This window comes from Rana temporaria, chromosome 2 (genome assembly GCF_905171775.1).
Source record: "Rana temporaria chromosome 2, aRanTem1.1, whole genome shotgun sequence".
In the NCBI taxonomy this organism is placed as follows: domain Eukaryota; kingdom Metazoa; phylum Chordata; class Amphibia; order Anura; family Ranidae; genus Rana; species Rana temporaria.
Window position 1 is genome coordinate 453,443,582 of NC_053490.1, and position 144,179 is coordinate 453,587,760.

The 144,179-nt window shown below is 44.3% G+C and overlaps 1 protein-coding gene across 2 annotated transcripts; it reads right to left on the minus strand.

Annotated features, from left to right (window-relative positions):
- Positions 1 to 22,762: 22,762 nt before the first annotated feature.
- Positions 22,763 to 95,585, minus strand: FLOT2 (flotillin 2). Of its 2 annotated transcripts, none has more exons than XM_040338533.1 (11): positions 95,378 to 95,585; positions 72,416 to 72,497; positions 56,490 to 56,580; positions 42,620 to 42,743; positions 37,028 to 37,146; positions 35,013 to 35,126; positions 34,797 to 34,916; positions 34,466 to 34,680; positions 31,455 to 31,638; positions 28,192 to 28,341; positions 22,763 to 25,044 (listed from the first exon to the last, which is right to left on the minus strand). In XM_040338533.1, exons 1-11 carry the CDS (start codon positions 95,424 to 95,426, stop codon positions 25,006 to 25,008), a joined length of 1,287 nt encoding a protein of 428 aa, XP_040194467.1. In that variant the 5' UTR covers positions 95,427 to 95,585; the 3' UTR covers positions 22,763 to 25,005. The 2 variants fall into 2 exon arrangements, with proteins under 2 accessions (XP_040194467.1, XP_040194466.1); XM_040338532.1 differs by lacking the exon at positions 56,490 to 56,580 and adding an exon at positions 50,737 to 50,827 and having other exon boundaries at positions 95,378 to 95,583.
- Between the last annotated feature and the right edge of the window lie 48,594 nt (positions 95,586 to 144,179).

Sequence of the window (144,179 nt, forward strand, 5' to 3'; positions counted from 1 at the left end):
TTACACAGCCCCTGCACCTCTGGACCCCCTTTACATTACACAGCCCCTGCACCTCTGGACCCCTTTACATTACACAGTCTCTGCACTAGACATGTGCACTGCCGAAAAATGTGTTTGTTTTCGTATCATTCATTTATTTTTATTTTTTTTATGAAAGTTCAGAATTGGTAAATTTGGAAATTCGAAAATCCGAACATAAAAAAGAAAAACAGAAAATTAGAAAGAACAAAAATCCAAAATAATAATTAAACTATTAAATTATAGGTATTGGAATTTCCTTTCAAATTTGGCTTGGTGTAACAAATACAAAATGTATCCAAAGCTGCACTTTATCCGTAATAACGAATGTCGTACACAGCCAGGCCATCTTGCCGCAGTATATGTGTGGTGCGGTGGGCGGTCCGGAAGTAGTTAAAACAGAGCTGCACACAAAAAGGGAAGTTTCCTTTAAAGTCTCCTCACCCCTTGTTAGATCATAAGCACTGCACATTACCTTCTTGTGCTGCTTCACCCTTTCTCTGGCTGAAGTCTGCTGTACAGGTGGCTTCAAGAGGCCAATACATGGTCAAGTTCAGCACCAGTGTACCACTAACAATGTGTAGTTTACATCAGTGGCGGCTGGCGCTCGAAATTTTTGGGGGGTGCAAACAAACTGGAAAAAAAAAAAACTCATCAATTGCAGCTACTGTGCCATCAAACGCTGCCACTGTGCCCATAAATTACCGCCACTGTTGCCACCAAACGCAGCCACTGTGCCCATCAATTGCCGCTACTGTGCCCCATCAGATGCTGCCTGCACTTACCTGTCTCGGAGCGGGTCTCCTGCACATCCTCCATGTCTTCTTCCATCCTCTCTCAGGCATCCAATCACAGCACCTGATGTTTCAGCCAATCAGATGACTGGTAACAGACCCGGCAACCTGATTGGCTGAGGCGGATTCCGTGTTAGCACAGCATGGCGCCCGCTGTTCACATTTTTGGGCGCCTATTAGAGCCTATGGCTCTAATCAGGTGCTTCCAAAAAAAACACCCCCGCCAGTGTAATTCAGGTGCCCGGCGCCCGAAAAGGAGCCGGACACCTGAATAGGGGGTGTCAGCAGCGACCAAAAATAGATTCATGCAATGCATGAATCTATCTATGGTAATAGATTGGTGCAAGAGAGGGGGGGGGCGCTCCTGCGTCACATTGTCAGTTTCCGGTTTGCTGTGATAATCCACCTTTTAGTGATGCATGAGACCCCCCAAACACACATTTGCCCTCAAAAGGCAGTCTTCTCATTTGCTTCTAGCAGAGAAGTTCCTCTGACCAGAACTTGAGCCATAGGATCCTTCTTATGTGGACAGACATGGTAAAAGCAGTCTTGAAGAATCTTTCAAGGCATGCACCAAGAAACCCACAGCTCCTTCCAGAAGCAGCCAAATGGCAAAATTATCCAGGTTTAGATTCCCTAAAACTAAGGAAAATGCTTCACCAGACTTTAAGGGCTTGGCAAACTCCCACCGCAGACTGCAGTCTTTAACAACTTGTCTACCAAAGTACGTTAAAAAAAAAAGTCATGGTAGATAAGTGGTAAGATCTGGTGAAGGACTTTCCAATATAAAAAGTGATGGGCGGCTCTAGAGCTCTTAAAAGGGGTATCCCTACTACCTCCCTTGGGCCAGCAGAAGCACTTGCAGTGTTTCCCAGGCTCTCCTGTTACACCAAGGAGCCTGGGACCATGGAAAATGCCTTTCCTAGAGTAAGTAGGAAGACCGATCCCTCCTGCAACCAATGACCCTGGAGATAACATATGTTACATCACTTTTGGGGGTCACAGCTGTCACTGATCTGCAAATGTAGCAGAGAATGTGATATGTGCTGGAATAGCTGTATTGGAGGACAGGGGGGCATTAGGGATTTTTTTTTTAAAGTACCCCCACGCAAACTATACATACATACATACATACATACACACACACACACACACATAATATTTATATTATATACACACACACACACGGAAAAAAAGAAGGCGAGAGGGTGGCCTGTGTCTTGTAGTGTACTCCAGGGAAGTCAAAATTTCTCCCATCTTAAATCATACAGTACACAGGCTGGATAGTCATTGATAGACCCTGGGATGTCCCCAAGCAATGAATAAGAAAGGTGAGCAATAACATAGCAAACAGAACTGTGCCAAGAATAAGAGTCAATGGGACTGCTGTAAGAACCTTACAACCAAAAACAGTTTCCAAAAGCTTGGAAGTCCACCCTGGTAGAACTTGAAGAAAGTATGAACTGAAGACCAAGGGGTAGCCTTGTAAGGCTTGATGTCAGAATGTCCAGGAAACACCAACATAAGCACTTTGAGTGCTGGAGATAGATTATCCTTTAAAGTGTAAGATCTTGAGATGAATTGACTTATCAACCCGGCAATAGTGCATTTTGAAGCAGAATCTTCTTTTCCATGCAGTCTTCATCAAGGTGGAAGTTAGATACCACCTTAGTGCTGACTGACATCTCCTGGTTCAATTTAGTTTTAGTCCTAGTCTTTTGACTAAAATGCCGTTTTAGTCATCTGAATGGTTTTATGCCCTGTACACACGATCAGGCTTTTGCCCGGCCAAACTTGCATGGGAATTCCGACGAAATTCCATCGGAGTAAAAGAGAACATGTTCTCCATCTAAATTACACTTACCGGTAACGTATTTTCCAGTAGTCTTTCAGGACATCCACAATTGAGAGATAGGCTCCTCCTCTTCCTTTAGAAAACACTGCGCCAGCACATAAATTCTCACTTCCCCCTGCCAGACCTCAGTTTTTATAAGATCACCTCCGGTCAGCTGGGGAGACACAAGAACACATTAATAACCTACTATTATATAACATTATCATGTTGCGTCCTAGTCATTTATGAGACTTCCCAATTTTTCGGGTGGGTAACTAGGGCTGTCCTGAAAGACTACTGGAAAAGACATTACCGGTAAGCGCAACTCTAATTTTCCCCTTTCCTCTTTCAGGACAGCCACAATTGAGAGGATAGACTAGCACTGCTAGGGTGGGACTACAGCTTGCAGAACCTTTCACCCAAAGGCTTGCTCACCTGCCGACACCAGGTTCACTCTGTAGTGTTTTAAGAAAGTGGCATAGTTGGACCATGTTGCTGCCTTGCATATCTGTTCTGGCGTTGCTCCAGCCTTTTCTGCCCGAGAAGCTGCCAAAGCTCGGGTAGAGTGTGCCTTTATCCCTGTAGGGATCTCTTTACCAGCCAAAGTATATGCCTGCCCAATGGTAACTCGGAGGCATCTGGCAATTGTGCGTCGAGACGCTTTGTATCCTTTTTTGGCCCCAGAAACTAAAACAAACAATGAGTGACTTTCTATGGCCTCATTCACACAGGCGGACTCCGTCGCGACGGATGACAAGCTCCTCTCTGCTTACTGAGCGGGGAGGGGCTTGTCGGGCACCGCTGTGTCCTATGGAGCGATCTGATGAAAACGGACAGCATGTCCGTTTTCATCAGATCTTACCCGATCCGCATGTACGGATGGGGACGTGCCCCCCATACGTCTGTTTTTAGCAGATCGGATGTCAGCGGACATGTCTCCGCTGACATCCGATGCTCCATAGCGATGCATTGGGCAGCCGTTCAGGTCTGTGACAGACGGACCCGAACGGCCCGTAGTGTGAATGAGGCCTGAATGCTTTTGTCAGCTCTAGGTAGTGCAGGATGCATCTCCTGACATCCAAAGTACTGAACCGTAATTCCCCTTCACCTGAGGGATTGGGACAAAAAGAAGGTAGAACTACCTCCTGACTTCTGTGGAATTTCAAAGTCACCTTGGGTAAAAATGCTGGATCGGTCTTAAAAACGACCCAATCTGGAAAAAACGCAAGGGGGTCTAACAGATAGGGCCTCTATCTCGCTGACCCTCCTAGCAGTGGTCACTGCAACCAAAAATACTGTTTTCAAGGTCAGCTCATTTAGTAGACACTTATCTAAGGGCTCAAAGGGAGTACCCGTGAGGGTCTGTAACACTAAGGATAACATTGATCCCTAAACCACGGAAGGACCCTACTGATTGTACAAGTTACAGGCCGATTTCACTGTTGAACCTGGACCTAAAAATATTGGCGAAATTAATGGCATCTAGACTGACACCTTTCCTTTCAAAACTTATAGGCACAGAACAGGTGGGATTCATGCCAGGAAGGGAAGCATGGGATAATGTCATAAAAGCCCTTAATCTGGTTCATTTCGCACATACCCGGGGAATCGAGGGCCTTCTCCTCTCAACTGATGCGGAGAAGGCCTTCGACCGTGTCGCCTGGGACTATATGTTTGCTACTTGCAGACATATTGGGTTGGGATCGCACATGATGGCGTGGATATCGGCTTCATATTATAAACCTCGGGCACATCTTAAAATCAATGGCACCCTTTCAGAAGCAGTGGATATAAACAATGGCACAAGGCAGGGATGTCCTCATTTATTTATTTTATCTTTAGAGCCTTTTATTCGCACAGTCAATGCAAACCCGGAGATACAAGGCTTCCAGATAGGCCAGCGTGACTTTAAAATGGCAGCATATGCGGACGATCTTTTATTTTTTTTTGACACGGCCTCATGAGTCAATTCCGAACCTTTCTAAAGCTTTTAAAATTTTCAGCTATATCTCCAATATGAAAATTAATGACTCTAAATCGGAAGCCCTTAATCTTACACTGTCATCTGATTCCTTAGAGAGTGCACGCTCTTCCTGCTCGTTTAAGTGGGTAACTTCATCTATTACTTATCTAGGAATTAAACTGGCGGCTAACTTTGGGGATATTTATAACCTTAAATTTCCTCCCCTTGTTAAAAAAAATCCAAGTAGATCTTAAAGGGTGGACCTCTAGACCCTTCTCCTGGTTTGGCAGAGCTGCCATACTGAAGATGGTAATGTTACCCAGAATCCTTTATCATTTCCACACTTTACCTATTCCACTCCCAGGTCCTTTTTTTAAAAGACTTCAGGCTATTGTACGTACTTTTATTTGGAAGGGGCAAAAACCTTGGATAAAGCTGGATACGCTCTCAAAACTTAAGGATGAGGGGGGCATAGGCCTGCCTGATTTCAAACTCTACCACTCCGGGATGCATCTAGCTAGAATTGTGGACTGGAACTGTCACAAGGGGCAGAATGATTGGGTCACATTAGAGGAAGCATCTTCCACATTACCCCTTAGATTACTACCTTGGATTCCTTGGGAGAAACTTCCGCAGAGTTTGCAGCAGCATCCCTTGGTGGGGTCCACGCTTAGAGTGCTTCATATGATGATGAAACATCATAAATTGTCCTCATGTCCCGGTCCGCTTACTCCCATTACTCGTAATCCTGATTTCATGCCCGGGATGGACCTGCATTTTATGGCACCCACTGATCAATCACTGCCCCTCTTAATGATACATTGTGTTGAGGCTAACATCTTAAAATCATTTGATTCCCTAAAAAGAGAGATAAATCCTCAGAGCTCTCTTTCATTTTGGACTTACCGCCAGCTGCCTAACTATATACAGGTCTCCCAGAGTAAAAAAACAATTCCTTAGACCGATAACTCCCTTTGAACAAACTTGCCTGGCTGGAGCTTCGGTTCCGAGATCTACTTCTCTTACGTACTCCTGGCTCCAACTAGACAGGGGGGGGGATAGCTTCCGGAATACGAGTACAATGGGAAAAGGCGCTCAAAACAAACTTCACTGATAAGCAATGGAAACGTGCCTGCATCTTTGCCCATAAGTGTGCGATTGGCACGAGATTGCAGGAAACCATTGTTCATATTTGGTGGGAGTGTTCTTGTCTGAGACCTTTCTGGGACAGGGTGTGTGAATTAATCAAAGCCATTACGGACACTACAATCTCCCTTATGCCTGCATGTTGCTTACTCCACATCGCCGACTGCTCCATGCAACATTATAAAAAATCTTTGATTAGACATCTATTGAACGCAGCGAAAGTCTTGATTCCCAGGTACTGGAAATCAAAGGATATTCCTTCCATCCCGGAATGGTTTGGCTCCATAGAGTATATTCACCAATTGGAGGAAACTGTAGCAATTGCCAGGGAATCTTCGGAAAAATTCAATCAGACGTGGTTACCCTGGGTGACGTTCAGGTATTCTGATCAATATTTACAACTAGATACGGGATGAGATTGCTGTCTTGGCTTTGATCGTTTCCTTTCCACTCTTCCTGGAAGGTAGAAGCCGTTAGATGGCCCGTCCACTACGGTGTCTTTGGCCCCCCCTCCTTTCCCTTTTTTTTTCCTTCTCTTTTTCTTTCTCTCTCTCTCTTTTTTTTCTATTTTTTTGTTTTTCTTTGAGTATTAGTTAGTAGCTGGTAATATCCTATATAGTGATGTTTCCCCTTGCTTTTCTTTGTTATAAGATATAAAAGTTGCTTACTTTCAGAGTATGTATTTGACATGTTTTGACTATGTGCTATTGTATGGTACTTAGGTACCCTGGCTGTAATCTGTACTCTGATTTTCCTTTTCTCTAAATAAAATATGAAATAAGAACTGTAACACTAAGGACAGGTCCCAACTGGGGAAGGGTGGGCCCTGAGTTGGTCTCTGTCTGGAAAGCGCCCTGAAAAACCTGACTACCAGGGGTTTGTGGCCAGAGGTTTTTCCAAATGTGCTGAAATCTGACCTTTGAAGGTACTTACAGAGAGTCCCTTATCCGCTCCACACTGTAGGAATTCTAGAATGGCTGTGGGGCTCTGCACTGAACAGGAGCATCCTACGCACCACTCGTTAAAGCGAAGCCAAACTTTCCTGTAAATTCTGCAAGTCTCCTTTTTCCTGCTATTAAGGAGGGTGGCAATCAATCCTTCTGAAAACCCTTTAGATTTTAGTATGGCCTCCTCAGTAGCCATGCCGCTAGCTTGCACTTGTGTACCTGCGGGCAGAGGACTGGGCCCTGTGAGAGGAGATCCTCTTGCGGTGGTAGGAATAAGGGAGGTTCTACAGCCAGCTGTTTGAGGACCGAGAACCAAGCTCTCTTGGGCCAATGTGGTGCCACTAGGATCAGGGAAGTGTTTTCTATCTGAAACTTCCTTAGAACTGCGGGTAATAGTACCCAGTTTTGGGTCAGTGCGTCTACCCCTGTGCTCCCTCTCCTTTGTTTAAAGAGAGAAAAAAAAAACAGTTTTCGCATTTTCTTTTGACGCGAAGAGGTCCACCTCCGGTGGTCCTTATCTCTTGACCAAGAGACAGAAGACATCCTGATTGAGGGCCCATTCGCTTTCTCTCAGTTGTCTTCGACTGAGAAAGTCTGCCATCACATTTTTCTCTCCTCTCAGAAAGACTGCTGAGAGAGTGTTGATCTCGGCCCAGCCTAGAATGTCTGCTGCTAGGGCCGCAGAACGTCGCTTCTCGTGCCGCCCTGCTTGTTTAAGTAAGCCACGGCCGAGGAATTGTCCGACCTCACCCGAGTGTGGTGCCCCTGGAGTTCCTCCTGAAAAAAGCTGAGGGCTAGACCAACTGCCCTCAGCTTCTTCCAATTGGACGATCTCTTTAGTTCTTCGCACTTCCAGATGCCCTGTGCTGGAAGGGATCCCAGGTGTGCCCCACAGCCCTTACCACCCGAGACACCGGGAAAAGCCAGACGTCCCTGCGAGAGGTTTGTAACCTTCCTCCACCACCAGAGGGATCTTTTTACCTGTTCTGGTACCTGAACTAAGGTGTCTAGGGACCTCTAGACTGTGATCCCAGACCCTTAGATTTAAGGCCTGCAGGGGGCGAAAGTGTAGACCTGCCCATTGGACTGCTGGGAGGGTAGACGTCAACAACCCTAGGGTTGACATCAGAGATCTTATCGAGACCTGTTGACTGCCCTGGAGGGAGGCCACTGCTCTGTCCAGCTTTAAGACCTTCTCCATCGGGAGAAACACTCTTAAAATAGTTGAGTCCAACAGGTACCCCAGGTAAGCGATACGTTTTGACGGGATCAGGTTGGATTTTTCCAAGTTCAGTAGCCACCCCAGGTCTGTTAGGACCTTTTGGTCATTTCCAGGTCTTTGGATAGCTGCTCTGGGGACGCCGCAAACAGAAGCAGGTCGTCCAGGTAAGCTATAATGGACACTCCCTGGAGTCGCAGAAACGCCATGGGTTCTGCTAGGACTTTGGTAAATATACAGAGAGATGAGGATAGCCCGAATGGCAGGGCTTGGAACTGAGAGCTTTCTGCGATCGGGACGTGTAAGTACGCGTCTCTGAGGTCCAGAGATACCATATAGCAGTTGTGGAGGAGAAGGGCTCCGACTGTAAATATCGACTGTATTTTCCTGAGGGTTTCTTCACAACGAGAATGTGTAATTAAAATTCCTTCCCTTTCTCCGTCTCTGGAACTCTGAGGATTACACTTTGATCCGATAGCGCTCTTAAGGCCCCCAGCAAGGCTACGGATTTTTCCTTGCCTATGGGTAGATGGGACTAGGTATCTCTGGGGGGGGTGGTCTTGCAAATTCCAGACGGTACCCCCTTCTTATGACCGCCAGGATGAACCGGTTGGGGTAAATTGCCTCCCCACTGTGGGAGAAAGGCCCCCAGTCTTCCTCCCACCCTGACTGGGAAGTCATGGGTTTTTAGGGGGCTGGTCAGGAGGGCGAAAAATCGCCCCTCCTCTAGGGGTCCAAGCCTTTTTCTGCCCTTTAGGCTTGGGAGCCCCCTTTTGTCTTTGCGGACGAAACCCCTGCCTTGCCTGCACCAGGGCCTTCCGTTTAGTAGGAAAGGACTTTTTTTCATCTGCCATGTGGTCTAGAACTGTCTAGACCTGGGCCAAAGAGTAGGTCTCCCGTAAGGGGTAGCCCACATAGCTTGGATTTAGAGGTGCTGGATTTAGAGGCGCCTTCCGTTTAGAGGGCTCTTCTGGCAGAGATAGCCAGGGCTGCCGACCTAGCCGACTGATTCCGCTAAAGCGTCTGCTATGAAAGCGATTCCTCGCAGGATTGTAGGGAAGGAGGATAAGATGTTTCCTTGACGTTCCTGCCTCAATGTGCTCTTGTATTTTGGAGAGCCAATGCTCTAAGTTGCGGGCCAGTTCAGGTTTTAGATTCCCCATTGTAGAGTCCCATGTCTTTTTCAAGAGGGAATCTATCCTCTTGTCCATGACAATCGGCCAGGGTTCCCATGTCCTCAAACGCTAAATCTGTGTTTCTGGAAACTTGGGAGAAGGCAGTGTCTAATTTGGGGGTCTTGTTCCAAATAGACGTGGGATCATCCGAGAAGGGGGAATCTCCTTTTTAGGGATCTAGAAGAGAAAAAAAAAAAGTTTCCTTTCGGGATCCTGCCCCTCCTTAATTGTGTCAATCAGTACCTTGTGTACTGGGAAGACCGTTTTCGTCTGTTCCCCCAGACCCCTGTACATTTGGTCATGGGGGGGGGGGGGTCAGAGGTTTTTTGTCGGCCTGAATGCAGAGGGTTGTGTAAATTGCCCCCAAGAGGTCCTCTACCTCATCCAGTGACAATTTATATCTGGAGGGTTTCCTGGACTCCCCGTCCCGGTCCTCTCCTTTCTGGGAATCAGAGGTGGCACTATCTGGAAGGGTATGGTCCACCTGGGAAGGGCCTGCAGGATCATCTGCCGTAACTGTAGTAGCAGGTGTGACAGGTGCAGAGCCCTGGGCCTGTGGCTGGGTTGTAACCTGGGTGGGAACAGTGGGAAGCTGCAACTTTTAAAAAAGGGATTTGAAGGATGAAAAGGTGGATGAGAGCTCCTTAACTGAGGCTGCTAATCCAGACTCCTGTTCCAACTCCCTTTCCCTGACCAAGGTCTGTATGCATTCTCTACACAAAACCTTGGTCCAAGACTCTGCTAGAGTGTCCCTACAGGAGGCACATTTCTTTTTAGAGCCATGTGTCCTTCCACCACCCGCTTTTTCAACGGCTTTCTGAAAAACAGGTAAAAAGGCAGAGAAAAACCAGCACATTAAAACATGGTTACAACCCTGAGAGTGCGCTAGTCCCCTAAAATATGCTGGAACTAGGGCCCCCCCGACCACCCAGGGGGTTTGCCTTCCCATAGAAATTTACCATATATAGGGGGGCAATCCTAAGACAGAGGACCCTTACCAGGGTGCTCTTACCTTAGGCTGGCTGGAGGTAGCGTCCATTGTCTGGGCTTGCTCCAGAGATGCTCCCGACATGACTGCAGGTGGCTGCTTGCTGCAGAGTCTCACATCGCCTGTGCGAGTTCCCGACTCTCCTTCAGCGTGCACCCGGCCCCCTATCCACTCCGCGACCCGGAAGTCGCGGGTCAAAGAGGAAGCATTCGTCCTTCGCGTGAGCTTTTTTTTTTTTTTTTTTTCACGTCAGACTCTGCTCACATATGGCAGCGAGACTAGCTCACGGTTCGACCGCCCATAGCGTCTCTTGTGGCTTCGCATCATCCGTGGGTTTTTTTTTTTCTTATTCCCCCTTATGTTTATTTTTTTTCCTCTTTTTTTTCCCCTCTTTCCCTTCTTTTTCCTTATATTTCATTAATTTTTTCCATGTTGGTATTTTATACTCTTTTCTTTTTTTTCTTATTATATGTTTGGGTTCTTTTTCTTTTATACAATTACAGATATGTCGTTTTTAAACCATTAATCATTCTTTTCCCGATTGACAAGTCTAACTGCATTACTTGCTGTTGTAACATAACTAGCCCCCCTTTTTTTTTTCTCTCCCCCCCCCCCCTAGATCTGTGTGCCATGCAGTCTTCTCTCTGGTTTCTCACCTATCTGCTTCTGCCATTCCCTTTTCCAAAACCACCCTGTATTTGTCCTCTCCTCCTATCTCTCCACAGGCAAGGTACTCCATCTCTTCTATATACTCCACCCTTTCTATCCACTCTTTAATTGATGGCCTCTTTGGATGTAGCCAGTTTTTTGGGATCAGAGCCTTTGCTGCGTTTAGCAGCACTGGGACCAAAGTTGTTCCATTGTTTTTTCAGTTCCATGAAACAAACCTTCGCGTGAGCTGACGTCACCTGCCGTCCGGCCCGCCTGGTGCAAAAAAACACGGGCTTGTAGAATGTACAGGGCAAGCTGAGCTGCTTCCCCTGCTGCGGCCCTGTGGACGCGATAGGGGTCCCCCGCAACCTACTGCCGCGCTCGACAAGGATGGGGTGGCTTTTAAAGCGGTGGGTATGTACCACACCTCTAATACCTAAAGGGATGCAGGGGCTTCCAGGGTATCTGAATTGCCTCAGTCCCCCGACTGCTCCCTTGCACAGTGTCTCCCCACCAGAGGAAACACTAACAACTGAGGTCTGGCAGGGGGAAAGTGAGAATTGATGTACTGGCGCAGTATTTCCTAATGGAAGAGGAGGAGCCCATCTCTCAATTGTAGCTGTCCTGAAAGACGAAAGGGGAAAATTAAGTCCACGAAAATATATTTTAGTAGACAAAAAATTAACACAATACCACAACAGGATGCAACCCAAGTGGGCTTCTGCAAGTGTTAACGAGCCCAAAGGAACCACAAGGGTAGAACCGAGATTGGGAGCTTTTTTTTTCATGCGATTTTGTCCCTTTAAATAACACATTTAAACGCAAAATCAGTCTTCCTTTTTATTTAATGCAAGTAAAACACACAAGTATTAGTAGCATATTTTTATTATATATGTATGAAACACTTAAATCACAATAGAAACAATACAAGTCATATGGTGTACGTATGCAGTGTACAATTTACATGCATATAATGTGAAATCACATAACAGTCATTGAATATCAGCCTACATATTATACAAGGGATCACATATCTCTGTTCTGTCTGATCAGGCTAACAAAAATCCTTTTTCCCTGAGGTCACATTGACAATCTAACAATCCCTTCCCAACCATAGGTCACTCATTCTGTGTCAGTCTGAACTATATAATGTATACATAGATTTATGTATATAGCTAAATATGTCACTGGTGACCTTATGCATCTGCGTTCTAGGCCATTCTGGGAATTTATACAATAGTGCTGTGTGGAATTGACTTGGGAAAGGGAATAATGTGGCTTTAATGGATATGTTTTTAACATTCCCCAACAGCTCTCATCGAGATATCAAAAAGGAAAAACTACCCAATCCACATCTTTCCATGACCGTGTATAAAAATTCTGACTTTGTTTAGGGTATTTACATTGAAATCAATGGAGGACTGGACCAGAACTGACAAAAAGGAATTAATGAAAGGGTTCTAAGGCACAGTAAAATACCTTATGTCAATGGGCCATGTGATGCACCGATAACTAAAACACCATTACATATCACTATGGCCAAAAATGTACAAACTTGGAAATGTAAATACAAAGGGTCAGTTCAACCAACATCAAATGCGATTTATTTTTATAAGATCTCCATTTAGCGTTTTTTAGTCTGTGTAAACATTACCCGAAGACCCGTGTTTAAAAAAACCAATGGATGATGTTGTAGCTGAGGTTCTATGATGTAGTTATGGCACAGACCTCCTCCAAACTTCCAAAAATACCTTTATTCGTAAAAGCTCCGCAACACAAGTCACTCCAGTATTTCAAAGCCATTTGGTAGTGTTCAAGGATGTATTTTTTTTTTCCCCCCCATGAGAAGTGAAAGCATGTTTAAACCCAAAACAAAAAGGCCATACACTGTCGCTTAACAATCTAGTGGCAAGGACAATTATTTCTGGCAAGAAAAGGCATTTTCTACAGTTACTGAATTTGTTTTTTAGCTTGGGAAAAAAAAAAAAAAAAAATGCAGCGCCACATCCAAGGATGGGTAAGCTGCAATATATACAATTGTCGTTTCTGGGTTCAGATATGCCTTAAGGCAGTATTAGATCCAAAAGCAAACACATTATATTGCAGCTTACTAAATTCTTATGTGATGGCTGTATTAGTTTTTTCCTTTTTTTTTTGGCTTTCTTCCATTTTCATTTGGTGATCTAGACAGTACGACTGACATTTTTCACAAACTCAAGCTCTCCAGAAGAATGTATCAATTTACATGGATGAGACAAACCACTTACAGGGGTGAAAAAATTAAAAATCAGCTTTTATTCATGAAAAACCTTCATCCTAAAAAAGAAAAAACGGATTATAAAGTGTGAGCAGAAAGGGGTTGTAAACCCTTGTTTTTAAAAAATAAATAAAAATAACAAACATGTTATACTTACCTGCTCTGTGCAAGGTTTTTGCACAGACCGGCCCCGATCTTCCTCTTCTGGGGTGCCCCACCGGCGCTCCTGGATCTTCCCTTTCATCGGGTGCCCCCACAGAAAGCCGCTTTCCATGGGGGCACCCATGCTGGCTTGCTTCCGAGTCCATTAAAGCAGACAGTGTGATTTGCCCCCCCAGTGTCCCTGGATTTGATTGAAAGCAGTGGAAGCCAATGGCTCCTGCTATTAATCTGTCCAATGAGGAAAAGGGGGGTCTGCAGAAGGTTTTTCACCTTAATGTATTCTATGCAAACCTTGAGACTCTACGGTCACTTTAGGTTTGGTTTCAAATTGTTAGTGCATCTAAATCTGTTAATACATTTAAACACTCAACTCTCCCCCCCCAGACCACCAATGCTGTTGTGCCTCCTCTGCTCATTCCTCTAGAGTCGTGTCTCTCATTACAGGAGGTAGGTTACTGGCCAGATCATCAGGTGAAAATAGGAGGGAAGAAAAAGCCAAAAGAAAACTGATGCAGCCACCACATTTAATGATTGCCAAGCTGCAATCCAATATATTTTTGGTTTTTGGCTTAATCTTGTCTTAGGTACACCGCCTACTTACAACTCTACACCCCCCAGACAAATTCCAGAACAGCAAAATATATTCCCAGATAAATCGTTCCAGAAAATGGCCACTTCTTATGAGGTACAAAGGTTTGGATATGCTCAATGCAAAACTAGTTTTTGGCCTGTAGCTTTACTATATGGTTTACTATAATGCCCCTTCAGAATTAAATTTAGTCAAGACATCAGGCTCAACTTTTTGTATTAAGGAACCATTACATTGATTATTTTTAGATGTCAACTGTAAACCAAACTAAACCTTTAAAAAAAAAAAAAAAAGACACAACTGCTGCAAATATAATACATTTTATACACATACAAATAAAAATCTAAAAGGCTTTTAAAGCCTAACTAAAATGTGGCTGGCTGCTAGGGGATGCGCAGTTAACATAGTATAAAAGTAAATACATCAAATCCTTCATGTACAAAATCCTGTGGTATACTGGTAGGATCCATTTTATATTTTCCTCCGTTAGTGGTTTGATCTTGGTTTGCTACATTGTTTTAAGTGCTCCCCATACTCTACTGTATTGTCTGGTAAGAACATCATAATGTTACCGGTAAGGTGTCTTATAAAAATTAACATATTCAAACGCCAGCCCTCCAAAACCTCCCACACTGCATATCCTCCGAAACTTTAAAGAGAATTACAGAGAGCGGGTGGTTTATCAAGTCACAAGTTAGCACGTGTATGTGATATGTGATCTGGAAGACTGGAGGCATTATGATCCAAGTGTACAAAGCCGGCAAAACTGATTTTTCTGCATGCAGGCCGTACAATATAAGTGCCGCTGTATCGAATTAAATGCCATACAAAATGGTAGCACAATGAAAAGCTGTAATCGGAAAAGTTAAAAATTGTGTCATACCATCACAATTGTTTCCGATTATATAAATACAAAGCACTGTTTGCGTACAGCTGTACTTGTAAAATGGGACCATCAAAAAAAAAAAAAAAGAAGGTCATGCATTATATATGTGTAATCATGTGAAATGACCATATTGAATCAAACAGAACATGCTACACTACTGCAGAAACATCTCAAAGTAAAGCTGGCGTTGGAGTTCCCTGAAGACTGGAGCTGGGAATCAAGTTATTAATTTTTTTTAAAATAAGTTAAAACCTTACAAAATGTATAAACAGCTTTGAGCCACCCTACTGCCCAATTATCTTCTGCAGTCCTTTGCTTGCCTTTTTCCGGCTCTTAGGGCACTATTCATCCCACTGACACCAACAATGGGGCATATTTACTGCCACCAACAGCGGAGCCATTTCTCCCATTCACTATTCCTCCAAATAATACCAAACATAGGGCATTGTTTACTCCCACTGATGCCAGAAAGAAAATGCATATTCCCACTGGCAACAGTCTGGTCCCCCTAAGGTCTGAAACACAGTAAAAAGAGGCTTTTATTTAGAAAGTTAGAGACCCTAACACAAAGAAAGGCCCAGCAGTTCTGTACTTAAGAGCTAGTAGTACTTAAAAGATATACTCTCATTTAGAATTTAGCATATCTTTTATAGGAAGAACTGAAACTTAAAATTTCAGCATGATAAGAGTCTTCAATAAATTGTGGTCGAAAATTCCACCAAATACTTGGAACCAAACAGAAAAGGTAGGCCGTGTAACAAGGTTTTGTCACACAGAATGAATATAAGAGGGGGGCACTCGTTCAAAACACCTAAACAAGCAGTCTTACAACATTAGTATAAAAAAGGCAAAGAAAACAAGTCTAACTGAAAAGGGATCTTGAATTCACAGAAGGCAGACCACATTAACCCATAAAGACATTAAAAAGTGGCAAGCACTAATTTCACAAAGCCAGTGCTGCCAAATCTGCGCTGGGTTTCTTAGGCGCAAGTCTTCGTAAGTGGAAGTGGGCGCGAGCCATGCTAATGAGGCGTGATCCCATGCAAATGATGGGCTGAGCGCCAGATAGATACGAAAAACGAACGGCGCATGCGCCGTCCCGTGGACGCATTCCAGTGCGCATGCTCAGAATCACGTTGGAACGAATGCCTAAGATACGACGGATCACTGCCTACGGCGTGAACGTAATCTACGCCCAGCCATCATCGCGTACAACGTAAAATACGACGGATTGTGTTTCCTGGTCCATACGTTTGCATGGGTTGCGCCTCATATATGGGCAATAACTTTACGCCGACTTACGCGCACAAGTCGTAGCCTGCGTCGGACGGACGTACGTTCGTGAATCGGCGCATCTCCCTCATTTGCATATGTAAATAGAAAATCAATGGGAGCGGCAAATGCGCCCAGTGTAAATATGCGCCCATGATACGCCGGTGTAGGCAAGTTAGGTCGGTCGGATGAAGCCTATTTTTAGGCGTATCTTAGTTTGTGGGTCGGCGCATAGATACGACGGCGCACATTTGTACTTACAATGGCGTATCTTGAGATACGTCGGCGCAAGTGCTTTGTGAATCCGGGCCATTGATGGCAATGCACGAGAACTCTTCAGGACAGAGCCTTTGGTTTGCAAGGTTTGAGGGAGGTCGCCGACTGGAAAACACCATTACTCATTAAAGGAGAGCAATATTAATCACGGAGGCCTTTGTATCACAGGGGAACGACTCTCTCCAAGTATGCACTGGTAGCTCCCATATTTCAAAACTTGTTAAGCTGGCCATAAGTAGATTGCATTTTGACAGAGTCAGACAAAATCAAGCTGTGGATGGCCTTGTCGGTACCCACTGACTTGACAAAGGTCTATCTCAAAATTAAAGGAGGTGTGCAGAAAATTGTTGGCTGCAGGTGCAGTCTGAACACGGTAACTGGCAGTGCAGATTCCTCCTTCCATTCCACTTAGTGTGTATGGGGGAATTGACCGATTCTAATTGTGTAGGATTAGCATTACTCACTCATATTCAGCAATTAACTTTTAAAGGTCAGACCACAAGTTATATTCGATTTGAGTCCCTATCTGAAATACAATATGCTGAAATGATTGGGTCGGTTCTGTAAATGTTTTTTGCAGCACATCCCCTATTTAGCAAAGCATCTCCGCAGGAAGATTGCAGACAAGGATTCCAGCTTCAGACTGCTCTCTCCTGTGGTTAAAAAGCTCTGCAATTTATATCCATTAACAGATGTTAAAGTCCAAGTTTAGCAACACAAAAAAAGAAATAGCACAAGGGACATTACTTACAGACAATGGGATGTGCCCCTTGTAACGATGGAACTTCCAGACATGCGACAGGCACCCATCAAGGGTGCCCACCCATTCCACGTACCTACTATAGTACAGCTTCTATGAATGGAGGTGGTGGGAGGAACAGGAGGGCATGGTCGATACCCTTGATGAGTGCCTGTTTTAGGTAAAGAAGATCCAGCAGCACAAGGGACACATTTAGTTGGCTGCAAGTAATGACCCTTGCTCTGTAATCTTCCAGTGCGGTGGGGGGGTTAATAGAGCCAACAGACTTCTGACAGGCACAGATTAGGAGGGGGAACTGAAGTAGAAAAACAGTTAATCTAATTCAGAAACTAGCCAGGGCCAGCCCTACGACTGGGCGAACTAGGGGCACAGCCACAGGATGTCATGGAGAGTCCTGGCGCAATGGTGGCAGGATATGGACAGCAAAGTGTCCTCAGGGTGCGGCCATCTATCTCCACACAGGAGGCCACAGGGATGGTGAACAGCTAGGCCTGAGAGCCCGGGAAAGAGAAGAGCTCCATTGCCTTCTTTACCCCCATTCCATTATCTACAGTGACAGAGGCATGACGCCTCGGAGGACAGGCTGACTGGGGGCCATCCAGGAGACCGCTCAAGTAGTTTTATTGTGGCCATATGGAGCTCTGTGGCTGTGCCGTCAGGCGGTGGTTGTTCGGTCCTCTGACCAGTAGGGTCAGGTGTATGTGGGCCGACAGAATAAGTAAAATCTGTAGTCGGGTCCCCTGTGGCTGTGTGCACTGAACAGGTATGGGGGTAATCTGTTTAGAGGAGATGATTGCCGTTTTATCAGTAGGTCCCATAGAATGTGCATAGGGGCAGGGGTTGCTGTGAAAGCACAGGGCAAACATCTAACTTTCATATCACCATGTTCTAGATAGAGAGTGTGGAAAGTAGTCTGTCTGGTATTTACTTCCACTCACTTTTTATCCTGTGATCTCACCAGAGAATTCCTGTCTTGTGACCCCACTGGAGGGAGACTACCCCCCATTCCCGACCGTCTCCTGTAGTACATCTGCAGTCTCTGACCGTATCCTGTAGTACCGTGTTTCTCCCGAAAATAAGCCTGTGTCTTATATTAATTTTGGCAACAAAAGACAGTAGGGCTTATTTTAGGTGTAGTTCTTACCATGTAATGTGCCGTCTTTTCTCCCCTCTCTTTCCCTGCCTGACAGGAATCCCCAGTGTGAACCAAGTTAAAATGCTTGTAAAATCCTATAATCCACTCTATTACAATAGTATATAACGTGTGTGTTTCTCTAATATAATGGTGCCAATTACCATCGTTAGAGCGCCGCTCTGCACTTCTGTGACCCGCCTGAGCTCTCTTCCCCCCAATTATATTACAGAAACACACACGTTGTACATTGTATACTACTGCAATAGAGTGGGTTATAGGATTTTACAAGCATTTTAAACCAGAGCTTATTTTTCGGGGTAGGGTTTATATTTCAGCCCTCCTGGAAAATAACGCTAGGTCTTATCTTTAGGGTAGGTCTTCTTTTCGGTGAAACACGTTATATCTGCCACGGTGGTGACCTTAGCAGCAATGGTTCATAGTGCACTGTGTCTTGTCAGGGTACCAGGTAGTCCGACTAGGAGCACCTCAAAAAAGGAAGGTCTGGCACTCCCCACAACAGGCCCAGAATGTGAGATAATTGTCATGGCTCCTCACTCAGCACATACAGAGACCAAAGTTTCTGTGATCCCAGTTTGGCACACCACTAGACCCCTTTTGGGCATGACACAAAATCCAGTGTCCAGAGAAACAAGGCTATCAAGTGATATAAAGTGGAGGCATGTCACCCAAGCTACAAGCGGTCATATTTTCTAAAGTTTTTCAAAAATGTTTAATTTTATTTTGGTTTGCAAGTAGCTGGTCTCGCCTAGGGCGCAAAATAGTCTAGCACCGACCCTGGAGCTAGCAGCACAAAAGACACACCCTATTAAAGTAATGTCCCTTGTGCTGATTTTTTTTCATTTGTGACAAAACTTTAAAGGCGTTAACATCTCTGTAAAAGGCAGTGCAAAATATCGAAACATAGCACAGTGACCCCCCCCCTACACCATAAAATAATCTTTCACTGATTTACAGTACAGTGGAATCAAAGTGCAGTGGGTAAAAGCACTTTGTACATTGTAGACGTGGATTTTTTATTTTGGCTGACATTACTTGACAAAGTTATGAACTTGTAGGCAATAAAGAATATGGTCTAAAATATAAAATACATCATACAACTGCTAACAGCTGGGTGTTCCTCGTATAAATCTTTAAAGGAACACCACAAGAAACTAGGACAGAAACTCAAGGGGATAAGGTTTCACTTGAAGGATTTGTCTTGCATACAGGTCCCCCTGGTATTTTGCCAATTTTCAATCAGCAAAACCTTTATACAAGTCCAAAATGTATAGGGGAGTCACAGCTTAAAAACAAAAATTCACATATTTCCAAGCAATAACTTGCTCGAAGCATAAACTATAAAGAACACAAAAATGATATGTATATATTCACATCTGTGACACCAAGTATTAAATACTCTTTCCAAGATGCAACAAAAACAATCGACTTTACTATGAAATAGAAAGATAGCATGAGCTTCTATAGATCATTTGTGAATATAGACAAAAGAAAAAAAAACAATATAAAACAGCAAAGCCATCAATACTCTTTGCCACAAAAACCACGCAAAAAGGATAGCCAACATGTTATTTAAAGTGGAAATTGGGGCATTTTGTTATCATTTACAAAATTACATTATTGCTCTGCAGTCAGCAAAGTTGATATATCAGGCACTAGATCTCAGTCACAATACAGGTAACTAAAACAAAAAAGTATCAGATTCTGCCACCATGGCTTAGGAGTGTGCAATGAAGGCAGAACCCTTCAGTGAAATCAGCACCTCTCCCTCTGCCCACAAATGCCAGTGAAGTACCTCCCTGTGCTATGGCTATTGAGTATATTGCAGAGAAAATCTTACACTGTCAGTGACTTGCATGTTTGCAACATTCTCTCCTTCATTTTTAGTAAACTGGATAACCACATCATGTGTAGTAAAGCAGGATAACCACATCATGTGTAGTAAAGCAGGATAACCACATCATGTGTAGTAAAGCAGGATAACCACATCATGTGTAGTAAAGCAGGATAACCACATCATGTGTAGTAAAGCAGGATAACCACATCATGTGTAGTAAAAGCAGGATAACCACATCATGTGTAGTAAAGCAGGATAACCACATCATGCGTGTCACTCTGGTGCTTGAGCCTTCAGGATAGATACAGTTTGAGAATGTTTCGTGAGCTTGAATGTGGATCATGAAAAGGCTCCAGTGAACGTCAAGTCTGGCTGGCTGTTCCATTTGGGTTCAGAATTTTTTCTTTACGATTCCCCCCCCCCCCCCCCCATATTTCCCTTCTTTTCTCCTTTCCTCCTCCTTATTCCGCCATCTAAATGCTACCCATACCTCTGAATTCTGAAGCTATAGTATGTGGCACAGGTTTTATGGTGTTTTATGGAACGGTCCCCCCCCCCCCCCCACAAGAATGAAGACTTCTTCTAAAACCCATTACACTTGGTTGAAATCCTTCAATAAAATGGCCCATCAATTTACTCCCCGTTTTATTTTAAGTGACTACATTACCAGCAGAGAACGACTGACATCAGTTCTCTGGACTGTTGTACTCTCTATGTCAAGAACAGCTTGAACCATACCAGTCAATGCTGCCTTCCATCAGTTAATCAAGTGATGGAAGATCTCAGCCACTTACATCCACCTAGACCCTTCTCCCAGTGTGGCTGTATTTTAGGACATGCAATTCTTAATAGGAAAACATCAGGTAGTGACACTTGAGAGATAAAAGGTTTTTGCAAGTTAACACAATGCTTTTGCCAGACAGATCGCCTAATAGTTCAGCACACAACGTGAGAGGTAGGCCTCTTGTATTATAGATTTATAAATAGTGTAAAGGGAATTGATAAAGATGGGTTGAGAAGATAAACTTTTAAACAACTGCATTTTATCAATCAATCAAAAAAAAAAAAAACTTTCTATCGTTACAGCACAGCCATGCCAATATGATTTGGAGACAAATAGTAAGGTCAACTCTGCCCTACTCCACTGGTTTAAAGGAGTTGTAAAGGAAAAACATTTTTTGGCTAAAAATTAATGTCTGCAAGGTAGACAGACAGAATAGTGTAATGATTCTGTTAAAAAACGAGTAAATACCTATTAAATTCCTTCATCTATATCACCTCCGGCGTTCTAGTTTTTGTTCTCTCATTCACTTCCTGGTTTGCGGCGCTTGTTCATGTAAGAACTACATTTCCCAGTATGCATTGCGGCACGCCCAGTAATTCATACCTCCTTGAAGTCTAACACGTAGAGAGCGTCCTGCCGCATATATGTAGTTCCCAGGAGGGGGCGAGAACGTAACTGACCACCGCAGTAAAGCCTCCCTTCACGGTGGTGAGTTGCAATCAGACAAGCAGGAAGTGAACAGAGAAGAAATAGAGCAACTTCTGAGCAAAAACAAAACAATGAGCAAGTGAAAAGAGGAATGTCTGCAGGTAAAGGATGCTTATTATGAAAAAAAAAAATTTCCTTTACAACCCCTTTAAATGTCCGTTAGAACAGTGGTTCGCAACCCCAGTCCTCAAGTCCCCCAACAGTCCATGTTTTCCTTTACTTTGCACAGATTCTTTAAAATCATTATCAATGACGTGGTATGGTCTAGGGCAGTGGTTCTCAACCTTCTAGTGCCGTGACCCCTTGATAAAATTTCTCAAATTGTGGGGAACCCCAACAGTAAAATTATTTTCATAGCGTGGGTTGAAAGCACCCAAGGCAAGACCAGTAATTTGTAACCCATGGACATGTAGTGCTCCCTGAGTGCCTTCCACTCGTACAGTATTAAAACCCCTTAGGGTAAATTTTAGGATGTACCACTCTTTCTCTTTGTTCTCCTCTTTCCTTTTCATCTCTCTCTATCCCAATTCCTTGTTTTTTTCCCCCATCCCTCCAACGGTCTTTCTTGCTCTCTTTTTTTCTTTTCTCTCCCTTTTTCTTTGTTCCTTCCTCTTTTCTCCCTTCCTGGGAGAACAGTGCGGGCTTTAGGAACAGCCCAGGATTTGGTGACCCCTGACAAATCATCATTTGACCCCAAAGTGGGTCCCGACTCCCAGGTTGAGAACCACTGGTCTAGGGGAAGTTCCCAAAACATGGCCTGATGGGTGTACCTGAGGACTGAGGTTGAGAACCACTGACTTAGAAGACCCTCTCAGTGGAACTTTGTGATGAAAGTTACTATTCCACCAGCAGCTACTAGTGACTCCAAGTATAAAATATTTGTGTTCAATTCATGTTCATTTCATATTCACAGAGGTTAAACCTAAAAGAAATTCACATTTTAATTAAGAAAATTAAATACCAAAATCATGGATAGGATTCCCTTAAAAAGTAGACCACTTTTTTTTTTTTTTTATCGTTTTCGGCAGCAACATTGAGATGGAGAGTTCATACGGGTGGGTTAACCCAACAACTACAAAGATACAAATCTGTATACAGGAAGACAGATTTAGATCTAAGGCATCATCTGAACATAAAAAAAACAGATCCCTAATACTGTACATATAGCACAACATACAGTATATAATTTATAATCCCAATTTAAGTGTAACATCACCTAAAAAAAAAACGATGTTACACTTCTGAATTGCAGAATTTGCTTTGGTAGAACTGACTGGATACAAATCAACACTAGATATCCTGCTTGAAACTACGTCTATTAGGAAACATAAAAATAACAGAAATTATGTCTTGGGCATTTTAACTTTATTGTGAAAATGGCAGAAAACTTCAGGCACAGCAAACAGTGTGCCTATTACTTAGGATAAGTGCAACTGTCAAATATGCATCATCACCACCAACATATACTGTCCAGATTGTCGGTTAACTTTAAATATGGCTAAAAATTAAATCTATGAGACTTCATGAGGCCCATTTATTAGTGTCTTCAGACTATACTGGCAAGACAAGGAGTACACACATACACACACACACACACACACACACACACACACACATTATATATATTCTATAATATATAAAAAACATAAAATGTAATTTTGTTTACAGATCTACTTAAAATTCATACTATGCTGTATGACATATCCCTAGAAACATTGGATAAGGCTCACAGGTAGGACCAACTGTAAATCCTTATACACGTGATCAAATAAATCCATCTGCTTTCTCTACACATAAACTTTTGTCCAAATCATGCCCCTTGGATCTCCTATGCACTATAGTTGTTCAGCCATTGAGGTGGCATTTTGCAGGTGATATGTAGTAATGCTCGTGTATCTACCTTTATGTGTAATCATAATATTTTTTTTCTGTTATAGACAACTATTATTCCCTTCCATGTGTCCTGATGAAGCAAATTAAGTGAAATGCGTTGACTCATGGAGAACTGACTATACTAGTATTAGGCATACAATATTATGCCCAATAATAATAATAATAATAATAATAATAATAATAATAATGTTTTAGTGGATGTCATACAATATTTTATCAATTTTATGCAAATTTGTAATAAAATTATATATTTTATATATCATTTTGTGTACTCCTTGTCTGGCCATTACAGTCTGATTTTTTTTTCCTTTTTGTGCACTCAACACAGATGATGGCAGTGATGGTCTTGTGTTTTATATGCCAATAGCGCCTTGTGGAAGATTTCCAGCCAATCCATATTGCCCGTTTGTAACCAAACTACTTTCTTTAATGCCTCTAAAAATGAAATTAGGCAGTCCGATTAGTTGCTGCAAAACAGACTATGTGACAATACTTCCTTCTGACACTTAAAAAAAAAAAACAAGCCCGACTACTTGAGCAGAATACAAGACAACTGAGAGGCATAATGTAACAGGGTCAAACAAATACATTTAGAAAAATCAGATGGGAATGAACCCAGATTATTTCACCCCTTGGCATAGAAAGCTGGAGAACCTGAAAAAACGTTTTTAAAATGAAAGGTTTTATAAAAAGTCTGAAAAAAGAATACCAATATTCTTAAAAGGTAAAATGACAGATCATTCAGTATCTTTACTACTTTTAAGGACCAACTAAAAAAAAGTATTGACACCTCTGAAAATTTGGAAATTTCTTTACAGTAAAAAGTTAGTCTATCACATAGTGTCATATATATGTATATATAGCTATATAACCACTGGGTATAATATATTGGGGTACATCTATTTCATAAGTTAAATGCTTTTAAAATAAATTTCTGAGAAATGGACAACCGTACGCAATAAAAAAAAACACACAGTCTATTTAAAGAGGCAATAGTAAGCGGTTGTTCCAATAAGTAAAGGCTTTTGAGGCATGAGTAAGGGTATGAGCACCAGCAGTAAGCAGTGTCATTGTCTGACTAGGCCTGCGCTACATGTGATATTTACACAGCCAAGACCTAACAAAATGGCTGGCAATGAGCACTCCAAGCTACTGAAGCACAATATTTAGTCACCTGCATAGATTCTCAGCAAGATGCAAAGTAACTGTAGCCAAGGCCAGATGTTTTTGATGCGATTATACATGGGTCACTTTGATGAAGAGCAGTCAGCTCTGACACACAAACACATCTAGCGGCAGGCGCCATGGGTCAGTGCCATAAACAACATATCAAAAACGGCTGGAGTCCTTGCATTTAAGAATGAAAAGCAGCATTTTGGCAGCACTGACAGTATACACCAGAGGGTGAAAAGCCTGAAGGCACCGAGGCAGCAACTCCAGCCAAATAAAGAAACCTGCCTTGCAAACATTGCATTATAGAAACAAATCAAGTAACTAGCAAACATAAAATAAAATCAACTGATGAGAACTAAAAACACGAAATGAAATGAGACATTGTATTCTGGTCCTGAAATGTAAGGCACCAGATATTTCAAAATGTAACTGAAATTGTCTTTTCTGTGTAAAACAGAGTCCTGACATGTTTGAAGGCATTTCACTGATGTGAACAAGGGGTGGCATCTTGTCCTCCATCTTATGTCATGATGCCGGTGGCTTTCTGTAGCAGCGGGATCTGTGGAAATAAAAAAAATAAAAATGAAAACCTGAGCTTACAGAAACAGAATGCACACATACAAAATAGATTTTCTCATTAATAATTACATTCAGTATATGGTTATTGATGACCGAAAAACTGGTCAACTGCATTAAAGGGGTTGTAAAGGATTTTTTTTCCTAAATAGCTTCCTTTACCTTAGTGCAGTCCTCCTTCACTTACCTCATCCTTCCATTTTTCTTTTAAATGTCCTTATTTCTTCGGAGAAATCCTCACTTCCTGTTCTTCTGTCTGTAACTCCACAAAGTAATGCAAGGCTTTCTCCCTGGTGTCCCCTCCCCTTGTACTACAGGAGAGTCAGGATGCCCACTAACACACAGCTCTTTTCTCTATCTGCAACATAGAGAGCGTCCGGACTCTCCTGTAGTCCAAGGGAGGTGGCGAGCACGACACTCCACACCAGGGAGAAAGCCTTGCATTACTGTGTGGAGTTACAGACAGAAGAACAGGAAGTGAGGATTTCTCAGAAGAAATAAGAACATGCACTAAGGAAGCCATTTAGGAAAAAAAATAAATTGTACCTTTACAACCCCTTTAAGGCCTTGTTCACGCTTCAGTTCACAGTCAAGTGTTACATTGTAGTATGTTGGTGCAATATTTATGCAAAGAAATCTTGTGAAAAAGGGAGCCGGGCACCGACATCTTGCATGTAATGTGAATGGCGCCTAGAAGGGTGTAAGGCGACTAAAACGTTAAAGTTTGGGGGAAAAAATAAATAATTGTAATACAGTAAAACCTTGGATTGCGAGCATAATTCGTTCTGGAAGCATGCTTGTAATCCAAAGCACTTGTATATCAAAGCAAATTTCCCCATAAGAAATAATGGAAACTTAAATGATTTGTTTCACAACTATTATCTAAGTCCTTCAGTTTATAGTCCATATTAAAAGACTATAGCATTGTGACCAGGGTGTGCAACCATAAAATGTCCATTTACAAATGGCAGCCTCCCCAAGGGGATTAGAAGAAAAATCCAGCAGGAGCTACAGAGTATAAAAGACAAGGGAGGTGCCTCTAAGTGTAGCAATATGGTTACATTTAATGAAGGTACAACATTTAGAAACTCACATGGTTGATGATTAAAGAGGCACATCTAAGTATGCAGGCATCCGGGGTAAAGCTGTCCACATAGACTGTCCTCAACGCTGGCTCTCACCAATATCAGTCTACAATCATGACGGAGAAGACTACCCGGCAGTAGAGCGATCTGAAAGTGAGGCTTGAACCGCTTGTGAAAGAGATAACATCAATGGCGGTGAGAGGAATGGTCTATGTGGACAGCTTTACCTCGGATGCCTGCATACTTAGATGTGCCTGTTTTAATCAACCATCATTGAATGTAACCATATGTAACGGAACCATGTATTCTGCCTGGACATCTATAATCATCATGCAGTGAGGCATACAAAGGGTTAATTGTAGAGTGACTCTTTCACTGCTAAATTTTAATGTCCCCTTCTTCAGCTAATTGACTCTTTTGTGTATTGTACTACAAGTTAGCAGTCTCCTGTCAGGTGTATGCTGATGGGATTATCTGTGAGTGTGTATTGTTCTAAAGGTTAATTGAATTCTATTGATAAAGGAATGTGTCTGGTCAGGTCATGTTAAACATGGCTCGGAGCCAAAATGTCTGGATACTGATTAGCTCAAGGGGATGTCATTATTTCAAAGTATCTGTATTGAAGCCCCCCTGTGTGAGGAGGGGGCGGAGATTTTCATTGTTCCTGTAACAGCTTGCAACTAGATAAAAACCAGGTGAATGTACCATTAAAACAGTCTACTTGACCCTTCAAAACGTAGCCCCGTCTCGTTCTTGAAAGGGCATTCTATGGGACTATTATTCTTCTCCTTTTACAGCTGAACCTGACTCTCTCCCTCTGGATCTCGTGGATGGGGTTATACCAGCTGTACTTGCATATCGCAACTTGCCAGGGAAAAGGACGTCTCCAACGGCTGATACCCCCTCACTACTTGGGTAGCCGTTACACCATATAACTACACTTAGAGGTGCCTCACTTCTATTTTATACTCAGTTGTGACATGACGCTGCTCTTATATCAAGACATCGCTTGTATATCAAGTAAAAATGTATATATAACAAAAAAAAATAGCTTGTCTTGCAAAACGCTCTCAAACCAAGGTTTTAGTAAAGCAAAATGACATTGATTTAAAGTATTACTAAACCCAGGACCCTGCATTCACTGTATCTGGTCTCCCACAGTACACAGAACATGGAAATACAATTAATTTTAATAAATATAAACGGCTTAATACCTTTTCTTTCAGCAGTATATAGCACACAACTTCTATCAGTGTCTGGTTAAAGCTTGAAGGATTTGTTTTCATTCCACTCTGACTGTCCTATGAGGTCGCAGGACCCAACTCTCTGTCTGGACAGGGCCGATAACATACACTCTCCCCAGAAAAAAAAATACTCTCTAGCAATACACACCAAACTGAGCATGTGCAGAGTGACTATCAGGAGATGGACTGAGGACTTTGGAAGGATTAAACCCTTAGATCCCTTTCAAAATGAGGCACTTTGCAGGCGCTACAATGCTAAAAATAGCGCATGCAAAGCGCCCTGAAAGAGCCGCTCCTTTGACTCCAGTGTGAAAGCCTGAGGGCTTTCACACTGGAGTGGTGCTCTGGCAGGGCGTTAAAAAATGTCCTGCATGCAGCATCTTTGGTGCGGTGAAGCAGTGTGCGCTCATCCACTGCTCCTGCCCATTGAAATCAATGGGCACCACGGCCATACCGCCGTCAAAGCGCCACTGCAGTGGCGCTTTGCAAGTAGTTTAAACCCTTTTTCAGCCGCTAGCAGAAGTTAAAAGCACCCCGCTAGCGGCTGAATACCCCCACAAACATGACGTTAAAGCGTTGTTAAAATAGCGGCGCTTTACCGCCAACCGCACCCCAATGTGAAAGGGGCCTTAGGCTCCACAGGGAGTATAACAAGCATGCTTTACTGCATATACACAGACTGATTTTACGGTTGTGGGTTCAGTAAAACTTTAAAACATACTTTGTGTCATTGTGATCTTAAAAAGTAAGCAGTGATGACAGGGTCTCCAAGCACAGAACATTCTTTTCTCACACACAAACCTTAGTCAGATCCACTCCAGTGAGTGCTTGAACAGAAGCAGGGACTTCAGCGAGCAGGCGGTTCAGTTCGCCAGTTATTTTACTGTTTTCACCGCTAAGAATGAGAATCTCATCCACCTTGGCCAGGGGAGCGGAAATTTTGGCAGCGATCTGGAGATACAAACAAGAAAGTTTAAAGACGAAACCTTTTAGGGATTAGTATACCTTCTTATAAAACATAACTATTGATACCCAGCCGTGTACCTGGCTGATTCAATGTCAGCAGTCCCAACATCAAGATTTCAACCAATTAAAACCTCAGAAATGTTTGGAATGGCTGGAAGCATCTAAAAAGGGAAAAGGTGTGCAAAGTGGCTGCACTATACTAAAGAGGCCATCCCTGTCATCCAATCAGATATGCACAAAACAACAAGCATAACTAAGGAGATCCAAGAAATACCTTTGATGCAATTCCATCTGTAGCTTTTGGTGAATTGTTACAGAAATTTTGAACAGCTTTAACCATTTCACTGCCAGAGCAGTGTTTGCACACTTTAAAAAATATATTTGTAGGCCTGAAGCTTGCTTAAAACCCCCAAAACACTTTCTGAAAGTAGGGTCCCTGGAGAATAAAACAGTGACAATTTTTTACGTCACGTGATATAAGCACAAAGGTTTTTCTAAAATGTATTACAATTTTAAGCTACACAATATATTACCCTATGGCAAGATATAAAAGATGAGGCTGTGACTAGAAAACAGATACCCAACATGACGCCCCTAAAATTAGATATGCCCGTAAAACAGCGACAATATTCCGTAGCTTAAATTTTAAAAGTCCCTACAGGTCATCAGTTTACAGCGGCCCATCAATAATGGGCCTAGAATTCATACTCAAATAATAAAAAAATAAAAAAATAATTATGTTGCAACCTGCAAGTATTTGATTAAGAAATTGTACAAGTTCCTGGGGAATTTTCAATTTTATTATGCTCAACAACTTGACCCCCCTTCGGGACCAGGGTGTTTTTATGCGATACGAAACTGCGTTACTTGAACTGATAATTGTGCGTTCATACGACACTGTACCCAAATAAAATTGATGTGGCATTTGATCACCACTGGATTTATTTTTTGCACAAAAAAAAAAAAAAAAAAAAAAAACACGGACAATTTTGAAAACAATACAAGCATTTTTTAGTATAAAAAACGCAATAAAAAAAAAATATAAGTATAGAATATATATATCTATATCTATCAATCACACACACACACACACACAATAATAATATTAATAATAATTATTCTGCTACATGTTTTTTGATAAAAAAATCCCAATAAGCGTACATTGATTGGTTTACGGGAATGCTGTAGTGTTAAGGCTTTCACACGTCCGTTCCGTTCGTCCGTTTTTTGGACGTCCGTTAACGGACCGCAATGCTTCCCTATTGGTTAACGTCCGTTAGCAGGTGAGCATCCGCCAACGTCCGTTAGCATCCGTCTGCGTTAAGCTCCGTTTTTTTGGACGGAAGAAAACCCTATTTTTCTTCCGTCAAAAAAACGGAACGGACGAAAAACGGACGTTAGCGGATGATCCGTTTACATTCCGATCCGCTAACATCCGTTTTTCATCAAAATATGTAAAAAGCCTAAAAAAAAAAAAAATAAAAAAAATAAAAAAAAAAAAAAAAAAAAAAGATGGAAAAACTGATGGAAAACGGACGAAAAAACAGATCAACTGATGAAAAAAAAAACTGATCTAAAAAAACTGAGCTGACGTGTGAAAGAGTCCTTAATTAAAACAATTATATTGGTAATGGCGGGACTGCAATATTGCAGCAGACAATCAGACACAAACTATGTGAGAACCAATACAGTGATCAGTGCTAAAAAAATAAAAATATATGCATGGCAACTGTACCAATGACACAGTGTTTTTGTATACTGTGTTGGGCGCTTTAAGGAACCATTCACACTTGTATGGCTCCAAAGTTGCGCCGACTTTGGTGGGCAACTTTGGATGGGTGCAACTTGGATATGACTTTGGCTTTAACCGGGGATAATGGACAACTGTTACACACAAGTTGCATTGTATAACATTCAGGTACCACTTTCATGCAACTCCCTTCTCCTCGAGCAGAACGATGCTGCCATCTCAGCGCCTCGCTAAAACTGCCATCAGTCAAGGCAGCTGGTGGATCCGGACTTCTGAAGTCAGGATGACCCGGTGCCTCGACTGATTGCAGTGACATCAGCAGAGAGCGGACTTCAGACTGCTCTCCGCTGAAAATGGGTCACAGGAATGCAAAACTAATTGCACGCCTGTGACCATAGGAGAAGCCCAGCCTAAAAATCTCAGGCTGGACTTCTCCTATAATAAAAATCCTTTGGTGGTAAGGGATAAGTTCTGTCGGATGAGGATTTGGAAGAACTTTGCTCTCATTTAAATTCCTCACCGGCTTCTAACAAACTCATTCATCTCCATTTGCTACCCCAGTCTTACGATTACATGCCATGCATTGTATAGCAACTTATGCATGCACTAGATGTACCCACCAATAGGCAGACTTTGCTCATGTAATGTGGTCATGTCCTGTTATAGACAGATACTGGCAGCAGGTGATAGAATGCTAGACAATGTTGCTTTCTGTCCCTGTGCCATGTAACCCACGGATTTGCCTACTGGGTAGATTATGAAGAGCAATGACCAAAGTACACCAGAATTTTACTAAAAGGAAACACTATTTCTAGCCCGTAAGGAATCAGTCTGTTCCGCCATCTGTCCATCAATGGATAAAGATGGTGAATAAAAATACTTCCTTATGAAAAAAACGTATTTTTGAGTATAGGGGTTGTGCAAATATAGTAAGGCGTGGGATGTATGGTGCTCCTCTACTCTCACCATTACTACAATATTAATTATTACATAAATCCCTTATATATCTGTATTAGAATGTACAAAGTTTTGTATATTATATGGAGATATGGAGTACCTGGCCTAGAGCGACCTGCTCAGAAAGTACTGCGTCATTGTTTTCCTCCCCAAAACGGTTCAGTTTAAACAATTCATATGTAAACTATTCTTGATATATGTGTACCGAATTTTGTATTCTTTAACATTCATATTAAGTGCAATGGTTCTCCGTCATACCAAATGGTTTCTATATACCTTGTCAATAAATAATAAAAAAAAAAGTCCCCCGCCCCCCCTTCAAATCCCGCACTTGTCTTGTTAACAGACATGATGGAAAAGCATTAAAACATATGTTGTAATGGTCCATTACCTCAGGCAGGCACTCCAAAACCAGGGCCATTTTAGCAGCCTCTCCATAACTCTGATAAGCTCCAGCTTTCAGCTTCATCCTCTCAGCTTCTGCTTTACCAATACCTTCAATAACCGATGCATCAGCTTCTCCCACTTTTCGGATTTTCTCAGCTTCGGCCTGAGCTATAAGCACTTGTTTAACCCTATGCAGAAAGGTCATAAATATTCATAAAAAAAAAAAAAAATAAAGTATATAGGACACATCTCTTGTCTACATAAAGTACCATCTAGTTTAAAACCCCAAATTCAAATGTGCATGTCCTAGAACAATCTAGTGTATGTCTGGGGGGAACCCCCCCTAAAACACAAAAAACAAACATTCAGTAAAATTTTGCATTAAATTTACATTTCTGTGTCTTAGGTCAGGGGTCTCAAAACTATTGCCCTTGAGTTGTTCAGGAAATACAATTCCCATCATGCCTAGTCATGTCTGTGAATGTCAGTTTTACAATGCCTCATGTGACGTGCAGTTCCGTAACAGCTGGAGGGCCGTAGTTTGAAGATCCCTGTCTTAGGTCTTTAAAAATGCCACGAGTACAGAAATGCCCATTGATCTGCCAGAAATCCAGTGAGCTTCTAACTTCCTTGTTTGCTTTTCAAAGGGGTCAATCTATCAATGTTTTCACATAAGGTTCAATTGGGAATATATATGAATCGTATGTGAAACGTGAATCTTGGGTGAAAACATTGAAAAAGAAACCCCAAATAGCCAAAGCATGTTTTGCTATTGTTTGGGACAGAATAGGGAATGTTTTTGTGGTGTGTATGCAGTCGAGATTTCCTAATAACACTTTCCCACAGACGCACAGTAAATCTCTATATGGAAGAGAAATTGCCTTCTAAAAACAATTGGAACAGATGTCACCATTAAAAGATTTCTCCTCACTACCTGTTCTGGTGACCACTATAAAATTCTGCATTTCCAAATAGTCACCAAGGCAGAGGTCGAATCTCCTCTAAAAATGGCGATCAGAGCCTGACAAAGGTTTTAAACACTCATCATCCTATGGTAGTTATACAGACAATTTACAGGATATCTCAACCCAAGAAAAATAAAATATATTGCAGTTTCCTAGTCCTTAGATGTGGTGACTGCATTTGTTTTTTTCCCCGCATCTTCGGCGGCGCTCTCCCCCCAGCCTCCAGCAGTTGGAGCCATCCACCGGAACACCTCTTGCTGTACCAGACTGCCACGATCCCTGGCTATCAGACACTGAAAAGCCACTTCACCAGTCCAGGGATTTGAAATCCCAGCGGATTTCTCTCCTCTCCATGCAGAGCTGACACTATGGGGCTGGATGGCTTCCGATGGTCAGCATTATTGATGTAATGGTGCTGACCAATTAGAATCCCTGTAGTCTGTACTGTAAGCAATGTATGGAGAGGAAGTCGCAGGGATTTCAAACCGCTGGACAGGTGAAGCGGTTTTTGGCTTCTGACAGTGGAAGATCATGGCAATCTGGTTCAGTGGGACCAGGGGTGGATGGGGAGAGGGTCCAGTGGATGTCTAGAACTGCTGGGGGGCTAGGGGGAGAGAGCTGCTGGTATTAAAGCCATGGAAGAGGCCAGAGAAGCCCAAGCTGCAGATGTCCGCAGTCTGATCGGGAGCCAGAGATGGTGGAACCCATAATGCAGAACGGTTTTCCGCACCACTGTGTGAACTCAGGCTCAAAATCACTATAAGAAGTGTTGCAAGGAAATAATATCAGAGTTTTGAACATAGTCTGTTTTTTTACAGTCCCAACGGTCAGATAAGCCCCCTGCAGGAATGCAAGCTGGTACACCCGACTCCTTGGTAGACAATAGAGAGGTGCGACCGTCAACATAGGTGCAATGATGAAAGGATTAGCAATCTGTTGGAGATTATATGGACAATATCGCCCCCCAGAGGCTAGGTATGGCACAACAATCACGAACAAGGATGTGAGTCATGGAAGTGCAACAATTGGTCGAACATCAGATGGGAGGGCAAATGGGAGGTAGTGTGAATGAGTAATGAGTGAGGTTTTGTAAAAAGGAGTTTGAAAGACAGAGCTTAGTCTATTCTCTTCGAGGCAAGCCTACCATGAGGTTGTCTCTACGTCATCCTGGGACTCTGCTTCTGACGGCCATATTGGGCCTAGCCATGTGGCCGAGGCCTTCTCGATTTAACCAGTGAGGGTCACAGATAGGAGTGTCAAGTATCTTATTATTATTATTGTCGATATAGACTGTATCTGATATCTGTTGTTAGAATGATTCCTACTTTGAAGAAAATAAATGTAACTGGTTTTATTCAAATGCGTCTGCCGTAAGCCTAATATACAGTCTGGTCTTATATACTAGCAAACAAGGGACTCATGCACTTTAATACAGATGCAATAGTTATATATATATATATATATATATTTATTATAGGTTACAATATAGGGGATATATTTTAATATAGATATTATTGCATGATTGATATTTCAATAAGCCTGGGTTCACACGGGAGCAGTGCAGAAAACCACTGCGATTTGAACAGGAATCACACCGCATTCCTGTTTAAATTACATGCAATTTGCACCCATACATTTTGGCTGGACGCAAATCGCACAGTATTGGTTTGGGTATGGGGAGCACTTTCATGAGTACTCATAAAAATACTTGGTATCGGCACCAATATCGGTATCAGTGCATCCCCAATACAAAAGGATTAACAGGTGGAAAAAAAATAAAAATACAAATACAGCCCCCCCCCCCCCATCTCAGGGCCAGTAAGCTGCAATATGTTACATTTTTGTATGTAGATCAGCTTTAAAAACATATCAATGATTGTTTTTACACAGAGGGTGATATTGTTACAGCCAAGCCTTATCCTTAGTTTCAGTCAAGGAATGATGTAATGTTGCATTATGTACAAACTCCTGCACACATCTGAAGGAGAAGCTAAATTTGGTACTATGAGAAACACAGCCTAAAATATTAAAAATAAAAAGGGGTATGTACTTTTCTCCTTCAGCAATCTGTTGCATCCTATATGCCTCAGCTTCTGCTGGTCTTCTGACCATGGCGATCAGCTCCTTGTCCGTACGTATGATTTCCTTCTCCTCAATATCAATCTGCTTTTTACGCTGCACCACTTCAATCTCAATCTCTTCCTGGCGAATCTTCTGCTGTTCTTTGGCTGCCTGCAACTCGTAAGCCAGCTGGGCCTCTGCTTTCTATACAAGAAAAAAGAGAAAAATGAAGTGAGTGCAAGAGGCCGAAAATAGCTACTATGAAAGAAAAAGATCTCAAACCTAAATATTGTAGTTAGCAGGATAGTTTCCCCCCTTACCTTGGTATTCACTTCCTGGCTGAATGCTGCTTTCTGAAGTTCAAATTCTCTTTTGGAATCTGCTATTTTGGTATCAGCCAGGTACTTGACATCCAGCATTTCCTTTTTACATATGGCTTCCTATAGGAGAAATAAATCAGTATCTCTTATCCAACGCACAATCACTACCTATATTATGTGTGGTATATGATGGCGTTCCATCATGGTATTACTCACTCTAATGCCCGCATCCCTTTCCGCTTCAGCAACACCAATATCAGCATCTCTCCGCACAACAGCAGTCTGGGTCTTGCCCAGGGAGCTCAGGTACTCAACCTTGTCATACACATCCTGCAAGGATAAAAAAAAAAACACTGCCTTATAGTAGATCATTTATATTATGAAAGAAGTCCTGTGTAAAATACATACTTTAATATAATGCTTCACATCTGGCTACTGCACAGCAGGATGAAACCAGTCTGCAGTGACAGCCAGTACCCTCTGGTTATTTAGATTCCTGGGTGCAGAAAAGTGCCACAGAAGGTCATTTCATTAAAGCAGGTGGACAACAAAGGTTTCATTTTTCTGCAATCCATCATGTGTCAACGGTACACATAGCTATGAGAAATACGTAACAAAACACAAGTTACATAGTTGTAAAGGTTAAATAAAGACACCAGTCCATCCAGTTTAACATGAGTGTGCATGTGGGCGCGCATGTTTGCGTTAATACCATTTTCCATATACCTGTACATTACATCCGCTAAGAAACTCTGCTAGAAGTTTTTTTCAAAAAAATAAAAATAATAATACAATCCCCACGACGCCAACAACTGGAAGGTAGTTTCACATTCTTACTGCTCCAACAGTGAAGAACACCTTACACAGTTTAAGATTGAACCACTTCTCGTACAACTTTATTGTGTGGCCAAGTGTCTTCTCTAGAGACCTTAGGTTAAATAGTTTCCACCCAATGCTAGACCAAAGATTTGTATATTGCAATCATATCCCCTCATAAGCTTGTCTTTTCCATGGAAAATGCTTAAAGGGGTTGTAAAGGTACAATTTTTTTCCCTAAATAGCTTCCTTTACCTTAGTGCAGTCCTCCTTCACTTTGGTTGTGAGTGGTTGTACCGACGCAAATAAATATTACGTGTTAATATAAATTAAATTATTTGGTCTGCTGCAGTTGTGGTGTACTCCACCAGGTGGTGCGGTTGTGCAAAGTTTTAAAGTGTATTCGTACAGTTTGTACTCCTGCGCTGACCTTAAAATATAAATGAATATGTATATATCCGTGACATTCATACACCAGCTCTTGTGAATCGTTATCTCTAAATCTGTGATGCATTCACATATATGGAAACAAAATTTAAAAATTATATAAAACACAAAATAAAAGTCCTCCTTCACTTACCTCATCCTTAAATTTTGCTTTTAAATGTCCTTATTTCTTCTGAGAAATTCTCACATCCTGTTCTTTGGTCTGTAACTACACACAGTAATGTGACACTTTCTCCCTGGTGTGGAGAAAGCCTCTTGAGGGGGGTGAGCAGGAGTGTCAGGACGCCCAATAACACACAGCTCCTTTATCTGCAAAGTAGAGAGTGTCCTGACACTCCTGCTCGCCCCCTCAAGAGGCTTTCTCTACACCTTGCATTACAGTGTGGAGTTACAGACAGAAAAGCAGGAAGGGAGGATTTCACAGAAGAAATAAGGACATTTAAAAGCAAAATCGAAGGATGAGGTAAGTGAAGGAGGACTGCACTAAGGTAAAGAAAGTTATTTAGGGAAACTTTTTTTTTTTTTTTTTTAACCTTTACAACCCCTTTAATGCTTGTAGTAGTTCCTCTTATCAAAAAAAAAGTCCTCCGGTCCACTTATTAGTTTTTTTGCCATTCTCTGGACTATCTACTTTAAGCACATCATCCTTCCTGAGCATTGGTGCCCAAACTGGACGGCGTAATCAAGATGTTGCCAAACCAGAATTTTGCAAAGTGATAGAATAGTTTTTTTTTTTAATGCACGAGAATATTCTGCTAGTCTGTCATCTATTAGGACACCCAAGTCCTTTTCCATCCTCAATTTCTCATTAAAACATAAAGAGAAGAAGAAGAAGAAAAAAAAAAGAAGGGCTGGTCCAGCTGTACTACATTATTTTAGATGCCCACTGTTCTTTAAAAAATAATAAAAAAAATAAAAATAAAGTGCAAATTTATTCAGCATAACTTTATATATGTGGAGGTTCTCACCTTGATGGTGAAGCTCAAGATCTCAATACCCATACGGCCAACATCAGGAGCCGCCACCTCACGTACCAGCTTGGCAAACTGATCTCTGTCCTGATAGATCTGCTCCACTGTTAGGGTACCTGAAAAATACATAATGCATTCATTTAATGTTGTAGTCCTAACCCTGAACGATTACTTCTTAGTGTAGCCAGTTATTAGTACCAGGAAGACATGAACCCAAGGCATTTATTACAATTTGCCCTGTACATTTTGGTCAAAGGGGAAATACTCTGGCCAGATTTGCAGACATACATGGGTACATTTATGAAAAAAAAAAAAAAGGTTTATGAAAATGTATGGCTAGGAGCAGAATTCTCCCTGCTAGGATCCAAACCTACTCCGAAACGCGTTACTGCCCCCTTCTCCCCATTGACACCATCAGCCTTGTGTGTCCCGCAGCGAACCCAGAATACAGGCTTCCCTGCTGCCTCCTTTCACCAACACGTATGAGAATGCTTTACAGCTGCTGGACGGCTCTACACTGCTCTCTACCACCATGCTGAGGATGGACACATGCCACAGATGAGTACTCCTGATGTTATGTCTAAACACTCAATCTTTTAAGTGCTTTTAACGCTTTGTGCACTTTATTCAATTTTGCATATTGCACTTAGAGGCGTCTTTCTTTTCCTTTTTTATAACTTCAGAGAAGCAAATGAGCAGACAGCGGTTAATTACACCTTTTGAGAGTTAAAGGAGTTGTAACGGTAAAAACGTTTTCCCCTAAATAGCTTCCTTTACCGTAGTGCAGTCCTCCTTCACTTGCCTCATCCTTCCATTTTGCTTTTAAATGTCCTTATTTCTTCTGAGAAATCCTCACTTCCTGTTCTGTCTAACTACACACAGCAATGCGAGGCTTTCTCCCTGGTGTGGAGTGTCATGCTCGCCCCCTCCCTTGGACTACAGGAGAGTCAGGACACCATTTACGTTGCAGATAGAGAAAGGAGCTGTATGTTAGTGGGCGTCCTGACTCTCCTGCTCGCCCCCTCCCCCCTCAAGGGAGGGGGCGAGCACGACACTCCACACCAGGGAGAAAGCCTTGCATTACTGTGTGGAGTTACAGACAAAAGAACAGGAAGTGAGGATTTCTCAGAAGAAATAAGGACATTTAAAAGAAAAATCGAAGGATGAGGTAAGTGAAGGAGGACTGCACCAAGGTAAAGGAAGCTATTTTGGGGAACATTTGTTTTACCTTTACAACCCCTTTAAAAGTGACTTTTTTTTTTTTTTTAATGAAAGGCTTATTAAAAAAAAGTGGATGCAAACTAGATTTATGAAATTTGAGCTGTGTACAGATCAGTGTTTTCTTATGTTTCTTCAAAGCCCTAAGTGATGTGGCTTTCTCCTGCTCTGTTCGTCTGTTATCGGCATAACTTCTGACAAGTCCTCTGTTAATTGTGTGGAAACCAGGCTGAATTTTGTGTTGGGGTGGGTGCTATAAATAGATTAGCAGAGAGATGGTCAATTCACAGCACAGCTCTTCAAGTCTCTGCCAATGTGGAACGGGAGTGTGTGTCTTTCCTCCAATCAGCTGTCTTCACATTGTATGGCAAGAATCCACGCCCACAGGTGAATCAAGAAGAGAAAATTATAACATGATGTGCACTTTCTAAACAGTATAAAAAGCCGACAACAGCAGATATACATGTAAAACGTATGTAGGAGCATTTGTTTCATCTCTGTGTATCATCTGAGGCTGTTCACTTCACATCCACTTTAATGTGACTTGAATGCCTCTTGTCGTTCTTGTTAAAAATATCTTCTCTCTTTTAGCTCCACTAACTGCCCCAGCCGCGCTGGCCGACTTCAAAATATGCAGGTGCGTCCTCTCCCACTGGGACTTTTGAAGTCTCAGTTCATGGCCCCTCCCTTTAGAAACCAAACTTTACATGCAACCATTCCAAGGACACAGAGCCAAAGCCAAAGCCAAATTGACTCGGGAGCTACTGCGAATCATCCCTGGTGGAGAAGAGGCATAGATTTGTGTCCCTCTGGGCAATGGTTAGATGTAAGCTTGTGGTTCTAAATGGGAACATGCACAAACTGGAGACCCTGCAAGACTGCAAAGGTTCCAGTGGGCACCAGAATACCTGAAGTCAGACAGACTTGGTCAACAAAAAGGTTGCAAAAAGCAAGACATTTTTTTAAATTTGGAAGAGTATATAGGAGGGAAAACATGGCTATAATGCCACTTTAAGCATTTAACTCTTTCCTGGAAAACGCAATAATATGAATTTGACAGCAAATACTAAATACTTTAATCTAAATGCACTAAGAGCTTGAACTAAATGTGCCTTGAAAGCACCATCCTTACTCACCAAAATGTACTATGCGATTGTAAAAGGTTAGTTTTATTTTATTTATTTATTTTTAACCTACATAAACTTACCTGCTCTATGCAGTTCTGCACAGAGCGTCCACAATCCTCCTTTTCTGGGGTCCCCCCAGTGGCACTCCTGGCTCCTACTCTTTGGCACATGCAACCAACCGAGAGCCGATTTCCATGGGAGCACCTGTGTGGGCGCGCTCCAGAGTCCTGCTGCTGCATCCATTGACAGACTGCAGGACTCGACCCGTCACCCATGTCATTTGCCAATGGCTCCTGCTATCAATATATCCGAGGACTCGAGACAGCGGCTGGAGACGCTTGGCTCGTGTTCATCACTGGAACGGTTGGGTTCAGGTAAGAAAAAAAGGGGGGGGGGGGGTCTGGGGGGCAATTGCAGCACAGAAGGTTTTACACCTTAATGCATTAGGGTAAAAAACCCTGAGACTTTACAACCCCTTTAACTTGCTTTCAGTTTTAAGGTTGAAAGCATCCACAGCCCCCTTACACAGCCAAAATTGACGACACTGTTGGGCTGACCAAACACTGTGTTGAAATTTGACTGGTTACCAGTTGAAATTTGCCTATTGGGTGGCCCTGTTGACCCCTCTCACCCGACATCTTTAACTGATAAACCAAAGAAGCTAGATGAGAAATTGTCAGTTAGTTATTCTCACAGCTAGTGATGGCTGTCAGAATACAAGCCAGCTGGGCGATTCATCCATCTGCACCATACCTTTTAGTTTAGCCAGCCTTACAGTTCAATTACACACAGTGTAAAAGTAAAAGTGGTGCTACTCGATTAGCACTGTAACATACATACATACATACATACATACATATACATACAAGGTACAGCAGAAGACCTAAACAAGGTTTTAAACTGAATCATTTTGGAGTTTGTAAATTTGCTGCGGCAATCCTCGCACAGTCACTTCTTTGAATTCTGCAACACATCTTCCAGCCAAAAGTTGTATCTGCAGAAGATCAGACAGACATTCACCTGGTAGAAATTTGAAAGTGTATGAAAAGAGAAGCAGATGGTGGCCATACAAAGCTGGGTCACAGAGGCTTGGTGTCAAAATGCCCAGAAAACACTCAACACACCAGTCAGTCAGTGTCTCTCCGGCAGAGTCAGTCAACCACCGCTAATACCAAGTGGGCAACAGATCATGGTTGTGCATCCACAATACGTCACTCGGCTCCTGAGGAGTAAAAAATAGCCCCGAATAGAGATGGCTCAATTAAAGCCGTTTGTTTTCTGTGAAATTGTGATATGTTGTATAAAAAAAAAAAAAAAAACACACTTGTTACGGTGCTTGAACTATAACTAGAATGGGATGCAGAGACCAGTGTTAAAATTGGGTCCTGCTCTGCTGCAGGGGGAAGCATCATCACCCTGCAGTTGAGTGTTGTGTGGGCCTTTGACAGAGTGAACGCAAGCCTGAGTTTTTGCAATGGCTCCTTTTCACTTGATTGTCGCTATAGTTATGGGTAAAGGTGATCCCTTGTGGGGTTCCCATGCAGTAGGGTGCACAATATAGGGCAAGCATGTCTGGAAGTAGCAAACAGCAACCCGGGTGTAGACCATCCCGTCACAAAGTCCTCATATGGAAAGGTCTACAGGAAGTAACCGAGTACCTTATAAGGGCTCTAGGCAGAAGTGTCGGTAAAGTATGCGATCTGTGGTGTGATACAACACCTGGTCATCCCAAGACTAAGGTTTGAGTGATTACATTTTAGAGTCAAGGTTAAAGAGTTTACACTGTAAGTGAATACATTCCAAACATAGCCCCAGTTTTACAGCAACAGTCAGAGATGCAGGGTAACCCTGTCTTACCTGTCTAAGAGGCTGGTCACTGTATAGGGTCCAGACTTCTCCTGTCAAGTTGGGCATACCCCTGAAGAGGTCTTCAGGATTTTGTATCCATAGAGATGGACCCCAATTCTGAACCTGTATAGGAGCCGGCTGACTACACACGTTGAACAAAGTGCTGATGTAAGCACCTGCTCAAGGTCCAGTGCCCGAAGCAATAAGAGCCGCTCCCATGGCATGAGTTCTGGGTACCAAGGTTGCACCGATCTGGGATGTACAGCTTCTATTGTAGCCATGCGGACTGGGTGGACCCACCTACATACATCGCTCTTGCACCTGCACTTAAGATGTGCCCATGTTGACCTTCTAATGTGCGAGTGTTCATTTTATTCGTTTTTAAATAAATTACTACTCATAAAGGTAATCACGCTATGTGAGTTTCTATTACACATGGCTCGTGGATACGGAGTCTCTGGCTCAAACAAGACTACATGTTATACATCTCCTAGTGTATATTGAAGCTTTTGGATTACTCGCATCAAGTTGACGGTTGGATTCAAGACCAGCGGTACCCATCGTGGTGATTAACCATATAAGCCTTTGTGACTTGGATGGGTATATGCCCAAGTCATTTGCATCTGGTAAGCCTCCTCCTATCACGGGTGGTGGTGCTTTTGACTATTGTCATCCCATCGAGTGTCGCACCTACGTGGGATTTTCCATTTCATTCTTTCTACACTTGTGGACTATTATTTTGTCTCCTTTACTGGACACAATTTTTTCACAGTATTGTGGGATTTATATATTCAATGGACTTGAATATGCCTAGTCACGTGGTGATATTCAATTCAATTATATACAGTTAAGATTTGTGTTGTAACATGAAGTGTTCTTGATAATCTTATATTCATTAATAAGCGCTACATATTTTCATATTCTCTTATATAACGTAGCCTACGCCAACAGAAAATAAGCTCCCAATAGCTGTCCCTGCAAGTCTTTCACAAGCCTGTTGAGGTTACAGGGGCTAGACAAAGCCGTTTGTTACAGGAACAAGGTTTAAAGAAATGCTTGGACATGCTATAAAAAAGGAGAAGGGGAAATTTGGGTAATGCTGGGACATGCAATTAAAAATAGTTTGAAGCTCAATGGTCTTTTTAGGGAGCTTTCATCTCTGATCAATAATTTTAATGCTGCAATATTCACTGGCATTAACGGTTCAAAAAAACTAAAAAAAACAGCCTTTTGATCAATTTAAGCCCAGTATTAAAATAAACACAACATATAACAGACACAGCCATACTTATTTAACAAGTCCACAAATCAATGTTATGAATAATGCAAAAACAAATGGCAACAGGTCTCCATGTACTAAAATTATATAGCAAGTAAACCTATCTATAAATTGTACCAAGAATAGATCGTAGATGTCCCTCCAAGGTCTGAAGTACCACATTCTTTATCTCATGGACATTTTTGCCAAGGAACTGCTCACTTGCCACAGCCAGGAGCTCTCTCTCTGTCATGATTTTCACCTGGAAAGAAAAAAATCCCATACAATTGTATAAAATGGTTTCCAGTACACGATATACATTTTCACATACATACAGCAATATCTAAAGAAAATTCATCTTTCAAAGTCAAGTGGAAAAAGTAATAAACTAACGAAAAATTTAATTCTCAACACGATTTTGTATATTGTCTAAAAAAGTGCCACTTCTGAACATTAGGATGGAGAATTGCCAGATCTAAGCACTCTTGGCACAGGTGGTGCTAATATATACGGTCCTACGTATGATTTTTGGATGCTAAACCACCTGTCAGTTTTTTTACCATCTCCAAGCATTGTGCAACCAAATAAAGAGCAACCTGCTGTAGTCAGGGAACTAGGCATTTGTAAGGCCCCGTACACACGAGAGGATTATCCGCAGGAAACGGTCCTCCGGACCGTTCCAGCAGATAAATCCTCTGGCGGATTTTGATCTGATGGTTGTACTAACCATCAGATCGAAATCCGCGCGGAATCCATCCGCTGTGACGTGTCGCGCCGTCGTCGCGATGACGCTGCGACGTGCGCGCCGCTGGAAGATAAAGACTTCCACGCATGCGTCGAATCATTACGATGCATGCGAGGGAGAGGAGCGGACGGATTGATCCGGTGAGTCTGTACAGACCACCGGATCAATCAGCTGGACAGGATTCCAGCGGATTTCTTAGCATGCTAAGAAATTTTTATCCTGCTGGAAATCCGTCGGCTGGAATTTTTTCCGCCGATAAATGTCCGCTCGGACGTACACACCACCGGATCTATCCGCTGGAACTGATCCGGGGATAAATCCCAGCGGATAGATCCGGTGGTGTGTACGAGGCCTCACTCATTCATGGCACCCATCAATCTAGAATTTTTTTTTTTTTTTTGGGTCTGGAGTATTACCCAAAAGCAATGACTAGCACAAAATTGACAAAAACACAACAAGAGAGGCCAAGAGCAAATGGTTGTGAGAAAATAGTCATAAAAAATTCCTTAAAAGGGGGCATTTCCATTTCATTATTACGAGTCTTTCCCACGGCACCATGCTTACCTTAGGTTGGGGCAAGTTCACATAATGTATATTTTGCAATACAGTCATATGTATCGCAATGAAGAATCAATAAACTAGACCAGCCTTATAACCGAAGGTGTCTTGCACACCACCGCCTGAGCCAGTGCAAAGTAAAATCCCAGTGCATAACCCTTGCCCGGAAAGCCCAGGCCCTGATGTACTGTGACACAAATGGGTGTGCATGGCTGTACTCCGATATAAACTGCTGCTTTCACTTGTATAACATGAGCATATTGCAAATTATTTTCCATTTTCTGCATATGTACACAAGTTATACAAAAGTTTGAGGATATCGATGTATACCAGAGTACAACCAGTAATTTCTATAAGCGGCTGTATGCAGCATTCAGCACCTGGGCTGTGTGCGGGTATATCTATGGAATTTATGCTACACAGGCTCAGGCACTTGTGTGCAGGAGAAATAAAAGGGGCTTTCACTCCATGTGTTATGTTGAAGTGGAAGTCAGTCAAAGCACCATTCGTTTAAATGGAAACCACAGTGGTTTGGGGTTATTTCAGTTTTGGACTGAGCAGTCCAAGAGGAGATTCACCTATTACCAATTCACCACATGTCAGTAATAACCCATACAAAAAAAAAAAACCCTTAAAGTGGATGGAAATCCTCCATACACCCAGTAAAGTGAACAGACTCAGATGATACACAGAGATTAACCAAATCTCCCTACATAGGTTTTATGTGTATATCTGCTGTGTTCACATTTATATACGATTTAGAAAGTTCAGATTTTGTTAGATTTTTCTCTTCCTGGTTAACACAGAGTGTGATGTCTGGGCATACAGCCAAGATAGCTAAAATTGCCGATTGGAGGAAAGGCACACACACCCCCTCATCATAGGCAGAGACTCTCAGAGCTGTTTTGCAATAGGAGCTGCTCTCTGCTAATCTATTTTAGCAACCTCCTTTGACAAAATATTCTGGCTGCTTTTGTCAAAAAATATATGTCAGGAGTTCTCAGGCTGATAACAAAGGAACCGTTCAGAAAAGAGCTATAAAAAGACAAAGCTCATTGAAAAGAGATAAAAAAAATACTGCTCAAATTTCATGAATCGGGTTTACATCCACTTTAAGTAATTAAGTTATGTGTAATAAAATGGAATGACGCAGGGAAAACGTTTTTGAACACGCCAACTGAAATGTATTCAATACTTTGTAGAAAATCCTTTGTTTGCAATGAGCTTCAAGATGCCTCATGTATGGAGAAACTAGTTGCATGCATTGAGAAACTAGCTGTATGCACTGCTCAGGTGTGATTTTGGCTCATTCTTTAACAGTCTTCAAATCATGAAGGTTCTTTGGACCTCTTCCATGAACTTTGATCTTTAGTTCTTTCCATAGAATTTCTAATGGATTTGTGTCAGGTGATTGGTTGGGCCATTCTAGCAGGTTTATTTCCTCTTTCTTTGAAACCAATTGAGAGTTTCCTTGGCTTTGTGCTTGGGATCATTGTCTTACTGAAATGTCCACCCTCATTTCATCTATTATCCTGGTAGATGGCAGCATATTTTTATCAAATATGTCTTGGTACATTTTTCCATTCATTCTTCCTTCAACGATATGAAGTTTGCCAGTACCGCATGCAAACTCGAAGAAAAAGGCTAGGACAGACGCACTCCAAAAAAAATCCTTTTTAATAAAAATTGGTCACAAAATTACATGCCATGGCCAAAAGGATCAGAACAAAAATCCTACGCGTTTCGCACTGTGCGAAACGCGTCAGCTTTTTGTTCTGATCCTTTTGGCCGTGGCATGTAATTTTGTGACCAATTTTTATTAAAAAGGAATTTTTTTGGAGTGCGGCTGTCCTAGCCTTTTTCTTCGAGTTTGCATTCTGATTGCATTGCCTGCACCCTTGGTTCGGATCTTGGGAGATTGGCTCTCTGGTTCTCTTGAGCGGTGATTTTTCTCTCTAATGCCAGTACTGCATGCTGAAGAACAGACCCACACCATGATGTTCCCACCTCCAAACTTCACTGTTGGTATGGGGGCATTTGGGGTGATGTGCATTGCCATTTGATTCCCAAACATGGTGTGTATAATGGCATCCAAAGAGTTACATTTTTGTCTCATCTGACCAGACTATATTCTCCCAGTAGTTCACAGGCTTGTCTTATGCTGCGTACACGGTCGGAATTTCCGATAGGAAAAGTTTGATGTGAGCCTTTGGTCGGAAATTCCGACCGCGTGTAGGCTCAATCGGACTTTTTCTGGTCAGAATTACGCAAAAAAAAAAAAAAAAAAAAAAAAACACACACACATGCTCGGAATGAATTTGGCGCATGCTTGGAATCATTGAACTTCATTTTTCTTGGCTCGTTGTAGTGTTGTACGTCACCGTGCTCTTTACGGTCGGAATTGTGTGACCGTGTGTATGTGACACAAGTTTGAGCCAAAATTCAGTCTGAAAAAAAATCCAAGGTTTTCTTGTCGGAATTTCCGATCGTGTGTATGTGGCATAAGTGTTGTGCAGCAAATGTTAAACAAGCTTCAACATGCTTTTTCTTCAGCAATAGAGTCTTGTGTGGTGAGCGTGCGTACAGGCCATGGCGGTTGAGTGTATTACTTATTTTCTTTGAAACAATTGTACCTGCCAATTCCAGGTATTTCTGGAGCTCGCCACAAATGGTCCTTGGCTTTTGGACAACTCTGATAATTCTTTTCACTCCTGTCAGAAATCTTGGGAGGCGCACCTGGTCGTGGCTGGTTTATTCCGCTTACAGATTTTGGCCATAACAGTGCTCACTGGAACATTCAGAAGTTTAGAAATCCTTCTGTAATCAAGGACATCCAAATTTTTTCAACAATAAGGTTGCAAAGGTCTTGAGATCAGTTGAGACTGAACCAGCCAATATTAATGTGCACTGACACGGGGCAGGATTGCTTCCCAATTACTACTTGTGACAGAACCCACTGTCACGGCGTGTTTTGGAAGGGAATGTGGGCCGGCCTCTTACCCACAGATTATGGCCCAGATGAGACTGGAGACAAGCTGGCATTGAGATAATGTAATGTAATGCTACATCCCTTCTCCCCCATCCCCCCCTCTTGTTGCTGTGTCTAATTGTGTTAGTAAATGTCACATAGACAATGGTCTGGACTGGAGACATCTCTCCGCAGGGGGATGTGCATTGAGAGGCTGCCTGCTTACCATAATCCCTTTATGTTTAACTGTAGTCTGTTTCAATGTACAAGTCTTCAGTTCCCATTGGTTCTTCTTTGTCCCCTACCCCCCTATATGACAAGGCTAAAGGGAGTGTCCCTAATTGTGTGAAAAAGTGTATGTCTTGTATTTAATAAACAGTTTATGCTCTGCATGTTTAACCCTCAACACCTGTGTGGATTGTCTCGTGATTGAGGGGCTAAGGGCTGGTTATGGCGAGTCTGCAGGCTACGGGTGCGTTTGGAGGACAGGAGACAGGTCTGGCGGATGTGCCCACCTGGGGTATTCGAGATCCGTCACACTACTGATGGATTTCAGCTGGTGTGCTTTTTGGCACCTCCCTTTCTGGTATGTGTTCAATACTTTTACCCTGTGTCATGCCATTTTATTACAAAACTTAATTTCTGAACTTGTTTTGGTTTCTTTGTATGCATGGGTTGTTACCGACATGTGGTTAAAAAAATGTAATGCCAATAGCACCTTTAGAAATACATTTACCTAGAAAAATGGTGATGTGTTTCTCAGCATTGAGGACACCATAGATCCTGACCAAATCTCCAACTCCATTTGCAGAAATGCAGTCCCCAACCTTGCAAAGAACCTTCACCACGCTTTAATGTTGCTTGCAGACACTCATTGTAGCGCTCTGCAGCCCTTCCCCCAACAAACTGCCTCCTTCTACAGCAGGGATGCCCAACCTTTTGAAGGCCGAGGGCCACGTAAGTGACTTAGTAACCAGTCACGGCCACAATGAGCGGAGTGGGCAGATGACAGGTCTGTGTCCAGTCTGCATATGCAAAGCAGACAGAGCCCAATCTACTTTATGGGCCCTCCGATCCAATCAGATAGAAGGGGGTAGATCCTGTTTTTTTTAGCAGATCGGAGTGGAGGTAGGCAGGTGTAAACTGACAAAAGTCTGTTCACATCTGCTACTCCATAGGAGGTGATTAGAAGGTCCGATTGGGTTGGACCAATCATGTGAAAGGGGACTAAGGTTGCTTTTACACCGATTGTCTGCAGTCAATTGCGGCACAGTGTACCTGTGGTTTTCCTGCCGGTTAGCTGCACTTTGCCATAGACGTCCATTATATCCTACAGGTGTGGTGCGCTTTCTGAAAAGCCGATTGCTTCCTCTACTGCCAGCTTCATTCACAACACTGATGCTCTTGGATGGCAGGTCGGCAACCCGCAATCTGGGCTTGCCAACCAGCCATCCCAGAGCAGGAGGTCGCGGGCCACATCAGAGGGCTCCGCGGGCCACATGTGGCCCTCGGGCCACTGGTCGGGCACCCCTGTTCTACAGCAATAGATTTTTTTAAATTTAGACTCCTCCCTATGTTTTTGTGCATTTCTATGTCCTATGTACGAAACCTTGTAACTGGGTGCAGAAAAATGGCAGCAGATGCTCTGGACTCATTTTTTTCTGACAAAGGTTTTGCAGTTCAGAGAGTCTTGTGATCACACACGTTTGTTACTTTGCACTGCCAAGTGGACAACTATTTTCTGTTTAAAGCATTGACGCTTACCGTGTTACCTCACTACTGCCCCACACAGCCAATTCAATGCACAACAAGCAGATGAACATTGAAAACTGCAAAGCTGAAGTTGTGGTAACCCTGCACATTTACTACACTTGCAAACACCTGCGGCAGGCAGGACCATCTGCACAGTTCTAAATCCAATGGCAGACAGAATGGTCCTTTTAACTGCATATTTAGCAGTTTGCAGGCGAAACACAGTTTCTCCTGAAAGGTTTTTTCAGTCTTCAAAGACAGAATTTTGCTGTACTTGTAGGAAGTAATGAAAAAAGCCATAATGTAGATGTCATTTTCCTAATGCAACACAAATGGAACAAAGTGATTAAATCTGCAGCCAATACAGAAGTCTGGCTGCAGTAATTCTCTAATGTATTCTCTATAAGAAAATTAGTTTCATTCCATTACATTACATGATTCACATTTCTCCTGTGCTGCACGGTGCTCCTTTATGTAACTGCATTAAACAAATGAGCAACCTCACAGATTAAAGCCCGACCCTGGGATGAAAAAATAAATACTTAATGCTGCGGCCAAACCCCCCACACTGCAAGGGGTAAATGCTAATTTTACTGTGGCACCATTGTGTACAATGCAGGACTATTAGCCCTGCATTGTGTGTTGGGAGTGTAAAATACCAGCTGGGAGTGCCTTAGGGCTTCTTTTACTTGTGTTGGTGGTTAGGTTGTGGTGAGATAGCAGGGATTTTTGTGAATTCTCTGCAAGATGGATTCATATCGTTTTGAATTATGACACTTGGTTTGGTTCAGCTCAATCTTACTGACACAAGACGCTTTGCCACTGGCAATATTGCTCAATGCCTCAGCTCTGCCTGGCACAGTCAGTATTGTTGAGTGCCTTAATGTTTTTGCCAGCACACAGAAGCAAAATGGTTTTAAGACATGGCTGCCATGTACAAACAGCACTTGACTAGAGCTGCTTTGCCACAATTCTCAATTTACCAGTGCATGCCAGGATACAGGAACCTCCACTGCCTCTCCCCCAGCACCCAGCTAACACTTATTAAATGCTTCACCAACACCATAAATGCTATCGGTGAGATTAAGGTGCAACCTGTGTGATCTGCACTGTGTAGTGCCCATTGTAATGTTCACGGCATGCATTGAACGAAGGTTATGAGGCTTTAAGAGTGGAATCTACATGGGATCAGTCGCACAGATCCTACCAGAATGAGAAGTCAGGCAAGTATTACACTTTGTTGCTCTACCCCTCGAGTTGAAGAGCAATAAACCCTTGGTGTGTGGTGCCCTCCACTTTAAGGGGTATTTTCTTCTTGGGCCAGAGTTGGGCTTTAATGAAAAATGCACACCGTTAAAGAACATTTTCTATTGAAGATTTTGAGATGGTGAAAATCTAGGCAGACTTTTAAATCGCTACTGAAACACAGAACAGAAGCTCTGGGAGGAGAAACCAGTGCAGAATGAAGGATTTGAATGGCTGTGGTGCTTATGCTGTGACCTTAGAGCAGGGGTGTCAAACTGGCGGCCCTCCAGCTGTTCCGAAACTACAAGTCCCATCATGCCTCTGCCTGTGAGAGTCATGCTTGTAACTGTTAGCCTTGCAAGGCCTCATGGGACTTGTAGTTTTGCAACAGTTGGAGGGCCGCCAGTTTGACACCCCTGCCTTAGAGGATGAATTAGTCCACAGTTCCAGCAGATGGAGTTCGGGGGGGGGGGGGGCATTAAAAAGCTCATTTAATGCCAATTATAAAAATGTGTAAATACACAAAAGTGGGGGAGGGATTAAAATTCTGACAGGATTTTACTGCCATCAAGGACCCTGTAGGGTATCATTTCTTGTTGCATGCATCATGGCAAGACCTATAACAAAGAGGGCTCTCACATTAAAGAGTTATTTTATACTTCCGACAGAAGTGATTTACATTTAGCACAATCCTGCCATTTATGGTCAAGGTGTGAAGATGTTATCCTGACCAACCAATATTTATATACTAGAACTATTGACAGGTTTACCATAAAGCAATTATAAAACATGAAATTTAGAACCATGCCAAGGTTCAACTACACTTTACAGTATGCAATAAACAGTTATTTTCTAAACACAATCTGCAACCAACTATGGATGTTTCCAGTGTCTGTAAATGTACACCTGGGGTGCCGACTTGTCTTGGCACTGTTGGCATCCATTCCCGGAGTCATGCATTTCCAAAATGATCAGCTGTTACAGTACCTGCGCCACACCTGTGACGGTTAAAGCTACACCCTCAGCCGTCTCTACGTCCTCACACCTGGGCTGTAACGTCATTATTTCTAGGGAGATCCTGTCAAAAAGGTAAAACATTTGCATATATTTTCCAGTTTGCCATCAACAACTTTACACTTCCTATAGATCACCTTCCCCTTCTAGCCCACAGTCACATTGTATGCAATGCTCAGCTCAGATTTTGAATGTTAGCACAAGATTTCTGCTTTTTGGGTTTAAATGCACCAGCACCAAAAACGTAAACTAAGGTAATTTTAAAAGAATTATCTAACAAAAAACGGACAATCCACCTTTCCCCCCCCCCTCATCAAAAGCAGTGTTAAGGTAAAACAAGAGACATACTAAAAATGACAAAAAATCATTTATTTTCCCTGGAGCTGCAAAAAGTCGGGTCCTTTGCAACATCTGATATACAACCTGCTGCCAAAATTAAATGCAAAGTTCAACCAAATTATTTCACTTTTGGGGGGGGGGGGGGGGGGGGCGACGACACTGGTAGGTTCAATTGCCGGACAACTTCCAAAAGACTGTGTGCGCGATTCAACTTCCTGCAACCCCTCAAAAGTTTCAGGAATTCAATAAAATAAACAAACTCAGGAATTGGTCTTGATGTTTTAAATTATTTATCTGATCAATCACTTCAAAAACAAAATATTTTAAACAAATTACATTTTTTCGCCGCTGCTTAGATACTGACCAAACACTGCAAATGTAGACCGGTGACAGCTTCAGAGAGACATCTCTATCCAGCATGTATGTGAATTTTTAATTGGGTGCCTTTTCTAGCACACCCAAGGCTTTCGTTAGTCTGCAGATTTTTTTTTTGACAAAACCTACAGTTTTAGGCTGGGTTCACACTACTACATTACTTTCATCCTACTTTGCTCTGTGTTCAATGTTTCCCTATGAGAGTGTCTTGTAGCGTCCTACACAAGTCAGTCCGACTTTGAAAATGCTCCCTGTACTACTTTTGGTCCTACATTGATCCTACTTCAGGCCCATTGAATATCATTGAAGTCGGACCAAAGTAGTATCCTGTTCATGAAAGTAGGATGGATGTAGGACCAATGTAGGATAAATGTAGGACCAATGTAGCAGAGCAAAGTAGGATGAAAGTAGTGTAGTAGTGTGAACCCAGCCTTAGCCTGTCTGCCAGTCTCCAAGATTGTGGAGTTCATACCTTTGACAGAGAAGAATCTAACAGGAGGCCACACAGCAGAGATCTCAATGGACCATAGACAGATATGTACAAGACTGACAGGGAGGGCTTTGTGTAAATAAATGTATCTGCACTTTACACTTTATCTTGTATGTGTTTTAAAGCTATGAGGTAAATGGCTGTGTTAGCTAAAGATCTAAGGCAGGCCGAAGACATCTTTGAAAAATCGCCAGATTCCCTCATCAACACAGCCGGTGTTCATGGGGGAATGCCTCCCACAGAACTATTGCCATCCCCTGGTGAGGGCTATAGCCCCTGGAGGAAAAAAAACACACACACACACACACACACACACACACACCACATGAAAAAAAAAAAAAAACTCAAGACATGCTGGTTGTACCAAACTCGATTGATTGATGGCTCGACTTGGGTACAATCAGCCCGTCTATAGATAGTTCGAATTTTGGCCAGTCCCTGCTGAACAGGATGATATTTGAACCATCTATGGCCAGCTTAAAGCAGAGTTCCACCCATTTAAAAGTCAGCAGCTACAAAAGGAGTAGCTGCTGACTTTAATCAGACACTCACCTGTCCCACAGTCCAGCGATGCGGGCACATGAAGACCTGCTCCTCTCCCCGGCATTCTAATTGTGGTCGCCCGCATGCCCGAGCCGCGCTGTGAATAGCCGGGAAATCTTCTGGAACCTGTGGCATGTCTCAGAAGATTGCATGGAGGTGATCTTCCTTCTGGTGCCGAAGAGGAAATGGGAGCTCCCTCCGAAGAAAAATTACACGCCAAATGTGGCATGTCAGAGGGTCACTTCACTTAAAGTAGAAGTTCAAATTTTGGGTGGAACTTCTGCTTTAAGTGAATAAAATGTGCCCATCCACATTCCGCAATCAACGTGGCTTTCTAAACACTCAGCCTCAACGGAACTTGTAACAGTCACACAACCTAAAATAGCTAGTTTAGCGCAGTATGGCCATTCAAACTGGCCATTTATAGCACCATGCTTGCAAATGATTTGACTAATCTAAAGCCCCATACACACTATTAGATTTTCTGCAGAATTTTGTCTTCAGATTTACCAAAATGATGTAGAGCAAGGGCCTGCCTGACTGCATACAAAATTGAAAACTCTTAAGGTTTGACCTCATATTATATGGTTTTGGTAAATCTGAAGACAAAAATCTGCAGAAAATCTAATAGTGTGTATGGGGCTTAAGCACAGCTTGTAGTGCCTTTCCAGCCACAATCAGAAGGGGATCAAAGTGCAGGTGTAATCTAACTGCTCTCAGGCAAAAATTTCAGACAAGGGCATAAACCAAGTTCCCCTAGCTATGGAGTGGGGGGCACAGCAGGAAGCAGAGTGAGCTGCCAGCTTATGCAAGCTGAACCCCAGGGATGATATATTTTGCATACTTTTAGGTATGTATACGTGATCGAGCCGGATATCTAGAGATGGCCATGGTCTTACAGGTGCTATGCCAGGCATTTTATCTTTCTGGCATAGAAACCACAGGCAGTGCCTCGCTCAGCAGGGATGCAAATCGGAGTACGCCATACATAAAAATAAAAAAAAATTCAAAATGTTATCTGATTTGACGAGGTGAAGACTGACATCACTGTCCCTCTTTATCCAATTAGAGAACACTTTTCTTTCATTATAAAAAAAATGCAAGGCATTCTCTGAATGGTGGCAATACCGAGCGAGCAACCCCCCTGTGGTTACTATGCGGAAGAGCTGCTGCTCAGCATGGCACCCAGAATATCACGGCCATCACTGCAGTGGCTCAGCCTACTACAGTAATTTACATCTTCTATAGAAACAGATCAGGCATCACGTATGCATACTTTCCCAATGCAAGTACGCAAAATGTATTTTCCCTGTAGTTCAGCTTTAAGCTAATAAAAGTTCTGTAGTCATCAGTGCATAGACATAAAAATGGTTTAAAAAAAGTGACCATCACCTCTTTGGCAGTTTAAAGTTAAACTAGACAGATATTAAAAAAATAAAATAATTCAAACTTGTAAAGTCCAAAAAGTCTAGAAAAAAAAATATGCTATTCTTACATGCTCTGTGCATTACCCCCTCCAGCATGCTCTGCTTATTAATTTATAGCGTGTGCCCCCACAGCAAGCCATGTACCATGAGGGCACACGTGTGCTCCAAAGCTGGGTTGTGCGAGTTCATAGATGTCCCCCTGCTCCCTCCTCACACATTTGCTCAACAGCAGGAGCCAATAGTGCCCGAGTTCCCTGTGAGACCAGGAAGTGAACGGAGAATACCTGCAGCCAGGCACATCGCTGGATTGCTGATAGGCTCAGGTGTTTGGGGGGCAGTTAGGAGTTTTTTGTAAGTCACGTTTCGTCTTTTCTATAAAAACCATTCTCTGTTGCGGTCAATTTGCACAGAGCAGCCTGGATCCTCCTCCTGTTGAGTGTCCCCCACGGCAAGCAGCTTGCTATGGGGGCACCCAAGCCAAGCTGCAGCTCCATGTGTCCATTCAGACACAGAGCTGTGGTTTAGCCCCACCCCCCCCCTCTCTCCTGATTGGCTAACTGATTTTGATAGACAGCAGCGGAAGCCAATTACATTGCTGTGTCTCAGCCAATTGACATGGCTGAGACACTCGTGGACATCGCTGGACAGAGAGGGGGCTCCAGTAAGTATTAGGGGGGCTGCACACAGAAGGCCATTTATCTTAATGCATTAAAATAAAAAAACTTGACTTTACAAACCCTTTAATGTTATAAAAAAAAAAAAAAAAAAAACGCACACCTTATGTCGCGTACACACGAAAGGTTTCCAGGACGAGAAAACTGCCATTTTTTAGATTGGTCGTGAAAACCGGTCGTGTGCATGCTCCATAAAACTGCACTCAAAAAAAAATTAGAACCTGCTCTATTTTTTCTCGTCGTTTTTTCCCGTCGTGAAAACCACTCGTGTGTATGCTTTTCCGTGGGGGGGGGGGGGGGGGGAGCGCACGCTCAGAATAAAAGTATGAGACCGGAGCATTCGTTCTGGTAAAACTAGCGTTCGTAATGACAGCACATTCGTCACGCTGTAAGGCATAGGTCTTCAAACTATGCCCCTCCAGTTGTTCAGGAACTACAATTCCCATCATACCTAGTCATGTCTGTGAATGTCAGTGTGTTACAATGCCTCATGAGATGTGTAGTTCTACAACAGCTGGAGGGCCGTGGTTTGAGGATCCCTGCTGTAAGGGACTGAAAAGCACAAAGACTGAAAAGCGCAAAACGTCTCTCAAACTTTTACTAACGCCATTTGAATGGAACTTCCCCTTTATAGTGCCGTCGTACGTGTTGTACTCCACCACACTTTGCTCAAGCATTTTTCATGAACGTGTGTATGCAAGGCAGGCTTGAGAGTAATCAACGTCGAGAAAAACTTTTTTTGCATAACAGGAAAAACTGTCATGTGTACGCGGCATTAAACTTTAAAACCTTTAGTTTATCTGTATTCATTACTACATTATCAAATGTATTTTTTGCAAAAGTAGCTTTACTGCAAGTATCTGAATTTTACCTGGTATCAGATTCTCGCAGTTCCTGTACAGTAGAGTTTAGAGTACAAAGGGAAGAACCAGCTGATAAGAAGCATTCTAATAAAAGGAGAAATTAGAGGGACAGAGAGAAGCTCATCACAGTGCTGCCCTTTCACAGTAAAACAGTGGATGGGCCAATGACGGCCTGGGCCTAGAGCAGTGATGGCGAACCTTGGCACCCCAGATGTTTTGGAACTACATTTCCCATGATGCTCCACTACACTGCAGAGTGCATGAGCATCATGGGAAATGTAGTTCCAAAACATCTGGAGTGCCAAGGTTCCCCATCACTGGCCTAGAGGAAGTAGGTTAAATGATGCCGACTGTCAACCATTCAACCCGGAAGCCTGAGGATATCTTGTGGTAGAAACTACTCTGCAGGGAAGAAAACTGTTCATGCCGAATATTGCAACAGCTCCTTTTTTATTTACTCTCTCAACTTATTTTTTTTATAGTTACTTTTTAGACTTTTCCAAGTATAAAAATAATTCTTGAGTGAAAAAAAACAGTGATCTTAGTGGTAGGTAATGAAAGGAAAAGAAAGTCCACTTCACTAAAATAGAGTCTTCCCAAACTTGCAGGCATCAAGTTTAGTATCGTCTTGGCGAGTAAAACACACAGGCATCATTAGGTTTAGAAAGTCAGGCCAACCGAAGACGACTTGATCAGTTACCGGAGTATGCATGTTGTCATCTGCCTTACTTCAAGATTTCAACTACAAGCAACTTCAAGAAATTGTGGTTTGGTTTTTACAAAAACACTTTGCAAACTTTCCAAGAGCTTCACATTACATCCAAACGTGACTGCTGGACACACAGGGAAAGGGGATAGAATGCATAGGAAGGAAAGTTTAAAGATTGAAGGCTGGAATATGTAGAAAAACATGGTTATTATTGTTAATGAAGGATCCTCTTGCCGATGTAGCTGCTTATAAATGAAACAAAAAACGGAAACAAAGAGCAGAGTTAGGAAGCTGGAAGTTGATTACCTGTGCAACCCCCGTTACGAACAGAGGGACCCCCTCCGATGTCTCAATATTCTCGCAGCGACAAAGGATGGTCATAACCTCCAATGACAGTCTGAGCAGCATTAAATGAGGGCAGCAAATACAGAGTGGTTACCAGAGAGCAACACACAAACCAACTCCACCAAAGGACAGAGAAGAGTAGTGTAGTTAGTCCGATTCTCCTTTTCAGGAGCGGCATGCAGTGTGTCCATCCAGAGCTCCAAAGTGGGTTACTAGAGGTGCTGTTCAATGGTGTAAGCAGCAACCTACAACATAAGATTGTGTGACTACATACCCCAACTAACCTACCCACATCTAGAACTGGCTAGGTTATTCTAACATTACAATTTTGTAACAATATAAAAATGGACAGTTAAGGTTACATGGCCACTGTAGTCAAAGTACATTGGTGAAATAGGTTGTGAATAGCAGCAGTGAAACCTTTGCAGGGGGAAGCAGCAATCACGTTTATGCACAAGCTGTATAACCGCAAGCTGCCAGTTCTGCAATTCACGGTTGCACCATCACAACATTAAAATAAAAACGGTTGAATGTGAGCTGGTAGTTCTTAGATAAATGTGTGTGTATTCCGAAAAACTGAAGATAACATAATGCCAGTATAACAGCCCATTATTTAAAAAAAGCACTACAACCTCAAAAGTTTTTATTTTTTATTAATATTAGTTTTGGACAGAGTAGAGAAAGGAACAAATGTCAGGTTTTTATTGCAGCCTGTGTTACCACTGGAGAGCATTACCCCATTTGTAAAAACCAAAATTTTTCATTGGTTAACGGTTTAAGAGGGGATTTCTGCCACTTCCTGTTGTGTATATAGCTGTTTAGCCGCCTGACAAGTCGCGCTACGCAATAGCCAATGGTTCAGCTGCCAGGGCATATAACAGCGGCGACAGGGGGCAGCTCTGCCTCGTACCCAGTTCCAGGGAAATCTGATCTGAAAGCCACCAATTAACAAAAATCCTAGCTTTGGGGGTCTGGTAGAGAAGCTGTACCCACTTGATAAAATTCAGGCCGAACCCAAAGCATCTCAGGCATTCCCATAGACCGAGTCGAACGCCTTGGCTGTATCCAGGGCAACCACCACCCTAGTCCCCACATCATCATGCTGGGATTGGCGGTTCATAAACATCCTTATAATATTCATTGCCGTGTTCTTTCCTGGCATAAACCCGGTCTGATCTGAGTCGATCAAGGAGATCAATCTAGAGGATAGTATTTTGGCCAAGATCTTAATATTCACTGACAACAGAGATATGGGTCTATATGATTCTGGATACTGTGGGTCTTTACCCAGCTTAGTAAGGACTATTAGCAGTTTGTCTTGTTTACATATGAAGACTGCTGCTCCGTCTCTCCACTGAACGGCCTCCGGACATCACGGCCTCCGGACTCGCTGATTGGCTCTCGCAGTATCCAATCACAGCGGGAGCAGCATGCGCCCTTACACCGCATGCACAAAATCATGAACAGGTACGTAAATTTGCGCATCTGGGCCGCCCTGCCGTAGTATATGTGGTGGGCGGTCTGGAAGCAGTTAAAAACATGTTATCCTTACCTGCTCTGTGCAGTGGTTTTGCACCAAGCAAGCCAGATCCTCCTCTATTTGGGTCCCTCGCCATTGCTCCTGGCCCCTCCCTCTTATCAAGTGGCCCCACAGCAAGCAGCTTGCTATGGGGGCACCCAAGCAGAAGCTGTGTGTCTATTCAGACAGGGAGCCAGGGTTTGGCCCCACCCCCTCTCTCCTCATTGGCCGACTTTGACAGAAGCGGGAGCCAATGGCGCAGCTGCTGTGTGTCAGTCAATCAGGAGGGAGAGTCCCAGAGGGCCGAGGCACTTATGCACATCACTGGATCAAGATGGGGCTCAGGTAAGTATTAGGGGCGCTTCTGCACACTGAAGGTTTTTTTATCTTAATGCATTAAGATAAAAAACCTTCTGCCTTTACAACCAGTTTAAATATTTCATTTGGGCCAAGTTGGCCCAAATGCACCATTCACTTCACTACCACAGCACTGTATATTGTATGCAGCTGAGGCTACATGCAGTTCAAATAGCATGCCCATCAAGGGCACCTGATCAAGCACTGGTTTGTTTGAGCCAGCTTACCCCAAACTATTTACAGGTACAGTAAAGGGTAGAGTTAGGCTTTAAAGAGAACCTGTGGCCACCCTGAACACATTAAACTGCCAGCAGGAGGTCATTGGATCCTTGTTTCCCAAAGTGTTCTATACCAACTCTAGTCAGACTTTAGCTACACTGTCATGGTTTACCTTTCTTGTAGCCACTGAAACTTGCTGGCCAATTAGAGGACGCAGGGAACAGGTTACACACTCTAGTAACAACTGTAATGCCGATATACGTTTAGGTATAAGGGAGGCTGCCTCGGACACCTAAAATAGCATTACCAATAAAAGGACAATCTGAGTTTTCCACTTTACTCCATGACAAGCATCAATAGAGTAGACCGACAGATTAAATCTCAGACGTCAACAAAGAATTTGAAGAAAAAAAAAGACCCTGTTCTGCAAAAAAAAATAAAAAATTAAATAAATAAATAAAATATATATATAAAAAAAAAAAAAAAAAAATCGGAGAAATGTCCTTGTGTTTCTTGGACATTCGAATACACATCTTGCAGTGTATTTCCACATTGTCAATGTAAAAACGGCACCATATTTCAGATCCTATATTCAGGACCCTCGAGCATGGAAAAGTCACTTTGTTTATGAGTGGACTGGGCAGCCGTGTTTACCATAATTAAGGCCCCTTTCACACAGGTGGATGGATCGGGTCTGCCTGTCAGTTTTTCGGGAGGACCCAATCAGACCATCCAGTCTCCTCTGATGTGGCGGGTCTCAACACAGATGTGTATTGACAACATCTAATCCGATTCTGTCAGCTAAAAACAATCAGGTGGGGGATCGGTTCCCCATCCATCTGACAGATCGGATTGGATTGAATGGCAGTCAGGTGTAAACAGTTTACATCTGACCGCTCCTTAGAAGAGAGCGGGTTGTGCGTGTCCACTCTGCACAAGCGGAGTGTTCACAGAACAGCCATCCGCCTGCTCAGTAGGGATCAGCAGACAGATACCCCGCTGAGCAGGCAAACTACAACAGAGCCCGTCCAGTGTGTAAGGGAACTGTCTGTACTGTGCAGGCAGGTCTTAAAGCTGTTGTAAAACATTGCAGTCAGCTCTCAGAGCTTTTTTCACTGAGCTCTGCAAAGTAACTTTAGCTACTTGACCCCCTTTTCTGATAGCTCAGACAAGCTTTATACAAATTCAGCACTTTGAATGGATGAAGAGAAGACTGCGGATAAACAGGTACAAATTATATAGGAGGATTGGTTTCATTTCTATCACCTGAGGCAAGTCAATTCACACGTAAAATGTGAGGGTTTACAACCACTTTAAGACCGGCTTACTCTGACATTGTTCAAAAAAAAAAAAAAAAAAAAATTGCAGTCAGCCATGATACCACCACCACCACCTGAGAAACCTCAAAAAAAATAAAATAAAAAAAAGCGCTCCAACAGTTGTCTCCTTCTCACCAAGCTTCTTGCTGATGGTCTTGTAGCCCATTCCAGCCTTGTGCGGGTCTACAATCTCGTCCCTGACGTCCTTTGACAGCTCTTTGGTCTTGACCATGATGGTGCAAGTTTGAATGAAAGATTCTGTGGACAAGTGTCTTTTACACACAATTTGTCATTAGTAGAACCTTCTAAAATTGTCCGGACTAATCTGTGTACAACGTGCTTTAGCCAGTCTGCGGGAGCCAGAATTATTGTTGGTTGGTAGGGGAATCAAATACTTATTTTACTCACTGAACGGCAACTCAGTTTAGAACATTTGTATCATGTGTTTTTTTCTGGATTTTTGGTTGATATTCTGCCTTTATCATTTAAAATACACCTATGACAAAAATTATAGACCCTTCATTTCTTTAGAAATGGGCAAACTTATAAAATCTGCAGGGGGATCAAAATTATTTTTAGCGCTGTATGCAATCTGAAGATTGATCACCTTACTGAACATTAGCTGGTTTCTGTAGACCAGGGATATGCAATTAGCGGACCTCCAGATGTTGCAAAACTACAAATCCCATCATGCCTCTGCCTCTGGGTGTCATGCTTGTGGCTGTCAGAGCCTTGCTATGCCTCATGGGATTTGTAGTTCTGCAACAGCTGGAGGTCCGCTAATTGCATATCCCCGCTGTAGACTATCAGAGTAGATATGATCATGATTTTGAAACGCTAATCAGGAAATTTGAAATGGTTATCAAGACGGAAGAGCTGTTCACGTTGTGGACCAAGATGATTGGGTATTATGTTTTTACTTACCGTATATACGCGAGTATAAGCCGACCCGAATACAAGCCGAGGCACCTAATTTTACCACAAAAAAACTGGGAAAACGTATTGACTCGAGTAGGGTGTCCATCTGCATGCCTCACTGTGCCCATGCCTAGACTGACATTCAACATGGGAGTCTATGGAAGGGGTGCCCACTTGTAGAGGAGAAATGGGGCTACATGTGTGCCAAGTTCTGGGTCCAGGGGACCTAGGACCGGCTGGTACCGGGTCCCCAAAGTCACTGGAGAAATGACCGTTTAACATGGGAGTCTATGGAAGGGGTGCCCGGCTTTGGAAAAAAAAAAATTTTTCGGTGCTCCCCGGCCATAGGTCCCCAAGACAAAAAACTCTGCACATTTCTAGAGGAAGAGTAGGGCTACGGCCAGCTGGTACCGGGTCCCCAAAGTCCGGGAGATCAGGCGCAAAAAAGGTGACTTGAGTTTAAGCCGAGGGGGGCATTTTTCAGCACAAAAAAAAAAAAGTGTGCTGAAAAACTTGGCTTATACTCGAGTATATACGGTAATATCTGCCTGGGAGACACTTTACAAGTAAAACGTAGGACAGATAAATATGGTGAAACCAGAACTTTGATTGCTGCAACCCAAATCTGCCACTAATCCCAGGAACCTGCAAAGTTACGTTTTTCCACCTTACGGTAAAAAAAAAAAAATTAAAAGTGCATAACGGCTACTTTTACACTGAAAGAGCCCGGCACTAGCGGTAAAGTGCTGCTAGTTTTAGCAATGCTTTTCGGACGCTAGCGGGGCGCTTTTAACTCTTGCTAGCGGCCAAGAAAGAGTTAAAAGTGCCTGTGTTGCGGCGCTGCCAAAGTGCTTTGCAGGTGCTTCGGCAGCGCTGCCCATTCATTTCAAAGGGCAGGGCGCTTTGGGAATGGCTTACACACTGCTCCCGAACTGCCCCAATGATGCTGCTTGTAGGACTTTCACATACCGCAAGTGCACCGCCCCATTGTGCAAGCACTCAGGCTTTTACGCTAGGGAGGCATGAGAGGTGCTTTTGAGGCGCCATTTTTAGTGCCAAGATGTGCCTCAGTGTGAAAGTACCCTTACTTTTTGGCATATGCGCCTGCAAAGCATTGCAAACACGTTCAGTGGATCACAGGTGCAATGCCAGGTTCCTGTAAACTCTTCCTCCAGCTCCCTGTCCGTACTGAGGTATGAGCTTTCCTTTAGAGAGCCGAGGAAAATGTCAAATGGACAAACAGGACTTGTAGTGTAAAAAAAAAAAAAACAATCAATAGTACTACATCAGAGCACAAAAAAACAATACATCTCTCACGCCTATCTTGAAGAAAAGACAAGTTTGAGGGCTTCGATTCCTCTTCCTTAACAGTAAGGAAGAAAATAAGAAAACATTTTAGCTGGGACTGTCATGAGGTGAAGCGGGTTGCTTTCTCAAAAAAGACTTGTTAATGAACACCAATTGCTGATGTTCTAAAATACCTTAAAGTGGTTCTAAAAGCAGAAGGTTTATCTTAATGCATAGAATGCATTAAAATAAACAACCTTTAGTGTGCAGAAGCCCCCCTCCCCAATACATACCTGAGCCCATCTCGATCCAGCGATGTTGCACAAAAGACTCAGCTATCCTGGACTCTCTCTCCTCATTGGCCATTGGCTCATGCTGCTGTAAAAGGCAGTGAGCCAATGAAGAGAGCAAAACCACTGCACAGAGCAGGCAAGTATAACATTTATATTTTTTTGGTTTAAAAAATAAATTGTGTATATATATATATATATATATATATATATATATATATATATATACACACACACACACACACACACACACTTTAGTATAACTTAATTGCCCTACAAAAAAAAAAGGGGGAAAAGAAACCATATATCTCTATATGTACATCTACATATATGGAGTGCAAAAAGATAGAAATTTCTCCTCTTTAGTACCAGACCCACTTTGACCTTCTTCCTACCAAAACACTATAGCAGTTGCGCCAAAAGAAACCTGTCGTTTTCCCGCTGATAAATATGCAGGTGAAGCAGATAACAGTGAATCATTATGCTTTTGTAGTCACCCAAAGGTGTTACGCCACCATAACATGATACCATAATGGTGGTCTAGTTGGAATCGGGTTTAGATCATTCAACAAATTTCAGTGGACAGGGGAGAGGTTCAGAATAGTCATTCTTACCAAATTTGATACCGCACCCCACAATAATATTGTGATGTCAGTTCTGGTGCTGTGCCCCCCCTCTGTGTTTCACAGAGGATGTTAAGTATAACCAAAGCTTTTTTGGCTATACTTCTATGAATCACAGGAGTGCAGTTTGTTCTGCACTCCTGTAACACGTTTTCAGCGGCCTGAAGCCTGCTGACGTCACAGAGCCAGTCTAGGCCCTGATAAGATCCAGACTATAAAATGGTCGGGATCCACCCAGATGCCTGGACCGGCAGCTGGTTCAGCCTTTCAGCAAGCCACTGAGAGCCTAACCAAGCCGCTAAGCCCAAGATTGCTATGAATATGGCCCAACACAAAATCATAAACTTAGTTTAAAATGTTGATTATTTTGTAAAAATGCATTTTACACTTAACACATGCAGCCGAAGAAAAAAATTTTACAATATCTTTTAGACTTTTAGAAGTTTTATATTCCTAAAGAAAAAAAAGTTATTGGAGATGCACCAAAGTTTTGGCCGAAAATTGTGTTATCGACATTGGGCCAATAACAGAAAAATGTGCCAATAATAGCACCGAAAACGCATTTACCATGATCTACTGTTTTGTCTTTTTTTTTTTTTTTTTTTACGGACCAAAAATGCAGCAAGCAGGATTTTTAACACCACAATGGAAGCCCAATGGACCAGTGTGCAGACATGCATAAAAATTAAAGAGATACATTTTTTTCTTGAGCTTTTCTTGCGCTAAAAAAAGGTGCCAATAATGGCAGACGATAAATTCATATTAATTTAAAATTGATATTAAATTAAAAGTCGAATACAATTATATATAAAAAAAAAAAAAAATTTTAAAAACGATTTTCGGTACCAAAATTTCCACTCTGTGCACCTCCAAACCTTATTTAGATTAACAGTTGTTGGCAGCACTTATATTTGGGATTGTCAACTTGTGATCTGCCCAACTTTTTCTGCTCAGCTATCACTGTTAGTGGATTTTATGTGTGGCCAAAGACAGATCCTCCTCTTCCAATGTGACCCAGGAAGGTCAAAAGGTTGGACACCCTTGCTTTACAGGCGCCAAGAAAGAATATGAAATATGGATGCATTTATTATTTGCAAAAAGGTATTTCTCCTTTGTCTGTAAAGTCCCATTTAGGACCACTCTTGGTGCCGGTTCACACTAGAGCAACATGAAAGTCGGCACAACTTTGCGAGGCAACTGTCCCCTCTAGGACAGGCAACTTTGTCAGTGGCCAATCAAACAATAATCAGCTCTGTGGAAGGGAGGGGTGTGCCTGAGAAAACTATTTTGTTTTCCTGCAACGTTGCTTCAGTTAAGACAGGGGATCAGACTTGGAGGCGACTTCCATTGAAACCAATGGGTACAAGTCGCCTTGAAGTAGTACAGGAACCTTTTCTGAAGTCAGAGCGAATTCAGTAGTGTGCATCAAGATGGCTCTCATTCACTTTAATGTAATTTCTCATGTTGCTCGACTTGGGGCGAAAAGTCGTATCCCAAGTCGCGGTAATGTGAATGGGCACTTAGTAATTTGTTTACACTTTACCAGTATAAAACAAATATTCGGACAGGGTTTAGTGGGAAATACATGCATCCAAACCTGCTTCCCCCACAATGGAAATCTAGTGTGCAAACAATGACGTACAATCACAATAATCTGCAGCAGCCAAATTAAAGAGGTCTACGAATAGAATTTTCTCCACCAATTTGGTTTATTTCAGGTTTATCCTACAAACCCTGACCAACCCCTATTGGGGGGTTGAAGCAAACGGCCAGTATCCATCAGACGATTACCATTTCTAACCGAAAGAATACAGTAATACCTCGGATTGCGAGTAACGCGGTTAACAAGCGTTTTGCAACACAAGTCATTATTTTTTTAAATCCCAATTTGGTTTGTGAGCGCTGTCTCGCAAAACGAGGATTGAAGCCTCTGCGGTGTGGTGTACAGGATTTGGCCAGAGGTGCAGGGGCACCTGTGACACTCAGAGCTGCTCTGATGCACTCAGAAACACTCCATTCCTGAGTGTTTGAGCTTCCAAGTGTTTGAGTGTCTCCGGCACACCCCCCCCCCCCTCACCCCTGGCCACATGTGGTACTGCAGGGCTTGACAAAGTTGCTTGGAATCTAGGAGCTAGTTTTTTTTTTCTTTTAACAACCGACAAAGCTTTACGCTCGGCTATAACGCCGACAAAGCACTGCTGCAGCAGCGCATTGCGGGCGAGTTTAACCCTTTCTCGGTTAGCAGCTACTAACAGTGTAGTTGCTGACTTATAAGGACACTTACCTGTTCTAGTCGCCTGCGATGTAGGCCCCCCCGACAGCGATCGCTCGTTCCTGGCGCCTCCATCCTTACTAAGGGAAACAAGTAGTGAAGCCTTATGGCTTCGCTGCCAGTTTCCTATTGCGAATGCGTGACTCGCACGGCGCTTTGTGAATAGGCAGCTGCCTCCTGGTATACACACAGTTCCCAGAAGGCAGCGCGGCTCATTCACAAGAAGACATGTGACGTAGGACGAGCCAGAAGATCCACTGCGGTGGAAGAAGAGGCAGAAGAGCCACTTTCGCATACCAACCGCCCTTTCAAGCTAGTAAAAAAATAAAAAAAAAGAATACAATTTATTTATTTTAAGATATTTAGGAGAAAAAAAAAAAAAAAAACGGGTGGAACTCCACTTTAAAAGCGCCCCGCTAGCGACCAAAATGCGCCGCAAATCCGCCCATAGCGTTGGCGGTAAAAATAGCAGAGTTTTACCGCCGACGCTATGGGCGGCTCAGTATGAAAGGGGTCTAAGGGTCCGATCAGGTCCGCCTGAAAAACTCACAGGCGAACCTGATAAGACAGCCCGTGTAAAAGGGACCAAGCAGGGAGATGACTAATACTTTCATTTTAATTAAGAAAAAAATACACAGATTTTTACTTAAAAATAAAAAAATAAAAGCCATTAGAAAAAAAAAAAAAGAAGGCTATATGAAGCCAATTAAACCAGCCACCCCACACTCACCATTAGGCAAAAGGCACCAGATGACGGCTGCAAACACTTCCTTCTCTTCTTCACTTTGGGAAGGAGATGGGTGGGCATTAAAAACAGGCAGGAAGCCCCATTAGCATTGCTGGTTTTCTTCTTGTCATACCAACAGCCACCACAAGATGGCGTCAGATCACAGAAGAAAGCATAGACCTGCAGAAGGCCGCGGCCTCAATTACCGGCAGGCGGGGCCCGACACAATCGCGCGGCAGGGGGGACGCACGGAGACACAGGATACCCCGGCTGTGCCACCCCAGGTCGCCAATACTAGTCGCAAATGTGACATACAACAGAAGTCACCGTGGAACTAATTATCTGAGTTTCCATTGACTTCTACGGGGAAACTTGCTTTGATATCCAGGTGCTTTGGATTACAAGCATTCTTCTGGAACAAATGATGCTCATAATCCAAGGTGCTGCTGTACCTGGAACTCTCCCCTCCCTTATCTGTAGGTTAGATTATGAACATGCGACTGTGCTCATTTGCGCTTTGAATTTTTGTCAGATCAATTGGTTCTTTGATGTCGCCATCTGAAGTCTATGTGTAGTTCAAAACTGTGGAAGGTTATAGTCTGTTAAGTCAATGATGTAAAATAAATATTCTTTGCATGGTTATTATAGGCTACAGGGTATAGTATATTTTACAAGCCTGTAAACTCGTTTTTACAAGAGTACAGATCACAAGTTGTCTTCATTTCCAGTAAAAAATTGAAACAGTTCATGTTGTTTAATCTTCAAATGGTTTTATGTTTAAGAACAGATAGTTACTTGACATTTCAAAACAGCAAAACTATTTTTAATAACTTTGGCAACCTCTATTTCTATTTTTTGTTGCTGGTGCATTTAACAAGAGACCAGATACAATGAATATGGTAAAAGGCATTAACAGCAGCACAACTCTACCTGATAACTGGGCTATTGGCTGCAAGTCAAAATATAATGCCACAATATCCGAGCATGACATTGGTTGAAATTCTAACCAATTTACTTTAATTCCAACAAATACGTGCTCAGCACAACTACAAAAGATTTAATATCCTACTCATGGCCTATGTTTTACACTTGAAAATTTCCACAGAAGGGTCAGTCCACCCAAAACCAATATTTACATTTTTTCCTCAGATGCCTGGCAGTTAAAGACTCTAGTACCTCACTGTGACTCCAGCCGGAGAGGCCCCATGTCCAGCTGAGCAAACCTGTTGCAGCCATTGAGAGTTAGCCCTACCTCTTAATATTTCTGGACTTTTAGAACGTTGTGATACTACTAATAAAAAAAAGTGGCACTAGTCAGGTGGTTCATAACCCCGCCAAGCGGCTTGTAAACAACAGATTCAATTGTGTGCACGGAGCCGAGCTCCCCGACTGGAGTCTCCAACAGGAAAAAAAAAAAAAGGGGACGATTCATTCTACTAAATTTTACTTAAATCTGAAATATCACTGGTGGGTGGACTTACCCTTTAAATTGTACAAAAGTTTTTTTTTTTAAAAAATGCAGGGTCAACTTCCTACAAAAACAAAAGTAGGCCCCTAATCCCAAAAGAGCGAATTTTGTCATGGGGTGCCCAATGGTGCTCATTACAGTGCCTCTTTAATACACATTCGCAGTGTATGTGCATGCCACTTTTATTAGACACATACAACAATGTGCATGACTAAACATACAAGTTCCTCAGAGTAATGAGCGTTTAGAACATGCACCTCAAAATGCACAGGAATAAGAGAAAAACGTGCACCAACCATTCAGAAATGGACCGTTGCATATGGAGACACACAATATAATGTGTTGAGTGTGTAAGTTTTGCTGGGATATACCGGTACTTGACTACAGCAGCCCTTGTATTTAGTCTGGTTGGAATTTATACGATTTACCTAGCAGCTTAAACACTGTAGGCCTATACATGTGCATTAGAAGCAGTCAAAAGGAGTAAAAACCAGACCTCACGCATTTGTCTTGAGGCTCGAAGAGTTTACTCCTTGGGTGAACTTGATCGTTCCACTAATGATTTTTCAAAAACTGTAGGAAAAATCTGTGGAAACCAAAACACTGCCAAATACCAGGAGTGATACAGATTCACCTCAAGAGGAAAGCAAGTAGTGATGGTGTCACATTAGTTTGGACCCTATACACAGCGGGATCTGAGGATTGCCATCTTGGAGCCTAGCAACCCATCCTGCATCGAATATGTCTGGTGCGCAGTAGGAGGCCTCTCAGGTTTCTAGGAATATCCTGTGGCCTATCGTTGTGCGCTATGGCAGAACAACAAACTGTGGTTTACCGAAGAACTACAGGTTAAAAAGGTGTCTACAAGACCTAAATATTTTTTTACCTTAATGCATTCCTTGCAATAAGGTAAAAAATGTTTAGATAAAGTATCGCCCCCTCACCCTCCGATTCTTACCCGAGTTCTCACTCGATCCAGCACCGTTCCTGTCTGCAGCGGCTCTTTCCTCTCACTTTCTGGTCTCACAGGCCGAGCTAAGGCAGCAGGAGCCATTGGCTTCCACTGCTGTAAGTAAAATCCTGTGACAAAGGAGCGAGAGCAGGGCCGAGTCACACTGTGTCTAAGGACACAGGCAGCAGGGCTTGGGATTCAGCCAGCAGGTATTGCACTATAGAAGGCAGTTTCCTATGGTGGAACACTGAGAACAGCAGGAGCAATAGTGAGGGGCCCAAGAAGAGGAGGTTCTGGGCTGCACAGAGGAGGCAAGTTCAACCTGTTTATATGTGTTTACAATTACTTTAAGGGGAGGGGCATTGTAAAGGCTTCTACATAATACTAGCTGTGGCAACCTGAGGTTTCTTCAGAAAGTCAGTCCTCCTACTTCTGGCGACACCAACAGCAGAAAATGTCATTACACTAAGGGCCCTAATAAACTTGCTTCAAACATCGCAAGTGCTGCACCCAGGTGCAGACTTGGAGATCCCCAATTTCCCCTGAAGAAGTTTCAGTTCTAAATTGAATTATTCCTTAACAGGACCTTCCGGCTTGAAAATACATTATGCTAACCCACTTCTAATAGAGCCTCAAGGAGTGCGACAATTGAGGAGTGTGTGCAAAGACGCTACAAAAGATGCCACAAGACTGAAGCTGTAGCATCTGAAAACATGCAAGACATGAAATATGAAGGTAACTCTCCAAGATCAACAGGTATTTGGTATCTTCTCAATCTATAGCAGGCGTTTCCAAAAACCCATGAAGGAAATACAGGACCAGTCCCAGATATAACCTCTTCCAGAAAATGCTAACTGATTAGATTAGGTTATGACAACCATTAGCCTTAATAATGGACTAGAAACAAGTATAACGATTAGAAAGGCCAGAGAGAAAGGGAGAAATTATTCTCTGCCTATTTGTTTCAAGCTCATTACCAAATAGACTGAAGGGAGAGTGTTAGCATGACAGCCAGTCAACTAGTGCATTAGAAGAGCTCAAGAATGCCAGATTTTTTTATGGAAAATGGTATAGAGGAAATAAAGCTGCAACGCAGCCTTAAGCCTCGTACACACGACAAGAAAGCTGCTGGGAGAGCTTTTTATAGTGAAAACCGTGCGTGTGTATGCTTTCTCATCAAGAAAACTGCCGGGAAACCCGACGAGAAAAATAAAGAACCTCTCTATTTTCTCGTCTGGATTCTCGGCAGAGTGTTTCCTGCAGAGAAAACCATTCGTCAGTATGCTTATCTGTCCCCAGGTAAACCCGCGCATGCTCGATGAGACTTCAACACATGCGCGGTAGCATACAAGGCGACGGCATAGAAAGTCACTCCGTTCTTGCCATTCAAAAGAGCGGCCGTCTGTATCCACAGCAAGGTTGCCAGGAATCCCATCAGGAAAACCAAATTTTTTTTCCTGACGGGGATTCCCGGCCGTGTGTACAGGGCTTTAGATATCGTATTTTGGAATGGTGCTACAAAAAGCATCAGACTGTGGTGGGCTACAGTACTTTTATGAATGGCATAAAAAACAATATCCTGGGGTTCTGAAACTAAAATTAAAAGTGGTAGTAAAGGCCAAATATACTAAAATCACAAGAAGTAAAATCAACCAGTGTTAACAGATGCTTCTCTCCCAGCGCACATAGAACTCTCTCTCTCATATGGAGAGAATTAGCACTAATAGCAGCTACTATAAAAAAAAAAAAAAAAATCACACATGTTAAATCTAAGATATAACATTAGCGGCGCTTAATGAATATAATTGACCCCAAGTATCAATATGTTCCAAATGTCCATTGTTTAATTGTAGAACATGAAATAGTCCATCCATGTGGTTCATACACAGCATCAATCCAGTCAGGGTTCCCATCACCACACCCTGTGAGACCTCTCCATTATGGTAATGACCGCGCCAGAAATCTCAGAAAATGCGCCTGTATTACAGTCTGCTCTGCATCATGGGGCATGCTTCCATCTTACACAGGAGATCCCCTGCACCCGGGGATACAATGTCACACTTATACAGCTCCTTCCTCTGTATATGCTCCTTCCTCCCCTCTCAGCTCACTCTTCTGAAGCACAGATTGTAATACAGGCACATTTTTTGAGGATTTCTGAAAAGTTCATTACCATAGGGAGAGGTCTCATGGAGGTGTGGTGAAGGGAACCCTGACTGGATTTATGCTGTGTATGAACCACATGGAGGGACAATTTCATGTTATACAATTGAACTATGGACATTTGAAACATTGATACTTGGGGTCAATTATAGGCATTAGGCTGCTAATGTTACGTCTTGGAATTAACATGCGTGATAAAAAGGCCAACTATAATTATTCTTTAAAATGGTGTTTTTCATTTATTTATTTTGGTCAGGTCACGTGATCAAGCACATGTGTAAGAGCCCTTAATGGTGGCTGTAAATTCCCAGAGTCAAGACATTGCCCACAGGCTTCACTGAACCATCCTTTGTGGGCACTCCCCTCCTCTGAGTAGCAGCTCACTGACACAGGGGAGCTGGAGCTGCTTAAACATGTGACCAGAATAGGAATTGGGGGGGGGGGGGGGGAAACACGATACACATACATACATACAGAGAGAGGAGGGCAGAAGGATTTTGAATCCTTTCTTTGCAGTTTCTCCTTTTCAAAATGTTATCACTCCCTGTTCTGTACAACCAAATAGCCAAGTTGAACATTGTTTTTGTTTTGTTTTGTTTTTTTGTCTAGGGCACTCTTCATAGAATGCTAAATAAAAAAAAAAGCTTTGTTATTGGAGGAAAGGCCAGTCACATGGCCAACAAGTCACATGGCCAACAAGTCACATGGCCAACAAGTCACATGACTCTCCCTCTCCTGGATGGAAACCTACAAATGCGTGCTTGGTATGTTTGTTTATTCAGCACCTCAAAAACCGTATTTACTTTAAAGCGGCGTTCCACCCAAATGTGGAACTTCTGCTTTAAAGGCCTCCTGACATGCCACATACCTAGTTCTGACAGGTACCCAGCTCCCACTTCTGCTCATGGAGCGGCACCGAGCAGAAGTTTTCCCCTTTCTGCAATTTTCTGGGACACGTCACAGGTCCCTGAAGATTGCCAGGCCATTTAGAACGTGCAGCCAGACTCGCGCATGCGCACCTAGCTGTGAAGCCGCAAGCTTTCGCAGCCGGGTTGCCCACACTTGCAATGCTGGCGCTGCAGAGAGAAGCGAGGCTTTGGTGGCCGCATTGCTGGACCCTGAGACAGGCAAGTGTCCGTTTATTAAAACTCAGCAGCTTTTTGTAGCTGCTGACTTTTAATAAACACAGAAATGGGTGGAACTCTGCTTTAAGCTGTGCCAATTTAAGAATTTATGCAATACGACTGTTGACTGGAGAGTGTACCATGCCAATATCACTATGTCAAGACAAGGCAAACGTTAACACCCAAGCTTCTGCTGAACATCTTTTCCTACAATGTTTAACTGGCGATGCTCTTCAACAACTTAAGTCAATGTCTGTCCCATCTGAAAGCTTGACAAAGAATCTGTTGTAAAGGCATCAGATATTTTTTAAACAAATGATTGAATGGGTGCCTAAGTTTTGCCTTGTCTTTAAATTTTCACAATAACATATTTTCTATCATGAGACAACCAAGTACATGCAATGTAATATTTGGCATAATTAATTTAAAGGTGCAAACTTTACTGATAAGGGGTTACAAAATAATGCAATAAATTGTAAATTTGACTCAATTCATATTCTGGATATCAATGCAGTTGCACGGAAGTCTGCACCTTTAAAATAAATGAAAATGGCAAAATAGAGTAACATGCAACAAACTCGGCACAGCAATAACTGCCCTGGTTCCGCAGACACTGCAGTTTTTGCTGACTTAAATCTAAGTTACGCACCTCTGAGTATCGGCGATACACCACCAAGCCCAGGCCCATCCTCCGTAAACATACTGTTTAGTATCGGAGCCACAGCAGCCACCTAAAACAGAAGAAAGAATACAGTCAGAAATGTACGTGGATCACACCAAGTAAGAAACCATGGCATTATATGTCTAAAGAAAGCTCACTTGCACCACATGCAGGTCTAGACTGTTACTGGTTTAATTTTGCAGTTCATACAACAGGAAGAATCCAGTAACCAAAGTAAACCATTCACAAATCTAGACTATTCAAATTTAACATGTGATGAAAAAAGGCAAAAGTTAGTTAACTTCAGTAAATATTATATGTAAAAACAATTTATAGGCAGTTGAAATTATATATAAAAAAATAAAAAAAAACATTGTCAAGCTAAACAGTCAAGCTCAACATTACTTATTAAAACAATTGCCTTTCAAGGTGTGTGCAGAGAAGACTTTGGCCCCGTCACACTTATGCGACTTGGAACTGCAACGTCGCATGACAAGTCGTACTCCCATGATTTTTAATGAGTACAATTTATATATGTGCAACTTCAAGTCACAGCAACTGCAAAGTAGTCCCTACACTACTTTGGTCCGACTTTAAGGCCACTTGAGGTCCCTACTAACCAGCAACATGGCCGCCTCCATGGCGGCAAGAACTTTTTTACTGCCAAGCCGTTCGTTTTATCAAAACAGCCAAGTCGTTTACGCTGCCGGTGTTCATTGAAAAGACGCAAGTTGTCAAAATCTGCAATTACTACTACTGGAAAGAAACCGCAAGTGACGCAATTGGTGATTTTGACGAGCTGGCTTTTGACAGATTAGGGGCATATGTAGTAAAGGGGAGCACAACTTCAACCCTTTTAGTGGTATTCCTGTTAAGATGGATAACTGGTGCCTCTGTGTTAACAGACCAGCAATTTACAGATTTCCTCTCAAAAGTTCCAACACACTCAGGAGGGACCCCAGACCTTTCATTGTGTTTCCAGTCTGCACAGAGGTGGGACTCAAATATTAGGTGAAGCAGAATGGTCTTATGGAGCTCTTAGGCCGGGTACTAACGAGCAAATATGTACGATGAAACCGGTCCGTCGGACCATTTTCACCGTACATGTCTGCCAGAGGGCTTCTGTACGATGGCTGTACTAACCATCGTACAGAAGTCCGCGCGTAAACAATACGCGGGGCGTGTCCGCGTCTTTGCCACGGCAATGACGCGGCGACGTGGGCGGGCCTGCCATTTAAAGGCTTCCACGATGCGGAGTAATGCTGGCCATACACTATATGAAAAATTGGCCGAAATTTGGTCGTTCATACAGTTTGTTCGTTTTTCGAACAGTTAATGGGCACAAAATCCATAATCGTTGGGACGTTTAACCGAAAAAACAAAGGACAAAATTTGGAAATTTTCTGCCAAACGAACAATAAATCGGAAGGTTAATGCGTTTCCCGTCCAAACTTTCTGCACTAGGTATACGTAAAAAAAAAAAAAAAAAAAAAAAAAAAAAGAAATTTTTTTTTCATGTCCACTGAACGATTTATCGTTCATTACATGATGGCAATATAGTTTGCGCTCACAGCCAAACGTTCGTTTTTCGAAAGTTTGTTCGGACGATTTTTCGTAGAGTGTATGGCCAGCATTACTAAAACTGCAGTCAACGCATGTGGCACTAGGCCCAGTTTGATTCATGAGCTCCATAGCTAGACTCTGCAGGGGATCTGGAGCATGCTTACAGCCACTGCAGGCAAAGTGTCCCAGGAGCTGAGTAGAAACAGTTAGGAAGTCTAGCGTAGACACTCCCTATGAACAGGGGGAGGCCTCGGCATCACAAGATGGAGCTGAAAAAAAATTCTGATAATGACTAACAATAGGGGGTCCAAGGTTCTGGAGTTCACTACAACGCAGGCTGGTTGTACCCAAGCGATCAACTTGGTAATTCACGGTACACGCTACCCATACACTGGTCGAATCTCGGCCGATTCCTGCTGAACCGGACCATCTATGGCCGACCTTGGTCTAGTCTACAAAAATGTTGTGGGTTCTGATACCATGGTCCACAACAGAGGATGTGGGAGCATAGTGCATTTTTGGCAGATCCACTTTAACCTTTTCACTGCCTTAGATATTACAGCTCTGGGATGTTGCAAGTTTGGTTTACCTTTTTAAGCCTGGCTTATAAGTGGTTGTCCCTCCCTCCCTCATCCCCTTCCCAAATTCCAGGTTCAGAGCCATCTGTGCTTAATCGGCTTCAAAGGACTGCAGACATGATGTAGGGGCCCAATAGACCCTTATACTCTAAAAGTAGAAAAAAAAAAAAAAGTGCATAAATTTTATATATATATTTTCTTTTTTAAATTAGATAGAGATATAGATTAGGGCTGCAACTAACGATTATTTTATTAAAATCGATTAGTTGGCCGATTGTTTCGATCAAATTATCGGTTATATCGGTTATAAACCTTAAAAAATGCAAATCGCAATTTGTTGTTGGGCAGATTAGAAAACACAAATTGCCACAAAAATGTTTTTCTGCAGCTTCTCCATTGAAGTATATTGAACCAAAAAAAACAAAAAATAGCACAGTTTTGCGTTAAAAAAAATAAAAATAAAAGTCCTTGCCCTTTCCAAATACACAGCAGCTGAAAAAAAATCATGGATGTGAAACCCCGTAAATGAATGTAGTGTGTTTTTGCAAAAAGCTCACAGGTATGAAGCCAGGCCTGAGATGTTTAGTAACATAATGGAGTTAAAAAAAACGAAAAATTTGTACAAAAAGAGCAAATAATCGCTACTGTAAGGGGTTCATTTTTTACTGTGGGACAGTGAAAGTAATATTTACAGTAGAGATTTATAAAGGGCTAATTTTTTTAACCCCATTATGTTACCGGCCGATTAATCCATTATGAAAATGGTAATCAATTAATTTCATATTCGATTAATCGATTAGTTGTGTCGGCCCTAATATAGATATATAGATCTCTCTCTATCTTTATATCGGTTACTCATTAAAGTTTTCGTGTTCGATTAACAGATTTTTTTTTTAAATCGATTAATCGACTAATTTCGTTTAATTATAAACGCACATACATTTTTCGGATCACCACCATATATAGTCTCCACTATAATATTCACAATCACCCCCACTGTATAGGAAGATTAGTGCTTGCTTAGTCTTACCAGAGAAGCCGGCCGAACACAAGCAGTTGAGGCCGGGTGATGACGCCAGCGCGCCGCTCTAGGCTCACCTAGGGCGCCGCCGGGTGGACCAAGATGGCCGCCGCTCTGGGAGCCAAGCCGAGGCAGCAGCGGAGCTCCCCGGATCACGTGGTGTGCCGATCCGCATAAGGTGACCCGCTCAGATAATTTACGATCAAATGAAACAGTACCGATCAAAATTTTTTTACGATTAATCGAGGAATCTCTCTCTCCCTCTCTCTCTCGTTTTAAACTGTCACCTTTGGACAATTTTGGCAACTGTAGTTTTGGGCAGTCTCACAGGTACGCACAATTTTTGAAGCTTTTAATATTTGGTATCCATTTACCTGACAACCTCAATTTTTAGAACTTACAAAAAAATAAAAAATTATGTGTTTGTGTGTACTAAAATAAAATTAATGTTTTTTTACTGAACACTGTAGCAAACTGTAGAAAAATTGTATTCTACACTATGCGTTCAGAAAACATGTTTTGGTTTTTAAATGCTTTTTGTGTATTTGTAGTCAAACATGGGTATGGACATAATGGCTCTGGCCGTAGGAGAGTTAAAGGAAGGAAACCTAGAAAGAGCGGGATGTATTGCAATGTACTGCATATTTTATTTTGCACTTTCATACACTTAGTCACATAAAACATTGCATAATTTCCCTACAATGCTGGCAGAAGTATGACCCCCGGCTGGGAATTTCTAAACACATGACATGACCTCGCTGTGCTACAATTCTGACATTAGTCAGAGCAAAGAGAAAATTAAAAAGCATATAAAGTAGCTTATTGCTGCCAGAACAAAATATAAAAGGGAAATCAGAAAATTTTTAAAGTTTTTAATGTCTATAAAGTTGCCTATTTTGTATACTTTAGTGCCATGAATAAAAAAAAAAAAAAACACACACACACACACACACACACACACACACACACACACACACATATATATTTCCTCTTTAAAAGAAAAATATAAATATAGCTCAGTACTAATTTCATGCTTTCTGGCAGACGGTGTCAATAGACTGGGATAAAATCTGCGCGGGGCATTAAAGCGTGTTACGTTACACACAGCCTAAAAAGCAGCGGATTTCCTTTGAATATGCTGCCAATACCCCTATTTTAGGAAGGCAATGTGTTGCCTTAGTGTGTTGAGGGGCATGTATGGGGTGGTACTTCTCATTACTGTAGTAGTCTGAGATCAGCATTAAACAGAACCAACTCTGCGCGCAGAAGGATTGTATATCCCCCCTCCGACCCACACAGGTCTCGTTTTAGCACAGCACCTCATTAGACTTGCTTAGAGCTCCACTGTAAGGGCTTGTTATACAATATTCATATGTAATATTTACAATTTTTTTTTTTTTTAACTATTTAAAGTGGCAGTCTAGCTAGAACTAACCAAGCTTAAAGAACTGCTCTCTCCCACCTAACTTCTTTACCAATAACCCTGTTGAAGGAAGAGGTCTACAGTTACACATTTTCAGAGCTCTCTGGTCCAATCACATGATCTCCCCAGTGTCTGGCTTTATGGGGAGAGAAGGGAGTACCAACAATGGATGGAATGCCTGGGTGGTGACGTCACCCATAGGTATTATGGAGCATCTGTTGGTTGGCTGGCCCTCCTCTCTCCTGAAGTCAGCCGCTGGGAGCCGGTCACATGATCGGACTGAACCGGCGCACACCAGGAATAAGTATAAGCTTCTTTCTTCTACAAGGTACTTTGTATAGGAGTTAGAAGGTGGTCAATAGTTTTAAGCTTGGTTAGTTCTAGGCTGGACTTCCACTTTAAAGTGATAATAAACCCTTACATAATCCCATTGCTGGCCTCAGGTAATGAAGCAAATCCTCCTACAAAATCTGTACCTTTTTATCTGCAGCTCCAGAGGCAAGGTAATCAAAATAAAAGGGTAGTTTTCAGCTTGCAGGAGGTAAGGATGTGACCTCACAAACTGCACAGCATGCAGCCAAGTGTAATCTGAGACCCAAGTGGAGGGAATTGACTCACCTCTACCCAGTTTCATAGGCATTGGTGTGCGCAGCCTATAGCATTAGGGTGTGCACCCCAAGAGCACAAATGCACATGGGTGTATATCAGCAGAGCAGTGGATGGTGTCAGTAGAGCAAGATTAGTGTCAGAAGGCCAGTTTATTTTTAGAATTACTTATTTTATTTTTTTTAATAAAAAATAATTTAGAAAACCTTGTTATGTGGCTTTGGTGAAATATCTAAACGTACCCGTGATGGCTCACTCTTGGGAAATAGAAAGAAACTGGAGGACAGAGATTCTCCAGTCCCTTTCTCTGCAGTAAATAGTTTACCATGCTTAAGAATGAAGACAGCCCCTTTTCCCATTCCTGAGAGGAGAGAAGCTGGCAGCACAATGGGGGGGAACCTGCACACCCTGCGCGCACGCCTATGTTCATAAGAAACATGCGTAGCTGAGGCTATCAATCACCTGTTATGTGCTGAAGCAGGGTGGGGCATTCCTAAGAATTTACTGGTGTCTAAAAAAAAAAAAAAGCCAGGGTGACTTCTGCAGATAGCATAGGAAAGAAATAGACAGGAACCATGCAAGGTGCTATGGACTGAGCCAAGTACACACAATACTTGTTTATTTTAAGGATTAACAACCACTTTAAATTAATACAATACATATACCACAAGTTATAGCTGAACTTTAGAGTAGCAGCTAAGTGTACTGTTGAAACAAAACTTTTCAAGCGAAAGTAAACCACGGCATTAAAGAGAAAAATAAAATAAAAAATCCCCTGCAAGGCAATTACATAATGTGCATTGCATACCAGCATGTTATGAAATAAATACTTACCTTAGAACAAAGCCCTCCAGCAGTGCGCCATCGATAAGGCTTCCATCTTCACCCGTTCTGCCTTCCATGTTTGTGGGCTCCGGCAGCTCGAATGGCCGAGCTGCAATGACATCACTCCTGCGGCACAGCGCTCTGCAGGAACAGCGCGGGCATGCCGTTCCTTTAGAGCGCATGTGGCGGTGACCTCACCGGCTGCTGCTCGCTAGAATATTTCATAAACTTTGCACATTTAAGGGATATTGATTATACCTACAGGTAAGCTATATTCCAAGCTTACCTATAGGTAAAAATCAAAGTTTGTTTACTACCACTTTCAGCTTTTGTATCTTTCATATACACCCCAGCTGTACATGCACACACAGCCATATTTACTGGCTTCATTTCAGTCTGTATCCCTCTTACTAATTAAAGCGGTGGTTCACCCTCCATAACAACATTTTAGCATAAAATTAGGCATAGTAGCGCGAGCTACAGTATTCCTGTATTTATTTTTTTAGCCCCGTACTCACTGTGCACTCGTATATTGAAGATTCCGACTCCCCGCGGGGAATGGGCGTTCCTATCCAGAGGGAAGGTGATTGGCGGCCGGCTCTGGCACGTCACGCTCCCTGAAGACAGCCGGAGTAGGTCTCGGCTCTTTGCGGCGCTATACGGCGCCTGCGCACAGACTATGCGCAGGCGCCGTGAAGAGCCAAGTCCTATTTTGGCTATTTCGGGAGAAGCGTGACGTGCCAGAGCCGGCCGTCAATCACCTTCCTGGATAGGAACGCCCATTCCCCACGGGGAGTCGGAATCTTCTATATAGGATTGCACAGTGAGTACGGGGCTAAAAAAATAAATACAGGCATACTGTAGCTCGCGCTACTATGCCTAATTTTATGCTAGAGGAAAAAAAAATTTTTTTTTTTTTATAGGGTGAACCCCCTCTTTAATGCAGCTTACATGGGTGCTCTAACTGTGGCCCTCCAGCTGATGTGAAACTACAATTCCCATCATGCCTCTGCCTTTGGGAGTCAAGCTTGAAACTGTCAGCAGCTTGCAATGCCTCATGGGACTTGTAGTTTCGCAACAGCTGGAGGGCCACAGGTTGAGCACCCATGCCAGAAGAATTGTGCTTCACCCACTTTCAACACCATTCTGCTAAAACTATCAAAGTCAATGTACAAATGACGGGACACACACTATAGTTTGCAGTCTGACAGGTTATACAGCTCGAAGCAAACATACACCTGCTGCGGAGGAATGTGTTCACGTAGTGATGTTCCCAGGGGCGGACTGACAACTCATGGGGCCCCACAGTATACACACACACACACACACACACACACACACACACACACACACACACACACACACACACACACACAGAGAAGGTACTGGAGAGGCGGGGCAGCTATAATCTTGGGACCCTGATGGGGCCCCCTAGTGGCATGGGGCCCTCGGGCAGTGCCCGAGGGCCCAAATGGTCAGTCCGCCCCTGGATGTTCCCAATCATCTACAGCTCACCTGTATTCTTTGTACAGTGAATGCTCAACGACAAAAATTCAAAAGGAAATGGTTTGTGAAATTCAGTGAACAGGTAGAACCATTTCCTTTCAGAATTATGTAGGTCACAAACCACCTACTGAATACTTAAGACAACTAAAAAACAAAAAAAAAAGTTTTCTTCCCACTCACATTTTCCTGTAGAACATACTCTTAAGAATGTCACTTGTACCGGCTACTGATGGGGGGGGGGGGGGGGGGGGGGGGGTTTAGCCATGATTATGGTGATGTGAATGAAGCAGACTATCATAAGGTTCACCACTCACCATACAATATCTGTACAATAGAGATTTACCCAAACCCAAACAATGCAATAGGAGGACCTGCATAAAGCAGCTCATAGATTATGCAATTTTCTTTCCTACCAAAACTGGTAGAAGGAAAGAAAATTACTTGATTTTCCCATCACAGTCAGCGGTCACTATTGCCTATTGCTTTTCCTGCCAGCAGAACACAATTATCACTGCTGGTGGCTATAGCCGCTGGCAGCGATTGCATGCAAAAAAAGAAGAAAAAGACTGGTTGTACTGAAGTTGGTCGATATACAATGTGGTCATCGTACCAAAAAGTTCAGAGACCTCCTGCTCTACAGCATAAAAAAGGTACAGCCAAACTGAGGATGTCCAGATGGTTTTGCAATTTAAACATTTGGTCAGTTATTACAACACCACAACCCACAAATGCATAGAAGGAAACAATCAATACATTGGTGCAGATGTTTTCTTACAAAGTCTCCTTGTGGCTTGCTTTCTTTACAGTCATTATGCAGATTGCAGACTTTAACCAAAAAAATACGGTATGTGAAATACCTCTGATAGAAAATCATTTACCAACAGTTTTGAAATGGTTAAATAACGGGTCTTAGACCACATTAGAGGAAATCCCTGTCCCGTATGCTTCCTTAACACAACTGTAGTGAAGGGAACATACATTGAGAAGTCTTTCTTCATATGCTACAACCATTTTTGTTTCTTCCTCCCAACAGTTTTGCATAGAGTTCTACTTTAAAGTGTCATTAACGTAAAATCACGTAGCTGCAGGCAACACACAAATACAATTTTTTAGAACCAACGGTCATTTTTTTTGTGAGAACTCAGCTGTTATTACAAGCAACGGGAGGGGACGTTTCCACAGCTCAAGTGAATATAATCACATGTAGTAAATTACACTCCCCTCCCTCCTCTAAGTCCTCAATTTGATAAAAGCTATGGGGGCTGTATATACACAATTGCGATTGATGGTGGCTTCACCTCCCTGTTAGTCCCAGCACATACACAGGCTGGAAGGGCATGACACAGCCTATCATTGGCAGAACCTCTTCCAGATTTATATAGCGTGAATAAAGTAAAAAACATTGGCCCGGATTCAGAGAGCAATTGCGCCTGCGTAACCATAGTTATGCAGCGCAATTGCTTACTTGCCCGGGCGTAACGAGTGTTCTGTATTCAGAAAGCTTGTTACGCCGACTGCAGCCTAAGATATGCGTGGCATAAGGGTCTTATGCCCGCATATCTTAGGCTGCATTCTTGCGATGGCCGCTAGGGGGCGTTCCCGTAGTGGTCAGCGTATAGTATGCAAATTGCATACTAACACCGATTCACAATGTTACGCGAGCCCTGCATACGCAGTTTGCGTACGGCGTTTTTTTTTTGCGCAAGGCTGCCCCTTCTATAGCAGGGGCAGCCAATGCTAAAGTATACCCGTCGTTCCGGCGTCGCGAAAATTGGAAATTTACGTCGTTTGCGTAAGTGAATCGTGAATGGCGCTGGACGCCATTCACGTTCACTTTGAAGCAAATGACGTCCTTGCAACGTCATTTACCGCAATGCACTTCGGGAAAGTTTCCCGACGGAGCATGCGCACTACGCTCGCGCGGGAACGTGCCTAATTTAAATGATTCCCGCCCCCTACGGGATCATTTAAATTGTGCGCGCTTACGCCGGGCATTTTGCCGGAGCGCCCTCGCAATTTACGGAGCTACTGCTCCGTGAATCGAGGATATCGCTGAAAATTTGCGGGGGCGCAGGACAAAAACGGTGCCCTGCGCCTACGTAAAAAATGCGCATATCTTACTGAATCTACCCCACAATGTCAGTCAACTTAAACACCTACCCCATGTTATTTCAAAATATAAAAAATTCTTTGAAATATAGGATTTATATGAAGCTTTAAAACACTTTATTGCTATTTATATTCTCTATTCTGAAAGCCTTTATGTCATGTGACCAGCAGAGCACCAAATACTGCCCAGACACAGATTCATACATTAGCAGAGTCTTCTTATACAATTAATCGAAATTAGTTGATTAAATAGATAAAAATAAAAAATAAATCAATAACAGCCCTAGTTTTTTTATATTAAATTAAATACCGCGGCATGATCTTTATGCAAAAAATGTTGTGTTTAGTATCACCAAGTACTACAAAATCTAGAGATTCTATGCATGGTCTAGCCAGGTACACAGACCAAATATCAATCTGTGTTCAACAGAAGTAGAAAGTTAGACCAGCTTCTGCTGAACAGGGGAGGAGTCCCCACTTTTTTACACATTTGAACTTGGTGACCAAGTGGGACAGCCATGTAGCACTTTTTACAGAGGATGACTCTATATGAGGCCAACTCCCAGTGTCACATTGTTAGAGTCACCTGAACGAACTTCTATTTATTTTGAGATAAGTCAGAAGCAACATTAAAGCGTTTGTTAACCCCAAAAAAGAAAAAAAAAAAAGTTAGAGAGATATATACTGCTCATTTAAAGCATGTTGCAAGACAGTGCTTGTCCTGTGTCATTTGGCCTCTTATAACACCTAAAAAACCTGGCTGATCCTGCCAATTTCTCCTCACCCCTTGGTCAGTTTACGTGCCTCTCATAAGCAGCCTGCCATCTGCTCTCCTCTCTGCTCCTGTGCCCTCCTGCTGATCCAATAACACTAACCCAGGGTTCGACAAACCCCAGGCGACAGGTCGCAATTGCGACTAAAATTAGCGACCTGGGGCGGCACAGCTGGGGTATCCTGTGTCTCCGTGCGCCCCCACCTCCCTCCGCGCGATCTCGTTGGGCCGCGCCAGCCGGTAATTGCGGCTTTCTGCTTCCTTCTGTGTGGTATGCCAAGACAACCAGCAATGCTAACGGAGCTTCCCCTGTCTGTTTTTACTGCCATCTCCTTCCCGCTAATAAGAACCCCCAAACATTATAATATATATATATATATATATATATATATATATTTTTTTAGTCTAACACCCTAGAGAATAAATGGCGGTCGTTGCAATACTTTGTCACACTGTATTTGCGCAGCAGTCTTAAAAATCGCACTTTTTGGGAAAAAAAAAAAAAAATACACTTACCAGTAAAGTTAGCCCAATTTTTTTTTTTTTTTTTTTATACAGTGAAAGATAATGTTACGCTGAGTAAATCGATACCCAACATGTCACGCTTCAAAATTGCGTCCGCTCATGGAATGGCGACAAACTTTTACCCTTTAAAATCTACATAGGCGACGTTTAATTTTTTTTTACAGGTTGCATGTTTTGAGATACAGAGGAGGTCTAGGGCTAGAATTATTGCTCTCGCTCTACCAATCGCGGCGATACCTCACGTGTGGTTTGAACACCGCTTTCATATGCGGGCGCTACTCGTGTATGCGTTCGCTTCTGCGCGCAAGCTCGGCGGGACAGGGCACGTTCCTGGCTCCTAACTTTTTTAGCTGGTTCATAGATGCCAAGCAAAATTTGTCAAGCCCTGCACCAACCTATATAAACCATCAGCGCTGCCTCCTATTGCAGTGCCCCCCTCTGTGAATGATTAATATAAATGTTGTAAATACCTAATCTAAGAGCCGAGATTGTAATCTCAGCCCCGCCCGCTGCATCTCAGAGGAGAAAAAGGAAAGCTGGCCAGTCATGTGATCGCAATCTCGGAAGTGAAATTGGGTATTTTAAGCATTTCTTTTTATAAATCACACAGAGGGGGATACTACAATAGAGGCAGTGCTGATGGTGTATACAAAAGTTAGAGTGGCTTAACCACTTTAACTGCCTAGAGGCAGATCTCCCAGCATACACTGAATAATGCATGTCAGGTGACAAAAAAGTTCATCAGGTGCATTCATGTGTACATATAAAAATAGGGGGAGATGCGGCGCTCTCTAAAATAAATAATCTTGTGCATCTACTAGTATAAATCAGGGCTCGACAAATCCCGGGTGCCAGGTCGCCATGGCGACTAGAAATGGTGTCCTGGCGACTTGGCTTGGAAGGTGGTGACCCGTTGGTATTTCAAGTTATTACCACCAGAAAAGTAATTTTTTTTTTTTTTTTTTTTTCAAAATGGTCTGTAATTTTTAGTTAAAAAAAAAACCAGAGGTGATCTAATACAACCAAAAGAGAGATTGATTTGTGGAAACAAAAAAGGACATAAATGTTGTTATTTGGGTACAGTGTGGCACAACCACGCAATTGTCAGGTAAAGGAATGCAATGCCGGGGAGGGGGGGTTCCTCGGCTAAAGGCCTGGCAGCTGCCGGACCTTGCCAGAAAGAAGTCTCCCACCCGGAAGACACGCCGAGGCAAGATGACATCTCCCTCGGCATGTACCAGGCAAGTTCCCCATGCCTCGTTCCAAGGCAAGTATTTCATAATGAGCTAGTAGGTTGTGCATACTAGCTCATTATGCCTTTTGCCTTTCAGGTATGTAAAAAAACAAAAAAAAAACACCTGCTGTGGGTTTACTATCACTTTAAAGCCATAGAAAACTGTAGTTGATGCAAAAAATAAAAATACCCTGCGAGGCAATGTCATAATGTGCTAGTATGCATGGCTTACTAGCACATTAAAGAGGTTGTAAACCTGCAACAAAAAGGCATTATGAAACACTTACCTTAGAACCATGCACTGCAGTGGCGCCGGCACATCGCTGACACGGCCAACATCTTTCTTGGAGTTAATTCTGGGTTTGCAGACTCTGGCGTTGTTATTGACCGGAGCCACAATGTCACTCCCACGTGGGTGCCGCCAGTCAGGGCACGAGCCCTGAAGAAACGGCACGAGCGGTTCCTTCAGTGCGCATGTGCAAGTATCTCCTAAACTGAGATATTGACACTACCTACAGGTAAGCCTTACAGCTACCCAAGTGGCTGGTGGCGTGATGACGTCACTCCCGCGAATGCGTGCCGGAGTGGCCGTTAATGGCACGGGCTCTGAAGGTCCAGTACTGTATTCCAGACCTTCAGAGCACATGCGCCAGTAATGTCACCGGCTGCATGCACTTATAATATCTCAGGTTTAGGAGATATTCACAGTACCTGCAGGTCAGCCTTACTATAGGCCTGCCTGTAGGGTACAAGTGGTAGTACAGAGTTCACTATCACTGTAGGCACAGAAGTTACTTATTTGTAAATGTAACGCTTATGTAATTACTGTATTTTCCGGCGTATAAGATGACCTTTTAAGCTCAAAAATATCCCCCAAAAATCGGGGGTCATCTTATACGCCGGGTATTATACCTGTATGCAGTCTAATGTTCAAAAGCCACGCCTCCTCCTATTCCTGTTCCGTGATAGGCGGGACACTCAGTTTCGCAGCAGAGCCTGTGTTCAGCCTATCACGGAGGTCCTCTCATCCTCAGCATATGTTCAATAACCGTGAGAGGAAGAATGACCACAGAGAAGTTACTATTCATGTTCAGATGTGTTTATTATCAAACATTTAGGAGGTTTATCTGTAACAAACCAAGCTAATCAGGTCATAGATGGACTAAATCTCGCCCAGTTCAGCAGGGACCAACCAAGATTCGATCAATCTATGTACTGATTGTACTAAAGTTAAACCATTGATTGACTTCAGTACAAACAGCCCATGCGATTATGGATACCTAGTTTTGATAGGCGATTCGTAGTGGGAGCTGGTACCTAGGCAATTCCACCAGAGGTTCAGCTTAGCCATCAGCAGTCTTTAGCCCGCTATCGGTTGAAAACACAATGAACTGCACTCTTGGTATCCATACTTCATTGAAAGAGGTGCCTGCAGCAAGTTTTCAACTCCTGGCTCCAAAAGACTGTACACAGATTCCACATTAGGCTGGTTTCCTATCAAAGGCTTCCTGCAACATGCAGGCCGCTCCTGAAACGTCTAACTTCCTCCAGAATCACATGAGAAACTGTAAACACTGGCACTGGAGTCTGAATGAACAACCTCCTACAATAATCAGCCAAGTCATGTGAGCAAATGTTCTCCAACATTCTTATTCAGTCAGGAAATACAAACAGCACAGGCCAAATGTACAATAAACCAGCGCAATCAGGAACCCTGCCGTATACTACATTTATTCTTTGTAATGGGTCAGAATTTGATGTTATTACAAAAATACTTTACTCCACACGTTTGTTGACATATACTGCTAATTACATGCTGTAGTCCTGTATTATTATCCCACACAAAGCAAACCCAAATGGATAATGCACTTTAGCTGGCCATACACAAAACTTTACCTGGATCTTCAAGAACCGGACAGACTTCACTCCATGTGTGGCCAACCTTGGGGCAAGCAGACAATTTACCTTAGAAAAAGTGGTCTCCAAACTGCGGCCCTTTGCTTGCTCTTATGTGGCCCCTGGAGCACCATTCCGCTCACGGATAGAAGGCATTATTTCTCAGTGATACCAATGACGGGACATTATTTCTTCCCCCAAATACCAATGATGCGGCAATATTTCTTCCACTGAAAGCAATGATGGCGCACTATACATCCTCCTGCTGACCACGGGTATAAGAGCCCTTTCACACTGGAGCGGTGGAGGTGTCAGTGGTAGCTGTCCTTTACTGTCATTTCCACTGCGATATTTGGCCGCTAGCGGGTGCTTTTAACCCCCGCTAGCTGCCAAAAAAGGTTAAAACGGCCTGCAAAGCATTGCTGCAGCGGCGCTTTGTCAGCGGTTCGGCGGCACTGCCCATTGATTTCAATGGGCAGGGGCACTTTAGGAGTGGTGTATTTACCACTCCTACAGCGCCTCAAAGATGTGGCTAGCAGGACTTTTTTTTACTGTCCTGCCAGAGTACCGCTCAAGTGTGAGAGCCCTCTGGCTTTCACACTGAAGTGAATGGAGCCGCTCTTTTAGGGCGCTTTGCAGGCGCTATTTTAGCGTTATAGTGCCTCAGCGTGAAAGGGGGGGGCTAAAAGTTTTATACTCGCTTTAACCAAACCTGAGACATTTTCTACTTCCAATTGCCACAGTGCGGCTAGGGATGAGCTCCGACGTGTTCGCACAGTCCACATGTAGAGCCCACCAGGAGGTCAGCACGGCGCTGCGCTAAGCACAGGCAGGGAGACATTGTCCCGATGCTCGGCTGCGGAGATCAGGAAATGTCTCCATGGCTGTGGTTAGCGCAGTGCTGTGCAGAATTCCTGGCGGGCTCTGCATGTGGACTGTGCGAACATGCCGGAGCTCATCCCTAAGTGTGGCCCTCCTGTAGTCTGAAGGACAGTAAGCTGGCCCTTTGCTTAAAACATTTGGAGACCCCTGGATAAACCCTCAAAATAACTGAGGTCTCAGGGAACCCCTGTTAAAAATGAATCGATCTACATTTTTTTTACAGTAAAGTAGCACATACAGCAAGCCTAAGTTCACATTGGAGCGATTTTTCATGCGATGTGAGATCATATCGCATGACAAGTCGCAGCCTATTGGCAGCAATGGCACTGTTCCAATCGACACAGATTTTGCGGCGCCGCATCGATTTGCAAAAGTAGTTCCTGAACGACTTTTGCCGATTTCAGGTACGACTTCAATAGACATCTGTGCATGAAGCCACGCAGATGTCTATCAAGTAGATGTCTATCAAAAATCACGCTGACCTTGCTACTCTGAAATCGCGCTACTTCAAGTGAAGTAGCTCAACTAAAAGTAGCATCAATGTGAACCAGGGCTAAGGCCCCTTTCACACCAATACGACTTGTCCCATGATTTGTGATGGCAAAGGAGCATGACGAGTCGTTTCCCATGATTTCCAATGACAACCATTCATATTAGTACGAAAGTCGTTTCGACTTCAAAGTAGTCCCTGCACTACTTTGGTCTGATTTTGATGCCACTTACACAGGCATTGCCTGAAATTGTGGCAAAATCGTGGTGAAGTCGCAGTAGTGCGAAAGGAGCCTTAGGCCCCTTTTACACTTGTATGACTTCAAAGTTGTGCGACCTTGCCGTGATTTTGGATCAGTACTACTTTGCCACAACTTTGGCATTAACCAATGAAAACATACATGGTGTGAGGTAATTCCTTTAGCTGCCATAGTTGTTTCCAGTTCCTGTTTGCTTCCTGGTTGTTGGTGTGTTGTGAAAGAAAATGTTTGCTACTCAATATATTGCCACAGCAGTTGTCATTGCTGCCGCAGCAGTAGCAATGCATGAGGAAGAAGAGGAGGAGGAGAAGCGGAGGATAAGGACGTCTCTTTTTTGGGGCTGTTTGGAGCACATTGTTTCTGAGGGAATAACCAGGAAGTGAATGTGTGCTAGAAAAATGTGCTTGGGAGGGCCTACTATGTTGAAAGGATTGGGTGGGACAAGGGTCAAAAAGCTGCTGGTGCTTACAAAGTCGTACTGAAATCGTGTATTATTCAGGTACGATTTGCATGCTACTTGAGGGTTTAACATTGAGGTCTATGGACATCAACTCGCATGGAAATTGGACCAAAGTAGTGCAGGGACTACTTTGAAGTCGGCACGACTTAAAGTCGTGCCATTATGAATGGAAGTCATTGAAAATCATGGAGAATGACTTTGGAGAGTGTGAAAGGGGACTTAGCGGTTGAAAGTTTTAATTATATGAATAAAGATAATGACATACCTTGAATATCTGACACCCAGAGCTGATTTTACAACTAGGGTCGCCAACTCATCCCTTTAAAACAGAACACATATTAATTACACAGGTTCTGAGGCGAATTTAATGCAAATAAGGCACCAAGTAAGTTTAATTACCTCCTTAATCAGCCACAGAACCTGTGTAATTAATATGTGTTCGGTTTTAAAGGGATGAGTTGGCAACCCTATTTACAACCCTCCTTGCCCTATATGCTAATAACTAACAATCATGAAAATGATTAATAACGGCCAGAAAAGAATTCGACTGAAAATTGTAGCATCTACCGACATTTGTGGTCAGTGGAGAAACGCCTGTTTACATTGTTGGTTAGTCAAAAAAAGCCCCCTTGCACTGATGATCACTGCGACTCCTTCCATTACATGGCAATGTGAAACTGCCCCCTTTAGTTTGTAGTTATTGTAGGTGGGAGAGCAATCCGTCATTGTTCACAGCTCAAGGAAGCCCCAAGAACCTCTAGAGGGGTCTTAGGACCCCACAGAACCCTGGCTAGGAGAGGCAGCCTCAGAGTAATACAAGCAGATTGAATACTGGATAGATCCTGCAAGCTCGCCATACAGACTCAGGATGCAAATGTAAGAACCTGAAGCACATATCAAGCATCCTGATCGAATTTCCTCCGAGTGAGCCCAGGGAGAACACACACAGTCCTAGGGGAGCTGCAATACAAATGTGAAACAATCTCCTCCAGACAGGAAAGGGTCAAGCCTTGGCCCTATTGGGAATAGGATGATTACTCTGCATGGAGCCAATCCTAAGTGCTGCCACTCCCTGCAGATTCTACATCTTCTATAAACAAGCGTTGGTCAATGGAGGCCAGCGCCGTGGTCCTCGCTGCATTCGTCCTCCCTGATCACACTAGCAGACGTAGGATGAAGATCGCACATTATGGAAACAATTAGCTCTACAAAACCTTCAACAGGTTAGCAAAACAACAAATTAGAACCAATAGAATATATATCTGGGTGTGTATCCATTCCAGACACATGTATTTGGCAGTGATAACAACTAATTACATGTCAGATCCGGAAATTCGGAATATATTGAGTTTGGGTTTACAAGGTAGTCTCCTCTACGAGCAGAGACAGGTTTACTGTAATATATAATATTATATTTACACATAACAGGGCTTTTGGTTTCTTCTGGTTCACCGTGTGATTACTGTCAGACAGAGAGTTAACACACAAATGAAGTAACTGACGCTGAGCTGTCACCAATTAACACAAACACAAGATAATCCAATTAGAAAGAACTGTGCAATATATGATCAAATCAGGAAATCTGCATCTTTCTTTCGACAAATCCAATAAAATGAGAATTGTTGTGCACCTTTCTCCTCATCTTTGAAGATTTAGGCAGCTCCAAGGGATCGCTCCATAGGCGTGTACACTGTGTGTTTACCATCGGGTGCAGGGGATGTGCCATCATTGGGCAGCCCTTCCCCCATATGATGCAGAATAGGGATCACTATACCCTACAAGGAGCTGTGCAACTATCTGATGTGTATTAAGGGATCGCTATACTCAAGGAGCCATCTACCTATAGGATGAGTATTATAGACCAATATACAAGGGGATGGCCACCTCCCTGATGTGCATTAGGGATCACTATACAGGGGGCCACCCACCTCCCTGATGTGCATTAGGGATCACTATACAAGGGGCCACCCACCTCCCTGATGTATATTAAGGATCACTATACAAGGGGCCACCCACCTCCCTGATGTGCATTAGGGATCACTATACAGGGGGCCACCCACCTCCCTGATGTGCATTAGGGATCACTATACAGGGGGCCACCCACCTCCCTGATGTGCATTAGGGATCACTATACAAGGGGCCACCCACCTCCCTGATGTGCATTAGGGATCACTATACAAGGGGCCACCCACCTCCCTGATGTGCATTAGGGATCACTATACAAGGGGCCACCCACCTCCCTGATGTGCATTAGGGATCACTATACAGGGGGCCACCCACCTCCCTGATGTGCATTAGGGATCACTATACGAGGGGCCACCCACCTCCCTGATGTGCATTAGGGATCACTATACAAGGGGCCACCTAACGCATTATAGGGATCTCTGTCCTCTACAATCAGCCATTTACCTACTTAATGCGCAATAGGGATAACCACACTCTAAAAATAAGCCATCTACCCATCTGAAGAATATTAGGGATCACTATACAAGGGACCACCCACCTACCTGATGTGCATTAGGGATCACTATACAAGGGACCACCCACCTATCTGATGTGCATTAGGGATCACTATACAAGGGACCACCCGCCTATCTGATGTGCATTAGGGATCACTATACAAGGGGCCACCCACCTACCCGATGCATTTTAGGGATCACTATAGAAGGGACCACCCACCTACCTGATGCCCTTTAGGGATCACCATACAAGAGGCCCGGCCACCTACCTGATGCTTATTAGGGATCTCCCACCTACCTGATGCTTATTAGGGATCTCCCACCTACCTGATGCTTATTAGGGATCACTATACTCTACAAGCAGCCATCTGACGAGTATTAGGGATTACTATACAAGGGGCTGTCCACCTACCTGATGCCTTTATTGATTACTATACACTACAAGCTGCCATCAACCTACCTGATGACTTTAAGGATCCCGTTGCATTAGGCAATCTATAAAAAAAAACAAAAAAAAACACCCCCCATTATGGCTCATGCACACAAGTATAATGGGCATATCATGTAATAGGCGTCTGTATTTTGGCACCCAGAAGCCACAGGTGGGTGGTGGAGTCGCACATACAAATTGATTACAGGATACAGTATTTACACGAGCGGTGCTCTCTGAAGAGCGATCCGCGTTTGGATCACTCTTTACAGAGCTTTTGACAGGTGGTAAAGAGGCACTGCATTGCCTCCTACTTTAACGCCACCAAATGCCGAACATCCATCCTGAGGTCGCACACGCGGTGCACGGTTGCAGCGTGGCCCCATTCACTAGAATGGATTGTGTTTAACAGGTGGTCTCATCTGCAGAGCGTGATAGGGGGGTATAATGCTTACAAAGGTCATGAAGCAAACCACTGCCTCTGCATCAAAAGGGGGAGATAAAACCGCAGCCAAGCTGTGGGGTTTTACCTCCAACCCCAGTTGCAAGTGTAGACGAGACCTTAAGCCTGGGTCACACTGATGTGATGTCAGGTGCAACTTGGGTCGCACAGTGGAAATGATATGGCTTCTACGGTGCCCCTTCACACCAATGCAGCCATGAGATTTTGGTGCTATTTGGCCCCATATAATATGTATATCCACATCCAAAATGCAACCACAGTCACATCAAAGTTACACTACATAATCACACAAAAAAATCACATCATAGTGTGAACCATGCCTTAGAGCAGGGGTGCCCAACCAGTGGCCCGCGGAGCCCTCTAATGTGGTCCGCAAACTCCTCCTCTGGGATGGAATAAAATAGAATACGGTTATTAAAGGTCAGTTTATTACTAAAAATCACAGTGTATATATGGGCATATCTGTTCTGCAGTGGTTACTGGGGGCTTTCAAACTGATCCACAGGTGCAGAGCAGTTTACCTGCGGGTTACCTGCACTGCGCCATAGACTTCTGTTATTACCTGCGAGTTTGGTGAGCTTTCTGAAAGTGCACCACACCTGCAGAATATAATAGAAGTCTATAGCAAAAGTGCAGGAAAGCCAAAGGTACACTGCGTTGCACCCGCGGTGTGGGTGAACAGCAGCGTATCAGTGTGAAAGTAGCCTTGGGCCCCTTTCACACGGTCAGTCCGACCCAATTGGACCCTCCATTCACCTCTAAGTAGTGGCAGACATAAACCGACTTGTGAAAAGGTAGAACTCTTGCGCTATCTGTACTAAACACTAGGGGGCACTGCTTGTGTTCTACCTCCAATACAATCCGTTAAAGTATCGTGGGCTGCGTCCGTGTCGCATATGCAGAGCAGACACGGACATGCGCTCCACTCATTGTGGGCCGCGACCAGTTACCAAGCCGTTTAAGTGGCCCTCGCTCTTCAAAAGGTTGGGCACCCCTGCCTTAGAGCCATGTACACCTGTGTGTACCCAGGTATCCTGAGATTAATTTGTACATGCGGCTCCGTGCCACGCTTCTGGGCACCAGAATACAGACGTCTATTATGTTATACGCCCCACTATATCCGTGTACATGACCAATGATGGGGTACCTTCCTCCGTTCTGGGGGGACCTCCACTTGTAGGGTATAGCAATTCCTAAATATCATCAGGTAGGTGGGTGGCCCATTCCGAGGTACAGTGATCCCCATCTGTCATCAGGTAGGTGGGCAGCTCCTTCTGGGGTACAGTGATCCAAGTATTATCGGGTAGGTGGGTAGACCATTCCGGGGGTACAAAGATCTCCAGCTATCTTTGGGTAGGTGGGCAGACCATTACGGGGTACAGTGATCTCCAGCTATCTTTGGGTGGGTGGGCAGACCATTCCGGGGTACAGTGATCTCCAGCTATCTTTGGGTGGGTGGGCAGACCATTCCGGGGTACAGTGATATCCAGCTATCTTTGGGTGGGTGGGCAGACCATTCCGGGGTACAGTGATATCCAGCTATCTTTGGGTGGGTGGGCAGACCATTCCAGGGTACAGTGATCTCCAGCTATCTTTGGGTGGGCAGACCATTCCGGGGGTATAGTGATCTCCAGCTATCTTTGGGTGGGTGGGCAGACCATTCCGGGGGTATAGTGATCTCCAGCTATTTTTGGGTGGATGGGCAGAGCATTCCGGGGTACAGTGATCTCCAGCTATCTTTGGGTGGGTGGGCAGACCATTCCAGGGTACAGTGATCTCCAGCTATCTTTGGGTAGGTGGGCAGACCATTCCGGGGTACAGTGATATCCAGCTATCTTTGGGTGGGTGGGCAGACCATTCCAGGGTACAGTGATCTCCAGCTATCTTTGGGTGGGTGGGCAGACCATTCCGGGGGTATAGTGATCTCCAGCTATCTTTGGGTGGGTGGGCAGACCATTCCGGGGGTATAGTGATCTCCAGCTATTTTTGGGTGGATGGGCAGAGCATTCCGGGGTACAGTGATCTCCAGCTATCTTTGGGTGGGTGGGCAGACCATTCCAGGGTACAGTGATCTCCAGCTATCTTTGGGTAGGTGGGCAGGCCATTCTGGGGTACAGTGATCTCCAGCTATCTTTGGGTGGGTGGGCAGACCATTCCGGGGTACAGTGATCTCCAGCTATCTTTGGGTAGGTGGGCAGGCCATTCTGGGGTACAGTGATCTCCAGCTACCTTTGGGTAGGTGGGCAGGCCATTCTGGGGTACAGTGATCTCCAGCTACCTTTGGGTAGGTGGGCAGGCCATTCCGGGGTACAGTGATCTCAAGCTATCTTTGGGTGGGTGGGCAGACCATTCCGGGGTACAGTGATCTCCAGCTATCTTTGGGTAGGTGGGCAGGCCATTCTGGGGTACAGTGATCTCAAGCTATCTTTGGGTAGGTGGGCAGACCATTCCGGGGTACAGTGATCTCAAGCTATCTTTGGGTGGGTGGGCAGACCATTCCGGGGTACAGTGATCTCCAGCTATCTTTGGGTAGGTGGGCAGGCCATTCTGGGGTACAGTGATCTCCAGCTACCTTTGGGTAGGTGGGCAGGCCATTCTGGGGTACAGTGATCTCCAGCTACCTTTTGGGTAGGTGGGCAGGCCATTCCGGGGTACAGTGATCTCAAGCTATCTTTGGGTGGGTGGGCAGACCATTCCGGGGTACAGTGATCTTCAGCTACCTTTGGGTAGGTGGGCAGGCCATTCTGGGGTACAGTGATCTCCAGCTACCTTTGGGTAGGTGGGCAGGCCATTCTGGGGTACAGTGATCTCCAGCTACCTTTGGGTAGGTGGGCAGGCCATTCTGGGGTACAGTGATCTCCAGCTACCTTTGGGTAGGTGGGCAGACCATTCCGGGGTACAGTGATCTCCAGCTATCGGTGGGCAGACCATTCTGGGGTACAGTGATCCCCAACCATCATCAGGTAGGTGGGCAGCCCATTCCAAATATGATCAGGTAGGTGGGCACCCCCTTCTGGGGTACAGTGATCCCTAAATATCATCAGGTAGGTGGGCAGGCCATTCTGGGGTACAGTGATCCCTAAATATCATCAGGTAGGTGGGCGGCCCATTCCAAATATGATCAGGTAGGTGGGCACCCCCTTCTGGGGTACAGTGATCCCAAATATGATCAGGTAGGTATGCAGGCCCTGCTGGGGTACAGTGGTCCCCATCTATCATCAGGTAGGTGGGAGGGGCACTGACGCAGGAACAGCACCCAGTCACCATAGTGACCGCTGCACAGAGCCAATAAGGGGAATCCCACATTCACATGTGGTGAATGATATGGAGTGTCCCGTTCTCTCCTCCATCACAGGATCTCTCCGCATTAGGACTCATCTATACCCCACAATGCACCGGGCATGTCACACTGCGGGGAGAGGAGAGCCCCCGCCAGGCCCCGCACTCACCAGACACCACCAGCGCCTCGTTCGGCCCCACCGTATGACAGTTCCCCATGACAGATGGCGGCTATACTGTTCTCCGGTACAAATATTCGGCCGAGTCCTCCCCGCTTCTTCCTTCACAACCAAAACAACGAGCCGTCCTTCACTGTCCGCTCACACACACACACACACCCGGCCTAGGCGGAGCCCGCAAACAGAATGAGCCCCCCACCTCCTCCAATACCCGCCCACTGGGTGTGGCCCTACCACTTCTACCACTGTACGTATTAGCCCAGGCAGAGGGCGGGGCTGGTGATGAAAGTGTTAAAGGGCAGGCCGTGAGTAATGAACACAGAGCTGGCGGCCAATCAGCGCGCAGGAAAAGTGTCTGCGCCTCCGAGGTTAACGCTTTGTAGACCAAAGGAGAGCGTTACCCCGACAGCAGACGAGAAGCCCTCCCACCTCCCCCCTCCGTGTTTATGTTGGGCTGGATTGCTGACGACATCCGTGTGCTGGAAAAGATAACATTCCCCGATCACTGCTCGCCATGCTGGACATATGGAATCAGGAACTTCATCCCCAGAATATCTCACACCTAACATATGTGAGGTTCAAATGTGCGACGATCAGCGCACACAGTATATATATAGAGAGAGAGAGAGAATAAATAACAATTATAGAAATGTAAAGTATAAATATACAGCGAGTATAAATAATAAATATACTGTATATATGAGATAATAGTTGTGGAGAGAGAGTATAGATAACATGTATATACAGCAGGCCCAGACTGGGATAAAAGATAGGCCCAGGCATTTTGGATTGAGCAGACCCATGACATAACCGGCCCTTTTCCCGCTCTCCACCTTAACGGGTCCCCTGAGAGAGGGAAGGGGGGAACCCAGCAGAGGTGGGGGGGGGGGCACAGGTAAGAACCTTGAAAACATGGGGTGGGGCGGGAGCACAGGTGAGGCAGAGAACACAGAGTATGAGGAGAGCACAGGGGGGAAACAGAGAGTGTGGGGGATATGTAGAGCACAGGGGGGTGACAGAGAGCACAGGAGGAGGTTGAGAGCACAGGAGGAGTGGCGGAAAGCACAGGGGGGTGGCGGAAAGCACAGGGGGGAGATGAATAGCACAGGGGGGGCGGCAGAGAGCACAAGGGGGTGGCAGAGTGCACAGGGGGAGGTTGAGAGCATGGGGGGAGGTGGAGAGCACAGAAGAGGTGGCGGAGAGCATGGGGAGATGTGGAGAGCACAGGGGGGAAGCAGGGAGTGTGGGGAATATGTAGAGCACAGGGGGGTGACAGAGAGCACAGGAGGAGGTTGAGAGCACAGGAGGGGTGGTGGAGAGCACAGGGGGGGGTGGCGGAGAGCATGGGGGGAGATGGATAGCACAGGGGGGGGCGGCGGAGAGCACAAGGGGGTGACAGAGAGCACAGGGGGAGGTTGAGAGCATGGGGGGAGGTGGAGAGCAGAGCACAGGAGAGGTGGCGGAGAGCATGGGGAGATGTGGAGAGCACAGAGGGAGGTGGAGAGCACAGGGGGGGTGGCAGAGAGCATGGTGGAGGTGAAGAGCATGGGAGGGGGGGGAGCTGGAGAGCATTGGGGAGGTGGAGAGCACAAGGGGACAAAGAGTATGGATGGGGTGGAGAGCCCAGGGGGGGGGGGGGCAGCAGAAAGAAGCAGGATAAGAGAAGCAGTGGGGGCGGCTGCATGCAGAACAATCATTTTCTCCATCTTCCTCCTGCAGGCTCGGAATGCCTGCTTCTCCTCTACCTCTCGCAGGCCCACCGGGCAAGTGTCCGGTTTGCCCTATGGCCAATCCGGGCCTGATATACAGTATACATAATAAAAAGATATATTGAATATAAATAATACATATATAAAGTATAAATAATAAATGTATACACATAGGGCCAGATCCACAAAAGAGATACGACGGAGTAACTGCTGTTACTCCATCGTATCCCTTGTCCTAACTTTGGAACTGATCCACAGAAGCAGTTTTCCAAAGTTAGGCAGAAGATCCGGCATGTGTAATTGAATTACACTGCCGAATCTTAGGATGCAGTACCGCATCCGCCGCTGGGGGCATTTCGAGTCGAAATGCCGCTTCTAGTATGCAAATTAGCACTTAAGGCGATCCACAAAGCTTTTCATCCTTGTTTTTTCGCCGTAAGTTTTAGTTTGCAAGTGTAAAACTAGGGCTGGTGTTACAAAGTGTAAACTAGTAACACCATGTAAAAGCCCATTCAAGCGACGGCATTTGGTATGCATTCCCAAGGGAGAACTCCACGGCAATTTGTAAAAACAAAACCGGCATGGGTTCCCCCCCAGGAGCATACCAGGCCCTTAGGTCTGGTATGGGTTGTAAGGAGACCCCCCCACGCCGAAAAATCGACGTAGGGGGTCCCCCTACAATCCATACCAGACCCGTATCCAAAGCACGCTACCCGGCCGGTCAGGAAAGGGAGTGGGGACGAGCGAGCGCCCCCCCCCCCTCCTGAGCCGTGCCAGGCCGCATGCCCTCAACATGGGGGGGTTGGGTGCTCTGGGGCAGGGGGGCACACTGTGGGCCCCCCCACCCCAGAGCACCCTGTCCCCATGTTGATGAGGACAGGACCTCTTCCCGACAACCCTTGCCGTTGGTTGTCGGGGTCTGCGGGCGGGGGCTTATCGGAATCTGGGAGTCCCCTCAAATAAGGGGGCCCCCAGATACCGGCCCCCCACCCTAAGTGAATGGATATGGGGTACATCGTACCCCTACCCATTCACCTGGAGGCAAAAAGTAAAAGTTAGTAAACACACAACACAAGGGTTTTTAAAATAATTTATTATTCTGCTCCGGAGGCCCCCACTGTCTTCTTTATTAGCTCTAAAACCAGGGGGGGCTTCTTCCACTCTCCGGGGGGGGTTTCTTCCGCTCTCCGGGGGGGGTTTCTTCCGCTCTCCGGGGGGGGGGGCTTCTCCGCTCTTCGGGGGTCTTCTTCTATCTCCGCCGCTCTCCGCTGTTGACTCGGCGAACCCCGGTTCTTCTGCAGATGTCCGGTGCCTTCTTCTTCAGCGCTGGCTGCCTGCTATCTTTGTGTGTTAGCTCAATTACTAACAGGCAGCCGGCGCGGTCTTCTGTGACGTCAGGTTCTTCTTCTCCCTTCTTCCGATGTTGACTCGTCGCCTCTTGTCGCTGTAATGATGGAAGCGCGCCTTGCATCCCATTTATATAGGCATCACCGTCCCATCATGCTCCGGCAGGTACCCACGTAGGTAACACACAAAGATAGCAGGCAGCCAGCGCTGAAGAAGAAGGCACCGGACATCTGCAGAAGAACCGGGGTTCGCCGAGTCAACAGCGGAAGAGGGGAGAAGATAGAAGAAGACCCCCGGAGAGCGGAGAAGCCCCCCCCCGGAGAGCGGAAGAAGAAACCCCCCCCGAGAGTGGAAGAAGACCCCCGGAAAGTGGAAGAAGAAGCCCCCCCTGGTATTAGAGCTAATAAAGAAGACAGGGGGGGCCTCCGGAGCAGAATAATAAATTATTTTAAAAACCCTTGTGTTGTGTGTTTACTAACTTTTACTTTTTGCCTCCAGGTGAATGGGTAGGGGTACGATGTACCCCATATCCATTCACTTAGGGTGGGGGGCCGGTATCTGGGGGCCCCCTTATTTGAGGGGACTCCCAGATTCCGATAAGCCCCCGCCCGCAGACCCCGACAACCAACGGCAAGGGTTGTCGGGAAGAGGTCCTGTCCTCATCAACATGGGGACAGGGTGCTCTGGGGTGGGGGGGCCCGCAGTGCACCCCCCTGCCCCAGAGCACCCAACCCCCCCATGTTGAGGGCATGCGGCCTGGCACGGCTCAGGAGGGGGGGGCGCTCGCTCGTCCCCACTCCCTTTCCTGACCGGCCGGGTAGCGTGCTTTGGATACGGGTCTGGTATGGATTGTAGGGGGACCCCCTACGTCGATTTTTCGGCGTGGGGGGGTCTCCTTACAACCCATACCAGACCTAAGGGCCTGGTATGCTCCTGGGGGGTGAACCCATGCCGGTTTTTTCTTTGAAAATTGGCATGGAGTTCTCCCTCAGGAATGCATGCCGAGCGACGCTGTCAATTTATTTATTTTTTTCCCGACGCAACTTTTTTAAGCCGGCGCGATCCACAAAACTCGGCGTAACGTAACTTCGCGCATGCGCAGTACGGCCGGCGCGGGAGCGCGCCTCATTTAAATGGGACTCGCCCCATTTGAATAGGAACGCCTTGCGCCGGCGGAATTTTAGTTACACGGCCTGAAATTTCTAGATAAGTGCTTTGTGGATCGGGCACTTAGGTAGAAATTTTAAGGCAGTGTAACTTAAATGGGATTTTTTAAGTTGCGCCAGGTTTTTGTGGATCTGGCCCATACAGTATAACTAATAAATATATAGAATATAAATACCAATGATATAAATGTAAATTAGAAATAATAAATATATAGAGAGTTTAATAGATGTAACACCCCCTTTCCTCTCTCTGATCACAGCCTTATCTGTTTCACACTCTCCTTGTCTTCTACCTCCCAAGCTGCCACCCACAAACCACTACCCACAGAAACCTTCACAACCTCAACCCTTCCCTTCTTCACTCTGCTACTGATAGCCTTTACAATCACACCTCTGTCTTGCCTAGACCTAACCACTTCCATCTACAACACCACTCTGTCATCCTCCCTAGACATACTCGCTCCTCTTTCTACACACAGAACCCGGCCCCCTCTGCCACAACCCTGGCAAACAGGCGACACCAGAAGTCTCAAGAGATGCAGCCGTGCTGTTGAGTAAGCATGTCGTAAATCGAAATCCCTGCAAAACGTTACCCTCTACATATCTGCCCTTCTCAAATCCAACTCCTGCCTCCACACTGCTAAACAAACCTACTACAACACTCTCATCAAAGCCCTCTCATCCAAACCTCGTCAACTCTTTTCTACCCTTAATTCCCTACTTCACCCCCCACTGCCTCCACCCACCAACTTACTTACCGCTCACAGATTGCCAACCATTTCAAAAGCAAAATCGACACAATTCGCAAGGAGATATCCAGCATTCAAATTCCTCCCCTACTCCTCCTTTTACCCAGTTACCACTGATAAAGTTGATAAAAATCCTCTCCATGGCCCACCTCACTACCTGTCATCTGGACCCTGTCCCCTCTCAATTATTGCGACCACTTTCCCGCTCTATCCTCAACTCCCTAACCCATATCTTCAACCTCTCCCTCTCCTCCGGCACCTTTCCTTCATTGATCAAACATGCACTGGTTACCCCCATACTTAAAGGGGTGTTGCAGACTTTTTTAAAGTTTATTAAAAGTCAGCAGCTACAAAAAGTGTAGCTGCTGGCTTTTAATAAACAGACACTTACCTGCTCCATGGTTCCAGCGACGCGCCGGCCAGTGCTCCGCTCCTCGCCCCCCCTCGCCGGCCGGCGTCTTCATTCCTAGTGTGGGCACCCGGCAGTGACAGCTTTCGGCTTCATGGCCGGGCACCCACTGCGCATGCGCGAGCGGCGCCGTCCGATTGGACAGGAGCTCGTCTACAGGGAGGGGCTGCAATAAGGCGATTAAGCCTTACCAGCCCCTCGGCGGAAGGAGGAAGTGGGACAGGAAGTCCCACTCCTCCTGAAGCCCCCACTCCCCCCCCAAAAAAATTACATGCCAAATGTGGCATGTAAGGGGGCAAGGAGTGGATTAAGCAGAATTTTCATTTTTAGGTGGAACTCCGCTTTAAAAAACCCTCACTAGACCCCATCTGTTTGAATAACTTAAAGCGGAGTTCCACCTAAACGTGGAACTTCCGCTTTATTCACTCCTCACCCCCTTACATGCCACATTTGGCATGTAATTTTTTGGGGGGGGAGTGGGGGCTTCAGTAGAAGTGGGACTTCCTGTCCTCTGGGTGCCCACCCTATGAATGGAGGCGCCAGCCGGAGAGGGGGGGGGGAGAGGAGTGGAGCTCCGGGCGGCTGCATCGCTGGACCGTGGAGCAGGTAAATATCTGCTTATTAAAAGTCAGCAGCTACACTTTTTGTAGCGGCTGACTTTTAATAAACCTAAAAAATGTCTGGAACTCCCCTTTAAAGGGATTGTAAAGGTTCAAATGTTTTTTGTTTTTTTTTAAATAACAAACATGTTTTACTTACCTTTGGCAGCTCGTTTTGCACAGAGTGATCCCGATCCTGGTCTTCTGGGGTCCCTCGGGGGCTGTTTCGGCTCCTCCCCGCATCAGCTAACCCCCTTCATGGGAAGCTCTCTCCCAAGAGGGTTAGCTTGCGGGCGTGCTTCCGTGTTACAGCCGGCGTCTATAGCTGCCGACTGTATCACTTGGCCCACTGCCTCTGGCGCGTCACATCAATGGTATGATTGACAGCAGTGTGAGCCAACGGCTGCTCTGCTATCAATCATCCAATGAATGAGCCAAAAAGCCAGGTGGAAAAGCCTGCTCGTTCACGACGCAGTATTTTCAGAGGTCTCAGGTAAGTAAATGGGGGGGGGGGGGGGCGCAAAGATCAGATGTTTTTTCACCTTAATGCATAGAATGCATTAAGGTGAAAAAACATGAACCTATAAAACCTCTTTAAGACCCATCTCCCTGCTCCTGTTTGCCTCCAAGTTCATCGAATGCCTTATCCATGACCGAATGAGTCGATACCTCACGGACAACAAGCTTCTCGACCCCCCACAGTCCAGCTTCTGCCCACAACATTCTACTGAAACTGTCCTACTAAAACTCACCAATGACCTACTAACTGCTAAAACCAATTACTCATACTCTTAGACCTCTCTGCTGCCTTTGACACAGTTGACCACCTGCTCCTTCTCAGCAAACTACACTCCCTAGGCCTCTGTGATTCTGCTTTATCCTGGTTTTCCTCCTACCTATCTCAGGGCACTTTCAGTGTCACAACTCCAGCTCCTCCGCTCCTCTTCCTCTTTCTGTTTGGTGTACCCCAAGGCTCCATCTTTGGGCCCCTCCTATTATCACTCTATACCTCTTCCCTGGGCCAGTTGATAATCTCCCATGGCTTCGAATACCACCTCTATGCTGACGACAACCAGATCTATCTCTCCACTCCTCAACTCACCCCCTCAATCTCCTCACAGATCTCAAACTTACTGAATGACATATCGGTATGGATGTCACACCACTTCCTCAAACTCAATGGCCTACCCTTACTCAGGCTATCCCCCTTCAGTCTATTATGAATTCTGCTGCTAGACTAATACACCTCACTAACCGATCCATGACTGCTGCTCCTCTCTGCCAATCCCTTCACTGGCTTCCCCTACCCTGTAAAATTCAAAATGCTAACCACAACATACTTGTACAACATCGTCCCCATCTACATCACCAACCTTATCTGCAGATAACGCCCAAATCGTCCCCTCCATTCCTGCCAGGACCTTCTGCTCTCTAGCTCCCTTGTTATCTCCTCCCATGCTCGCCTTCAGGACTTCTCTAGAGCCTCTCCCATCCTCTAGGACTCCCTGCCCCAGTATGTTCAATCAGCCCCTACCCTGTCCACCTTTAGGAGATCCCTGAAAACTCATTTATTCAGGGACGACTATCCCACACCTAACAATTGTCCCTAAACCACCCCCATCAAATTATTCTCTGCAGCTATTACCTTTTGTACCACCCCCCCTTCTCTTCAGAATGTAAGCTCTACGAGCAGGGCCCTCCTGTACCTTCTGTATTGAACTGTACTGTAATTGTGCTGTCTCCATTCTACAATGTGAAGCGCTGCGTAAACTGTTGGCGCCATATAAATTGTGTATAGTAATAATCGTGTATAATAGAATTTAGTATATATAATAAAGATATACAGAGTATAAGTAATACATATATAGACAGACTTCAAACTAGAGTCGAACCAAACACGCCCCAGTTCGGTTCGCAGACATGATGGGGGGACTATTACTGAAATGTAATAGAGACGGGGAAATGTGTAATTGGATGCACTTTAATCAATGTAAGGTGGTGTTTGGTACATTTTAACTTGAGGACTGCCAATGACAGAAATGTCAAAACTAAAAAAAAGGGAGAACAACAGCGACTCACAATTTACAAAAAAGGCACAAGCACGGGACAAAAAAAATAACACGCAACAACCAAAAAAAACAAAAACAGGTGGTATACAACACTAAATGTTATGTAATGCGGTGTTATGTAAAACACTGCACTACACAAACACACTCCACTGACGCACTTCAGTATACTGCAGTAAAACTGTACTGACGCACTTCAATATACTGCGGTAAAACTGAACTAACACACTCAATATACTGCAATAAACCTGCACTGATGAACTATGATATACTGCAGTAAAACTGCACTGATGCACTACAATATACTGCAGAAAAACTGCCCTGACACACTAAAATATACTGCAGTTAAACTGCACTGACACACTACAGTATACTGCAGTAAAACTGCACTGACGCACTTCACTATACTGCAGTAAAACTGCACTGACGCACTTCACTATACTACAGTTAAACTGCTCTGGCTCACTACATTGACACACTTCAATATACTGCAGTAAAACTGCCATGACACACTACACTGACTCTACAGTAAAACTGCACCGACACACTACACTGACACTGCATAATCACTATATTCCCATTACACTGACAATCTACACTTACAATACAATCACAATAGCACACTGACTCGATAGTAGCAACGAACAGAGCCCTGTTCTATTTATCTCCACTCCAATATCACCTTTTATAGTGTAGGGTGGGTCTATAAACAATGAGCCATGATTGGGCCAAGTCATAATGGCTTTCTCCAATTATGGCTCTGACAGTGCTCTGTATGCTGATTGGGCAAAGCCTTCATTGCTTCAGCCAATCAGGGCTTAGAATGCACTGTGTGGCACACAGTACATTGTGGGGCATTTGGCAAGCCAAACAAAGAGTTGAACACCCTGCCAATTCTGGTGTTCACCGAGCAGCCAATGTCCAGGCCAAACCTTTACTAGGCTTGGGCTGTTCACCCAACACTAGTTATAACTCCGTCATTGCATTTTAGCCATCTATGCCACATTGGGGAGAATACTCCTCACTTTCTGTCTCATAGCTAAAATGGGAAGTGGGAGAAAATCCTACCAAAGAGGGGAATCTCTGGTTGCTCCAGAACACTGTCCTCAGGGGCCTCCCGGAGGACATGCATTTGCATGAAACGCGTTCGGTGGAGCCACTTTATTGTTGCAGAGAGAGAAGTAAGTGTATATTGCCTTGTATTTTAGCCTTTTAGACTTTTTTTGATACTGTTGTGGCTCTTGAGTTATTTGGAACTTTATTATTTGAGCACTTTGTTGTGTATCATTTGAACATTTTTTTGGGTTGTTTTTATTATTTGATTTGGGTATATATGCCCATTTGTGCATTTATTCAGCGCTGCAATTCATATTTGAATTTCAAGGACTTTGCATGCTGACGGCCATATTTGCATGCAAAGTCATACGTGTTGGATTGTACTTATAAACATTTGATGAATAAATGAATACACTATGAGGAGTGCGTCTGGCTCCGGTTTGTGAGCATTCCCAATATACAGCTGTGGTGACCGTTTGCTGCCCTAAAGGATGAATCTTTCATTTCAGCGGGTGGTTGCCTTAAAGGGACTGATATCTGTGTGATAGAATGTTTTTTCTGCAAAAATATTATGCAGTTATATTTTTTGTGTGTGCAGAGTGTTAGTGATGGATCCTGGTTGCACCCATTGTGGAAGTTACCCTTAATATTTATTTATTTGTGGATTAATGGTGGAAGACTTTGCACATTTTTCTAAATTGGTGGAATTTTATGGGCCGATTAACTTTTTCATAATTGAGGTATGAATTTTATTTATTTGATTCACTTTTTATTATCACTGAATGTACTATTTATTTTACTTATTTTATTATTATTATCATTATTATTATATTATTGCAATATAAAAAGGTAGACAGTACAGTTATAATCCAATAAATACAAGAGGGTTAATAAGGGCCCTGCCTATAAGAGCTTACAATCTAATAGGGTGGGGCAAGTGGTACAAAAGGTTATAACTGTGGGGGATGAGCACCCGTTGACACTCTCTTTTAATATTCATATTGTGTATGAAATATGTATATACTTATGCAATTTTTGCAAATTGTATGGTTCATTTATTGCAGGTGCTGCACTTTACATATACTGTACTTACAAAGGTGGATTTTAACATATTGACCTCTGTGCTAGCTGCCACTTTATCCATTGGAAAAGGAAAACCCCCCCAAGGTGGGACTTTAACGGTAACAACTCAAATTCAAAAAAGTAATAATATTCAAAGTTTATTTAACAATTTGTACAAAAAAATTTAAAATCATGATTGATACGTTGGTGCGTGACTTGTCCACAATGGTTCAATAGAGCCCAAAGCGTTTCGGGACTTCGTCCCTTCGTTGGGGGCCAATGTCCGCGTGGAGTCACACTGTATATAATACAAATAACCATATTTAAAAATTTTTACACAGTTGAATTAAATTACATATCTATATAAAACCGGAGAACACAGTAACTGCACGGTATACACATCATACCCGTCACCATATATGTAGACTCGTGGCTGAGCTGGCAGGCATCCAGGTGGTGGCAGAGACAGCCCCCTAGCAGAAGGAAAACAGGGCACACAGCAGGCTAAGGCCACCTCCATACCTCCAAACAAGCCCAAAGGTGCCAAATCGAGGCGGACAGAACGTAAGTACTACTCCCAATCCTAAACATAACCAAAAATATAAATAAATATACTTCCGAAAATATAATCAAAATCATTTGTGTACCAAAGATCAGATGATATACCCTCAAGTTGGTAATATCCCTGTATATGCAATTGTATAGATGCTAGTCTGCAAGAAGAAAAGATTCTATCATAGACATACCTATATGTTTTAAAGATAGGTGTAATTCCAAGGTGTGGCCAGAGATGTTGCTAATGAGCAGGTAAGTTCGCTGTCTATAAGAAACCAAACCAAGCAAACATACCATTAGTGTCCATAGGGCACATAGAAAGTCCTAGATGGTAAAAGATTTTTTAATCCTAGAGGCGCAGAGGATGGGCATACCTCAGTTTGTGTCGTCCTGGAGTATACAATGTCATCACCGCCATCAGCCATGACAGGCAGGCTATCTTTTTATAAGAAGTGAATGAGAAGGGGCGGGGCCGGGCGCGCCACGCCACAGCATAGCAACGCACGGCGCCGCCCAATCTCCATAGACGCGGACGGCACATGGAGGCGCGCGCACGACTCATCCCCACAACCCTTACCCGGTGGGTGGGGGACTTATCAGAATCTGGAAGACCCCTTTAACAAAGGGGACCCCCAGATCCTGCCCCCCCCCCCCCCTATGTGAATTGGTAATGGGGTACATTGTATCCCTACCATTTCACAAAGGAAGTGTAAATAGTTGGAAAAAACACACACACGTCGTAGAAAAAAGTCCTTTATTAATAAAAAAAATCCAGCGGTGGTAATCTACTCGGTCCGGCTCCCTGCTCCAACGTTGTCTGTATCCAGCGACGGGTGATCTCCGGTCCAGCGATGAGAAGATCCATCCATCCAGAGCGCAGCCACGCCGACCTCCTCTCTCCGCTGGACACAGCTCAGCGAATGATGTGGCTGAAACTGTGACATTTCTTATATAGGGGAGGCGGGGCCACCCGTCACGTGACCCCACCCCCTCTGACGCAAGGGGGAAGACTGGGCTTCCCCAGTGACGTAGCAGAGGGTGCGTCAGAGGGGGCATCCCCTATATAAGAAATGTCACAGCTCTGGATGGATCTTCTCATCGCTGGACCGGAGATCACCCCTCGCTGAATACAGACAACGTTGGAGCAGGGAGCTGGGACCGAGTAGATTACCACCGCTGGATTTTTTTTCTTTTTTTTTATTAATAAAGGACTTTTTTCTACGGTGTGTGTGTGTGTGTGTGTTTTTTCCAACTATTTACACTTCCTTCATGAATTGGTAGGGGTACAATGTACCCCATTACCAATTCACATAGGGGGGGGGCAGGATCTGGGGGTCCCCTTTGTTAGATAAGCCCCTCGCCCGCAGACCCCCACAACCACCGGGCAAGGGTTGTGGGGATGAGGCCCTTGTCCCCATCAACATGGGGACATCCTCCCCATGTTGAGGGCATGTGGCCTGGTACGGTTCAGGAGAGGGGGGGCCGCACTCTGTCCCCCCCTCTTTTCTGCGGCCGGCCAGGTTAACATGCTCGGATAAGGGGTCTGGTGTGAATTTTTGGGGGAACTCCACGCCATTTTTTTTTATTTGGGGTGGAGTTCCCCTTAAAATCCACACCAGACCTGAAGGGTCTGGAATGGATATTTGGGGGGAACCCCACGTAATTTTTTTTAATTGACAGCGGGGTTCCCCTTAATATCCATTCCAGACCTGAAGGGCCTGGTAATAGAATTTGAGGGGACCCCCCCCCCCCCCCCCCACGCTATTTTTTTTTTTTTTTTTATGAATGAATTCGCTCTGAATTGCCAGAGCCAACAATTCATTATAGCCGCAAGTCAGTTTTAAATGTCTTTTTTTCTTTCAGAAATGACACTTTGTGCAGGGACAGTTCTATGTACAGGAAACATGCGCTATTTCACATGCTAACTTTACACCCCCCCTAGGTACGAAATTTAAAGGAATATTTCACTTTTATTGTTTCACTTTTAGCATTATTAAATTCACTGCTCCCGAAAAAACGGCCGGGACAGGACCCAGGTCCCCAAACACTTTTTAGGACAATAACTTGCATATTAGCCTTTAAAATTAGCACTTTAGATTTCAAATGTTCGAGTCCCATAGACTTTAACGGGGTTCTAAAGTTCACACGAACATTTGGTGTGTTCGCAAGTTCTGGTGCGAACCGAACAGGGGGGTGTTCGGCTCATCCCTACTCAGAGGGAATCCAACAGATAACAGCATAGGAACTAAGGGGAATACTGACTCTGTATATACGGGCACAAAGGTATAGTGCCCAGTAGTTGCATCAAGATAGAACCATAGATGGGCCCAGGCTTGGCATGGGGGGGATGACGGATGAAATCCCCCCAAACAAAAAATGTGTCCGAAACCGGACAGGGAGGTACCCCATCACCCCTCCATACCTACCTGCCAGTGCATATATGGCAGGTCACCACCTGGATTGGTGGTGGCCCCCCAGGCCACCAGTAGGCCGCCCCCACAAATGGGGGTCAGCCTACGTGCGCCGGGTAGGAGGAAAGAGAAGGGCCGAACCCCACAATCATACATGCCAACACCTTAATGACAAGCCAGACAGTCACAGTAAACTCAGGGCACATGGGGACATAGCATACCTTAATGACACATTACATGTGACATGGGTCATAACAGGTGTAATTAAAATTAACAGGAAAAAAAAAAAGAGAAAATCATAACAGACATCAGGACAAAGAATAAATCATGAGTATGGCCCAATCACTCCTTTTCACACCCTCCCGAGGCAAAACCCTCCAATAATGGTCTGAAACTAATTTGTTAATTTAAGCCCGGAGATGTATTGGCTCCAAGGTCCGCAATTCAGCGGGTCTCCCGCTGGAGCAATACTTTGTTCCAATCACCTCCTCTGGAGCTAGGATGAATCCTATCGAGGATAAGGAAATGAACCCTAGGAAAATCTTCCTTCATGCTGTTGTACGACATGTCTCCCTAGTGGGAGATCGGGATTAGCCATTTTCATGGAGCTTATATGCCTAGATGGCAACTTGGTTTTTCCCACGTAGAATCTGTCACATTGACATGTGAGAAGGTAAACTACCCCTTCAGTCTTGCAATTTGAGAAATGGCGAGGTCTGTATGGTCAACCATTTGGAAAAATGTTATCTTGCCGGATATTCATGTATTGGCAGATTGGACAAAGGTACCCAGTCTCTTACATGGATCTTTTCTAAATGCTCCTTTGAATTCACTTTTGACTAACTGGTCCTTCAGTGAGGACACCCGCCGATAGGTGATCGCGGGTTCCTTGGTCACAAATGGACCCAGTGTCGGAACAATGGATAGGAGGTGCCAGAACTTTTTAATGAGGCCATGGCTCTGTGGCGAGTGCACAATTTATATGTGGTGATAGTCTGATGCACTACTTAAAGGGGTTGTAAAGGAATTATTTTTTTCCCTAAATAGCTTCCTTTACCTTAGTGCAGTCGTCCATCACTTACCTCATCCTTCGATTTTGCTTTTAAATGTCCTTATTTCTTCTGAGAAATCCTCACTTCCTGTTCTTCTGTCTGTAACTCCACACAGTAATGCGAGGCTTTCTCCCTGGTGTGGAGAAAGCCTCTTGAGGGGGGAGGGGGCGAGCAGGCAAGTCAGGACACTCTCTACTTTGCAGATAGAGAAAGGAGCTGTGTGTTAGTGGGCATCCTGACACTCCTGCTTGCCCCCTCCCCCCTCAAGAGGCTTTCTCCACACCAGGAAGAAAGCCTTGCATTACGGTGTGTAGTTACAGACAGAAGAACAGGAAGTGAGGATTTCTCAGAAGAAATAAGGACATTTAAAAGCAAGATGGAAGGATGAGGTAAGTGAAGGAGGACTGCACTAAGGTAAAAGGAAGCTATTTAGGGAAAAAAATGTTTTCCTTTACAACCCCTTTAAGAAGAGGATGCATAAGATCTGGAAGCTCACTTGGTGTGAGGATGGATTATCTTTTATGAACTTTTGCAGTTTTGGAAATTTTCTGATGCACATTTTTGTAAATCTTAGCATTTTGTAAGAAAAAATGTAATATCGAGTTAAATGTTTTTTTTTTTTGGGGTTATTAGGTGTATTGTTTTAGTGCCTACTTTAGCAACTTCTTTTCACCAAATGTTGTCAATGACATCACCTGAGAATCCCAACATCACCTGGGATTACCACAGTTTGGAATCCGTCATTTAGCAACATTAATGGGACGTGTAGGCGAGGATCTGTTATCACTACATGCCTATTTTACTGGACACCATGTGAGTGCATAACTTACCTTTAACTCGGACCTTTGATCAATAAACAATACTGCACTATAGGCGGCTTGGCGCTTCTCTTTTCCCCCCTTCCCTGCTATTTTATTTTGTCAGTTTTCAGCCTGTTCATTTTGAAACCATCAATAGGTGTCATATTCCTTTCCTTTTTGTGTATTTTTCTATTTACTTTCTTAAATGTGGAGACACCTACCCTTATACCGGTAATTCGAGTTTTGGTGCTGCCTAATTATTATTATTATTATTATTAATGGCAACTCTCAGGTCTAAAACAGTTTTTCTCCTAAACTTGTACAGTACTTTACCATGATGAAACTGTTGCCCAATGCTGGTGATGCATGTAATGTTAGAATAGTTTTTTAATCCCTTTTTCTGGAGAAATGGGTGGTTGAGCAATAAGGGATTACTTGACCCATTCAATCTTATATTGCAATGGAAATGCTCTTTTTTAGTAAAAATATTTCAAAATCCAGTGGCGGCTGGTGTTTTTTTTTGGGGGGGGGGGGGGACAGCAAACGTGTGCACTGTACCATATGTTATGAAATAAATGGGCATCAACTAGGGTTGCCACCTCATCCCTTTAAAACAGAACACATATGAATTACACAGGTTCTGTGGCTGATTAAGGTGGTAATTGAACTCAAGTGGAGCCTTATCTAAATTAAATTAACCTCAGAACCTGTGTAATTCATATGTGTTCTGTTTTAAAGGGATGAGGTGGCAACCCTAGCATCAACAGATGCTGGCCAAAATGGTCGCAGACAATCAAATTATATATAATAAACATAAGGATACTGGAGGTTCAAACATGTAAATGTAAATACACTAAGGCCCTGGTGCTCAACCTGTGACCATTTGGCACTGTTTGTGTGGCCCTTGGAGCCCCTGCAGACATGTATCTGTGTTTTCCTCTGGTGCTGTTATAGCAGTGTTCTCTAGCAGTCTTCTGGAATGTATCTCCAGTCTATGATTCTCTTAAGCATGTTTCCAGTTACGTGACATGGCAGCCACTTAGATTTCAGATGACCCCCGACATTCCAGATAAAGAGTCAGAGAAGTAAAGCTGGCCAACCTCCTTCCTTCCTAATGTAAGGGGTGCTCATTCCCCCTACATCAGAGCACCCCTTAAATCATAGTTCACAAAGCACCCCTTACATCAGAGTTCCCCTTTACATTATTGTCCTGCAGACTCTGATTTAAGGGGGCTCTCTGGACTCTCATGTAGAGGGGCTCTGGGAACCCTGATTAAAGAGAAATGCTGGAAACTATGAGACCCCTTATATCAGAGTTACCCTTTACACCAGAGTCTGCAGTGTTCCCCCTTACATCAGAGTCTCCTCCTTATATATGAGTCCCTGGTGTTCTCCCTTACAGTGTAAAGGAACTCTGCAAGTTCAAATGTAAAGCAGAACTCTGTGAGTTCATATGCAAAGGGAAACTCTGCGGGTTCAGAAGTAAAGGGGAACTCTGCGGGTTTAGAAGTAAAGGGGAACTCTGCGGGTTCAGAGGTAAAGGGGAACTCTGCGGGTTCAGAGGTAAAGGGGAACTCTGCGGGTTCAGAGGTAAAGGGGAACTCTGCGGGTTCAGAGGTAAAGGGGAACTCTGCGGGTTCAGAGGTAAAGGGGAACTCTGCGGGTTCAGAGGTAAAGGGGAACTCTGCGGGTTCAGAGGTAAAGGGGAACTCTGCGGGTTCAGGGGTAAAGGGGAACTCTGCGCGTTCAGAGGTAAAGGGGAACTCTCTGGGTTCAGATGTTAAGGGAGCTCTGCTGGTTCAGATGTAAAGGGGAACTCTGTGGATTCGGATGCAAGGGGGGACTCTTGTGATTAAATCCATATGATCAGAAATGTTATTTAATCACAAAATATATGTATAGAGTATACCAGCCCTCAAAATTTACACTCGCAGCTCGCATTTTGCGAGTAAATTTTGAGGGCTGGCGAGTGTCTGGCTAGCTGCATGGGAGCAAAGGGGCGAGCGAGGAGAGCAGAGCAGAGCAGAACCGCCGCGGCGTTCAAACCGTGGGGAACATTACAGCTTTCAATTGAATAGCTGTGTTCCCCGCAGCGCGCGTCTTATACAGCCCCTCCCCTCCGGGAAACTTTGATAGACAGAGCACCCATCCCAGGATTGGATGGGTGATCTGTCTATCAAAGTTTCCAAAAACAAGAGGGGAGGGGCTGTATAAGACGCGCGCTACGGGGAACACAGCTACTGGATTGAAAGCTGTAATGTTCCCCACGGTTTGAACCATTCGGCGGCGGCGCCTCCTCTCCTACCCAGCACAGGTAGGATGCGTGGGGGGGGGGGGAGAGCTCTGGCTAATATGTGTGTGGGGGGGGGGGGGGAGAACTCTGGCTAATATGTGTGCGGGGGGAAGAACTCTGGCTAATATGTGTGGGGGGGGGGAGGACTCTGGCTAATATGTGTGTGGGGGGACTCTGGCTAATATGTGTGGGGGGGACTCTGGCTAATATGTGTGGGGGGGACTCTGGCTAATATGTGTGGGGGGGACTCTGGCTAATATGTGTGGGGGGGACTCTGGCTAATATGTCTGGGGGGGACTCTGGCTAATATGTGTGGGGGGGACTCTGGCTGCAATATACGTGGGGGGGGGGCTGGCTGCAATATGTGTGGGGGGGGGACTCTGGCTACAATATGTATGGGGGGTGATTTTGGCTGCAATATGTGTGGGTGAGGGGACTCTGGCTGCAATGTGGGTGAGGGGACTCTGGCTGCAATGTGTGTGGGGGGGGGGGGGTGACTCTGGCTGCAATATGTGTGGGGGGGGACTCTGGCTGCAATATGTGTGGGGGGGGGGACTCTCGCTGCAATATGTGTGGGGGGGGGACTCTGGCTGTAATATGTGTGGGGGGGGGACTCTGGCTGTAATATGTGTGGGGGGGGGGGACTCTGGCTGCAATATGTGTGGGGGGGGGACTCTGGCTGCAATATGTGTGGGGGGGGGACTCTGGCTGCAATATGTGTGGGGGGGGGGGGCACTCTGGCTGCAATATATGTGGGGGGGACTCTCGCTGCAATATGTGTGGGGGGGGGACTGTGGCTGCAATGTGGGTGAGGGGACTCTGGCTGCAATATGTGTGGGGGGGACTCTGGCTGCAATATGTGTGGGGGGGGGACTCTCGCTGCAATATGTGTGGGGAGGGACTCTCGCTGCAATATGTGTGGGGGGGGGGGACTCTGGCTGTAATATGTGTGGGGGGGGGACTCTGGCTGTAATATGTGTGGGGGGGGACTCTGGCTGTAATATGTGTGGGGGGGGACTCTGGCTGCAATATGTGTGGGGGGGGCACTCTGGCTGCAATATATGTGGGGGGGGCACTCTCGCTGCAATATGTGTGGGGGGGGACTGTGGCTGCAATATGTGTGGGGGGGACTCTGGCTGCAATATGTGTGGGGGGGACTCTGGCTGCAATGTGGGTGAGGGGACTCTGGCTGCAATATGTGTGGGGGGGACTCTGGCTGCAATATGTGTGGGGGGGACTCTGGCTGCAATATGTGTGGGGGGGGCTCTGGCTGCAATATGTGGGGGGGGGCTCTGGCTGCAATATGTGTGTGGGGGGGGCACTCTGGCTGCAATATGTGTGAGTGAGGGGACTCTGGCTGCAATATGTGTGTGGGGGGGGGAGGCTCTGGCTGCAATATGTGTAGGGGGGACTCTGGCTGCATTATGTGTGTGTGAGGGGACTCTGGCTGCAATGTGGGTGAGGGGACTCTGGCTGCAATGTGGGTGAGGGGACTCTGGCTGCAATATGTGTGTGGGGGGGGGCTCTGGCTGCAATATGTGTAGGGGGGGACTCTGGCTGCAATATGTGTGTGGGGGGGGGGGCTCTGGCTGCAATATGTGTAGGGGGGACTCTGGCTGCATTATGTGTGTGTGAGGGGACTCTGGCTGCAATGTGGGTGAGGGGACTCTGGCTGCAATGTGGGTGAGGGGACTCTGGCTGGAAAATGGGGACATTTTGCTGCATTGGTAGACATGGGCAGGCTGCATTGTTGGGCACGAATTAAGTTGTTGTTAATATTTATTACTTAATTCTACATAAAACATTTAAGTGTAATTTCATGAGATTTATGAGGGCGTGTCTAGGGGCGGGACATGGTAGGGGTTGAGCGGGGCAACTGGTGGCGAGTATGCCTTGAGGCCTGGCTAGTAGCTCAGGACTTGAAATTTTGAGCCCTGGAGTATACTATGAAAAAATTTGCTGTGCGCCGCTAAAGTGTTCAGGTTTGAGTTGAAGAAAAGACAACAACCCTAACCAAGACAGCAGGAAGGCGGCCTACTGCAGAACATGCAAAAGGGTACCATAATGAAGAGCCCTGTAAAGGGCTCCTAGATCCATGGGAAGGGCCCCGGGATCAGAGGGAAGGACCTCAGGACCTGAGGTCAGGGGCCCCTTCATGGTTTCTTGCACCGGAGCCCTGAAGGTCCTAGTTACACATCTGGTTCTAATAAAGTTTATACATTTTTGTAATCATTAGTGAGTCAAATCGATGTTCATTTTCAACTGTAGTAATGGAAAAAAAAGGAATTTCTAATAGTGATTTTTTTCATTTGGCAAAGTCGTTCATTGCAGTGGTGGCTGGTGCTCAAAATGTTTGGGGGTGCAAACAAATTGAAAAAAAAACATCAATTACAGCCACTGTGCCCATCAAACACAGCCGCTGTGTCCATTAAACGCAGCCACTGTGCCCATCAAACACAGCCGCTGTGTCCATTAAACGCAGCCACTGTGCCCATCAAACACAGCCGCTGTGTCCATTAAACGCAGCCACTGTGCCCATCAAACACAGCCGCTGTGTCCATTAAACGCAGCCACTGTGCCCATCAAACACAGCCGCTGTGTCCATTAAACGCAGCCACTGTGCCCATCAAGAGCAGCCACTGTGCCCATCAAATGCAGCCATTGTGTCATCAAACGCAGCCCTGCTGTTTACTAATTTGGAAGCCTATGCTGTTTACCAATTTGGAAGCTCTAATCAGGCGCTTAAAAAAAAAAACGCTGCTGTAATTCGGATGCCTGGCGCCCACAAGGGGCAGGACACCTGAATAGGGGGCGGCAGCGGCAACCATAGATAGATTCATGCAATGCATGAATCTATCTATTGGTGATAGATAGGTGCAGGAGAGAGGGCTCCTGAGCCCTTTATGGACGTCCATTAGTCTATGGCCAACTTTATTAAAGCAGACAGAAATATAAATCTTTACATAAAGCTGTACAATTATAATATTTGACACAATATTCTGAATCTTGCATGAGCCCTTTCTTATGGGTTCTCTTTTAAGGCTTTTTTTTCCAGTTTCAAATAAATGCTTATGGAAACAAAGGAGTCTTCTGCCGCGTACACACGATGGGAAATTCCGACAACAAAACCGTGGATTTTTTTCCGACGGAATGTTGGCTCAAACTTGTGTTGCACACACACGGTCACACAAATGTTGTCTGAAATTCCAAACGTCAAGAACGCGGTGACGTACAACACTACGACGAGCCGAGAAAAATTATGTTCAATGATTCCGAGCATACGTCAAATTCATTCTGAGCATGCGTAGGATTTTTGTGCGTCAGAATTGGCTACAGACCAAAGAACTTTTGTTGTCGGAAAATTTGAGAACCAGCTCTCAAATTTTTGTTGCCGGAAATTCCGGCAGCAAATGTCCGATGGAGCCTACACACGGATTTGTCGGAACTTCCAATTGTGTGTACATGGCATTACTCTTAATGCTGCATTCTTTATAATCTCAAACATATGAAAATAGAGAGAGATTGCGGTCACCCTATTCTCCAAAGTGTAAGGCCCCGTACACACGATAGAATCCATCCGCAGATAAATCCCAGCAAATGGGTTTCAGCGGATAGATCCTATGGTGTGTACACGCCAGCGGATCTGTTTCCGCGGATATATCTCCCCTGGGATGGATTCCAGCAGATCGAATATTTGCTGACATGCAGAACATATCCATCTGCGGATGGATCCGCTGGTCTGTACAGACTCACCGGATCCATCCGTCCGAAGGGATCCCCCGCATGCGTCGTAATGATTCGACGCATGTGTGGAATTCCTTATATGACAGTGTCGCGCACGTCGCCGCGTCATAATCGCGGCGACGGCGCGACACGTCATCGCCAGAGGATTTCGACGCGGATTTCAATGCGATGGTGTGTACACTCTATCGCATGAAAATCCGCCGAAATCCTCGAGAGGATTTATCCGCGGAAACGGTCCGCTGGACCGTATTCGCGGATAAATTCTATCGTGTGTATGGGGCCTAAGAAATCTATGGCTGATATAACAAAATCACATCCATCCAACCCTGAATTGTCATTCAAAGGTGTTATAGAGCCTGAGGAGACCATAAATAACTTCTTTATAAATCTGCACTGCCTTAACAAGTAAGTTTTCATGATAATGCATTGCCTTCTTTTTCAAGTACATCTCTGCCCAGACTATGGACATTAAATTACTTACAGTATCTCACAAAAGTGAGTACACCCCTCACATTTTTTTAATATTTTATTATATCTTTTCATGCGACAACACTGAAGAAATGACACTTTGCTACAATGTAAAGTAGTGAGTGTACAGCTTGTATAACAGTGTAAATTTACTGTCCCCTCAAAAAAATTCAACACACTCCCATTAATGTCTAAACCACTGGCAACAAAGGTGAGTACACCCCTAAGTGAAAATGGCCAAATTGGGCCCAAAGTGTCAATATTTTTTGTGGCCACCATTATTTTCCTTCACTGCCTTAACCCTCTTCTTTTTTTTTCCAGAAATCATACTTACCTAGGTGGATGGAAAATCTGTTTGATGTTGCATCTGTTCTCCGCTGTCTCTAATGCCTCGTACACACGGTCGGACTTTTGACTGTGCAAAAGTCCGCCGTGAGTCCGACGGAAAGAAAGAACAGATTCTCTATCTAAGGTCCGTCTGACTTTTTCTCTTGGAAAGTTCGGCCGTGTGTACGAGGCATTAGGGCAAGAAAACTGAGCGATGAAACAGTACTGATCATTCAGTTGTCAGAGCTCTGTGAACAGAGACCCAGAGTCACCGGTACTCTGTTCTGCCCCCCCTGCGCTCAATGGAGTGCAGGGCTGTGGAGGTGTTGGCAGTAGCTGACTCAGGCTCTCAGTGGCTCATTCAGAGGCAGGTGCTGGTCCTGGTCCTGGGTAGATCCCGACCATATGGTGACCTTTCCCGAGCCTGGACTGCCTTTGTGACGACAGCCGACAGTGTGCTTCAGTTGGCTGTTGGCTGAAAACGGGACACAGTAGTGCAGAACGAATCACAGGCCTGTCATTCACAGAAGTACAGCCAAACAGCTTTAAAGATCACAACAAAGTATCCAAAGTTGGCTTTCAGTCAACTTTTAAAAGCTTTAAAACATCTGCTTGGTATCACACTAAAGGACTGGGAGGCTGCCCAGATTGTGAAGGATTTGTGTTGCCTGTGCCCCAGTTGGGGAGATTCATTTACTGTTTGTCCTGGCGACATTTTCTGCCAAAAACAAAATGAGTAAGAGCATAGGCACAGGTTTTCTGGTGCTGGGAATCTGGTTTACCTTACATCACCAGGCTGAGATGACAAAAACAAACAAAGTCTAAAGAACACTGATATTTGAAGTGTGCTTTGAAAGTCTATGGCTACCTGGACTAGGCCTTTTTTTATAACACCTACAACGTCAAGCAAGAACACCGAACCATAAAAGAAAACGGAGAAGCAGAAGACACATATTAGAAGAAGGATTATTTACAAGCCCAATAATACTCTGAGTATCCTTTACATCCAAAACCCTCAACAGCCAAACACAAGAAACGTTGTATATGCAGCACAGTGTAATATAGAGTGCAAGGACGGGTACATTGGGGAGACAAAACAACATCTAAAGTAACAGATTTTCCAACATAGGAGGGAAAACTTCTAGTAGTTTTCATACAACTTAAAGAAAAAACTAGGGCTGTTACTGATCAAATTTTTTGTGTTCGATTAATCGACTAATTTTCGATTAATTATAACGCACATACAGATCCAACTACTTTCAGCTGATCTCCTTGCAGGCTGATTCCCAGTGCAGCTACCAACCACTGGAAAAATGAATAGCAGGATACAAAAAACACACAAAGGCAGCGCTCGGTGAGAATAGCATTAAAACTTTTATAGTCTTCAAGTAGGTAACAAAATAAATATTGCACTGGAGATAAAAATCAATGTAGCTACATAAACTGTAAAAATGGTGCGAGTAATACCAAACGGTACCAAAAGCAGTCATAAAAACATGTAGCTAAGTATGATACTGGTATAAAAATATGTACAACGATACCACTGCTGAATCCAGATGAGGAGAGGTTAACATCAGTCCATCGGCATGTAGATGTCCCGTGAAGGGAACTATCACAACTCCCAGTGGATGGTTGTAGAATCTCAGGTTGATAAAGGGAAGTGTAACAGCCCTTGCGTGTGGCAGATAGTAAGGTCCCTCCGACATGCAGATATGAAGGCACAGCAAAGGAGCCCTTCAGATGGACACGGCAAGCCCCGCCGGTGGCTGTGACGTCACCAGAACTCCCTGAAGCCGGCGGAAAGGTGAGTACAAATCAAAATAATTTTGATTGATAAAAAAAAAAAAAAAATTAAAGATTAATCGATGAATTAATAGTTAATTTCCACAGCCCTAGAAAAAACAATTTTTTTTTCAACAATAGTGAGATGTACATTTTGGACAGGGAGGACAACGTACTTCCAAGAGGTGTGAAAGATCATATTTGTCAAAATGGGACAACCATTCCTAAAATGGGGTTGGGCTTTAAACACCATCTATCACTCACATGCTGTAAAAAGCTGTTATAACATCTCTGTCCCAGCAATTTGGTAACAGTTTACACCGTTAGCTATGTAAATTGAAGGATTCACATGTTGCAGACCCCCTGGCTGCACAGGGTGGATCATTTCTTCCAGTCTGAGCTCTTCTATCTAACATTGTAAAAGAATGATACCAAATTTAAAGGGGTTGTAAAGGTTCGTCTTTTATTTTCTAAATTGGTTCCTTTAAGCTAGTGCATTGTTGGTTCACTTACCTTTTTCTTTTATTTCCCTTCTGAATTTTTTTTTTCTTTGTTTGAATTTCTCACTTCCTGTTTCTCCTCAGTAAGCTTTCCACCATCATCCGAGCAGTGGAAAGTCATTTAGAACAGCTTACTGAACACCTTACTGAGGAGGAACAGGAAATGAGAAATTCAGACAAAGAAAACAAAGAAAAAAAACATTTAGAAGGGAAATTGAAGGAAAAGATAAGTGAACCAACAATGCACTAGCTTAACCCCTTGACCACCGCCCCATGTCTAAAAGACGTCCTGTTTTTAAAGATGAATATCTCGGTAACGGCAGCAGCTGTTGCCACAACCGAGATATCCATCTTTTCAGTGGGCGGTGGTGTACACGATAACGGCGGTCTCTGCGGCGGATTCGCCGCGAGATCGCCGTTATCGGTGGCGGGAGAGGAGCCGCTCTCCCGCGCCCTCCGCCTCTTACCGGAGCCATCGGTAGCGGCGGAGGCGATCGGGACCGGTCGGCAGCTGTGCGGGGTTGCGAGTGAAGGAAAAATCTCCTTCACCCGTCCCCATAGCTCTGCTGGGCGGAAGTGACGTCAAAACGTCAGTCCCGCCCAGCGTCTTAAAGAAACATTTTTTTTTTGTCATTTGGCATTTAAGCCTAAATATGAGATCTGAGGTCTTTTTGACCCCAGATCTCATTAAGAGGACCTGTCATGCTTTTTTCTATTACAAGGGATGTTTACATTCCTTGTAATAGGAATAAAAGTGATCAAATTTTTTTTTTATTTATTTCAATGTAAAAAATTATAAAACTAAATAAAAATAAATAAGAAAACAAAATTTTTTTTTTTAAAGCGCCCCATCCCGACGAGCTCGCGCACAGAAGCAAACGCATACGCGAGTAGCGCCCGCATATGAAAACGGTGTTCAAACAAAACAAGTGAGGTATCGCCGCGATCGTTAGAGCGAGAGCAATAATTCTAGCCCTAGACCTCCTCTGCAACTCAAAAAATGCAACCTGTAGAATTTTTTAAACGTCGCCTATCGAGATTTTTAAGGGTAAAAGTTTGACGCCATGCCACGAGCAGGCGCAATTTTTGAGCGTGACATGTTGGGTATCATTTTACTCGGCGTAACATTATCTTTCACAATATATAAAAAAATTGGGCAAAATTTATTGTTGTCTTATTTTTTAATTCAAAAAAGTGATTTTTTTCCAAAAAAAGTGCGCTTGTAAGACCGCGGCGCAAATACGGTGTGACAAAAAGTATTGCAATGACTGCCATTTTATTCTCTAGGGTGTTAGAAAAAAATATATATAAATGTTTGGGGGTTTTAAGTAATTTTCTAGCAAAATAAAACTGTTTTAGTCTTGTAAACACCGAATCTGAAAAATTAGCCCGGTGGTAAAGAGGTTAAAGTAACCTATTTAGAAAATAAAAAATGACCCTTTCAACCCCTAAGTACTTACACAGCTTGCATTTAAAAATACATTTAAAAGAAAGGTATGTTTTTTTGTTTTAGTTTTTTTGCAGAATCATACTTACCTAGGTGGATGCAGCATCAGTTTCGATGCTGCATCTGTCCCCTGCCAGCTCTAACACTGAGAACCGAGCGATCGAACACTGCCGATTGCTCGGTTCTCAGGGCTCCCTGAGCAGAGAGCCGCTGACTGTCAGTGAGCGGCTTTCTGCTCTGCATCTCCTCGCTTACTGGAGCGCTGGGCTGTGAAGGGGGTGGGAGCGGCCATACCAGGCCCTCAGCAACTGGCTGAGAGGCTGAGCCGGGTACCGGTCAAGGCGTGTGGGTGGATCCTGACTTCATTGTCGCAATCTTGCCCAGGCCTGCACCGGCTCTGTGATGTCAGCCAACAGCGGGCTTCAGCCTGCTGTCTGCTGAAAATGGGTCACAGGAGTTCAGAACGAACTGCACCCATGAGATCCATAGGAGAAGTACAGCTGAACAAGCTTTGGCTGTACTTCTCCTTTAATAATGTATTTATAAATACATGGCTGCATTATGTATATGCCTTTTATATCTGCCAGAGTTAAGCGTCAGAGATCAAGTCTACCCCAGATTGACCAGAAGTATCTTAATTCAGCTACTGAATCATAGGGATAAATAGTGTTAAAAAAATCTGACACTCATTAACAGCATACTTGTTTTGGACTGTGACTAAAACATACTAAAATTAGAACCAGCCAGCCCCTTTAGGTGGCCTGCAATGGCAACCGCCATACTTATCTCTTGAAAAATTCACTTTAATACACATAATATGCCTGTTTTACATGCATTTCATACTCATTGTTTTGTAAAAATAAACAAAAAACATAGAACACATACCAAAACACATGCAAATTGTCCCCACCTTCTCAAACATGTTAGGCCGGTTTCACACAGATCTGCTATGGTTTGTCCGCAGTGCAGGTATGCCGGTGGTTTTTGTGCCGTTAACCTGTGTTTTCCCATAGACTTCTATTGGATCGGGTGGTTTTGGTGCGTTTTCTGAAAGAGCACCAAAAGTCCTGCATGCAAGACTTTTGGTGCTTTCAGAAAATTTACCAAATCAAATAGAAGTCTATACACACACACAAAAACCACTGGTATGCCTGCTGCACTGCGGTTAAACCACAGTGGTTCAGTGTGAAACTGCCCTTAAATGCATTATTATACATGAAAATGTTGTTAATATGTAACTTTGTGCACCTCTCTAAACTCATAACAGGCAGGGGGTGCCCCTGCCTATAACATGTCCCCCCTACCTATTATGGGTCCTAGGACTGTAGGTGTTCTTAATGCCAGCTCGTCACTTTTATTGAATGTGAATGTGTTGATAGGAAAAATAATAATGAATTTTTTTTTTTTTTTTTACCGAAGTGAAGACTGGAGAATTCAACAGCTGCATCGCAATAAACAACATACATAAGGATTAGGTAAAAGTGAAATCTTGTGTTCAGATTTGTCATTGTCCTCATTTCACTTTGAGTCTAGAGCACATGACGATAACGTTATTCCTTTGTATAGCAGAGCAGATGTCATGTCTGTGGAATGCCATCAGAATATTAGTTGTATCCGGTTTCTCTAAACTCATCCCAGAAACAAGCCCTGCATTATAATGTTGTACAGCATCTTCACATTAGCAAGAAATTCCATGTTTAGTCCAAAGTGACAAAATGACCCCATCCAGATCTATTCTGGAATGTTACTGCATCTGAATGTTATCTCTTAACAAAAAAGAAATGGGCAGACTAATCAGAATTTGCTAACCAGTTTAATAACAGATAAGTTGTAGGCAGTGGAGAAATGCTGGTGGATGAATGAGTTTTTCTTTTTTCAAATGCTCTATGCCGCTGCTGGTGCTGTTATTCTCAGCAGAAAGGCTTACGTATTTGGACCTCACTCATTCCGTTATATAACAAAATCCGAAAAGAAGATTGCCAGATTGGATAATTCCTGACTGAAGCTTGCACAGATCAGGGAAACTGATGTGTTCTGATGGAAATACTGAAAACGTTTATTGTCCAACAATGAGATAGACCCCCAATAACAAATACAGTCTTTCTCTAGCTACTGTATATCAGAGCCCAATGTGTTCCCCAATATCACCCATAAACTTCAACCAGTCGCATACATTTTATAACCCAAATTGGACTATTTTCTAATGTCTGGGTTGTGCCACGGTGAACCCATAAATATCCCTGTTGGCTTCCTCTAGGTCAGTGGTTCTCAACCTGGGGGTCGGATGATGATTTGCCAGGGTTCACCAAATCCTGGGCTGTTCCTGAAGCCCGCACCACTCTCCCAGCCTTTCTGCGGCTGCCCAGCAGGGCTGTCCCTGGAGTCTATAGAGGTTTAGCTTGGCTGTTCCTGGAGCCCGCAGCCGCCCACTCAGCCTTTTCACAGCCGTCCATTCAGTTCATGGCATGGGTGGGGGGCAGAAACTAGAGGTCAACTGACTGGCGAGGAATGTGAACGGGGGGGGGGGGGCTGGAGACCCCATCTCCTGATTTTGGCATAGGTGTAACTGCTGCGAGACACCACAGAGCTGGAGAGTGACACAGTGAAGAGACACAGTGAAAAACACTACCTGTGATTGTTGTGAGTTGCCATTAAAAGTCCCAACTACAGTTCTCAGATCAGCAGATGACCTTGATCAAGAGCACCTAACTTCCCCCAGCACTGCCACTGATCCCATCCCCCCACCAGAACTGCCACTCATCCAAACCACCGCCAGCGCTACCACTCATCCCATCTCCCTGTCAGCACTGCCACTCCCCCCCCCCACACTAAGGAATACGAGAAGGAATTAAAATAGAGAATACATGGAAGGGAGAGGAAAAGAGGGGGAGGTAATGGCTGCTTTCGAAGCTTTCGGGGTGGTTTCTAATTTTAAAATCAACCTATCCAAGTCGGAGATACTGAACCTAACGGTTCCCCCTCGCATTGTGCCGCAATTGAAAGCATCCTTTCCCTTTAGCTGGCAGGCCCACTCGATGAAATACTTAGGCATATTTCTCACAGCTAATCCTGCATCCCTATTTCGTACGAATTTTATACCCCTTTTGAATGCAATCCGGTCAGATTTACAAAAGTGGTCTCAGTTAGCACATTCCTGGCTAGGGAGAATTAGCGTGTTGAAAATGAACGTCCTACCCAGAATATTATTTTTATTTCAGATGATCCCGTACAAGATTCCGGTGGGTTATTTTACGATTTTACGATCACTTTTTTGTAAATATGTATGGAACAGGAGGTGACCCAGACTTGCTAGGGACACGCTGATTAGGCCCAAGAGGGAGGGGGGGCTAGCTTTACCCCCGATATCAAGCGGTATTTCCACGCTGTGGTCCTAACAAGGATCTCGGACTGGAAATACCATAAGGTGTCTAAACTCTGGGTGTCGCTTGAGAGAGACCTGTGCGGTACAGACCCCTATGTTCAAATGTGGATCCCCCGGAAGTTCAGGTCTTTATCCACTATGACATCCACTATGACATCCCCTCTGACGCGCTCCACTTTAATGGTGTGGGACGCCTTGAGTAAAACTCATGGCTGGACATATAACTCTCCCTTGATGCCGCTCTCCAGTCACAACTATTTCCCTCCTGGTAATACCCTTCCGAGCCAACAGCCTTGGTCCTTGGGCTCTGCGACGCTCCTTCACCATGTCGCTTCTCCTTCGGGATTAACCCCTCTGTCTAATGTTGTTGGTTCTTCGGAAGTGACACCTATGGTGTCCTGGAAGTACCGTCAATTGACGGCTTTGGTCCGCTCTCTACCCCAGCCCTTCAGGGATGATACGACTTTAACACTGATAGAATCGGCATTTGTCGAAGACCGACCAGTGGAGAGGCCCCTCTCCTATTTCTATAAAACGTTGTACTCCCTCTCTTCCCATGGCACCCCAGCCTTCTTGTCCAGGTGGGAGAAAGACCTCCAAAAGGATCTCTCGCCCCCCCAAAGAGATACTGTCTTGCTGCTTGCTCATACGTCCTCCATTTCATCTAGATACGCTGAAGTTAATTACAAACTATTGACTAGATGGCACTATACCCCGGCGGTGCTGCACGGTATCTTCCCCCTGACACCCCCGCTCTGCTGGCGGGGCTGTGGTGAGAGTGCTTCCCATGCACACATCTGGTGGTTCTGTCCGCTCATCCGCCCATTCTGGTTAAACATTCTACACTGGATGAAGGAAATACAAGGTTTTGAAACCCCACACGACCCCTGGGTGGTACTGATGCACTGTACGGCTGGACCAATCGGATCATATAAAAAAATCACTCACTCCACATCTATTAAACGCTGCAAAATCCCTTATACCCCGATTCTGGAAGCAGACGGTGGTTCCCTCGCTACGCCAATGGCTGGAAGCGGTTGATCATATATATTACATGGAAGACCTTACTTCCTCTCTTAAAAATAAATCTGATTTAACACGGAAGATATGGTCCGATTGGTTTGCCTTTAAGTATAAACCGGCATATGCTGACATCATGTCTCAACCTACCTGATGCACTGTATTTTACTGTCAGATTAATGTAATGTTACATCCAAGAGAATCTTCTTTTTGGTTTAAGGTGGCTACCAGGAGCAGAGGAACTCCCCTCCCCCCCCCCTACCTGCCCCTCCCTTTTTCTTCCTTTCTTATCCTCCTCTCTATTTCTCTTTCCTATTCTTTATACTAATTTTAAGTCTTATTTCCGATCCAAAGGCTTTTCAATGTCAAGTCTGGGCGTACCGAGTGAAGCACAGCTCTGGTTTGCGAGCTGTGGAATAGCATGGGAAAACGTGAGAGTTAGCTTTATTATGCGTTAAGCCGCTTTCGTAAAAATGTTGAACGTTTCTCGTATTGATGGGACCTCGTGCCTCCTCTGGTACCTCAGGCTAAGTTATTTTGTTTACCAGTAATGGTGATGTCGATGCTACGGATATTATTTCATGTTACTTCTTACCCCTTTTTTATTTATGTTCTTTTGTGCTGTATGCTTTTATATGCACTTTTTCACTCAATAAAAATCTTATTGAACAAAAAAAAAAAGTGTCCGATGTGTCCGCCATAATGTCGCAGTCATGATAAAAAAAGAAAAAAAAGAAAAAGAAAAGAGGGGGAGGGACAAAGAAAAAAGGCGAGAAAAAATAAGACAAAAAACAAGAAAGACAGCTAGAGAGAGGGGTGGGAAAAAAAAAAGAAATTAGGATAGAGAGAGATACAAGGGAAAGAAAGGAGAACAAAGAGAAAGAGTGCTACATCCTAAAATGTACCATAAGGGGTTTTAATACGGTACGAGTGGAAGGGACTCGGAGTTCTAAAAGTCCATGGGTTAGGGGCAGGGCTGGACTGGGACAAAAATTTGGCCCTGGACTTCATCCAGACTGGCCCACTTTGACAGGTCTCTCCCATGGCGGCCGGACAACTCCCGCACCCCCCCGGCCACCCAAGCCCCTCTTCCCCTTCACTAGCCACTAGTCATTCTAATTTAATAGAGTAGAATGGCTGGTACTGGTACTCTTATAGGCAGTACCAGTGGAGAAGCTAGACATTATTTCACCCGGGACAAAGAATCAGTTAGGTGCCCCCCCTTACGGGACAAGATTAGGCAGAAGTGAGAAACTCCCAGGCCATAGCTGTCTGTCCCTTCCCCCATGCTCCTCTATTGCCCCTCTGGTCCTCCTCTTGCTTCTCTGTTCCCCCCCCAGGTGTGCGATGCGGGGAGGGAGGGGAGGTGAGTGCTGCGGGAAGAGAGAGACAGAGGAGCGGAGGGGGGCGGCGGTCCGCTGTCAATGAAGCCGGCCCACTGAGCCATCGGCCCACCGGGAAACTCCCTGTAGTCCCAATGGCCAGTCCATCCCTGGTTAGGGGGCGGGGCGCAAATTACTTGTCTTGCCTTGGCTGCTGACAACCCACGCTACGAAAATAATTTTACTGTTAGGGGTCCCCACTTAGGATTTTTTTTTATCAAGGGGTCACAACACTAGAACGGTTGAGAACCACTGCTCTAGGTCCTATTATCACTTTCTACCACATCCTACTACAGAGTATTCAAAACCAACAAAAAAACTGAACAAACTTTACTGGTACCAAGAAAAAGTCAAAATGTTTTTTATCATTAAAGTTTTAATTACACGATAAAATAAAATGCAAATACAAAAATTATTAAAAACATTGGGGACATACCCCTAAAATATATTTACCGCTCTAATAGAACATTGTACATTAATTTTATGTCTCCAAAATCAAGATAGGTCAATGTGTTTCATGTAAATGCTTCCTCAGGACCTTCACTTAGGAGCAGAAGAGTGTAACCTATGGAAAAAAATGTGTTAAAAAAATACACATATTATAACTAAACAAATTAACAAATTTCAACCACAAATAACGATAAGAACAATTTTCTGCACACTCACATAACTTCGAGATGGCTCAAGAAGGCAACGACAAACTGGCAGGTTGATATACTTTCATTAAAAGGACAGGAATTTGGTGTACCTTTAGAATAAGTCATAGGAAGTGATGAAACGCACCAGGGGAGGGCTTAGTGACATCATCATGCCACCAGGAAGGAGAGACCTGTATTCTGGAGCTTGGTGATGCCGTGATCTTTCTCTTAAAGGGGGCATGTACTTGCTTATGTTATTCATACATTTTTAAGGTGGTGCGCTACTGTGGATTTTATGAACATTTGAATAAATATTTCATGATTTTGTAAACAAGAAACACTATGTGCGGTTTCTATTCCTTTTGAGGAACTGGGGTAGTGGTGAGCTTGCTTGATATACTATAATATATATATATATATATATATATATATATATATATATATATATATAGATATATATAGATAGAGAGAGAGCTCTGGATATATCAATCAAGAGCAAGAAGTTGGAGATTTGGAGTTACCATTATTTACCCTTTAAAGGGGAAAGTGTCAAGATCCAAAATGAAGGTGAGCATGGAGAGTGATTGGTGGTGGTTCACACCAAAAGGGATCAAATTGGTGCAGGTTGATCATCCTGTTCCTTACAACAGAGCATATTTTGCAATAGTAGTGGTGGTGGAACCTTCTCACATATGTAGCACTACCCCCGAAAGAGCTGCTGGTTTGTTTTGAGTGGCATGTTACCTCATGGCTCTTCCACCGGCCTAGGGGTGTATGGTGCATATAGCAGTAACGGAATGTCCACAACAGGTGTCTTTTGCTGTGCTCTTTATTACCCAGCCGGGTAAAAACATTAAAACTTGTGATAAAGAGTAGAGGTGAAGTAGAAGAAGTAGCAGACTCAGGCGCAACAATAGGGAAACAGTCCTGCTTCCAGCAATACTTTGTATTTTTCACCACTCCAGCCAGAGTGGGTATAGCGTACCTGGACAGGCCTACTCTCACTGACCTGGCAGGCAGAGTACCGCTCGAACTTGTAGGAAAAGTCTCTGCCACAGACCCTCCTGAAATGGACTCAGGGAAAAGCCTCTGCCACAGGCCCTCTCTGTGATTGTGATTACGGAGATGATCGGAGATGATCCTCCTTGATAGAATTGCGTCTGGAACTCCTTCAGATAATTTTTTAGGTACCGACTGAGAGGTGACCAGTCTCTAAATGTCTGGCTACCTTGAGCCCCGGTGGTTTGTTGAGACCCTATTGGATCGCCAGCCTCTCCTCAGATGGACTCCCCACCGAAGAGCTATGCCGCTTGGGATCTTCAGGATTGGGAACCCAGTCGACCACTGGGCTCCCTGCCACAGCTCAAATGTTCCGGACCAACATGGACCCGGAACCAGGAACTTTGCGTGGCATGCGCACCCTGGCCTGGAAGGCCGTTACGCCTTTAGGGTAACTGGCATGCGCAGTTACCCTAAAGGTGGGTGCCACACTCCGAAGAAGAACCCAGACTAATGGCGTCTTCCCCATAAATACCCTCCCCCAGCATGCACAGCGAGGCTCAACCCTCCTGATTGGCTGCTGGAGAAGAGCACCCAAACCTCGACTCCACTGCTGCCACCCACTGTCCTGGGGTAGGAACTACAGCCCAGTAACAATAGACAGCCCACAGCACAGCCAAGCTGAGACAGACCAGTTTAGAACATAATAATTGGATCAGAGTCCGTTAACACTCTGATCCTTCTCTAAATTTGACTAGCACCGGTGCCTTTTAAGTAACCAGGCGCTACACATACATACTGGACTTTTTTTTTGTATTTTATGTATATTTATGTTGGCATATTATACACAGGTATTGTGTGTGTGTATGTATTAAGATATTGTTACAACGGTCACTTCATGCAGCATTATACTTTTGTATTAATGTGCAACTGGGTTTTTAATGAAGCGCAGCACTTTCTAGATGTCATGCTTTGTAGTAAAAATGTATTTATTGAGAATATTGGTTGGAAAATGTGTACAGTTTGTTATATATTGTGGGTTGCGGACATATTTTCACTTTTAATGCATGTAAAATAGGACCTTAGATTGTAAGCTCTTTGACAGCGGGGTCCGATAGGAATGTACAGGTAAACTGTATAAATTGTTGGTGCTATCTAAATACAAAATTACTCCCTACAGAACCTTTTATTTAGATGCCATGACGGGAGATTTTTGTTGCATCGCCTGGAGAAAAAGTCTTTTTAAAGTGGCTGTAAACCCTTACACACTACGTTTCCCCACAGGTAAGCCTATAAAAAGGCTTTCATGTAGGTACTCGAAATATATTAGAGATATATATATATATATATATATATATATATATATATATATATGAAGAAAGGGCACGATTGTGCCATTTCTAAAGGGCACAATGGGTGACCGTTGAGTGACGTTACGTGACTCCAATCACAGAGCCAGAATCCACAGCCCCAGAAGGAAGAGGGGTGAAGATGAATATGGCCACCAGCGGGGACCTCTAGGGCTTTGTTTGCAGGTAAGTGCAACATAATGGGGCTAGTATGTAACGCATACTAGCCCATAATGCTTTTACTTTGCAGGGGGATAAAGAGGAAGTAAAACCCATTAGCGTTTACTTCCTTTTTAACAACAGATATGACATTTTAGTGAGGACATCTAGTGGTTGTTTTCATTATTACATTAAAAAAGGGAGTTGGAAAACAGAAAAATTAATTACTTGTGATGTTCAAGTTAAATAAGTAACCACTAGAGATCTTTGTGGTACCCATCTCTATTAAAAAAAAGTGAAAAAAAGAAAAATGAGGGAATTCCTGGTTGTCACCAGAACTGGTGTCTCCATTGGAAGATTTTCAATCTATTCCTGTTCTGCTGAAAACCCAAAATTTTCTTTTTACTAAGGCTGAATCTCCCTAAAGGCAGGTGGAGAAAGCAAAAAAAAAAAAAAAAAAGGTGAACAAAATCCTCTTCACTTCATCAAAAAAAAATAAAAAAGTTTTGGCTTTAGATATAATTTAAAGGGACAAATGCTGTTCTGCCATTGTATACACATTGGGTTTTGTAGAAAAAAACAGTGGAACTAAAGTGATTTTTTTTGGGGAGAGCCAGTCTCTTAAAGAATAAGGCTTACCTGTAGGTAAAAAAAAAAAAAAAAAACATCTCCTAAACCTTTACGGTTTAGGAGGTATTCCCCCTGCAATGAGCCGCTGACTGCAGTGGAGCATGCGCACAGGGAATTCTTGGCTGAAGGCCCGGTAGACGCCGGACCTTGCTGGAAATAGCAAGGTCACAGCGCTGGAGCCGCGATGCCTGGAAGACACGCCGAGGGGAAATGTCATCTCCCTCGGCGTGGACTGGTAGAGATACAGACGCCTCGTTCTAAGGTAAGTATTTCATAATGAGCTAATATGCGGTGCATACTAGCTCATTATGCCTTTTACCTTACAGGTGGGTAAAAAATATATATATTTTTTGGACTTTACAACCGCTTTAATGCAGAAGAGGCATGGTACGTCTCCTCTGTGATAAAACAAACATACCTACATTGGGCCACATGTTATATTTTTCCTTATACATTACAGGAAGGGAAACACTGACTTTTTTTTTTATAACTGTAAAGAGTTTTTTTTATAAAACTTGTGGTTTTAGATTTTTGGATTTATTCTTTCCTAGCCCATTATATACTCTGCAAGTTTTAATTGAACTTTGCCAGAGTGGGAATCTGTCTTTTTTTGGTCCTTCTCAAGTGAGATTTTACCTCCAGGACAAAGATTGGTCATCCCTTAGCGAGATCCCACCTCCAGCACACAGGTTTGGCCTTCCCAGTGAGACCCCAGCTCCAGCACACACATTGGCCGCCCTCAGTGAGTTCCCACCTCCGGCACACACATTGGCCCACCTCAGTGCGTTCCCACCTCCGGCACACACATTGGCCCTCCTCAGTAAGTTCCCACCTCCGGCACACACATTGGCCCTCCTCAGTGAGTTCCCACCTCCGGCACACACATTGGCCCTCCTCAGTGAGTTCCCACCTCTGGCACACACATTGGCCCCCAGTGCGTTCCCACCTCCGGCACACACATTGGCCCTCCTCAGTGAGTTCCCACCTCCGGCACACACATTGGCCCTCCTCAGTGAGTTCCCACCTCTGGCACACACATTGGCCCCCAGTGCGTTCCCACCTCCGTCACACACATTGGCCCTCCTCAGTGAGTGCCCACCTCTGGCACACACATTGGCCCTCCTCAGTGAGTTCCCACCTCCGGCACACACATTGGCCCTCCTCAGTGAGTTCCCACCTCCGGCACACACATTGGCCCTCCTCAGTGAGTTCCCACCTCCGGTACACACATTGGCCCTCCTCAGTAAGTTCCCACCTCCGGCACACACATTGGCCCTCCTCAGTGAGTTCCCACCTCCGGCACACACATTGGCCCTCCTCAGTGCGTTCCCACCTCCGGCACACACATTGGTTCTTCCTCAATAACATCCCACCTCCAACACGCATCCCACCTTTCCACTGTATCTCCCCTCAAGCACACTCTCCAGTTTCTCTTCCAGAAATACTTCAGTTGCATATTGACCACTGTCCATGTCCTCTGAACAGAGATTGCTTGTTGAGCCCAAACACACAATATAGAGGTTCGGCCCTCAGAATGCAGTTAATTTGACTAGCAGCATCTGCCCCTTGCCACCCACTGCAGAAGTAAAGTTTATCTTTGCTTTTCAGTGTGTAGTCCAGGACTGTGTTCGTGTGTGTTAAGACACAGTGGTTTTTCCCATGTACCCAAGCACACACACGTTGCACCCCAGTATCTATACCAGCAATGAAATGCCCTTCCATTATACAGTGCTGTTTGTGCATTAATCGATGACCATTCTGCAGCATATTTGCAATAACCTCTCAGTGATGAGCCCCAACCACATGAGTTTTAGCCTCTCAGTCACCTACTTCCGCTTATGCCCCTTAGTGACCTTTGTGCAGTATATGTGCATCCCCATGAGTGATCCGATTCAAAAGCATGTGGGTCTACGTCTACCCCACAGTGTTGAGCATGCAGTATGTGCATTAATCCTTCAGTGACCTGCCCATAGCGTATAAGCATTAATCTCTTAGCGCCCAGTCCCCAGCTCATGTGCGTAAACTCTTGGTTCCCATTCCTCTGCACATATGTGATAATCCCTGAACACATCAGTGTGATAATAATGCCCACTGGGCACCCCAAATGGCTGTGTGAGAGGGCCAGGACAGCCATGTGGTTCGGAATTTCTAGTTCAGCCATGACATTTTTTTCTGTCTCTTTAGACAGAGAAGCTATGTCACCCCCACCCTTTCGGAATATATCTACCTATAACCCCAAGAGTGCATCTCCATAGTCATAAAACTTGAATTGTTTGTTAAGGGTCTGGACACTTCAAAAGAACTTCAGAATAATAAACAAGAATCTGGCAGAACTGTAAATATCTATTTGAGGCCTTTACATGAGGTCTGGCATGGAACACTGTCAGAGTTTGATTATCATCTCCATGTCTGTTAACAATAGACATCTACACAGGGTATTAGCATTTCTCACTGAGTGGATTTGGATTCGCCATTGTAAACCCCTTTTTAACAGAAAGTAATGCAGGCCATAGATGGTGCAATTTTCATTCCTGCAACCACAGGTTGCAGGAACGAAAAATGACTCGATTCCCCCATCAACACAGCCAATGTTGATCGGAAAATCCCTCCCACTGAGCTATTGTGCTCTCCCGGCAGGCAATAATCATATGCTGAAAATCCAACATGTTGAATCGATTTGGGTACATTCAGTGTGACGACCCTTTGGCTTCAAACCAGAACCAATTCTTCTAGGTACACCTGCACACAGTATTCGAAGGCACTCGGTAGGTAGGTTGTTCCAAACATCTTGGGGAGACTGCCTCATATCCATCTGTCTCTTCATGTAATCCCTGACAGACTCAATGATGTTGAGAGCAGGGTTCTCTGGGGGGGCCAAACCATCACTTTTAGGACTCTTAAATGACAGTGGCTGTATGTTTGGGGTTGTTGACCTCCTGCAGAATACATTTTGGGCCAATCACATTCCTCCCTGATGGATAAGTAGCCTCATGAAAATGAATGAAGAATTCACAGCTCTTTCTACACTTAAAGCACCGTCTAGTGGTGATGGTTATAATGGTGCCTTTGATGCACAATCCTCAGATTATGATCACACACAGGATTCACTTCACTCCCACAACGAAAGGAGGAGATCAATAATGCCTTACAGATTTTGATTAATAAGATGAATTTAACTAGGAAAAAAAGGGATTTTTAATACCAGCTTACCTGTAAAATCCTTTTCTTGTAGTACATCACGGGACACAGAGCAGCATAGCCATTACATATGGGTTATATAGTGTACCTTCAGGTGATGGACACTGGCACTCTCCGACAGGAAGTTCCCTCCCTATATAACCCCCACCCATAGTGGGAGTACCTCAGTTTTGTAGCAAGCAATATGCATCCCAAAATTCCCCATAAGAGGGGTGGGAGCTCTGTGTCCCGTGATGTACTACAAGAAAAGGATTTTACAGGTAAGCTGTTATTAAAAATCTTTTTCTTTATCGTACATCACGGGACACAGAGCAGCATAGCCATTACATATGGGATGTCCTCAAGCAATGCTAAATGAGGGGAGGGAGAGCAACCAGGCAAAAGAAAACAGCGGGTGCCAAAGGACAAGAGGACCTTATACTGCGGCCTGCAGAACCGCCTGCCCGAAGGCTGAATCAGCGTTCCTCCCAACGTCCATTTGATAACATTTTACAAACGTATGGACAGACGACCAGGTCGCTGCCCTGCAGACCTGAGCCATAGAGACCTGGTGATACGCTGCCCAAGAGGCGCTCACAGCTCTAGTGGAATGAGCCTTTACCGACAAAGGTGGGCTTTCCCTTTTAGGCCATAGGCCTGTATCATCAACTGTCTAATCCACTTGGAAATGGTGGCTTTAGATGCTGCCTGGCCCTTTTTGGGCCCTTCTGGTAGAATAAATAAAACGTCAGACTTACAAATCTGGGCTGTGGCTTACAAATACATTTTAACAGCCCTGACCACATCCAGGGAGTGCAGCAATTTTTCCTTCTCCGAAGAGGGTTTAGGAAAAAAGATGGAAGAATCACATCCTGATTCAGATGAACACTAGCTACTACCTTTGGAAGGAAGGATGGATGTGGTCGTAGAACGACTCTGTCTTTATACAGTATTAAATAGGGTGCCTTACATGACAAGGCTGCCAATTCCGACACTCTTCTGGTGGAAGACATAGCCATAAGAAAGACTAGCTTCCTGGTCAGCAAGACCAAAGGGACTTCAGTCAAGGGCTCAAAAGGGGCTGCCTTTGTAAAGCAGACAAAACCAAATTTAGATCCCAAGGATGCAGGGGGGTTTGAATCGGAGGATTTACCCGAATAACCCCCTGTAAAAAAGACTTCATAAGCGAGTGGGTAGCCAAAGGTCTTTGGAAAAAACTAACAAAGCTAAAACTTGCCCCTTAATTGTGCTAACAGCCAGACCCTTATCCACTCCTAGTTGTAGAAACTCCAGGATTCTCCCAATGACATACTTGCGGGGATGCCACTTCTTAGCCTCGCACCAGGCTATGTAGGCCTTCCATACCATATAATATATCAACCTGGAAACAGGTTTCCTGGCACTAATTAGAGTGGAGATGACCTGACCAGAGAGGCCTCTTTCCTTGAGAGACAGGGATTCAGCCGCCAGGCCGTTAAATTCAGGGCCTGTAATGCAGGATGGAAGAACGGTCCTTGTGCGAGGAGGTCTGGACGCAATGGGAGGACCCAGGGCTCCTCTACCGCCATCCTTATTATCAAGGAGTACCAAGGCCTCCGGGGCCAAGCCGTGGCTACTAGAATCGTTGGTTTGCGCTCCACCTGGATCCTGCGGAGGAGACGGGGTAGCATCCGTGACGGAGGGAAGGCGTAAATTAGCGCAAACTGATGCCAAGGGCATACCAAGGCATCCGTCCCGCAGGCCAATGGATCCCTCGTCCGAGACACAAACTTGACTACCTTCGTGTTGAACCTGGACGCCATGACGTCTACCTCCGGAGACTTCCACCTCTGGCATATGTCCTGAAACACTTCGGGATGGAGGGACCATTCTCCTGGGGACATTTGTTGGCGGCTGAGGAAATCTGCCTGCCAATTGTCCACCCCGGGGATAAAAATCGCAGAGATGCAGGGAACATGGGTCTCTGCCCACAAAAAAATCTGGTCCATCTCTCTCTGGGCTGCCCGACTTCTGGTGCCGCCCTGGTGGTTTATATATGCCAGCGCTGTGGCATTGTTGGACTGTACCCTTACTGGGGAGCACTGTAACATAGTTGTCCAGCCCGCTAGGGCTAACCGAGCTGCTCGAATCTCCAAGACATTTATGGACAGAGCCGATTCTGTCTTAGACTACTTCCCTTGTTGGGTCAATCCTTCTAGGACTGCACCCCAACCCGACAAGCTGGCATCTGTCGTCACTATTCCCCACGAGATGGGACTGAACGGTTTTCCTTTCAGAAGGTTCCGTGGGACTAGCCACCAGCACAGACTCTGACGTGCTGCATGGGACAGGGTCATGGGAAGGTCCAGAGCTTGGGCCCTTTGTCCCAGGCCGAGAGAATAGCTCTCTGCAACTTCCGGGAATGAATTTGGGCGTATGGCACTGCCTCGAAGGTGGCCACTAACTTGCCCAACAGGCGCATACAGAGGCGGATGGTTGGCCATGCGCCTCAAAATCTCCTGGATTAATTCCTTTATAGAATCTACCCTGGACTGGGGTAGGAAGATCTTCTGATGCATAGTGTCTAGAATTAATCCAAGATATTCCAACCTCCTTGTGGGCTGTAAGGCTGATTTGTCCCAGTTTAGAATCCAGCCAAGGGACTCTAGATAGTTTACCACCAGGAGCACCGCCTGATTCAGGCTGGCTGCTGAGTGATTGACCACCAAAAGGTCGTCTAGGTAAGCCATGACCAGGATACTCTGTGATCTTAGGTTGGCTAGTACGGGGGCCAGAACCTTTGTGAAGACCCGGGGCGCCGTGGCTAGCCCGAATGGAAGGCCACAAATTGATAATGCCGATGATTTAGAGCAAACCAAAGGAATTTGTAATGCCCGGGATAGATTGGAACGTGCAGGTACGCATCCTTGACACCGATGGATGCCAGAAAATCTTTCCCTTGTAGGGTGGCTACCACCGAGCAAATGGACTCAAGCGGATTCTTAAGAAGCGGTTTAGGGACTTCAGGTCCAATATCGGCCCGACATCGCCGTTTGGCTTCGGGACGATAAACAGATTTGAATAAAATCCTTGTCTGTGCTCCCAACCTGGCACCTCCATAATCACCCCTTGAGTTAGGAGGCGATCCAGGGCCGTCAAAAGCGAAACCCTTTTTTGAGGATCGCTTGGGAGCCTTGATCCCTGAAAATGAGGAGGGGGGAACTCTCGAAATTCCAGTTTGTATCCCTGAGCCACAGAAGACAGAACCCACTGGTCAGAAATTCTGGCCTCCCAAAGCCTTGAGAAACAACGGAGCCTTCCCCCGACCCGCGAGAGTGGGGGCGCCCCTTCACAGAGTCACCTTAGGGGCAGCTTTAACTGGTTTGTGGGACCACGGCCTCTTGTTACCTGAAGCTTGCCCTTGCGACTTGTTTGAAAATGTATGTCCAGGAAGCCGTCGATACTCCTAGAGGATGAGGGCCCTGGGACTGGAGAGGTTGGGCGCTTGAAGGCGGGACCCCGGAACCTCTTTTAACAGGCAAGAGAGTACTTTTGCCACTGGAGATTTTTTTTTTTTTTTTTATATATTTGTCTAGATCATTTCCAGACAGTCTTTCCCCATGAAAGGAGAAACCAGTTAAGAGATTTTTGCAGGGAGATTCTGCCGACCAGTTATTTAACCACAAAAGTCTTCTCATGTGGACCAGAAATAGAGAAGAGAAACGGGAAGCTTGCTGGATGGAATCCTTAATGACATCCATTGCAAAACATAAAGCTCTAGGCCGATCGGCCAAGTCTCGAGCTTGCTGTGCTGGAAGGTCCTTGAGAGCCTGTTTGGCCTGGTCCTTCAATGCCTGGCACACCCCTATGGCGGCAACAGCCAGTTGAACTACTGCCCCTGCTGTGGCAAAGGAGGCCTTCAGCAGAGTCTCCAGTCCTTTATCGACTGGATCTTTGAACATATGAATATTGTCCACTGGGCAAGTTAAAGCTTTATTAACACATGAAATGGCCGCGTCCACTGTAGGGACAACCCATTTCTTAGAAAAAACCTCTTCCAGGGGATACAGAATTGAGAACCTTTTAGGAGGAAGAAAAATCCTATCCGGCTTAGCACAATCCTGAAAAACCAGGTCAATAAGGGGATGGACCGGGAACAGTGAATTGGACTGAGGAGCCTTTAAGGATCCTAGGAAGGATACGGAAGCCTGAAGCTCAGGCAGGGGCAACTTAAATGCAGTCCGCACCATGTCCGCCAGGGACTGGATCCATAGCTTTCCCGCATGGGAAGCTAAAAAAACTGTTCCTCTATAGACGATTCCTCAGAACTTTGTTCTGAACGGTCCTCCGCTGAGAAATCCAACTCCCTTGGGAAAAGACTTCGTCTGGAGACTCAAACCTAGGGGATGGGGACCTAGCCCATTTTTTCCCAGGCAACGAGGATGCAATCAATCAACGTAGCTATCCTCTGTTCCAGCCCACCTAAGGTGGCGGCTAACATCTCCTCCATAACAAAGGCAGGAGTTGGTTGAATAGGGCCAGCCGCAGCCCCAGCAACCCTGATGACTCATCCAGGGCACCAATATCTGGTTTATCCGGGGAGGAAGGCACAGCCGAAGTCTGGCCGAAATCCTCAGAGCCCGATGGGGAACCCATCTGCTTCTTTGTACCCTTAGCACTTTTGGAGCCTCCCGCGCCCTTAGGAGCCATGATACAAACCCAAGGTACTCCGCTTAAACACAACTGACTGTCAAGTTGGAAGACAGCATGCAGTTCCTTAAAAACAGGTGCAAAAATAATAGGTTAGGATTGTCATAGAAAAAACCTATACTCCCAACCTACAAAAGGATAGGCAATACAGTGCCCAAAGGGCTTATAACTCACATTAAATGAGCTAGGGATTACCCTCCTAAGTTGCTGGTCTAGTAGAGAGCCTGGGTTTAAAGCTCATGCTGCTGCTAAGTACACCGGCTTATAATATTAAAAAAAAAAATATGAGCCAAGCTCTAACATATATGGTGTGTACTCAAACCTGGCCACCGGGTGTCACTCTCCCCAGAAAAACTTCTGGTATTTACAAACCAACTTGCAGCTCAACGCTGCTGCTCCGTGTCCCACGGCGATCCTGCTCAACTGACAGCCTAATATAGGCTTCAGAGCGGAGGAGGAGGACCGCCCCGACGTTAGCCCGCCCCCCCACGCAGCGTCGCCGCGCCTATTTACAACGCGCGTGCACGCGCGCGCGCCTCTGACGCTGCTGGAGGAACCAGGAAGTCTCAGGAGAGACACATGGAGCTGCTGGGGAGAACCAAACGCCCAGGGAAGATTCCAAATAGTTTGCGCTCTGGAAGGTGAGTCTTGACTTACTCTTACTAGGACACTTCCCCTCATATTGGCAGTGCAGCAACCACCTAGACCAGCCAGGGGAAAACATACATGGGGATCCACTAAACCATCCGGTCATGTAATGGACTTTGTGGTGCAATTTGCCAATGCACAGAGGCATATAGTAGGCTGGTCCCCGAATCCCCTGTGGAGGGCTCACTGACAAACCAAGTTCCGTGAGCCCCCGCTTACCTTCTCCACGCCGCAGGGTATTGCTTGTGCAAGAGGCCCAATCTTCCCCCTTCTCCGTGGGTATGGTCATAGACCTTCAGGGACCGGGGGCCGAGTTAGGAACACCACACACCTGGACCTATACAGCACTGCTGGCAACAGGATTTGCTAGGTTTAAAAACCAGTCCTGGAACCCAGAGTCCAGCCCTCCAAAGGAGAGGCATTATAGGCAAAACCCCATCCACGAATTGGGGCCCGGGTACCGTCCACTTTGGCTATGAAGCACCTTGGACGGATCCGGTCGGCTTGCCCTGGTCCCAAGGACAACTATAGGCAGAGCTCTTCAACGTGCACCAACACCTAAGACACTGGCGAAAAAACTGAGGTACTCCCACTATGGGTGGGGGTTATATAGGGAGGGAACTTCCTGTCGGAGAGTGCCAGTGTCCATCACCTGAAGGTACACTATATAACCCATATGTAATGGCTATGCTGCTCTGTGTCCCGTGATGTACGATAAAGAAACATGTCTATAGATTAGGCCCAAGTTATTTCCCCTCCCAATAACCTGACATATTTTATGTACCGTATTTATCGCGGTATAACGCGCTCCAGCGTATACCGTGCACCCCTAAAGTTGCCCCCGAAATTCCTGTAAAAAAAAATGTTATATGATTTTATTACTTACAGTTTTGGTGTCTTCCCAGCGTCCATCGTCCGGTCCGGCGTCCGTCTGCGGCCTCGATGGTGTCCTCCCGGCTTCTCCAGCACGCGCCTCAAGTCGAGTCCCCGCTTCCCGCACTCAGTTCGAACGCCTCCGCCGACATATACCGAGTGCAGTACACTCGGGTACATTCGGCAAGGCTCGGCTTAGCTCGCGCTCTGTGACGTTTATGCGTGTGCACGAGCGAAGCCGAGCGTGGCCGAATGTACCCGAGTGTACTGCACTCGGTATATGTCAGCGCAGGATTTCAAACTGAGCGCGGGAAGCGGCTATCGGCATATATCGCGCACCCACGATTTTCCCCTTATATACGCCGATAAATACGGTAATTATAAACACCTGCAAATTAACCTACAAACATCTTTATGAAAAATGGGGCGCACAAGAACAAACTGGACAAGATGAGTTTAAGGGATATACATTGAACGATTTCTTTGCTTTGAGAGATCTTATGAAATTATTGGAAGAAAAGAACACCTCCTCTAGGGAAATAGAATCAAAAGAGGGTACTAATGGTCCTACTGGACCTTGGGAGGCACAGGGTGAAATGGGCAACTGTGTGGAACCAAAAAGCAGCAGACAGCTCTTTAGTAATTATAATTGACTAAATTTCCCTATTTGCAATCTTGTCTGTGTGTGTGGAAAATTTGACACAATGTCAATATTGTCAGCAAACCATTTGATAAAAAGAGAGAAAAATTATTGTCATAGATAACCAACAATATGTGGATAGGGATTTAAAATATATAGTCTATATGGGGTAGCATAGACCCATCATATTGGATACAATCAAAGAATTTGAGAAGGAGTTTAACGCCATCCCCTATGATGCCTTTATTAGATGGCTTGAAAGACAAAAAGGATTTAGGAATATCTATGACTTCCATATTCCCAATATAGAACCTTCTATTCCCTACCAAAAACTTGAAGCGGCCCAGTCTCTGGGATGGGGTCCATTTTGGAAAAAGCTGTATTTATCTTCATTCATCAAGGACATTATGGATTGGATAAAGATATACGAAGGCGTGACTGCTCCTACTTGTGGCCTAAAAATTGCCATTAATAATCTGAGCTTTATATTCAAGCATCCCACACAAAGCAGGCAGGCAAACATACGGTCAAACAATTACTAAAAGGACAGGAGAAATTAATGTGGCCGTTTAATTATTTTGTTCTCAAATTATTAAAAGTACATCCTTACACATAATGTTTGTTTTTTGGACATCCGCAATTTCCAGGTGCAGGGAGTGGTGTTTGGCACTTGCTGCACCCATTGTATGCAAACCTCCATCTGGGGGTGTGGTAAAGGGACATTTTTGTTTTTCAGATGAGGCTTTCTTAAAGTGGATGTAAACCCAAAAATGTTTTCCCCCCCTTGCTGTCACAATGTAGAGTAAAAGATTTCCTATCATCTGTGCCCAGTCTTGCCACAAAGTTAATCCAGCTCTGAGCAATCCTCTTATTGTTCAGTGAAATAAAACAGACAAACAGGAGAAAACCTTTGTCCGTTCTTCCCCCTTGCTGTGAGTGACATGTTATTTACATATCTTGTGCACTAGCCTGAGACAGGCATTATTTTAATTCCCACCCCCCCACTGCTTTTCCGAAATCATGCGGTTACTTTTCTGGATTTTGACTGGATGTTAGTGATCATAGCAGAATTTAGTGTAAGGAATACACAGGACAAAATGCATACTGACAAGGGTAGTGTAAAAGCGGGCAGGGAGTCTACTGCCATCACAACTCCACCCACCAAGCTCCAGACAACAGACTCACCCACAGAATCTGCAGTTTTTCAGTTCTTATAACAGACAGAGTGGGAGACATTTGACAGGTAAGGATACATGCAGGAGGTATATATATCCTTATAGATCAGCACTATGGCAGTAGTTTAGAAAGAATAAGAGTGGGTTTACATCCACTTTAATGTATTTGTGCCACATCCTTATGTGGCACAGATACAGTGGGTAAAATAAGTATTGAACACTTCACAATTTTTTTAGGTAATATATTTCCAAGAGTGCTATTGGACAAACTTCACTACATGTCGGTATCCCCCCATGCATATAACAAATAAAAATAAAGTTCAGAAATTAAGTTATGTGTAATAAAATGGAATGATACAGGAAAAAGTATTGAACACATTAAGAAAGGGAGGTGCAAAAAGGCATGGAAAGTCAAGACGCCAACTGAAATCTATCAGTAATTAGAAAGCAATCCTGCCCCTTTGTCAGTGCAAATTAATATTAGCTGGTTTAGTCTCAACTGTTGGCCTATAAAAAGGTGTCTCATTACCAAGGTGTCACACAAGAAACAACTCATAAGGTGTAAAAGCAAGTAGCTCTCTCAAGACCTTTGCAACCTTATTGTTGCAAAATGTACTGATGGCATTGGTTACAGAAGTATTTTTAAACTGCTAAATTTTCCAGTGAGCACTGTCAGGGCCATAATTTCAACATAAAATGGCCACCACAAGTTGCTCCTCGCAAGATTTCTGACAGAGGAGTGGAAAGAATTAACAGAAAAGTTTTCCAAGAGCCAAGGATCACTTGTGGAGAGCGTCAGGACTGGAATGAGCAGGTACAATTGTTTCAAAGAAAACAATAAGTAATGCACGTAACTGCCATGGCCTACCCTGTCATGGAACGCGATATTATACGCAAATGGGTATATACACACGATTTGCCTTTTATATGCAATACTCTTTACTTGTATATACCATAATCATTTTTAGATTTATGACCTATATATTTGCACGTGTTTGTTATATGCGAGTACTTTGGATTACGAGCATTCTCCTGGAACGGATTATGCTCAATCTGAGGTTCCACTGTACATACCATACATTAAAGAAGATTGCAGCAGATCTATTGTATAACCGTGTTATCACTAAACCAGTAACGGTTACAAATACTGGAGACAATTATTAACCTGATTACAGGGAAATGCAAGGGATTAACTTCACAGAGTTTACATAGACAGCAATAAAGATGTGACAAAGGTTCTAATGCTTCCCAATTCTATCCAAACTGAATACGTTTTGGAAACACACAGTATCTCACAAAAGTGAGTACACCCCTCACATTTTTGTAAATATTTTACTATATCTTTCATGCGACAGCAAAGAAATTACATTTGGCTACAATGTAAAGTAGTGAGTGTACAGCTTGTATAACAGTGTAAATTTACTGTCCCCTCAAAATAACTCAACACACAGCCATTAATGTCTAAACCACTGGCAACAAAAATGAGTACATCCAAAAGAAAATATCCAATATTTTGTGTGGCCACCATTTTTTCCCAGCACTGCCTTAATCCTCTTGGGCATGGAGTTCACCAGAGCTTCACAGGTTGCCACTGGAGTCCTCTTCAGTGGTCATGTTGGAGGTGGTGTGTTTGGGGTCATTATGTTGGAATACCGCCCTGCGGCCCAGTTTATGAAGTGAGGGGATCATGCTCTGCTTCAGTATGTCACAGTACATGTTGGCATTCATGGTTCCCTCAATGAACTGTAGCTCCCCAGTGACGGCAGCACTCATGCAGTCCCAGACCAGGACACTCCCACCACCATGCTTGACTGTAGGCAAGACACACTTGTCTGTACTCCTCACCTGGCTGCCGCCACACACGCTTGACACTATCTGAACCAAAATAAGTTTATCTTGGTCTCATCAGACCACAGGACGTGGTTCCAGTAACACATGTCCTTAGTCTGCAGGCTTTCTTATGCATCATCTTTTAGAACACATATAAAATAAAGTGAATCCTGACACAAAGTTGAGGTGGATGTAAACCCAATTCATGAAATTTGAGCTGGGCACATATATCTGCAGTATTTGGTTATCTCTCTTCAGAGAGAAGTCCTGTAGCTCTCTCCTGACTCATTCCTCTGTTATCAGCCTGATAACTCCTAACAAATTCTGACACATCAGATAAAAGAAGCCAGACATTTCGGTCCAGGGAGGTTGCCAACATAAATTAACAGGGAGCTGGACCTGTTACAAAACACTTCAGAGTCTCTGCCTATGATGAGAGGCGATGTGTCCCGTTCCTCCAATCAGCAATGTTAACTTTCTTGTCTGTATGCCCAGACATTACACTCTGTGTTAACCACTTACCCCCCGGACCATATTGCTGCCCAAAGACCAGAGTACTTTTTGCGATTCGGGACTGCGTCGCTTTAACAGACAATTGCGCGGTCGTGCGACGTGGCTCCCAAACAAAATTGGCGTCCTTTTTTTCCCACAAATAGAGCT

Coding starts and splice junctions, on each gene's coding strand:
- FLOT2 (XM_040338533.1), bottom strand. CDS start 95,426: ATGGGGAACTGTCATACGGTGGGGCCGAACGAGGCGCTGGTGGTGTCT. Junction 37,147..42,619: donor ACATCTACGATCTATTCTTG/GTACAATTTATA, acceptor TGTATTTTTCAG/GTACCCTAACAGTGGAGCAG. Junction 25,045..28,191: donor CTGGAGTGGATCTGACTAAG/GTTTGTGTGTGA, acceptor TTATTTCCACAG/ATCCCGCTGCTACAGAAAGC.